The sequence below is a fragment of the Rhipicephalus sanguineus genome, chromosome 2, assembly GCF_013339695.2.
Source record: "Rhipicephalus sanguineus isolate Rsan-2018 chromosome 2, BIME_Rsan_1.4, whole genome shotgun sequence".
Lineage (NCBI taxonomy): Eukaryota > Metazoa > Arthropoda > Arachnida > Ixodida > Ixodidae > Rhipicephalus > Rhipicephalus sanguineus.
Window position 1 is genome coordinate 140,503,442 of NC_051177.1, and position 144,179 is coordinate 140,647,620.

A 144,179-nucleotide genomic window follows, 5' to 3' on the forward strand; every position below is an offset into this window, starting at 1 on the left:
GATAACTAACTAGTTTACGCAGCTTCGTTGCTGCAGGCTTGTTCGTCATTTCAGTCTATACTTCACGTTTTTTTTTTTTGTTCCTAGCAGCTCAAGATTATATGAAAGCTTATGTAAAACGTGAAGCATACCAAATGTAAAGTTCTGCACAGGATAGAAAGAAGTCCAGGGTTCGACGAAACCCGCCTGGTCGGGAAAGTTCATGGCGGAAAGATCAAGCGCCGACCAATCGTTAAAACACACACACAATGACAAAGTCGTTTCATCTTTCGCAATGCCCACGAACTATAGGTGGCGCGCCGTGCTTTTCAAGATGGCGCCAGGAGGAGGGTCAACCCGTTTGTTAGCATAGGAACAGATAGGACGTGCGGACGTACGGCCCGTGCCACTTTTACCGGATGAAGTCATGAGCTGCGCTGAAATGGATATGACACTAAAATACTTTCCCAAACCATGGAAAGTGCAAGGACTCGCCACCTAATTATTTGCTGCGGTGTGAAAGATTATATTTCAGCTCCGTTACGATGCATAACAATGCTTCGCGAAATCGTGTGCGTGCTACATAAAACTGCATGATCTAGAATTGACGTATGAGCTGAACGGCAGTCCGAGGTATAGTACGTACCGAACCTGCCTGACGGATTTGCGGCAGTAGTAGGCCGCCAGCGAGTAGCGCCATCGCTGCTGCACGGGACCACACGTTTAACGTGGTGATGGTTTGCAAACATAATACGCCGTCGTCATTACTTGCGCAGTCGGGAACGCGGAGTTACGTCTTCAACGGGACACAAGCATTTGACATACCATTCAGTAGCGCTTGTGCCACAGCCATGCTGAGACTCTAGCCGTGTGCAATTCACTTCACTCGCATGTTGCAGGTTCGATCAGCACGATCGAAACATGAATATCGAAAAGAATGCACACGTATGCTTTTCGCAACGTCGAAGAAGTTAGCCGAGAGGCGTGGATTGTGGCCGTGAACGCACCTTCCATCGCTCAAACCATTTCGCTTCGATGGTCGAGCTCGAGCGTGTTGGTGGCATGCGGCGCTCCATAATATCCACAATAATTGTGATACATGCAGTGCACAAGAGGAACTATGGTTTTATTTTGATCTCGCTCAAGGATATTATACATTAAATACAATCAAAGTGACTTACGAGCGTGAAAGAACATTAACGCACGAGGGGACGTGAAGTGCAACTCGCTCCTCGTGAGTTAGCAGTTGTGGTTCATGGTCGCTGTCACTCTCAGTGCTTTCACAGTCTTCTACGTCCAGTGAAAAATCCTCGTCGTCAAGATGGTTTCCTTCAACATCACTGCTGAAAACAATCTGAAGAAGTTCCTCCGCCGAACGACTTCGACCACTCCGCGTCCCCACGTTTACAATTAGAGAGACATCTGGGCGCGAACATTTTGCTCTCAAACCGGTCAACAAGCAAATCGCTTGCAGTGTGCTGCCACTTATCAACAAACGTACAAAAACAAGCGGCGCAGCGGTGGCTATGAAACCTAACACTACCAACACACTGGCGAAGGACGGCGTGGAAAGAGTTCGTTCCACGAAAGGCGTCGAGCAGACGCGTCCTCGAATGATTGAAACGTCGCTCGCACGATTCGTAACAGCGCTTTGCTGACAAAGGATAGAGGTTCTATTTTAATGTGTCGCCAACTTGAGATCGCTCAGTTATACAAGAGCACATCGCGAGCCCGCGCGACCGCCCGCGTACAGTGTTATGGGACTCATGCACTACAAGAAACACTGACCAATGCTATATGCAAGTAAAACAGGGTGAGCTTCAACTGAATATGTCAGACGATAACATTTAACTAACCTACGTGGCTACAGAAAGCCTCGCGAAGCTGATAGTATGTGTACGCTCTGGGCTAGTGAAGAACTCGTGAAGAACATGTCAATTAATCGTTCAGTCCACTTCGCCAAGCATTATAGTTCTACGCTCCATACAACCAAGCCTTGCAATGCCTAACCAAATCTGTAGTCGGATACAACTTAAGAAGGTAGGAGAGGCCCCGACCAGACGACCGAAGCGCGGCAGCCGATCGCCTCCGCGACTAAAGAAATAGTCCCGGCCATGCACGCGCCGATGTTCTCCGAAGGCGGAGCCCGCGGCCGTCCCGCTCATGACGTCAGTCCCAAGTGCGCGCCCATTGGTGCAGGCTTGTGTTTATCCACCTTTGAGGAGGAAATGCCGCTGCCTTCTTAAGTTGTACCCGACTATGGGAGACCAGCGCTGGATAGGTGGCGCGCCGAAAAAATGCGCCTGGCGGGAAGTCGCGGCATAAGTCCGCCGCTCGATCCGACGACGTTTGTTGCAGCTCGCATATGTTTCGGCTGTGCGCGTCGTTTCGCTTCGGTTCAAGCTTCTGAGAGAGAGAAAATAAAACATTAACAAGGTTCTGCGAATGGTCATTCAGCTAGCGCCATCAAGCGAAAGAATACTGAAGAAAATTTGCAAAGCTTTATATATTTTTCGCAGTGTGCCGCGGCGAGCGCGCCTACGTAAACCCGCTAGCGTGGTTCCCGGGTTCGCGGTCCCGTGCTTAAGTTGTCGACAGCTATGGCGCCAGTTGTGCTCCGCTATGGTTTTAGTAAAATAATATGGCCTGAGGACCACTTCCGCAGAAAGGCACTTGAAAACGGGGCGAAGCTGTGCAAGGCGAAATACGTGTACGATGTGGAAGAGACGGTGTCGTGCCGTGACAGCGATTCTCAAGTTGCAGCGAAATGCCACTCGCAAGTACACCAAGCCAGCTACGATGTAACACTTCAGGTAAGCGAGCATTTGATGCTAGATCGGTGATTACCGCGCGTTCCTGTCATGTTTCTTTACGGCGCGTGTAGTTGTGTAAAATAAGCGCGAAGCTGTACGCAGTAATCGCACAGTTGGTTTAATCGTACAGCGAGTTGACTTCCGTGCGTGATCGCAACGCTGGCACTACATGTTTTCATGTCGAACGAAAACTTGTGCACGTTTACTTAATGCAGTTTTTATGTGTTCGCCTCTAGCTGTCGTCTCAGCGCCTGATAAGTGGGGCCACCTGTTCCTGCAAGGCCGGCAGCGACGGCGCATACAAGCACGTCGCAGCGGTAGCACTCGAGCTCAATAACTTAGCCGATGCAACGTCGTCAACTGACATGCCTCAAGTGCTCCCATAGCTGGCCGTCTTCACTGTTGTATAAAACAATGAAACACGCGAAATTCGCTTTAGACTCCAGCTCGACGCCGCCAGAGAGGACCGAACTTACCCCGCTCGCCTGACAGCTTGTATCCAACGTTGCCTCCGTTCTTGCTCGTATGGTTTCGCAGGAAAGACGTAGAAAGATATATCACCTCTCATTCCTACGTAGTTATGACACTTATATACGCTGCAGTAACCGTCAGCCTCCTTTTTTTTTGTTCGGCGTTCAGTGCCCGCACCGCCTTTGCTAGTAGCCATCCTTGTGCGTGTCGTCCGCGGGAGCGGCTGAGAAGTGCGCGCTTTGACCGCCAGGGCGGCACGGAAACTCCAACGCTGGTTCCCTATAGGAACGTCTAGCTTGTAGAAGTCGACAGAAGCTAGGTCCGCCACAAGCTCTGCTTTTAGTCCAGCCTTACACCACTAGAGCAAGCTGCCCACATTTTTTAAAACCTCCTTGGTCTCTACACATGGTAGGGCATGGCTGGCTTATTGACCTCGAGATTGAACAGAGTCTGCACCTAGTGGCGAGCGGGTGAAACCCCGTAGTGTGGATGGCTCCTTGCGTCGTGTACTAGCCCCAACGTTCTCGCATGTGTGCGAATGTCATGTGGTCCTCAGAGGGCAGCTTATTCCTTGTTTTAGCACAGTCTCAAATGCTTGTACGTAGACCTACACGATATGCACGAGCATTTTGCCTTCTGATGCCTATATGCATTCTAATAGGTAAGTAGCCTACATGCACGTGTTGGTATGGCACTAGGTGTAATCGTTGCACGATCTTTTCAGTGTGGGTGCCACTTTCTCGTTCAAACACACCATATAGCGCATTTGGCGTCGTCCTAAGCAAAACAAGTATTAAATGTTGAGGTGTGAATAGAGAATTTTGGCGACACCATCTCGTGAAGTGCTGACGATTTCGTAATCCTTTTGATAGAACAAAGCGTGAACAAGCGTCTGCAAAGGCCGGTTAGCGGTAAATAGCCGTCACACCACCACCCGGAATATATCGGAAACATTTTACATGCAGTCACTGGGTTCGCAGTGTATTAGTGTTCCTTCTTGAATGTTGCTTAGAAATGAATTTTGTTTTTAACCCTTTCAGCCCTGAATTTTTTTAACGGGTAGATAATTTTTTTTCCTGTTGAGATTGCTTTTTTATCAACTCAAGATCACGAAAATAATTTTTCCTGAGCATCCCATCAGTGTGTGAGAAAAATAGCGCCATATCCTATATAAGGACACCAGGGCTTAGTGGTTGTGAAGGGAAATATGGTGAATTTCGATATTGCTATTTATTTTACTCTGTTTAGACCTGAAATTGTTGTGAAGCTAGCATGCCAGCAACCATATATTAGTTACTGCGTTTCAAAGGTCCAAAAGCAAGATTTTGCACTCGTGACACAGTACTCTTCAATGCACTTGAATGGCCATTATCTAATTATTGGACGCCTTGTAAGATCTAACATGATAATAGGTTGCCGAATCCTCCTTTGGTGCGCCGCAATTATTGTCGCCCGTGCCTGCATGGTTAAGCTGATGGAACTGCACTTTATCCTCGTTATCTTCAAGCCCTCTCGTGCACCATTCTTACACTGCAGCAAACGTATTCAGATAAATTATATACAATCTCGCTGTTGGGACCCCTTGCAAATTAGCAAGAAATGCAGGCTGATTTCCCGAGGAGAATAACAAGAAATTGGAAGCAGACACAAGCGCTACGGCTCCGGGTCATCATGCAATGCCTTCAAAGCTCCCGCAACCACTAAGCCCTGCTGTACGGAAGATGTAGTGTTGGAATGTTTGTGCGTGCAATGTTAGTGCGTGTTCTTTTTGTGCGTGGTCGTTTGTGCGTGTTCTTAGCAAGGAAGACGCGTGGGGACAAGACCACATCTTCCGTGCAGTGTGAACCGAACAGGAAGGCACACTCTAAATTGCGACAACAGTTCAATTCACGCTGTCTGAAAATTAGTGAATCAGAACATGAACAACGCCACCGCATTTCAGATTTATTTATTGTGCAACTTTTACAAACGCCGTGAACATGCGTTTGCTCTGCTTTTAAATGCGAAGCATTTCTTAGCGAACTTCTGCGACTTTGACCGTATCTATCTATCTATCTATCTATCTATCTATCTATCTATCTATCTATCTATCTATCTATCTATCTATCTATCTATCTATCTATCTATCTATCTATCTAGCCGCCTACGACTTCGTGCTCTCCTGGTCGCTTGGTTAATCGAATGTGCACCAAAATTGGTATGACGTAAAATGACTGTAATACGAACATAAATGACAAGTCATAACATGAAAATCATGACACGAATGTCATGTACAGCATGATTTACATGCTACGCTCATGGTGCGCTGGCGGCCGTTTCGCTAGCTTGATATACACCAAAATTGGTATCTTGCGACGTGACTGTGTGACGAACATAAATAACACGAGTTATCGTGAAAATCATGACACGCATGTCATGTACAGCATGACTTACGTGCCACGCTCATGGGGCGCTGGCGGCCGTTTCGCTAGATTGATATGCACCGAAATTGGTATCTTGCGACGTGACCGTGTGACGAACATAAATAACACGAGTTATCATGAAAATCATGATACGCATGTCATGTACAGCATGACTTACGTGCCACGCTCATAGTGCGCTGGCAGCCGTTTCGCTAGCTTGATATACAACAATATTGGTCTCTTCCGACGTGACCGTGTGACGAACATAAATAACACGAGTTATCATGAAAATCATGACACGCATGTCATGTACAGCATGACTTACGTGCCACGCTCATGGGGCGCTGGCGGCCGTTTCGCTAGATTGATATGCACCAGAATTGGTATCTTGCGACGTGACCGTGTGACGAACATAAATAACACGAGTTATCATGAAAATCTTGACACGCATGTCATGTACAGCATGACTTACGTGCCAGTGCGCTGGCGGCCGTTTCGCTAGCTTGATATACACCAAAATTGGTATCTTGCGACGCGACTGTGTGACGAACATAAATAACACGAGTTAACATGAAAGTCATGACACGCATGTCATGTACAGCATGACTTACGTGCCACGCTCATGGTGCCCTGGCGGCCGTTTCTCTAGGTTGATCGACCCCCAAGTTGGTATTGCGCGACGTTACTGTGTGACGAACATAAATAATAGGAGTTAACATGAAAACCATGACACGCATTTTCCTCAATGACATACAAGACGATGTATGCAGCTCTTTGCTGGCTGCTTCGCATTACACCGATTCCCACAATGCGTGGGATCTGCCGGCTTTTTTATACATGTGATTTCTTTTGAGCAGCAGCTGCGAATTCAAACTCGAAAGGTGCGTAAGCTGTCGCACGCAATGGTTCATTGTCGAGATAAGTATACGACTACGAACGCCATGGGCGCGCGCGATAACGTAGCCACGAGCGAAACGTAGCGAAAACGGGATGCCAAGTGAGTGCATTCGACCCGCCAGTCACGCAGACTGGAACACGGTGTAAGAATATACTCAGGTGATGACACTCTTCCCCTAATGCATGGGAAACCGCAATCCACGCGCGTCCAGATCATGTTCGGGTTCTTATCAGATGACTTGCAGAGGGCGCTACGAAAAGCGGGGCAGTCGTCTCCATAGCAACGCGCATGCTGCTGATAACGTGCATTTTTCTGTGCCATTTTGCTGAATAATGTGCATCCGCCAAGCGGCGTCGAGGGGCGAAATCGAGAGAGCAACAGGAGAGGGCACGGCGAGCACGGCGGCGATGACGTAGCACCACCGTGATTCGGCTACTCGCGGGCGCTCTCCGTCTCAAGCCATTAGATGGCGCACCGCTCAACGGACCGACGACCGAACATTTTCTGGCCGCCGCTTAGGCGAGCGCAGTGTCAACACCTGAATATTCTTACACCGTGGACTGGAAACAGAAATTTACTAGTGAAACCGACGCGCGCTCCATCTATCGTTAACTGCAGCAAGCATATCATTTTCAACGCTTGGCGGCGCTGACCTCAGTCCAAGCGAGCCGAGGCCGCGCGTCGGAGCGTTCAAGTTAAAGGTGCTGACGGCTATACAGGTGAATTAATGCTCCGCAGTTCATACAGCTTTCAATTGGGGTGGGACTGGTTTGCTTTCTGTTTCGATAACAGCATCTGTCCTCTTCTTTTTAAGAAAAAGCAATGTAAATCCACATGCTGAAGAAAACGTTGACAAAGTAATGATCCCAGTTTGTTGCACCCTTATAAGGTAATGCCGCGACCATTTACTGACTACGGCAAGTATGCGGGACCGCAGTACCACTGTACCATATGGTGCGGGAGCAATAGATGGCACATGGGGGAAGCCTATCACAACGTTTATTAGATGTGCCCGTTCGGCAACTCTGAAGAAATGAAGCTCATGCCTTGGAGCACATGCCACTCAGAATAAATTATCTCGTCTTTGGATCTGTGAGTATCATGCGCTCGTCGCCGCAGTATGTGAACTGCGCCGTTAGCGCTTAAAAAAAAAGAGCTACTTAATGCACGTTGGTGAGAAGCGTGATAATAAATTCCATTTTGGCGGCGTGAGTGAGTCTGGGAAGGAGGCTCTTCTCGGATTCAAAAAGAAACGCCAGGCCTGCGCTGAAACCGCAGCACAGTCACAGCGAAAGCTGGAACAGCGGCGTTTCTAGAGCCCGTTGTAAGCTCTCTTGGGGCTACAATACAAGTACACTAGAAAGGTACCCACTACGCCATACACAGAATTTTTGTGAAGTTGGGAAGCACCTACTAAGCCATTATTTGTCATTCTGCGGAGAAGCGATGCACCAGCTACACGTCTGTAAGGCATTATGTGCACTTTGTTGACGCGACGACTGATGACGATGAAGAATTATGGCTCAGTCCTTTGTAATTGGTTCGAAGCTTTAAACGACCCAGCAGTTGTGTAATTTGCATTGGGTGACGCCCGGTCGCTATTTCCCTCTCCCGTCATGCTGTATAACATACGTTGACGTGGGAGAGAGACGGGGGGGGGGGGCGAAGAACTTTACTGAGACCCCGAGGAAATGGATCATGCGCTTATGGGCTTCCTTGGCAACCAATACAAGTGCACTTGCGAGGAACCCGCTACGCTCTAAATCATTGTAATTTTACTGAGACCCCGAGGAAATGGATCATGCGCTTATGGGCTTCCTTGGTAGCCAATACAAGTGCACTTGCGAGGAACCCACTACGCTCTAAATCATTGTAATTTTACTGAGACCCCGAGGACATGGATCATGCGCTTATGGCCTTCCTTGGCAACCAATACAAGTGCACTTGCGAGGAACCCACTACGCTATAAATCATTGTAATTTTTGAGAAGTAGGGCAGCAGGCACTGTGCCATTTTTCGTCATTCTACGGACAGCCGTAGTACCTGCTAAACGCATGTAAGGCATAATGCGCACTTTGTTGATGCTGTGCCTGATGACGACGAAGAATTATGGCAGAGCCCTGTAATGGGTTGGAAGCAAGGATGTTTAAACCTCCTTGTTTGGAAGCATTCAACAACCTACTCGTTGCGCAATTCGCATTGTGTGACGCCTGGTTAGAGAATCCGCGTTGTGCGACGCTTGGTGCTTATTTTACTCTTCTACCACGCTATATTGCATATGCTAATGTGGTTCCTTCCCGACATGAAGCCTGTATAGGACCTTTTTGCAAAGCAGTTTCAAGCACCGGCATGGCTCAGAGGTTGAATGCTGGGCTCCCACGCAGAGGGCCCAGGTTCGAACCACGTTCCATTCCGGATTTTTTTTTATTTAGTTTTTTTTTCTTATTTCGAGCGATACTGGTTACGGACACCGGCGGCGGCGGCGGCGGCGGCGGCGGCAGCGGCGGCAGCGGCGGCAGCGGCGGCGGCGGCGGCGGCGGCGGCAGCGGCGGCAGCGGCGGCGGCGGCGGCGGCGGACAACTACGGCGCCAAAAACGGCCGGTGAAATGATCTCATAACAGCTTTCGCTGTAACACACCTGCAAACATCCACCGCTAACTTGGAACAATGCCTCCGGTAAACGTGCAAAAATCTTCGAGACGTGAGGGAAAGGGGAAGTAAAAGCCGAGGTGAGAGGATAAGAAGTGACGACGCTTGCACGGCCAGTGCAGTCGATAGGGAGGAACCGAACAGCTCTTGCAACGTCGGGTTCTCTAAAAAAACTGTGGTTGGGACCATGTCATCTTGTAATATGTCATCTACTGTAGGCGACCTTCGAATTATGGCCCCGCTTGAGGCTTGAGGCGTTGCTAAAGCTTTCATCGGCAGGCCCCGCTCCTAACTTTCAGCAGATTTCTTTCTTTTATTCTGAAATAAACTGAAAAGTTTCACAATTTGTTACTGTATAAGGATGTATGCAGCATCACGTACTATTTATTCACTGTATTGTTTTCTTTTACAGCGAAAGCTGTTATGAGATCATTTCACCGGCCGTTTTTGGCGCCGTAGTTGTCCGCCGCCGTCGTCGCCGCCGGTGTCCGTAACCAGTATCACTCGAAATAAGAAAAAAAACGAAATAAGAAAAAAATTCCAGGTTCGAACCTGGGCCCTCTGCGTGGGAGCCCTTATTGAACCTCTGAGCCATGCCGGTGCTTGAAACTGCTTTGCAAAAAGGTCCTATACAGGCTTCATGTCGGGAAGGAACCACATTAGCAAATGCAATATAGCGTGGTAGAAGAGTAAAGTAAGCACCAATCGTCGCACAACGCGAATTCTGTAACCAGGCGTCACGCAATGCGAATTGCGCAACGAGTAGGTTGTTGAATGCTTCCAACCCATTACAAAGGGATCTGCCATAATTCTTCATCGTCATCAGGCACAGCATCAATAAAGTGCGCATAATGCCTTACATGCGTTTAGCAGGTACCAACGCTCTCCGTAGAATGACGAAAAATGGCACAGTGCCTGCTGCGCTACTTCTCAAAAATTACAATGATTTATAGCGTAGTGCGTTCCTCGCAAGTGCACTTGTATTGGTTGCCAAGAAAGCCCATAAGCACATGATCCATTTCCTCGGGGTCTCAGTAAAATTACAATGATTTGTAGCGTAGTGGGTTCCTCGCAAGTGCACTTGTATTGGTTGCCAAGGAAGCCCATAAGCGCATGATCCATTTCCTCGGGGTCTCAGTAAAGTTCTTCACCCCCCCCCCCGTCTCTCTCCCACGTCAACGTATGTTATACAGCATGACGGGAGAGGGAAATAGCGACTGGGCGTCACGTCAGTAAAGTTCGCGGGGTCTCAGTAAAGTTATACAGCATGGCGGGAGAGGGACATAGCGACCGGGCGTCACCTAATGCAAATTACATAACTAGTGGGCCGTTTAAAGATTCCAACCCATTACAAAGAGCTGAGCCATAATTCTTCACCGTCATTAGTCGTCGCGTCAACAAAGTTCACATAATGCCTTACAGACGTGTAGCTGGTGCCTCGCTTCTCCGCAGAATGACAAATAATGGCTTAGAAGGTGCTTCCCAACTACACAAAAATTGTGATTTATGGCGTAGTGGGTACCTTTCTAGTGTACTTGTATTGTAGCCCCAAGAGAGCTTACAACGGGCTCTAGAAACGCCGCTCTTCCAGCTTTCGCTGTGTCTGTGCTGCGGTTTCAGCGCAGGCCTGGCGTTTTTTTGTACTACTTTTCTCGATGATAATAGTGTGCAAACTTCTTGTTTTAGTGACTTGTATATGGAGCCTCGTGATCCGAAATTCTACGTCACGACAATTGCAGCACCATCTTTTAAATAGCGGAGCTGTTTAAACTGAGCGTTAGTTAGCACCCGTTGTGTTTACTATGTGTCTGTCCATGTGATTTTAGCGCCGCGTTCCCAAAAGTTCGACCTGGTACATCATCGCATCTGCCTTTCGCTCCCGCGCACAAGATTACAAATAATGCTTGCAACGCAAGTATTTAATAACGTAGCGAGGCCTGGATGAAGTGGTGTGTGGTAGCAGGAGCATATTGTTCTCTGGAGGCATGCCTCGAGTGTCCCTACGGATCAGCCACTGAATCTCCCACCCTGATACTAACGAACTTTCTCGATGACAAAGAAGTTGCATCCGTTCCCTCGCTGCAGAAGCTAATAACACGGGCTGATTTCTCTTTACAAAACGAAAATTTTTATCTATACTCGGTGCAGTCCAATGGGCTAGACATAGTGCCGTTCGCCGATTTCTGTAATAGGGTGAGCGAAAACAATATTGTCATTTTAAAGGTACAATACGCCCTACCTCATCTGTTCAGCCTAAGTGTAAATACCCGTAAGGGTATGTCCCCCTGGTGATATTGCATATTACTGCGATAGCAATTATATGGACAGTCTCGGCTGGATTTTGCCGTCGCCGTCGCCGTCATGCACCGTATATGTATAAGTATGTATGTATAAGTATGTATATATAAAAGCCCCACAGAAAAATAATTCAGAAAAATGCTTCCGAAGCGCGGAATCGAACCAGGGACCTCTTGCTCCGGAGCGAGTGGCGCTATCCACTACGCCACGAAACGCAGATCCTCCACATAGCTAACGGCGAGCGTTATATACACACCCTTTACCGCTGGACGGACTCGGAGACGGCAGGCGATAATAAGCGTTTCTCCATTACCAGCGAGATGGCGCTAGGAGCCCGACGGGCGCATTTAAAAGTCGTCGGTGAGCTCGCTCGCTTCTTATATTTGCGCATGGGAGAACCTTGCCCTTCCGCTGTCTGCTCGCGCGGTTTTCTCGTGGTGAGGGGAAGAGGAATGTTTCAAGCTTTCACCGTGATGTCCGCGCTCATGTTACGGCACGTACGAATGTCACTCGAGCTCAGGGACGTCGCTAAACGAACAAACAGAAGATGAGCGCGAACTATCAAGTGTCACAGCTCGACACTTGAAGCACGCTAGTTTCCTTCGCTGCTTCGGCCGCCTTTGCAACAGGAGCGCTGTTCAAACTGAGAGTATCCATTGGCGAGCCTCACTTCGTATAGCATTAGTTTCTTGCTATCGCATTCATTGCTTCGCCCTTGCGGCGAAACTGTGACTTTTTTTTATTGCACGAACACTCTTATTCAAAATCAAAGCGCCTAATAACAAAGAATGATGTTTTTTTTTTTTTACTTACTGCATCTCGCATACCTAAACGTTTCACATGATCAATCCAGTCATGTGTCTTCGGAGCAACGTGCAACTAAAGCAGCAGACTCCGTGGTACCGAATTTTCATCATCACTTTATTATTCACTGTTCCGCAGCGCAGTAATACGAGCCGGGCTTCTGGCACACTCTTGGAGCTTCTGGCTCGAGAAGCTCGCAGGCGAAGTCAAACAGATGCGTTTGCGCCCTCTGCTGAATAGTCTTGTTATGCGCTCCGTTCACCTCTATCCACGGCACGAACTCGATCGGTGGCTGGTGGTCGCGCGTCCTCTTGCCCATCTCGTACATAAGCTGCGTACCTTCCGGCCCAGTGCTGCACCTGTCCAAGATTCACCAGTCGGTACCCACCTTCTCGGCACACGGCTTGCCAGCTTCAGTAGGCTTGTCCTGGCTAAGCATGCAGGCGACAAAGTCTAAAAGCTTGCGGGTCGGGTGGACATACTTGACAGCGCATGTCTGTACTTCGTTGATGTAGCACTCGTCGGGTCCGTGCTGACAGACAAATGTGACGGTACCGTTGACGACGTGCATTCGGGCATTACCGAAGGGCAAGATGTCGACGATAAGGTAGTCTTGCAGCTTGACGTACGTCGGCTGTAGCTGGTCCAGGATGAAATAGTGGCTGGGGAGACAAAGTCCCTCGTAGTAGAGCGTGACGTTTACGATGTTCTCGTCAGATGCGGAACATAGCGCTGGTGAGACAGCAAGGATGATCGCCAGTAGTCCGCTTAGATATAAGCGGGAGGACGGCATCTTGGGCGACAACTTTACGCACTGTGTGAGTGATTTACTTTAGAGCAGCAGCGGAGCGTAGTAGAGCTAGAATCAGATGCGACGAACTTATAGATGTGCGAAAGTACTGACACGCCTCGGCCAGTGGCGTGTCACGGGCGACACCGTAAGAGCGATAAGAAGGCGTGGTGCCCTTGACGACAATCAGTTATTTGTGCTAGATACTTCAGAAGCAGCGTTATCTGCGAAATGAATTTGGCCTGTGCTCGTGTAAAGAGCTTGTTTTCGCACTTTCTTGCATGACGCCACAACGGTTCTCAGTGTGCAGAAGAGAAATGGCAACTTCAGCGAGGTGTGCGTAGAAGTCCACTTCGGTATAAATAGGAGGATGGAATAATGAACAAGAACTTTGCGTGTACGACTGGCTATAAGATGGCTACGGGGTATGGTGGAGCTCGTACCTAATGCGACTGATGTGAATCTGCACGGTGGAACTGCCTCTCATCTTCGATGTCGTAACATGGTTCTTATCGAAAGGATTGATAACCGTGCTTAGTGTGTTCTTCACGGTTATCAGTACTTGGCACTCGACACTTGAGAAGGAACGACATATTATTGAGAGTAGGAAATACGTACGATCGGTACTCGTGTAAAGAGTCGTTTATTTTTGCTCGGCTAAAACACCTGGTGAGGCTAGTTCGTTAGAATTGGCAATTAAACGTGCAAGCGCGAATGAACCAGGAGAGAGAAAGAAGTGTACACACAGACGCGGCTCTGCCACCCACTACAGTTTCGTATGTTTCGCTCGAAACAAAATATGTGTGTACAACATAATTAAAGCAACATACAATGACACCAAGGAAAGCATGGGGGACATTATTTATGATTTCCTTGGCTTCACAGTATGCTGATTTATTTATGTTGTGTCCAACAAAAGAACGAAGCCTTCATGGATTCTCTCTTCCGTTTCAGCTAAAAGGGCGCTGGTTTATTTATTCAAAAATTGAATGAACCAGCTGTAGTACTGAGGTCATGAATACGAAAATGTCGTTTTAACTCCATCAACCTGCATCTTAATGACGAATTTGTTATTGATCGCACCTGGTCCCTTTACCATTTTCTACAAGTCCTACGTGACATTACCATTCACACTGTTCAACTGCGTATCCTGGATGTCAGGAGCGATTTCTATACACTTTCCTTATTTCTGCGTTAATTTTATCAGAATAACCTATATAAGGGAAGGAGTAGAAATCACCTGATCATATCTGTTTTTATTGTACTATTGTGATGTTGATGTGGGCTCAGGCATCTCACACACAAGGATGGCGCAACGAAAACACTGAGGCTTCATGTGGACAGGGGACGAAACTGACGGACACGTTACTAATCGACACGCACAATTCAGCACACTTCAGTTTATCGTACATATAGTTCGTGGCAGGGTGTCGGAACGGAACGAAAACCGAAAACGAAAAACGAAAAAAAACGATATTTTCGACCGGAACGAAAACGTAACCGAAACTTTATCTATTATTTCGTTCCGGAGTGAAACCGAAATTTTTTCAATCGTTTTTCGGTTCACGAGAAAACTTCGCAACCCGAAGCAACTGAGCTCATGCAATGTGAGCATATCTCAGGGTACAGTACTAGCGCGTGCCTCAGGCAGGAATTCCAAATCAAAGATATGCTGAAATTGTGCGAAAAACGAAAACAGTGGCAACCAGAGATGATTATATTAACGCAAGTGGACTTCTGCGCGCCTGTCACGCAGACCAGCATAGAGAGGGCACTGTCGGCGCTGAAGTTTGTTACAGCGAATGCTGTTATGAGATCACAACAGCTGATTTTGGCGCCATAGTAGTCCGCCGCCGCCGCCGCCGGTGTCCGTGACCGCTATCGCGTGATGTAAGAAAAAATAAACGAGAAACAAATTTCTAGGATAGGATGGGATTTCCACCGGCGCCCTATGCGTGGCAGTCGGGTCTTCCACCACAGTGCCACGCTGGTGCTTGTAGGTCCATCGCAAAAATACTCGATACACGCGTCATGTCGGGCAAGGAATCGTGTTTACATATGTAATATAGCGTGGCAGAAGAGTAAAATAACAACCAGTCATCACACAATGCTAATAGCGCAAAGAGTGTGTTGTTTAATAAGTTCCACCAGTGTTGCGGAGTTGCCCCACCAGAATTCGAATGACTCCGGAATCATTCCACATTTTCGCGACCCCGGAATGGAATGAAGACAACGCTTGGGGGAATGGGATGGGAATGGAATTAAGCGCCTTTTGCCCGGAGTGGAATGGGAATGGAATTACGTCTTTTTCCGAAAATAGAGCACAGTTTTCATCCTACGTGCTCTTTTTCAAACTTCAAACATTAGTAAGTCAGAGCCTCGAAATTAACAATAAAGCAGTATTTTTAAAATGGCTTGGCTGATTACAAGCGCGGTACATTTATAAGCAGCGTGCCTGCTAGAAACCAAGGCGTAAGTTAGTGTACGAACTAATGCATTATCCCAGCAGATACCGAAGGGAGAAACAAATTACCCCTGCGCGTTGGTTCCCATTGATACCCCCAACCCCCACATGAAAGTGGCGAATACACTATGCACAGCCTTATCTCTATTTCACGAGCTGCTTGGTACCTGACGCACGTAAGTAACCTTTGCGACAACGAAGACATTGCACACCTGCGCACAGGCGAACACAGAAAGTTCTCCTCACCCATCCATACTTGCGAGGCGCGCTTGACAAGCGTGAATGCTGCTGAGCAGTGCGACCCAGTGTTCCGTATTCGATACAAAGGCACAAGGTGCCCGAGCGGTGCACCGTTCCAACTAAACCAGCAGATCTAGAGGGTCTGATTCCCCAATAACCAAATCTTAGTTTTCTCCATATTCACGACCGCTCCAGACGCGTGGCAGAACTGCTTAGTCTTCTTGAATACATCTTTTGTCAGCATAAAGCTACGCTATGTCGTCATTTTAGCATTAACACATTTAAGCATAAACAATATTAAAACACCACCATTCGTTCAAACATGCTGACCATGCACTACAGGTATACCAGGAGAACTGTCCCTATGGGAATTAGTAGGGTGGTTCTACTGCACGAGATATGTCACCAAGGTACCATCCCTCGACCTTGGTAACGTGTTTTGCGTACTTTGCAGTTCTTAATGCATCTGATGACATCAGGTTTATGAGGCGTTCATTCTTAACTCGATAAAACTATCAAGATGCCTTTCCTACGTTGAGGAATTACAGGAATGGAATTGAACTGCCCGACCACTCCCAGAGTGCGAATGAGCTAAGTTTTTTCGTTCCGAGTAATTGTAAAGAATGGATTTGGGGCAAGTTCTAATTCCCCGCAATGGAATTGAAATGGAATGGAGGCGCCCATTCTGCAACACGTCTTCCGACCCGCTGTGAAGTGCTCAGCCATAATTCTTTATCATCATCAGTCATAGCACAAAGTGCACATAATGCCTTACAGATGTGCAGCGTGTACGACGAGACTCCGAAGAATGACGAAAAATGGCATAGTGGGAACTTCTCTACTTCAGAAAAATTGGGATGATTTATGGCGCAGTAGGTACCTTGCATATTTACTTGTATTATTGCCCCAAGAGACTCTCCAACGGGCTCTACAAAGTCCGCTCTTCCAGCTTTCGTTGTGAACATACTGCGTGTTCCGCGCAGGCCTGGCGATCTTTTTATCAGAACAGCGGTCTCGCACATCAGATAGTACACTCAATGACGTGCTGCTTCTGAGATCTTGCTCAATCCCTTGACACAAAGCCTTGAGCCCGCTAAAAAATTCGTATTTGTCTTTTGAGAAAATACTATGACTTATTAATACTGGTTTGTGCTAGTTGGTAGGAATTCGTGGTACAGTTACTTCCGCTACATCACAAGTAACTACATCACAAATGCAATGTTCATTATATGATTACCTTAACTTCGAATTTTTGCATACAAAAAAAAAACCGTTACAAACCGTTGCGGAACATTTTTTTTTTTTTTCGTTCCGGAACAGAAACGAAACGGAACTGCTTTGCGGTGGAACGAAACTAAAACCAAAACGAAAAACATTTCGTTCCGACACCCTGGTTCGTGGCGTCTATCGGCGCAGTGATGACACACTCACGGCACGTCGGCCGCACGACGACGCTGTCGTGGCAGGTCCAGGTGTTAGTGGGAACGTAGCCCGGCACTGGAAGAGTCTGGGGCGTCGCCCAGCACAGGATAGACCGAGGGCATGGCTTGGCCGCACCGGAACGACCTGTCGCTGGGTGAACACCTGGCCCAGGAACACGCCGGAACAAGAACACGAGCCTTGGGTAGCCGCCCAGCTGGCTCGACGGGGACCTGTGTCGCGCCCAGAAAGCTCAGGCTTGATTGTTTGCTTGCTTGACCCTTGAATCTTGGCTGGCTACATGGCCGACCGTCCAGAGTGCGAGAACTGCTCATTGGCGTCTTCTTCCCTCGATCACCACGAGCACACACGCACAATCGAGTCAGTGAAGTTCATATCCCAACTACCATAGGCGTGCACAGTGTTGTCCACTAGGGGGGCGAAGAGTCCCCGCATCGTCCCCAACCCCGTTTGGTCAACTCCGAAAGAAAACAGTGGATTCAAAAATGAAAACCAAGCGACGACGTGCTTCCCACAACAGCCTGCATTTGATCCCTGACATTCTGGGGGCAAGAATTGAAAGTAAACAGGTCTTGGAATGCTACATCAGTGGTCCTCGGCTGCCATTATCGTCAAAACCCTCCTGGCCATAACATTACACTTTAAGAATGATGGGATAGGTCCGTCTGAGTAAACGTGCGGAGCGGACTTGGCAGCCCCCTCACATGACCAAAGGTGCACCCCCTGCCCCCCTCCCTCGTGCCTACGCCTTTGACAACTACAATGTTTTCTCTACAACACATACATACTCGGATCATCAGTTACGTTGTGCATCCTGCTAGAAGGCCTGTGTGGTCTGCCGTATTTATCAAATAATAAGTAAGTAATTGCACAGGCAACTGATGTTGCAATATTATTTGATGATTAAATAAAAGCTGTTTCAAGCTACTGAATCTCTAGAATATAATATGTGAAAAGCACGTATCACTACACACAATCCATTGCATACAGATGTACATTTAAGAGCACATTTCGTTCCGATGATACTAGTGTATATTTGGCGGTGCTGTGTAGAGGAAACAGGCCTGTATAATTGTCTACGTCTTGCTGCCAGCGTCACCGCGATATAAATACGTTGTGTGTTGAAGAAAATGCAATGCATTACGAGAAAGCTTATAAACGTGCTGCGAGGCAGACCATGACGGGAAAGAGGAGACCTGTGATCATGAACACGTGTATGTTAATCTCCTGTTAATCTGTTAGTCACTTCTGTTAATTTCCTGAGCCTGTATCGTTCCACATTTGATGAAAGTGTTGATTTTCGGAAACCAGGGCAATAAAACGAGACAAAAGATACTTTGTGTTGTGAGTGCAATTCATTCTTTTGTTTTCTGGCGCGTGCTGCACGACTGCAGTGTTAGCAGAATGCACGATTGCCAATTGCGTACATTCAAACACGCGAAGAACGCGCGGCGCAGTACGCACGTGTGGATGCATAAAAAGAAAAAAAAAAGCGCGCCGCGCACGCAAGAAAAGGAAAAACGGCGCGCACGAAAGAGCTAGGGGAGGAAGTGCGGCTGGTGTTACTGCTGTCATGACGACGCATACCGCGTGCGCCGCCATTTCTAGTTCGAATCTCTGATGAATTCCAACCGCTAGTGTCGTAACTGAAGGGGACGTTTGACGATGCCAGCGCTGACGTCATGAATTAAGACATCCTATGAGAGGTATACGGAGTAACACCCCCCTGGACTGACCCAAGAGCGAGGAAGGACGGTCAGTTTCCTTGACAACGGTGTGCCCACATTACGTATCTCTGCACACGGCCTGTATCTCCCGCGCGGTTGATCCCTTTGCAGACCAATTGGTTTGGACACGGCACGCATCCCTCTGCGGTTCCTCCTCAACGGTCTATCTGTTCATCGCGCGCGCCTATTGGGCTCCGTTACTCCTCATTCGGGTAATTCTGCCTTAGAGTGTAGCGGTTCATTAAGTTTAGTACGTGTTCCCTCTCATAAGAAATCATACCTTGTTCCCAGTGTCCCTGTACAGCTTTCATTCACATCAGCCCGTATTTCTCGCATGCAAGAGACGCGTCCCCAACAGTCGTCTTCGGGCACGAAACATCGCCTTGGAGACATTACCAGCGATATCCCCGAGCAGTTTCTTGAGATACTGAGTGCATGCTTGATAATCAAAGCAAAATATCAGCTAGCAGACAACCAAGACACCAGGATGAATCAACCACGAGGTGAAATAGAGAAAGACAAAGTGAAAGAAACAAATAAAAAAGGAGAGATACAGAGAAAGAAAGAAAGAAGAAGAAAATAGACGTACGGATGTTAACTGAAACAAATATATTTGGTTTGATACCCTGCACGGGTAGCAAAGAAAATGTAATTGTACGGTCGCTTCTCCTACACCGAAAAGGACAATAAAGACGAGGGGCAAAGAAAAAGAGAGAGAGACAAAAACAGAGCATGCACTCAGAATCCCTACTGCAAAGCATAGCGCATGACATTGCCTAGTAGCACAGTAGTTCACGTAGGTTTGTTGATCGTAAGAAGTGCAATAACGCATTCGTCGCCCTCTACGACGGCGGCTTTTTAGTAAGTCGTTCCTCAATAAATTATCATATTCACATGTCAATAGCACTATTGCCAGTGTTTTTCTTTTCAAGTATTGTTCAATTGCTTTTCTTTTTTCAGCATCACAAATACTGCTCCAGAGACGTCGCTGCTAGTATCACCAATGTAATTACGTATAATTTGCGGATAGATTCTCTCCGCTTCGTAAATATTCAGCTGTCCGTGCTTTAAGTTTGAAATATTTTAAATGTGATAAATTTTAAATACGCACAGGCATATTCTTACTTGTGTGCATTTACCGTTGTTTGCTTTATAAAACACTTCGTCGACTTCCGTATCGTAATACTTCAGAGGGAGAATTGCGTGGTATACCGACGCGCAGTCAACGGTGCACAACGTGTCAAATAGCGAAGGCTGGCTCGCGCGCCTTGAGCCACGTGACGTTCTTGCTGTTTTGATGAAGTCGGCTGGGTTACACTGGCGCCTTCGCTAGCAAAACAGGTAATAAAAATTTTAAAATAGGAAAAGAATAAAAAAGAAATAAATAAAGATGAAAAAGAAAGGTTGGAAGTGGTGTTCGTTCCGCGAAGAAGAAAATAAGGTAAAGGAGAAATCATTACAGAAAATGAAAACGAAAATTGAGCCAAATATTTTTGAAATCCACCAATAGAATATATAATAATATGTAGTTTTTTGCCTCAATATATTGCCAAATGAACACACGCGTAGAGCTACGCTCACATTTAGTGTTATGGAGCATCGCAATCACACCTAAACGAATTTTAAATGCCACTCTCTCTAGAATTGGCCGTTCTAGACTTAATGGTTACCTGTTTTCTTCTTTTGTGTACCTTCTAGTTCGGTGCATCGGTGCAACAGGCTGCTCTAAAATGGGACAATGCTTATTTAATCTCTCGTTCGTTGCTTGTGTCTCGCTGTTATATTGAAGACGAGCGTGAACAGGTGATGTCGCATGAGCACGTCACTCCATCTTTGATGAATCGCTTGCGCCAGATGTCCAAATATTCCTGTGCTTTCTCTTCACTGCCTGCAATAGGAAATCGCATACGTCACAACGTCAGCATTGCAAAAGCGACCCCATGTTTTTTGCACTTTTATCAAAGATATCATGCTAAGCAGGAGAAAGTACTTTCTGGCAGATGCATATTATAAAGTGACACTAAAGTTTATCTGTTTGTTCACCATAGCGATCTGTGGTGTGCACATCTGAGGTGTGCTTTCCAGCTGCGAGGTTCAGTTAAAATGGGGATTATTTCGACAAAAACAATTTCAAGAAATAGTGAAGATGGTGTAAGGGTAATGTTTAAGATGAATATATATAGAAGAGAAACGAAATTTTCGACGACCTGGCAAAAGAAGATGAATTCATCACTGGCAGTCAGCCTCTACAATCGATCGACGCTGTGTCTATATTGGGTGAATTACTCACAGGGTCTCTTGGTAAGAGGACGCACTTCACGGAAGAAACAAAGTGAGTTCTGAACGTTAAGCGTTACCAAATAAGGACCTACAGCTTGCAGTTAACCTCAAAAGGAAATTGTATGGTCATTTGACTATGGTGGTGCTAACTTTAGGACTAGGCATATGAGAGTTAAACAAAGGGTCTACACGTAGAAACACATGAACGTTACAAAGGAAATAAGTTGATGCTCTTACAAAGAGAAAAATTTCCGGCATATGACACGCATAGTGGGAATCGATTTCATGCTAAGTAGTCAGCGAGAAGCAGCCTATGCCGGACTGCTCGCTTTGAGTCGACTGTTACAATGTGAATTGACCTTCCTTGGGTAAATTTAGTAGTTGTACACATATCGTGGGCTTGCAAGACATGATATCGTTCCAACTCTGTCCGCTCATTTCAAAGGTAAAAGTGTGGTAAACCTCCGGCGAAAACGGCGAAAGCGTTGTTTGTAGACAGCTTTGTGTACCCTTATATGAATTAAGAGGGTTAAAAGGTTTATTGAAGGTAACACGACAGAATTCTTACAGGAACCGATCATTAGTGAGTCTTGCACCTTGTAAGTGTTAACTAATATGATTCCAGACGCCACCGACCCTTTCTTATAGTCACCTATATCTACACGCGTCAATCCGATGCGTTAATAATAATCAGGTAGACAGTGTAAAATGTTATATAGCAATTTTTTCATTGCACACGCTCACCGGGAACAGTGCAAAATGCCTCAATAAATATTTTTTTTATTGCACGAATAGCCGCGTATCCGCCTCTCTTCGCTATTCCAAAACAGTCTTTAGGAGCTGAATTGGGGGTACAGCAACAGTGAATAATTCGTCAAGCTATTCAGAACAGTTGGAGCTGTGGCGGAACAAATGGTCGGAACACGCGGCCAACCCGTCGTCTAGCCCCTTCAGAAGCGAAACATTAGAGAAGCTTAAAGCACCTGAAGCCATAAACTTATTGTCAAACACTGCCCCCTCGCGGTTTGCAAGGCAGTCCGCTGACCTACATTCTGCTAGAATGTCGCTGGGGGACGTTCCAGTACCTCCTGCATCTAGATAAATTGAAGAGATACACACGAGTTACAGGACGGAGATACCGAATGACGCGTAACGCGCGCATTCTAATGGTGGGTCTAAAACCAAGAAAAATACAGAGAATGTTGCCACTCATTCGTTGGGAAGACACTGAGCTTAGGATGCATAACTCAGTGAAGACCTTAGCCGAAAATCGCCAAAAATTCGCCATGTAGCCATTCATAACTTTAGGTCGCCACGGGCCTCTCAAATTCGCCAATTTGGCGAAATGTAGCCACCACAGACAACCCCGGGTAGCACTCACGTTAAAACCATGCTAGTGTTATCGCAATGAGGGCACGCTACGGTGTCATGACTTGCATATCATAAACAGCGATCTTTGGTGTATTTGAGCAACGCTTGACTGAGTCAAGCGTTGCTCAAATCCACTTGAGTCAATGTTTAGTACATTATTATAAAATCAGAATGCCAACAGTGCAAACGTAACTGGTGCTGACTCGCATAACGCTTGTATGGGGTCTTTTTCCCGAGCAGCTTGGAGCACTGGCGTGGTTATGTGGTAGATAACTTCTCTGCCATGTAGAATGCTAGCGTTCGATTCCGGCTGGAGCCGTGATTTTACTCCTCGCATCCATCGCCATTTTTAGCTCATCAAGAAGGCTGTCTATGCCAGCACCAAATTTTCTGCAGCACGGGCTCCTCAACGCTATCGCGTTAATATTTGCAAAGTATGGGTTGATATAGACTGCGAATCACCTGTGACGCATACACGTATACAACGTGCAGTGTTATGCAGATATGTGCCATACGAGACTGATGGAAAGGGTTTCATGACGCATGCGACAGCCAAGTCACGTTATTCATCTCACCTCTTGTGAATCGTGTTCGACATACCCTCATGCCCTCCTATGACAGGTTTCGTTGGTATGTTCCCAGTTAAGAGACGACCGCGAGAACGTAGGCGGCTTGAAGAAAGAAGGCAAGCAGTCTGTAAGCATATGCTGCTTAACTACCCCGCGAAACGAATAATCCAAGACGCGATTTTGCTTAATCACCGGGGCAACTGCGCGTGTCATATTACGAAGCCCATATTTACTTATATGACTCAGCAAGCTACAGTCTAGAGTTGCTTTACAAAAAGACGTCTATGCACCTCGAAGACTTGGCTCAAAGCCATAAAATGCGCCTGAAGCAGCTACTCGCTGACTGCTTCGCATGAAATTGATTCCCACAGTGCGTGAAATCTGCCGGTATTTTAACGCGACAACGTTAAAAGGCCCGTGCCGCGGAAATTCCGATGTCGGCGGCGCCGCCGAAGGTTGCGAGCGAAAGATGGGCGTTGTACGGGAGCAAAAAATCGCCATGTGCGCAAATAACACAAATCATGGTTCAGTGCCACAATGGAACCCAGGCCTTTTACGTTGCAGGCAGGTGTTCACCACAGAGACACGCCAGTGTTTAAATGTTTTTTCGGGAAAAAAAACCCTACACAGGCGTCGTGTAGTGCCACGAATCATGTTAAACATAGGTCGGCAAAAATTGTGGAGCTCACCTAGGCTCACTATAGAAATATAGTTCGCGCTTAGGGCTCACTCGGACTCAGATTCCCCAAAGTTCTTCTCAACCGGACTCACTCGGACTCAAACTCACCAAAATATTACTCAGCCGGAATCACTCAGACTCAGACTCACGGCTACGTAGGTGCGCATATTGTCTTACGGACGCGCAGTGGGCACCTCCGTAGAAATATATCCAAGTGGGCACTTCGCCACTGTACTCGCAGCAGGCATGCCTTGTACACCGCAAACGCAAACTAGCCTAATTTGGCGTTTTAAGGGCTACAATCCTCCTTAATACTACCTTCATCTGGACAGTACTCCCTTAGGGTGTAATGAGGTGGGTGTAATATGGTCGCGCTGGTATTCACAAATTTGGGGTGAGCGAAGCATTGTCGACATATGGAGAAGCACTCGAGAGGGCGCAAGTTTATCATTTTTCTAGCGGCACGACACGACGTACCAACGAATTCGGAGCCGAAGGTGTTTACGTCGGCCTGCATGACGCCCCACAAATTACGTATCGACCTTAGTCAAGCGCGAACACACGCCAATGGTACAAGAACAGAAGTTCGGAGTTCCGCGAACGGATTACCAGCCGCTGTGTACATACATTGGTACATATATAAGCCCAAGAAAAAAGCCCGCGAGCAACTAGTGGCGGTGTAGTGTAACGGTTATGGTATTTGCTTGCAGTGCGTGTGGTCGCGAGTTCGATTCCTATGTTGTGCGTACTTGTATGTAAATGTCATAACTGTGCATAAATAAATTGATGTCCATTTTCTAATACGTCCTAGTGATAAATAATAGCAGAAATTCTTCGTGAAAGTCTAATATAGTGCTTGAAAAAAATTTTTCTCGGGGCCGCCTATAAAAGGAGGTTTTAAAAGCTCTTAAAAGAAGCAGAAAAACTCCCAATGCCTCCTTTCAAGCCCCAAAATGAGCAATAGAAACACCAAAGGTACCTTGTAAAGACTCTGTTAGTTCCATGCAGTCACTCCCTCAACAAAGGATGTAAATAAAATCTCCTTTTCAAGTGGATTTTGAGTAGTACCTTTAGGATGCACGTTATGCGTCGAGCCCAAAACTCCCTGAAAGGCTTGTAGCGAGTGAGAGAGACGTCCGGCGGCCGACGTGGCCGTGTCGTTCTCGCTACTTTATTAGAAGGCCCTAGTACAAGCAGAGCGGCAGCGGCTACCGGCGTCCAGCCGCCAGGAACGTGAGCTCGTTCTTAACTGCTCGTGCCTCGAGCGCTAGGCATGAGCTGCGCGAGAGGCGCGGCGCATAAATGGTAAAACGATGATGATGATCGTGAGCGATGATGATGATGCCGCTACAGATTACTCCCCCCCGCAGGCAATCGCCTTACAAATAAAGTGGCGAGACCACGACACGGCCACGTCGGCCGCCGTCACGTCTACCTCTCTCGCTACAATTGGTGACCCGGAGAACACGCCCTTTGCCGAGCGGCCCGCTGCCATGTTGCCGTCACTCTGCCCGCCAGTGGAGCCGTTCCACCCGGCCTACCCCCGAGCGTGGTTTATGCAGCTCGATGCCATTCTCGCTCTGAATGGCATCACGGCACAGCCGATGATGCACGCCGTCCTGCTCCAAGCGCTGCCGGTTGAGCTACAACATCTGTCCGCCGCGTCGTCATCCAGCCCGCAGCCATACGACGACCTCTGCGCTGCGGTGCTGGCTCGCTATGGCGAGACGTACCGCCCGCTACCGGGGACCCGTGAGTTCCGGGTTTCCCCTCCGTCAACGCGAGCGGTACCACACGGCCCGCAGCCCTCCCATGACCACGACCTACCTTCCCCGGCTACGACTCCTCCGTCCTCACGTCAGGCCACCAGCGCATCGATTCCCGCGCCCGACCACCCGCCCGACGAGGTACAGGAGGTTCCTGCTGCCATCGGCCACTCTAATGAGAGGTCTGTTTTTTCGACAGCTTCGGCCCACGGTCCTTCAGACTTGCCGGCTTCCTGCACGTCTTCCCCGACCTCCACGGCCCACGACACTTCTGACACGTCAGGCTCCACGACGGCTACCTCGCCGCACGCCCTGGAGCCTGCCGTAGACACGGACATCGTGACTCCCGCTGTACGACCCCCAATTGCGGAGGCATCGTCAGCGATGTCCAACGAACCCGCCTTTTCGACCTCGACACTGTGCGCATCTTGCCAACAGGAACTACCATCATCCTCGAAATCTCCCGCAGCAGACGTTCAAGCCCATAACCAGCTACGGCCGAACGTGCGTGACGCTGCGACGATGACAGAAAATCCCGAGGACCACCCGCCGTGCTTGCCACAGTTAGACCAGACCGCGTATGCCCTACCGGCCACGCAGGCATACAACCCACCTGCCACCCCGCACACGCGCTCTCCTTCACCTACTAAACTTCATTCTGCGACTACAGTTGCACCGTCTACCAGTCTCTCCAACATGGCTCATCCAACCGAGATTAGTCGCGCCACGTCTATCTGCAGCGCACGCCTCGCGGCTCGCCTGCACTCTACACGGCAGACTATGGAGCAGCCGCAGCCAGTGATGTGCCACCACCAACGCCGTTACCGGCACCGTCGCCACGCCAATTGCGTCGCCCGCCCAACCAGGCGAAGTTCGCACCGACGAACGTCTAAATCAACTGGCCAAGATGTACTACGCCTACGCTCCACTCTGTCTTTAAGTCACCTTTACCCGAGTGTGCGGACGAACCGCCAGCATCACAAGAGCTTGTGTGTGTGGCAATTTCGCTGGGCTGCACAGCGGAATTTCTCGGCCCACTACCGATTTCCAAGTCATCGGTGTCGCTCGCTCCTTCCAACAGCGTCTCTCCGTCGCGACCCTCGCCCGCTGCGCTGCTCCCAGAGTCGCCCCCCCAGAGACCTTGTCATTTCTGACGGCTACCTTCACGTTAACGACCTGGACTGCCCACGGACCCTATCGCTTCGCAACATGAACATTCCTGTATATACGCCCCCATAGTTTTTCATTCCGGGCTCATTTCTGCGGGGGGGGGAGTAATCTGTAGCGTCATCATCATCGCTATTCATCATCATCATCATTTTTACCACCTACGTGCCGCGCCTCTCGCGCAGCTCAGGCTGAGAGCTCGAGGCGCGAGCAGTTAGGAATGTGCCTACGCTCCTGGCGGTTTGGACGCTGCAGCCGCCGCCGCTCCGCTTCGGCAATCGCCTTACAAATAAAGTGGCGAGACCACGACACGGCCACGTCGGCCGCCGTCACGTCTACCTCTCTCGCTACAGGCTCAAACCCGTTTGCAGTGTATGACAGTTTCAAACGGCCAATCTTACGCACCTACAGGCTCCTTTCATCGTGGCACGCTTGAGGCATGTCCACCGAGAAGGGAAGCCTGGCTAAACCCTCTTGGTGGCACCATGACGCCGTTTTCAGTGATATGCAGGGTATGTACAGTGAGTTTTAAAGACGATAGTCTTTTTTGGGATACTTAAACGGAGAAATTTTGGTCTGTCTTTCGGTTTGTCGGCACGTCACTCGATTCAGCCACTCGGCCAAAGTTGAACCGCTTGCCCAAGGGCCAGCCATCTTGAACGGCTGACTAGGTTCATACTTGTGTACATTGTCCATCAAAAAACAAACATTACGCATATCTGAGGCGCAACATCACTAGGAAAGTATTAGGTGGTGTGTTCCTTTAATAGAAAATGCATACATACGTAATTCTAAAGACCCTAGTTTCTTAAGCTGCGCTGAAAATGCGACTGCGCTGAAACTTGCCTTCCTCCGTGCCCTCTGCACGAGCTCACTGTTGGGTTTCGGTTTCGCTTCTGTATTGCACTCTACGAATGCCCTGGGGCGCCGCTCTGGCATTGCTGTTTTACCGAGGCGACGTGTAAATAAAAGAGTGTGTGGAGAGTACTCGTTGAGTGTGGACGTTTCTTCAGCTTCAGCGCTTCGCGTCAAACCGCGTGTTCGAGCTGGCTGGCGTCCCCGCCGGTCGTGTTGGTCACCGCCGGTCTTCGCCTGCTGCTGCGCCGAGACTACCAGCCCGCAACACAGCACTCATGTTTCCCGACGTATTGCCAGATGGCGTCCATATCTCACGCAGCGCCTCTTCTATCGTCTTTAGACGATATTTGCAGCGAAGCACGCAGATATTTCATCAAATCTTGTTTTTGATTTCGTTAGGAGGGGGATGGATCCCCCGCTACCAAAAATTTCGTGCCCCACTGACCCTGATTTGGGTCAGTGGCGAGAGTCAGCGCAGGGCCTCTTCTCGGGGTGCGCCCTGCATGATCAGCGTCAACCCGACACAAGGTACGTATGCCAGCCTAACGAACATAGCCAACACCACCTCCAGTGCAGCCTACCTATTGGTCCATGTGGATAGCGGCATCTTGCGTCGAGACAGCAGGCACACGTAGGACTCCTGAGCAATTTGAAGCCTTCAGCAATTCACAGGGCAATGCGCGCGCTGAAGTGTTTGTTCATGGACGCGATTTACTTTCTGTATTTTACGCTCAAGCGTAAAAAAAATATCTTAAGGTCATTGCTCAAGCAGCAAGTGCATGGTAACTGTTCTTCAATAGTGCGTTCAGAGGTGCGCGTGCATAAAGAAAGATGAAGTGGTTCATATTCTGCCCCATTTTCGGCCAATCCACCAGTGTGGTTACGAGCCACTTCACAGGAACATGAGCATCATCAGCATCATCCTCTTGCACTTGGAAGCCAACGGGCGGCCTGGACCAGGCAACGCTAGACGCCGCAGCCAGTGCGTCTCTACCAAGGGACTTTAACCGAGATTATCCGCAGCGAGAACCGTGGTGCAATAAAGTTTATTTCTCCTTCTCCTCATCTTGCCAAAGATACCTTTTCACAGCGCAGCTGTTATGCTTTTCGTTATGTCGTTACGGTTTCGCATAAGCCATCATCATTGTGAATGGCCTCTACGTTTCTAGCGCGTGCAACACAATAAATCTCTTCGTCCTCTTCTTCATCTTCTGCTTCGCGTCCCGAACACGAGCGCGTTCTCCATTGCGCCGATTTGTCCAACGTGGGATGCAATAAATCGGATGGGCGAGAGAACGAGTACATAAAGAAAGAAAGAAAGAAAGAATGAAAGAGAGAGAGAAAAAGAAAGAAAGAAAGAAAGAAAGAAAGAAAGAAAAAAAATAGTGAAAGATCCGAAGGCGAGCATCGTAACCACTCGGCTATCCAGGCACGCTAGCAGAGCGAGACATAGCCTTGTATCTATACAAGGCTATGTCTCGCTCTGCTAGCGTGCCTGGATAGCCGAGTATAGTATAGTATAGTATAGTATAGCGAGAGAGTCGGAAATGGAAGTGAGGGTGAGAAAAAGAGATGTGAGGAGGAGGAGGAGGAGGGAAAGGATGAAGGAGACAGTAGAGCATAGCACAGAAAGAAAGAGGATGAGAGAAATAGAGAGAAAGAAAGGGAAAGAAACTGAAAGAGAAAGACAGAAAGAGACAGAATGAAAAAGGAAGCGAGAAAGAGAGAGAGATAAAGGAAAGAAAGAGAAAGAACGATAGAAAGGGAGAGAAAGAGAAATAAATATATAGAGACAGAAAGAAAGAAGTAGAAAGAGAGACAAAAAAGACAGAAAATAAAGAGAGGGCGGGTAAATAATGAAAACGGAAACTCAATGTAAATCTTTTTTCGAATGTTTATTTTACACATGACAATGTAAACTAGCATTTTGCATTACGGCTTATCTGGCATTTCGTTAAATAGTTCACTGCCTGATCTTTTTGGTCAATCGCCAGAAATGGGGGGCAGATGTAGGCTGCCTGCTAGTTTGGGCTTGTGTTTAGTTCGGCGCACAATTAGTTCAACAAGGCATCGCTCATTTTTGTGTCGCACTTTCGCGCGTATATTCCGTAGGTTATTAGATGCGAAGTATCTTATGGCGGAGTTCAATCCGGTGGTGGTGTGTGGCATGACCACCCTTACTGCGCATGCGCATACTCTCTCCACTCACCCTCTCCCCTCCCTCTCTCCACTTCCCTTCTGCCCTTTCCCCCTCTCCACTCTTCCTGTGAAACGCGGGCTACACATGCCGAAATTCTCTCCTGCGCAACGCCGTGATGAGCACCAGCACATGCGCGTCCCCTCCCCCTCTCTCTCCTCTCCTACGCTGCCCCCTTCTCGCACGCCTGTCGACCACGTTTCCCGCTCGCCCTGTAAGAATTAACGGCCAGGCTAGAGGGAAGACAAGACGCGCGTAGCGTTCCTCTTCGCGTTCCACGACGCGAGGTCGGTACCATGCCCAACGAACGCCATCGGAATGCTATCGTGCAAGTGCCCCGGCTTTGCGTCGCCTCTTGGTCCCCTTCAGTGGGAAATGGTGTAATTTTTACTTGTTCATGTGTTGTTTATATCATAGAAGCTCAACTAGCTCCCAGAAGCTGTAGATAAATGTTCGTGTGACCTCTGTGGTTTCCGCACGGCCGGCGTGACCTCGCCTTTTGTGAATCAGAATGCGGCACGCTAAACGGAGAAACGTTGCGCTGTGCAAGGCTGCCAAAGGGATCCTCTTACGGCTGCTGCCTCGCTCCAGTGGTTTTCCTTGGTTCGGCAACGTGAGTTTTTGAACTTTTGTGCTATCGTGCTGGTGAGCCGTGGTATCAACATATTTTAGATGCGAAGTGTCTTATGGCGAAGTTCAATGCGGCGGTGGTGGTGGTGGTGTGCGGCGTGACCACCCTTACTGCGCATGGGCATACCCTCTCCACTCACCCTCTCCACTTCCCCTCTCCCCTTTCTCCCTCTCCACCTCCCCTCTCCCCTTTCCCTCTCTCCACTTCCCCTCTCCCCTTTCCCTTTCCACTCTTCCTGTGAAACGTGGGCTACACATGCCGAAATTCTCTCCTGCGCAACGCCGTGATGAGCACCAGCGCATGCGCGTCCCCTCCCCCTCTCTCTCCTCTCCTACGTTGCCCGCTTCTCGCACGCCTGTAGACCGCGTTCCCCGCTCGCCCTGTAAGAATTAACGACCAGGCTAGAGAGAAGACAAGACGCGCGTAGCGTTCCTCTTCGCGTTCCACGACGCGAGGTCGGTAGCATGCCCAACGAACGCCAACGGAATGCCATCGTGCAAGTGCCCCGGCTTCGCATCGCCTCATGGTCCCCTTTAGCGGGAAATGGTGTAATCTTTAGGGGCGAAGCTCCTTAAGGCGGCACCCGTTCGTCCCTCGTAGTCGTAGTCGTAGTAGTCGTAGTGTGTAACCAGTCTTACGCTTTGACCTCCAAGGTGGTGCCGGTGGGAGATTTTTCCTGTGCGTTGTTGAACAATAAAAAATTCGCAGCGTGCGCGTTAACTAAAAGCCGAATTCTTCTGTCTCTCATTCCCCATTAGCAGCCGTTGTCATGTTCCAGTAGGAAACGTTAGTAGAAGTAGAAGTGTAAGTGTTAGCTAAAAGCCGACCTCTTCTGTCTCTCATTCCCATTAGCAGCCATTGTTTACCTCCAAGGTAGTGCCTGGTGAGATTTCTCCTGTGCGTGATTAAACAATAAAAATTTTGTTCAAAACGCCGTTGATTGATGAAATAAACCAACGAAAGACGCCAGATATTTTGTAAAAGCAAAACGAAAGAACGCCAGATGTTTCTAAAGCAAAACGAAAAGACGCCAGCTGCTTAACGAAAGACGTCAGATGTTTTCTAAAGCAATGGTTTTCTAAACAATGAAAATTCACAGCGTACACGTAAAATTAAAGTGAGCTGCAAGTCGTCATAACTCATCGAACCTTTAGTATAAACGCGCCCGATCTCACGTCGGTGATGATGTACTGGGCAGAATTCACGGAATATTCACGGTTTACCGATGAACCTCCGCAGCTTCGCCCACTCATCATCATTCACTCCGTGGATATGCTGTGATTTTTTATCTCCTAATTATTTCGCTTCATACTGTAAGTACACTATTTGGCTAATAAAGCAAGCTTGCTTGTCAGATGCTTTCTGTTAATCGTCCTTTTTTCTCGCATACGACTATCACCGAGCCGTAACGGAGCGAAAAAATTCCGTAGTTATCAAAAGCAAGTAAAAGAGCAGCATTTTAAAAGAGGATGTGACAATTTCGCCCTATGTAGCGTAAATAGGTGACGTCGCTACCGCTTCCGGTTGTCACCTCATATTTTATTTTTATTTTTTGCTTGCCGTTAGTAGTCCCCACGATACGTAGATGGCGACGGTGGCAACAATCCACCAACCTCCTGACGCATGAGCTTCCATGGAGGTTTCGCTACCAGTATACACATACCTTCCCATTAGTGCGAAACTGCCTTAACGGGGGCGCTGCAACACTTTTCCAAGTAATCATCGAATCACTTCATTAAAAGAGGTCATTGCCTCTTAGATCGACTGCCGCAAAAATGTTTGGAATCCGTCAAGTACGAGAGGAGTTACAGGGATTTCTCGCACGCTTCAGATTCTTTCTCCTTTCGTACCAGAGAGCGCAGTGAAAACTACGCAGGGGGGGGGGGGGGGAATGGCAAAGGGGTAAAAAGGTGTGTCCTTTCATCAGCGCACGTCATGAGCTTGAGCACTTTGTTTTTTTTTCTTGGACCGCGCGGGTTACTTTCAGTGTGACCCTGAGCGAGCGCGCGGGCACGTGGCGGCATCCCGCGGTCGCCGCAGTAACTATGTAGCACACGACGCTCAAATCAGCCAATGACCGTGGACGTTGGGTTTATGGCGCGGTCATTCGGGTTTAAAGCGTCATTTGTCGAGAGGAGAGGCAACGATTTCTAGCTGATTTTGAGAATTAATTGTAAATCCCAGGCCACGTGCTGCGCTATAATATTTGGCTCGCGTGTTCTCAGGAGCCTCGACTACCGATCGGCAGCGTTTACTGAGAATGCTGAAAAAGTGTTGCAGGGCCCCTTTAATTTTTTTACAGTGAAGCAGTTTTTAGTGAATGTTAGATCGGGCGTTGTGTCTTTGCTGGAGCTAGTGCTCACACGTGTGGGTGTGCTAGTTAGCATCTAGTTGGTCGATATCGTACTCACGGACAACTACTTTAGCGTTTGAAGCGCACGGTGCACAACTTCGCTGGTATCACCTATACAACATACAACACAGCATTCGCTTAGATAAAGAATAAAATAAAACAAGCATACAAACCAAATCATTGATAAAGCTTGAGAAGCACCCCCCATATGCTTCCCAGCAAAGATTGCTGTTGCGCAAGCTGCCGCGCCGATAGCAGGTTGTGACGTGGGATGAGGTTTCATGACGTACGCGACAGACATGTCACGTTATTCATGTGACCTCTCAGTCGTATTCCTCATGCACTGATGTTTTCCTGTGCCGGGTCAATACATTGATTGAGAAGAAAAAGAAGATGGCTTTCGTCTTCGAGTCGTCTTAGGCGAATGCATACGGGACCCTTGTGAGCGTTTAGCACTGTTATTAGAGGGTACAGGCAACACATCACTCAGCCGCCAGTAGGTAACTCTGACAGCTATTGAACTTTATCCAGAGCTAGCCAACAGCTAGTCAGCACTGGCAAGCACTAGACAAAAGTAGCCAACAGGTAGCCGCCATTTCGCAGTGCTAGTTAATTCTGGCTACCACTAACCACCATTAGCAAGCACTGATCTCCACTAGGAGGAGCTGGATGGCGCATCGAGCACGCGGGCCTGAAGCCACCGGAAACCGCCGTTTTTGTCCCGGAAGAGAGCTTTTCTCTTCTTTTTTAAAGAAATGCCTGCTTGTAGCGTAGTAAACTGTACGAATCGACCGGAAAAGTCGTCAGGGAAGACGTTTCATGCGTAAGTACCTCAAGGTTACATTACTTTTCACGCATTTTGTACGTTGCAGCACTCCGCCGTATTCGGATGGTGTCTGTCATCTTTCGTGTAGCGTTCGTCGGCTTCTAAAGTGAGGCGTAATGGCAGAGTTTGAAAAAATAAAAAAGCAAAACGATCATAACAACAGCTGCCACCCGAGAATATTTGAAGTGCGCGACTGAGACGGACAGAAGACGCCAGCTTCCGGGACAAACAGGGGACCTTCCGGTGGCTTCACAAGCGCCCGCCTCGCAGAGCGGGGGTGCGCCGTCCAGCCTTTTTAATGGAGGTCAGTATTAGCAAGCACTTGCAAACATCAGCCAACATTAACCAGTGATAGCACTACAGACAGCGTTGACGAGCACTAACAGCCAATAACCATCCAATTTTAGCCAACAACAGCAAGCAGTTCGCCGCGACAAAACAATACAGGCACACACACTAGACAACATAATACTAGCCTATTAGTATACAACAATGGCAAGTACTGGCAAACGTTAGCCAGCACTGGCAAGTACTCATACAACATAAGCAAGGCTAGTGAACAGTTCGTTAAAACTAGGCTCCATCCCAAAACAGTAGCCAATAGCTGGCCGACCGAGGTTGGTATTATGCGAAAGAGTACATGTCTGGGCACGTATATGCCACATTGCTTATGTAGCATCATGCATGTTAGCTTATCCCGGCTAAATAACGCACTGCAATTACATACTGTCGTTTGTGCCATTTACGTCATATCTTAGCATGCGTCATGACGCTTACGTTATGGCATGCCGTTGATAAGCGCACGTTTGCAAGGCATGCGTGCACATTTTGGTAATTACCACGGATTTCTTGCAATTGCGGTCATGATACTGATGCGATACATGTGATGCCACGGATGTCATGACCTTTCGCAAATCCGCTATTTGATATAGAAAAGCCTACACGTACCTGACATCCCATTTGTAAGTATTGCTATCAAGTTCATTTGCGCATTTCATATTTCTTTATGATTTTTCTTTTTAATACAATATTTCCCTCTCTTCTGGAATCTTTTAACCCCAATACCCTCCCCTATACATGTTAGTATGCCAGCGGTCATATGCGCGCTGGCAAAATTCGGTTTTTCCAGTAAAGAGCCTCACTCTCTCATACATGTTTGTCATACACGCATGTCATGTTATGCACATATCGTCATATACCTAATGTCAACGAAATGACCACGAGAGCAGCAAGACAATGGCGGCAACATTGATTGATTGATTGATTGATTGATTGATTGATTGATTGATTGATTGATTGATTGATTGATTGATTGATTGATTGATTGATTGATTGATTGATTGCCGTCATGATGTTGCAATGCTTGCAGCGCCAGGCTACTGACCCGAAGGTCGCGTACCCTGGCCTCATGCGTGGCAAGCAAGTGCTCTACCACAAAGCCACGCTAGTGATTACGCGCCACAGTGGTCTAGCGGTTAAGGTGCTCGACTGCTGACCCCCAGGTCACGGGATCGAATACCGGCCGCGGCGGTCGCATTTTCGATCGAGGCGAAAATACTAGAGGCCCGTGTACTTAGATTGAGGTGCACGTTAAAGAACCCCAGGTCTTCAAAATTTCCGGAGCCCTCCATTACGGCGTCTCTCATAATCATATGGTGGTTTTGGGACGTTAAACCAAAATTATTAATATATTGTTATTATTGATATTGTTAAGTAAAATGACACGAGATGTGACTATTTACAAGTGTATTTACAACTGATGTGCACAACATCGATCAAGATGGAGGACAGCACCCACAGCAGACAGGCAGGTCAGTCCTCTTTGTCGTCTTCTGTACGCAGAATGTCTGGCGCTTGATCTGTTAGCTACGTAGCACTACCCCCGGCGGTAAAAGCGCCGTCTCGGGGCACTTTAAACATGTCCTTCAGAAGGAGGGCGGTATGGTTTTAGCCGACTGACGTGCACTACGTCACTGGGCGTGTTTGCAGGCGGGTTAGTCTGGGAGACGGGAACGATCTCGTAGGTGACGTCCGTTACCTGGCAGACGATACGGTATGGAGCCATGTACCGAGATAACAACTTCTCTGACAGGCCAACACGACGAACTGGGCACCGCAGGAGAACTAGGGAACGAGGTGATAAACGAACGTCGACATGCCTGCTGTCTTCTGGGTTGCTTGTGAAGCCGACAGCCTAGAGCGGGCGATCTGAAGCGCGTGGTCGGTACGAGCGATAGCATCACGTGCGTATTCGCTCGGCGGAGATGCAGTAGCCGGAAGTAGGGTGTCCAGTGGTAACGTCGGATCACGGCCATAGAGCGTATAAAAAGGTAAATAACCGGCGCGGTATCATGACGCGATGAATAGTAAGCGAAGGACACGTGAGGTAGCGCCAGGGCCCAGTCATGGGGTCAGATGAGACATACATGGAGAGCATGACCGTGAGAGTGCGATTTAGGCGCTCGGTGAGGCCATTTGTTTGAGGATGGTAGGAAGTGGTCAACTTGTGCTGCGTTGAGGAAGAGCGTAAGAGGTCGTCAATTACTCGTGACAAAAATGCGCGGCAACGATCGGTGAGCAGTTGGTGAGGAGCGCCATGGTGTAGAATGACGTCGTGGAGCAAAACGTCGGCAACGTCAGAAGCAGTGCTGGTGGGGAGCGCTCGAGTGATGGCGTATCTGGTCGCATGATCTATAGCAACGGCGACCCACTTGTTGCCAGAGTTGGACTCAGGAAAAGGGCCGAGAAGGTCTACACCAACACGGAAGAAAGGTTCGGTAGGGATGGAGATCGGGTGAAGGAGTCCAGCAGGGGGCGCGGCAGGTCGCTTCCGACGTTGGCATTTGTCGCAGGAGGCCACGTAACGTCGAACGAACCGAACGAGATCGCGCCAAAAGAAGCGGCGCCGGACACGGTCGTACGTGCGAGATACGCCCAGGTGGACGGCGGTGGGTTCGTCGTGAAGCTCATGCAGCACCATTGAACGCAGATGTTTAAGCATGACAAGAAGCAGCCCAGGGCCATCTGGCAGCTACGTAGCTGTATTATTATTATTATACGCTAGTGATCGAGACCTTCGGGGAAAATTCCTATACAGGTCTAATACAGCGAGAGGAGCCGCGTTAACACATGCGCTATCGTTAGGCAGAAGCGTAGACTCGCACAGGCGTCACACCATGTGAATTTCGCAACGAGCGAGTGGTTTACAGGAGCACCCATTACAAAGCGCTCAGCTATAATTAATTATTATCATCAGCAACAGCATCAACAAAACGTACAACTGCGTACATTTGCCTTGCGTACGCGTAGTGGGTACTTCGCTAAATTACAGAATGGTGGATTATGGCGTAGGGGGCAGTTCGCATCATCATTTGCAATAGGCATTCTAGTATAGTTTACAATGAATACAACCAGCCCCTATACATATCCTTCATAGATTGCGAGAAGGCATTTGATTCGGTGGAGATATCAGCAGTCATGCAGGCACTGCGGAATCAGGGCATCGACGAAGCCTATATAAACATAATGGAAGAAATCTACAGCGGATCCACAGCCACTCTAGTCCTCCATAAAGAAAGCGACAGAATCCCAATAAAGAAGGGCGTACGGCAGGGAGACACGATCTCTCCAATGCTATTCACCGCGTGTTTACAGGAGGTTTTCAGGGCCCTGGATTGGGAAGAATTAGGGATAAGAGTTAAGGGGAGGATCTCAGTAACCTGCGATTCGCTGATGACATTGCATTGATGAGTAACGTGGGAGACGAATTACAGCTCATGATTACTGAACTGGATACGGAAAGTAGAAGAGTAGGTCTGAAAATTAATATGCATAAAACTAAAGTAATGTGGAACAATCTTGGCAGATAACAGCGCTTTGCGATAGGTGGCGAGACACTGGAAGTTGTAAAGGAGTACGTCTACTTAGGACAGGTAGTAACCGCGGACCGAACCATGACAGTGAAATAACTAGAAGAAAAGGATGGGATGGGGCTCATTCGGCAAGCATTATCAAATCATGAATGGTAGTCTACCACTATCCCTCAAGAGGAAGGTATATAACAGCTGCATCTTACCGGTACTTACCTAGGGAGCAGAAACCTGGAGACTTACAAAGAGGGTTCAACTTAAATTGAGGAAGACGCAGCGAGCGATGGAAAGGAAAATGATAGGTGTAACCTATCATTTTCCTAAATAAACCAATGAACTTTTTACGAAGTTCATTGGTTTTTATTTGGAATTACCCATCACATGATGTACCCCACCCCTTATGTAACACCCCTAACGGGGCCTTTAAGGAAAATAAACTGAACTGAACTGAACTGAACTGAACCTTAAGAGACAGGAAGAGAGCAGAGTGGGTCAGGGAACAAACGGGGGTTAAGGATATCATAGTTGAAATTACGAAAAAGAAATGGATATGGGCCGGGCACGTAGCACGTCGGCAGGATAACCGGTGGTCATTAAGGGTAACTGAGTGGGTTCCAAGAGATGGCAAACGCGTGAGGGGGAGACAGAAAATTAGGTGGGTAGATGAGATTACGAAGTTTGTAGGTATGACGTGGCAGCAGAAGGCACAGGACCGGGTTGATTGGCGGAACATGGGAGAGGCCTTTGCCCTTCAGTGGGCGTAGACGGGCTGATGATGATGATAGTTTACAATGCCCTTCCTTTCCACGAGGCACGGTTCAGGTGGCCACCGAGAAGCGAAGAGTGGCTAGCGAATGAAAGGGTGATGCGAATAGGGCCCAATTAAGTTATCGCGTTCCACTCTTAAAGGCGAAGCTCAAGCGTCCTCCTAGCCTTCACTCCGCCATTACCTCCCTTCCCCTAAGACACTAAGCTGCTCTCCTTTAGAAAGTTGCAAAAGCAGCGTCCTTTCGCCCCATGTTTCATTTCCCCGTTCGCCTTTTTCCAAGTGATGCTCAGGTAACCTTTTATTCTGATGCGTCACAAAGACGTGACCCCAAGGAGTGTCACCAAACAGTGCACCTCTAACAGGATTCGCCGTTCCTTTAATGTCCGCTAGCTTGTGCTGCACATATTGAGAGAGAAAAAAATGTGTGTTCGCCATGAATGTCCATATTTATTGAAATATTTTATCTAAGTTACCCGATTCTTGGCAGACTGGGTGTGAGCCGATATTTTAGGATCTACATCCACACGTGAAGTGGTGGTTGCGCGAGATAGAAGCAGACGACGATGTCGTCGGTCTCGTTCCCTCGAGAACCACCTGCGCCGAGCGCGTGATCAGAGCACGAAAAACACTGCGAATGCTTAAGCGCCCGTTGGCGACATTCTTCACAGCCGGTCTTCGCCGACGAGCGAGCGGTGACATCGCCGAAATACGCGCCATGGAGTCTCCTCCCCGGAGTGAGTTTATCTGATATGACGCATGTCGCGCCTTGTTCCTGTTCCCTTTTCCCAGTTGCGCGCGTTTTGGAATCGGCAGTTAGTACGAAGTACGTAAACGCGTCCAGGTGTTCATTGCAAAGGTGGCGTGTACCTTAGCACTCAGAATCGAAGTGGGTACAGATTTCGCAATGAAAATTGTGCAAAAATACCGTCCATCTAGAGTGTACTAGAACAGGGGAGTGCTCGCAACGAGCTTCGAAAAGTGAAGCCCAAACAGGGTCAATCCGCTGGTGGCGCTGCGATCGGTAGTCTGCAATGTGTCATCGTTTAAGTGTTGCGCGCGGCTCCGCCGAAGTGCTGCAGGAGTACGATGCCCGCTTCCGACTCAAAAGGCCCGGTTTAGAATCGCAGCTGTAGATGGTGGGTCTTTAGTCTTAGTGTCACATTTTCTAGCTTTATGCGTTTTCTTTTGTTGCTTAAAACTCGCTTCAATTGCTCCGTGTTGCTTAAAAAAGTAACGCTAATTGTGAGGTAATATAGAAGAAATTTGACACTGAGCGTAGTTAGTTGCAGCGCCACCGCCTGCAATGCAACAAAAAACGTAAGGCAGGGCCTCCGAGATTTTCGCGAATACAAGACTCGAAACGGGATTTCACATTTTACGTTAGTTTTTGTAGCAATACGTAGCAACAGAAGCTAGTTTCAAGAAACAACGGAAAACCAATACAGCTATAAAAGGTGGCGCTAAGAATAAAAACCCACCATCTACAGCTGCGATTAGAACCCGCGCCTTTTGAGTGGGAAGCGGGCATTCTACCCCTGCACCACTTTGGCGGAGCCGCGCGCAACTACTAAACGACACATTGCAGACTACCGATCGCAGCGCCACAAGCGGATTGACCCTGTTTGGCTTCACTTTCTGTACATTGGCGCTGCGGCCGTTCCGAGCACTCCCCCGTTCTACTACTCTAGTCCAGCTTACACGCTTGTCAGTGTTTATAGACTTCTGTTTCGTGCCAGGCAGAACTGCATGCTAAAACGAGTTGCACTCGTTTATCTGTAGTTTATGACTGATGGGAATGCAGTCGTAGATATTTCTGCTGCACGTGCCTTATTGTTTTAATGCAAGTTTAAAACAAACTGCCAAATGAAAGCGGGTGTATCATTTTACATGACGGCGCAGTGTCAGAAATAAATGAGGCGGCTCGTGATCGTATGAAGAACACGTACCTGTTGTCGGCCAAGCATCTGTACATCATCCTCTGGAAGAACGTGTACGTGAAGAGGCTATGCCGTCACTACATGGCCACGCTGGTCGAAATCGCCCTGATCGTGGCGCTGCTCCTGGGCATTCAAGAGGACTCCGTGACTCGAGAGCCGCTGATCAGACGAGGAGACACCTTCTACCAGCCCATGCACACGAACGCCTACTGGAACACGCAGCGAGACCTCGCCTACATCCGGGAGGTAAAGAGCAAGCGTCAATATTTTTCCTGGCTGGCACAATATGAAATTTGCAGCGTTAACGCAGAGTATGTGACGATACCTGCAGGGGGAGGGGGGGAGATTATCAGGTGGGAAGAACACATACGACAGCATCCGTCCTGCACTTATCACGTGTGAGCCGTCAGCGTTCCCTTGCCATCTTCTGTTAAGTAATCAGAACCGCAGCGCCCGTGCTGTCCGCGCCAACACGTCAGTTATCCTACGTTATAACTGGTGTGAAGATTATCTTTCCTTGCTCCAAGCGTGGGTGCTAGATGAAAAGAACCTGGCCCTATAGAAATAAACATAAACTAAAGTCATAAATTAATTTATCAGCTGTTGTGGTTCAGTAGCTACGCCGCAGGCTCTTAAAGAGTTCTCAGGGGGCGGTCACTTATAGCCCAAAAAACGTTACACATCATGTATGAATGTATGTGCCCAAGTAATTATTCCGACTGGAAGCAAAAATTTTCATACGTAAGCGACATGCATATATACTGCTTAGAACGAGCACCCGCACTTTACATGATCAATCAGCTTGCGCAGACAAATTAGCGTAATCCATACTTGAAAAGGCATGGAAACACAGCCACAAAATAAAGGCGAAAAAAACAGGACTACACGCTACTAACAACTCAAGTTTTTATTCAGAACACACATTTATATAACCCTTGCCCCAGTGATTCTTTGCAATGGCGACCACTAAAATACTTACCTAAAGCAGCACGTAATCATTTTGCACGTCTAGTTATAGGAACCCTATGTCGGTTTCACGTAAACTAATAAGAGGGGGGGGGGGTCATATGCACCTAGAACCTTCCCGTCTGATATAAAGGGCTTCAGTGATTTCCCTCCGAGTTCTCCCATGGTGCCTGTAAACCCCTGTAGTCCTTTCGAACAGGGGCCTGCATCCACTCTACTTGCAGTCCTTGCAGTGCATGGCCAAGCTATTAGCAGCATGTCGTCCTGTTCTTTGTTTTTTTTTTTAGCCTTTCTTTTGTGGCTTTATTTCAGCGCCTTTTGAAGTATGAATCCGAAACAACTCGCCCAACTTTCTGTAGTGCTAGAAATAGCGCAATACGTGAAGCACGTGACTTGCACTTCTAGGCGAGGCCGGTGAAGGGCTGCAATAAAACGGAGAGCCGGGAAGAAACAGCGAACCGCCATTGCGCGGCAGGGCCCAGTGGAACTTGTGCGAACGATGCTATTTAGGCGGGCTAGGTTGATAAGATAACGTTCTGTTGTGTAATTGAAATCGCATGCTTATGTTTTTCTTTAGTGTTGCGTTATATACGTATGTAAACACTGTGACATAAGCGCGGCAGAGGTGCCTTTACGGCTGTGCCAATATCAGCGCCGCCTCTCAATGATGCCCTTCAAAATAAGCCAGCGTACTCAGATCCACTGTGTCTTGGGCCAGGTTCTTCGAGAGGTATTATCTGAGCTCACGAATTTTTGTTTCCCTCACACGAAACGGTGGCTTTTACACAATTTTTTATTGCAATACGAGTATCATTGCTTCTTCGACGTCCAGAGTTTCTGCTGGAGCGTGATGTCACTACAGTGACCGAAGAACTGAACAAGTTGTCCGGTACCGGCAGAACAGCCACTGGTCTGAGGGCCTCCACTGCAGTGTTGTTGACAGATGCAGTGCTGTTGCCATTACGAGTAATGCTAGCGTCAGCCACGTACGTGCCTCGCGTAGCAATCTTTACCTTCAACGATCTCTTTTCTTCATACGGGCAATATGATTTTGACATTTAGCATGAATGTTTCAGAAACAATGCGAAGTCGTCGAACAAGAAAAATTGCTGGAGCCAATGCTTCGAAAAGTGTGTGATGATCATCGCTTCTCGACACTTCAAACCTCCATATTCCCTGAAGTTCTGTCTAGATTATAAATGGTTACGTTCATAGGAATATACACATCAGTTGCCAGTTTCCTGCTTCGGCACAAATCCATTTCTCTCTTTGAACATAGTGCATCCAGCTTACGGAGAATTGGAAAACTTCTATGGTGTTGCCATGTACAAAGAACGTACGAGAGGCGAGCAAGAACTGAAGAAACCATTTAAATTTAGGGATAAGAATGTACTTACCTAATAATCCATCGACATGTTTTGCGCGCTATCCAACTGCTGGACATAATGGGAACCTTGTCTTTCAGGTCTATTACTATGCGGCCAAGAACCAGTACGTCAACCGGCTGACGCGGGACGCCTTCCACAGGCTGGGCATTGCCGCCGTGACCGAGGTGCCCACCGAACGCCAGCTATTCAGTATGCACCAGAAGGCCATCAGCGAGAACGACACGAAGCCTGTGAGGTCGGTGTTGCTTCTGTACAGCGTCGCTCTCAACGACACGCAGCCCGCCAGCCTTCACGTCTCTCTCATTGCTGGCAGGCTTCCATTTGACGTGCAGGTAAGCTGGGAAGGGCAATACAGACGTCTCCGCCATAGTCGCGATAGCAATGAATCAATCAGACAAATTTGTTAGTGTTAAATGATGACCGCGGGTGCGCAAAGAGTACAAATTTAAACGACCAGCGTTTGCAACGAAGTTTAGGCGTTTGGGGTATATGCTACGCCTCTCGCATGGGTAGGGTGTTTGGCTGCCCAGTGTTATTACATATGCCTACAGGTGCTTTTCTGTTAAAACTATAGCCGACTACAACCTAAAAAAAACTAAGGAGCCGCCCCCTAGAATAGAAGCGTACTCTAGAACCGCAGTACGCTTGCCCTTCACTTTTGTAGGGGTCGTACCAGCTCGTTTCTGTTAGAAGTGTAAGGGCTTTCTCTTGGCTAATCTAAGTACGAGGCTTAATAAAGAATAAGGACTCCACATGGGATCCGCTTGTGGGTAAGGTTGAGGTGAGAAAAAGACGCTATCTATGCCGCCCTCGTTGGAAGCACGGCTCGGCGTCAGTAGGGAGGATGAAGAACCGCGTTAGACAAACCACTACCGTGATGAGCTCCTACTCGCTGGTTATCTTTCTCCGAACCGCCGATATACAGGGTGTTTTTTTTTGTTTTTGTATTTTTAGACACTACTGATTTTTTAATGAAAGTGCTAAGACAGTTGGGCCCCTGTCGTCTTCGTAAACGAACTCTAAGCCGAGGCGGAAAAACTTTGCCGCACCTAAAGTTACATTCAAATGAGTGATTAACGAAACTCGGTAATTCTTTTTTTTAATTATTAACTTTAGGGCGGCTGTTTATATGGAAGAGTTGTACTATATGACAATTTATCACATGCCCATTTTTCAAAAATCGTAGAAAACGCATGTTATTTTAGATAATAATCATCAAAATTCAAGACCTCAATTTAGGCGAAACCGAAACTGAGCGCACCTGGTGCGCAGGAAAACCGTCATCCCTGTTGTGAAAGGCCAGCAGCTCACGTGACTATTTTTGAAAAAAAAAATGCCGCTTCGCAGCACAATATGGCCAGGAAAAACGGCAAGCCGTCTCAAATACCCGAATGGACCGCTTATTCTTTGCGTTTGGTGGATAGTGCTTATTTGTTTCTTTCTTAAACTCGAAAGAAGCGCAAAGAACTCGTTCACTTGTCTGCGAGAAGTAGCGCTGCAGTGTCTGCCGCCTATTGTTAAGCTCTTCACTGAAAGACCATGTGGAAATTGAGGTTTTTTCGAATACAGCGCGAAAGAAACTATGCACCAAAAGCAAAGAATAAGCGGTCCGTTTGGGTTTTTGAGACGGCTTGCCGTTTTTCCTGACCATATTGTGCTGCGAAGCCCCCCCCCCCCCTTTTTTTTAAATTGTCACGCGAGCTTCCGCTCTTTCGCAAGAGGGATGACGGATTTCCTGCGCTACCGGCGCGATGAGTTTCGGTTTTGCATAGATCGGGACTTTGCATTTCGGTGGTTATCTCAAATTACGTGTTTTTCGTGATTTAAAAAAAAAACGGGCATGTCGTAAATTGTCACATCCTACAATTCTTCCATAAAAAGAACGGCCCTAAAGTTAATAATTACAAAGGGTATTAACAAGCTTTTCTTAATTACTCATTCGAATATAACTTTAGGTGCGGCAACTTTTTCCGTCTTAACGTAGTGTTCGTTTGCGAAGACGACGAGGGCCCGACTGTCACAGCTTTTTTTATTTAAAAAATGTGCATTGTCTAAAAGAATTCCTGTATATTGGCTTACTTTGCCAGCCCGAGGACGTAGCCAATAAGCGCCTTTGTGTGCACAAAACGCGAACATCGTTTTTTTAGTTATTTCGTAAACTCGGCGTCCTGCGCCGCAAACTGCGGATGCGCAATACCTGAAACTCCTTAATGTCTTCTCACCCGCGTTTCTGTGTTATACCGTGCAAAGGTGAACTACCGGCAACGCCTCCTGTCCCAGCCTGATGGTCCCTCTGCCGAGGAGCGGTTTCCCGAAATGCACACCCTGCTGCCCATCATGGGCGCGCTACAGCAGCGCCACCTGGAAATGCAGGCCGAGATCGTCGGCTACAAGTATCCGCTGAAGGAGGTTCGCCTGCAGAGGTTCCCGTTCCCTGCGTACATAGAACAACGCGACCAAAAGAACTACGCCCTGGTGTTGACGCGCTTCTGCATGGGCATGCTCGTCCCTTTCTGCTTGTTCGTCGCCAGGGTGGCCGACGAGAAGGCCACCGGTGAGTGTCTTCGCTCGTTTTGAACTTCTCTGCAGAGACGTACCGTTACCATTTTCCCATGGGGTAGCTTCAGAATTGCACCAAACAAGGCGGGAGTCAAGGAAAAGATGCAAGCCTGAAGGGATGAGAAATGATCGTACAGAGGATGCCGTTGGAACCATCGCTACTGCAAGGGGACTTGTCTTCGTCTGCGTGGCAACAAGCTTAACTAGCAACCTCTTTTGTACGCCTTCCTCACTATCTTCCGCCCCTAGTCCCTTAGTAGTAAGTGAGGAGAGAATAATCTTCTGCAGAAAAAAATATCGAAAGGAAGAAAGGAGGCGGGCAGTACAGGCACGACGACTTGTTAAAAAAAATCGATCGAGCGGCCGTGGTACAGGATACAGAGAGGTGGGAGCAACAAATGGGGATTTCAATCGTATTGTAAGGAGACAGCATAAGGGGAAGCGCTTGAGTTAGATTCTAATATGACCCGGTTAGTAGGTACTCACAATCTATAATGGACTTATAATCCTATCTAAGCTGTTGTTTTTATCAAAATTCGCAAGTGTACTTACGCGTGGCTCCGTCCACCAGCGGTAAAGCATAAAATTCAATAACTTGGGGGGCAGGGGGGGGGAGGCGGTCAGGCTGGCTTTGCTTGTCTGTGGCAATTTCGAGGAGGGGTGAGAGAGGGCAAGAGCTTTTTCTCGTAAATGTACTGACGTCAATGCATTGCGAACGTCGTTTCGCCTCAGTATACTCATTCGGCCAGCATTCGGCATACAGGGCGTCTCAACTCTGAAATTCATGACGCTTCAGTACTAAATCTGATGGCAATACTCTCAAGAGAATCTCCCACAGCATGAAGCAGTATGTACAGGGGCTTGTTCCAAGACCTTTAAGGCTCCACACATGTACTTGCACTTCGTCATAGAGGTCTCGAAGTTGCGATGTGCTCGAAGACAAGACAGGCCTCTGATTTAAGCAGCTTCGAAGGTGCTTCTGGACGATAACGCTTTCGTCTCCGAAGCGTTTCTTGAGGATGTGTACTGCGTCGTCATAACACCTTCCGTTGCCTGGAGTCCCGATATAGCTGCAGCGGCAGTTCCAGTGACTAGCAAGCTCAGGTAGTTGAGTTTCTCTGCAGCACTGAGCTCGTCGTTATTGTGCACTGACATCGAGAACTTCATCCAAAATCGATGCCATTGCTGTCAATTACCGTCAATTTCTTTAGCTCTAAGTGCTGCATTCTCGACCCGGCTCCGAGGGAGGTTAGGCTGGTAGTCGGGCGCGAGGCTTAGGACGCACGGTTGTTCTGCAGCTTAAACCGAAACTTTGACCTTAATGTGACAATCTTGTCTCCATACTTGCTCGAGTCAGTCGTCTCTGTTTTGATGAGATCGTCAGGCGTCTCGTTTAGTATGCTGTCATCGATTTTCGTTATCTGGGCGTAGATCGCGTTAACGCGGTCAAGTAAAACGCCGACCCATGACACTGAGAGCTCTTGTTCTCGTAGAAGGGCTTCCGCCTCTTGTTCGATGCCATCCAGTTGCGAGCGTAGGCAGTGACGTCATCGAAGTAGCCCTTCCAATGGTCAGTCGGCAGCCGGGAACTCTTCGCCGAGGATTCAGGGGTCACAGCGTGGCACCTTGAATCGATGAAGTTCGCGTCGTTCAGAAGATCCCTGGTTTCGGCACCATGTGGCGGACCTCAAGGTCCGCCGGCTACCAGGCTATGTTGTGGGACAAGAGACGGCGCGTCCGAAACGAACACTTTAATGGAACATTAGATGAATGAAAAATCCGGCAGATCCCACGCACTGTGGGAATCGATGTAAAGCGAAACAGCCAGCAAAGAGCTGCATACATCGCCTTGTTTGTCTTTGAGCCAAATGAAATCATTCATGCCATGGCATCTAGTTCACCATATATCGCATGTTTGCCATGCACGCATGCATGCACAATCCGGTATACACCATGCCAATGAAACGTATAGTCAGGTATATACAATGCATGACCTGTCATTTGTGTTCATCACGCACTCATGTCATGCCATACCAATTTGGTATATATCCAGTTAACATATATCCAGTTATCCATTGTGCACCACCTGTCCTGTGTCCCTGTATCGACCTACCATCCTCGTCTCGTCATCTGCAGCACAACAAGGAAACCATGAACGACCACCAACTAGCCCAATTCATCGCGCTTCTAAACAAGACGGCCGTAAGCGCACCATGTCAGTGTCATGCAAATCATACCGTACATGACAAGCATAACATGATTCACATGTTAAGACCTGTCATTTATGTTCGTCATGCAGTCACATCGCGCAATACCAATTTTGGTGTATATCAAACGAGCAAAATGGCCGCGAGTGCACCATGAGTATGGCATGTCAATCATGCCATACATGACATGCATATCATGGTTTTCATGTTACCACCTGTCACTTACGTTCGTCGTACACTCACATCGCGCAATACCAATTTTGGTGTATGTCAAGCCAGCGAAACGGCGGCGAATGCATCATGAGCGTGGCATGTAAATCATGTCGAACATGACTTGCATGTCACGATTTTCATGTTACAACCTCTCATTTACGTTGTTCATACAGTCGCGTCGCGCAATACCAATTTTGGTGTATATCAAACGAGCGAAATGGCCGTGAATGCACCATGAGCGTGGCATGTAAATCGTGTCGTACATGACTTGCATGTTATGATTTTCATGTTACCACCTCTCATTTACGTTCCTCATACAGTCGCGTCGCGCAATACCAATTTTGGTGTATGTCAGGCCAGCGAAACGGCGGCGAATGCATCATGAGCGTGGCATGTAAATCATGTCGAACATGACTTGCATGTCATGATTTTCATGTTACAACCTCTCATTTACGTTCTTCATACAGTCGCGTCGCGCAATACCAATTTTGGTGTATATCAAACGAGCGAAATGGCCGTGAATGCACCATGAGCGTGGCATGTAAATCGTGTCGTACATGACTTGCATGTTATGATTTTCATGTTACCACCTCTCATTTACGTTCGTCATACAGTCGCGTCGCGCAACACCATTTTTGGTGTACATCAAGTTAGCAAAACGGCCGCGAACGCATCATGAGCGTGGCATGTAATTTATGTCGTACATGACTTGCATGTCATGATTTTCATTTTACGACCTCTCATTCACGTTCGTCATACAGTCGCGTCGCGAAATACCAATTTTGGTGTACACCAAGTTAGCGAAACGGCCGCGAACGCATCATGAGCGTGGCATGTAAATTACGTCGTACATGACTTGCATGTCATGATATTCATGTTACGACCTCTCATTTACGTTCGTCATACAGTCGCGTCGCGCAATACCAATTTTGGTGTACACCAAGTTAGCGAAACGGCCGCGAACGCATCATGAGCGTGGCATGTAAATTACGTCGTACATGACTTGCATGTCATGATTTTCATGTTACGACCTCTCATTTACGTTCGTCATACAGTCGCGTCGCGCAATACCAATTTTGTTGTACACCAAGTTAGCGAAACGGCCGCGAATGCATCATGAGCGTTGCATGTAAATTATGTCGTACATGACTTGCATGTCATGATTTTCATGTTACGACCTCTCATTTACGTTCGTCATAAAGTCGTGTCGCGCAATACCAATTTTGGTGTATATCAAGCAAGCGAAACGGCCGCGAAACCACAATAAGCGTGGCATGTAATTTATGACATACATGACATGCATGTCATCGTTTTCATGTTACCACCTGTTATTCATGTTCTTCATACAGTCACATCGCACAATAGCAAATTTGGTGCATATCAATTTAGCGAAACGGCCGCGAGTGCGCCATGAGCGTGGCATGTAAACCATGTCGTACATGACATGCATGTCAGGATTTTCATGTTACCACGTGTCAGTTATGTTCGTCATACAGAAATGTCTCGTCATACCAGTTTTCGTATATATCCATTCATTAAACGGCCGCGAGCGCCCCGAGACCATGTCATGTAATTTATGCTGCACATGACATGCGTGCCATGATTTGCACGTTAGGACGTCATTATGTTCGTCATGAACTCTTGTCACGCCATACTAATTTTGGTATATATGAAATTAACGGAACGGCCGCAAGAGCCCCAAGGCCGTGGAATGTAAATCATGCTGTTCATGACATGCATGTCATGATTTTCATGTTATGACCTGTCATATACGTTCGTAATAAGGTCATGTTATGCCACACCAATTTTGGTATACATCCGATTAACGAAACGGTCAGGAGAGCACAAAGTCGTAGGCGGCTAGATAGATAGATAGATAGATAGATAGATAGATAGATAGATAGATAGATAGATAGATAGATAGATAGATAGATAGATAGATAGATAGATAGATAGATAGATAGATAGATAGATAGATAGATCTCTCTGTTATAGGAATCGGTATAACGGGAAAGTGAAGCGTGTCTTCACAGGCGTAGTTGAGCGTTTTTAGGGGCGAAGCTTCTTAAGGCGGCACCCGTTCGTCCCTCGTAGTAGTGCGTAACCAGTCGTAACGCTAGTACCAGATCTTGACCTCCAAGGTGGTGCCGGTGGGAGATTTTTCCTGTGCGTTGTTGAACAATAAAAAATTCGCAGCGTGCGCGTTAACTAAAAGCCGAATTCCCTATTAGCAGCCATTGGCATGTTCCAGTAGGAAACGTTAGTAGAAGTAGAAGTGTAAGTGTTAGCTAAAAGCCGACTTCTGTGTCTCATTCCCATTAGCAGCCATTGTTTACCTCCAAGGTAGTGCCTGGTGAGATTTCTCCTGTGCGTGATTAAACAATAAAAATTTTGTTCAAAACGCCGTTAATTGATGAAATAAACCAACAAAAGACGCCAGATGTTTTGTAAAAGCAAAACGAAAGAATGCCAGATGTTTCTAAAGCAAAACGAAAAGACGCCAGCTGCTTAACGAAAGACGCCAGATGTTTTCTAAGCAATGAAAATTCACAGCGTACATGTAAAATTAAAGTGAGCTGCAAGTCGTCATAACTCATCTAACCTTTAGTATAAACGCGCCCTATCTCACGTCGGTGATGATGTACTGGGCAGAATTCACGGAAGATTCTCGGTTTACCGATGAACCTCCGCAGCTTCGCCCACTCATCATCATTCACTCCGTGGATATGCTGTGATTTTTTTTTCTTTATATTTCACTACAGCTGCTTCGACTAAGGCGCAGCGACCATATTTCAGACGCCAGTGATACACCAGCTCACGGCGTCTCACCGTTCTTAAACGGCGGCGCCAAGCAGTGCTGTCAGCACTACACCTGGCGACAGCTTTCTGTGGCAGCACAGCTAAAGCTACGTGGGCGGAGCTTCTGCACATGTGTTACTACGCCAAGTAGTCCGTTCGCGGGCGATTTCGGTTTTGGTTTCGCGAGCGCATAAAACATGTGCGTTTCCACACGAGTATTCATGGCTCATGATGTTATTTGGGAATTTATGCAGATAGTTTTATTCACAGATGTAGTCGAAATCTACCACATGACTTGATATACATAAGCATGCAGCACAAATACCTGGAATCGTTGCTGAGCTCTTCTGCAAATCAAATTATATAACGCTAATGTGCTAGCGGTTCAAGTCCACGTGCAAAGCCAGCACCATTTAGTATTGTTTACCTTTCTTTTTTGGGAAAGCGGTAGAATATTTTGCATTGCGAAGGAACGCAGGAATCAGCTTTATTAAAGCGGTCGGTTTTACTTTTCATAGAAAAAAGAAAGCCACGGACCAGCAGTAACTGCGCAATCAGAAATCTTACGCAACGGTAACAAGCCATTTTCTGAATTTCGGTGCACACAGGGTCGACATCGTCGTTTTCCTACATTTGGAGACGCTGTAACTTTCTGGAGACGCTCACGTCATTTTGTCAGGGGACGCGAAGGCATCGAAAGGCAGGAGATATCTTGGCCACGACCAGTCAGGAGCGGGCGACTCACGTGTGTGATTATACAAACGGGTGAAACGCGTTCCTTACTTCCGTGGTCAAGAATGCTTTTTTGCAAATTGAAAACCACGCTGTCAGTCGCATAATACACATGAACGCGTCTGTTGCCGAGGCAAAGCTGTGCATGGGTGATTTTGTCACCGTAAATTGCTGTCATTCAAAACGCCAAAACACCTCCCGCGGTAGACGCCGACTGGCACGGTGTTAGACGCAATCTTCGGTGCGACTGTATCAGTAATAGTAGACAACCGAAATACCGACCATGTATGCAACGCATTTTATGAAGTGGGCCACTTATTTTACGTACTGTTTCCAATCGCAGTTTTTCTTTCAAGCGGCTCTTCTTGCTGAAGACTTGAAGGTCACAGTCAGTCGTCACTGTCAAGGAAGCTATCGCGATGAGAGACCCATTTGCGATGGTGGTATCACTTGCACACTTCTTTCTCGGTGATAGTGGCAAATCAACAAAATAATTCACAATGCACCGCTGTCTTCGTTTCATTCTGGTCGATGAACACAGATCACCTAACGAACACGCGCTTATGCTCACTTGCAAGCTTCGATGTGCACCTGTTGCAACCGAGCGACGCCATCGTTGTTGAGTGGGGACGGAAAACGTGAAACAGACACCAGAAAATCTGAAAACTCGAAAGAGCGAAAATCGCTAATCCTTTACGGGATTATCATTCTTACTTTCAACGCAAGCGATCTTGAACGTAATACCCATTTCTTTTCTTTTTATGTTTTCTTTTATGCTACGTATTCTACAAAAGCTAGCGTTCGCGGACTACATACAGAAGCAGAGTAAAAAAGTGCGTGGTTCAGTTACGTAGCCTTCGCTGTGCTGCCACAGAATGTTGTCGCCAGGTATAGACGCTTGTCAAAAAAAATAATAATAATAACTGCGGGGTGACAAAAAAAGAGCAACGCATAGTGAGTCCACTATAGGCGAACGCATCGGAACGCTAGAAAAAAGTGCAGCCGCGATCCTTGCGTTGAGGCGACGCGTTCGGTTTCAGCCGCTGCATTGCCAGGCTCCTCCGTTCGCACCACTAAGATACATGTTCTAGTTCACTATTCGCCTTTTCGGTCGGTTTCAAGATTGCGATAGCAGCAGCAGGTGTTGCTCCCAAGAAACTTCCGGTCACTTCAATTATCACTCTCTAACGCCGAAGCAGAAAGCGTGCTTCTGAAGTTCTGCCAGAGTAAGGAGAGACTCTTTTTCCGCTTTCAGGTAAAAAGAAGGCGCTTAAAGTGAAGGACTAACTCTTATAATGCTGTGTGTGCAGCGTAGAAAAATATTTATATAAAATATTTGGCCAGACACGGGGAGAAAAGTGTTGAAAATGTGCCGGTTACTCGCTAAGGCTTTTGTTCCTCGCCAACGCTACTCGGCAACTCCGGCGCACGAAACCGGAAGTCGTCCAGCAGCTTTGTTTGTAAACAGCGAAATAGTCCATAGATACGAAGCAGCTTTTGCGCTGGGCTTTGTCCGTAGTTCCATTGGCGACCGTCCGCTTTCTAAAACCTACCATAGCCATCTGTTACATATTGAGCGCGCGCTCGCGCCAAGGAGAAATCTTCTTCGTCTTGTTTAAGCTGGTTCTAGTTCACTATAGTCTTGTTCTTCGACCGCCGTGATGATGACGCGTGCAACGCACTTTAGGGGCCCGGGATGTCGTATGCTGTCCTAGCTTGGCGTAACGCAGACAAAGCCACGTGTGCTGGCACGCGCTAGCGCGTTCGGGCCTGTGTAAGGGGCTGTGTAAGACGCTGTGGCCTCTCTCCCTTACACCGTCTCAGCAATCACGTGATGGCGTCGGGGAACGAGATTCTGCAGACGCGCGATGAGCCCGCGTGGCGTGCTCCAACAAGAGTTCAGGACGATTAAAAGCAACAGCACAAAAACCCGCTGAAGTTAGCGGGTTTTTGAAGAATAATGGCGCGTTGCTCTCACGCGGCGATGCTAGAGTGTACTAGAATATTCTAGTACACTCTAGCGATGCGGAGATTGGTTCAAGCGGTGCTCTGCAAAGGATGAAGACTATAATCACCGCCGCAATATGCACAGTCGCCCGTGATTTCTCCTTATCTCTTGTGTGCGTGTAACCAAGAGATTAGTGCATGGTGCATCGAGAGTTGCTTTGTTTGCATCTGCAGGCATCAAGGAGATGCTGCGATTGGTTGGCGTGAACGACTGGGTCTACTGGGCGAGTCACTACCTGAGCTCCTTTTTCATGCACCTGATCATCGTGACGCTGATGCTGCTGTTCTTGTGCGTCAAGCGTAACGAGGAAGGACGCGCCTTCATTCAGTTCAGCGACCCCTTGCTGCTGTTCGTCATACTGATGTTCTTCTGCAGCCAGTGCCACGTGCACGGCATGTTCCTGTCCTTGTTCTTCGCGAATCGTAAGTGAAGAGCGCCCCGTTTACCTGCTGTATTCGCAATGCCGACGAACTATAGGTGGCGCGCCGTGCTTTTCAAGACGGCGCCAGGAGGAGGGTCAACCCGTTTGTTAGCATAGGAACAGATAGGACGTGGGGACGTACGGCCCGTGCCACTTTCACCGGATGAAGTCATGAGCTGCGCTGAAATGGATATGAGACTAAAATACTTTCCCAAACCATGGAAAGTGCTAATTACTCGCCACCTAATTATTTGCTGCGGTGTGAAAGGTTATATTTCAGCTCCGTTACCGTACATAACGATGCTTTGCGAAATCCTGTACGTGCTACATAAAATTGCATGAACTAAAATTGACGTATGAGCTGAACGGCACTCCGAGATAGTACGTACCGAGCCTGCCTGACGGATTTGCGGCAGTACTAGTAGGCCGCCAGCGAGTAGCGCCATCGCCGCTGCACGGGACCACACGTTTAACGTGGTGATGGTTTGCAAACATAATACGCCGTCGTCATTACTTGCGCAGTCGGGAACGCGGAGTTACATCTTCAACGGAACACAAGCATTTAACATCAGGGGCGTAGCCAGAATTTTTTTTCAGGGGGGGTTCAGCCATACTTTATGTATGTTCGTGCGTGCGTTTGTATGTGCGCGTGTATATATATACGCAAGCAAAACTGAAAAATTTCGGGGGGGGGGGGGGGTTCAACCCCCAACCCCACCTCCCCCCCCCCCTGGCTACGCCCCTGTTTAACATCCCATTTAGTAGCGCATGTGTCGCAGCCATGTTGAGACTCCAGCCGTGTGCAATTCACTTCATTCGCATGTTGCAGGTTCGATCAGCACGATCGACACATGAATATTGAAAAGAATGCACACGTATACTTTTCGCAACGTCGAAGAAGTTAGCCGAGAGGCGTGGATTGTGGCCGTGACTGCACGTTCCATCTAACCATTTTGCTTCGCTGGTAGAGCTCGAGCGTGTTGGCGGCATGCGGCGCTCCATAATATCCACAATCGTGATACATGCAATGCACAAGAGGAACTATGCTTTTATTTTGATTTCGCTCAAGGATATTATACATTAAATACAAAGTGACTTACTAGCGTGAAGGAACATTAACGCACGAGCGGACGTGAAGTGCAACTCGCTCCTCGTGAGCCAGTAGCTGATTGTTAATCGTCGCTGTCACTCTCGATGCTTTCACAGTCTTATACGTCCAGTGAAAAATCCGGCAGGGTTCTGTTTGGTGTCGCAGAAGTCCGTGGTATGCCCGTGTCACTGGGGCGGACGTAACCCACGAGCCGCTTCGCCCTTCTCAGTATTTTGCCAGCGTCCGTGGTGTGCCCGTGTCATTGGGGCGCACGTAACCCACGAGCCGCTTCGCCCTCCTCAGTATTTTGCCAGCGTCCGTGGTGTGCCCGTGTCACTGGGGTGCGACCCACGAGCCGCTTCGCGCTTCTCAGTCTGGCAACAGACTTCTGCGACACTATCGTCGTCAAGGTGGTTTCTTTCAACATCACTGCTGAAAGCAATCTGAAGAATTTCCTCCGCCGAACGACTTCGACGACTCCGCGTCACATACGCGTCACCACGTTTACAATTAGAAAGACGTCTGGGCGCGGAAAACATAACATTTTGTTCTCAGACCGGTCAACAAGCAAATCGCTTGCAGTGTGCTGCCACCTATCAACAAACGTACAAAAACAAGCGGCGCAGCGGTGGCTATGAAACCCAACACACTGGCGAAGGACGGCGTGAAAAGCGTTCGCTCCACGAAAGGCGATGAGCAGACGCGTCCTCGAATGATTGAAACGTCGCTCGCGCGATTCGTAACAGCGCTTTGCTGACAAAAGATAGATGCCCTATTTTAATGTATCGCCAACTTGAGATCGCTCAGTTATACAAGAGCACATCGCGCGCCCGCGCGACCTACCGCGTACAGTATTACGGGACTCATGCACTACAAGAAACACTGACCAATGCTATATGCAAGTAAAACAGGGTGAGCTTCAACTGAATATGTCAGACGATAACATTTAACTAACGTACGTGGCTACTGAAAGCCTCGCGAAGCTGATAGTATGTGTACGCTGTGGGCTAGCATTGAAAGCGCGAGTTGCCACGTATTTTCACCAAAACTTCGTGTCTCGCAAGAACGAATCATATTTCTAGTGTCGCGGAGGGCCCGGTTTGTTCACTGATGCAGGGAACATGCAAAGTTGTAGTGTTCCTTTCTTGCCAACTGCGTTAACACTGAGGCTAGTACAGCCGAACAAGGAAGCGACTGCGTAGTGGTGCCATTTGGTCGTCTACTAACCCTCCTCGAGAGGACGCTCCTGAATTCCGCTTGGCGGCGCGACAGTCTATGGGCATTGCGAATAGTTTGCCTGTTGATCAAAGATGCACTGTGAAAGCTATCAGAAACTTAAAAGACTAATCGGCTTGCCTTTTTGTTGTGTAGCCTAGCGGCTACGGCGTCGCGATGCTAAGATGGAGAGCGTGGGTTTGGTTCCCGTCCAAGCGGCCGTCTGTCGGTAGCGTCAAAACGCAAATAACCGTGTGCTTAGATATGGGCGCACGTTAAAGAGGTCCAGCTAGGCGGTTAAAATTCATCCAGAGTACGCCCTCCCCACCAAGGAGTGTTTCATTATCATATCGCGGTTTTTGGACATAATTTTCAGAATTAAAATGTATTGTTTGGCAGCATTGTCGGGTTTCTCCGCATTACCGTAGGTTGTATGACTCATATAATACACTGATCTGAATTTACTTCAGGTCACGAATTTTTCGTTATGTTATTCTTGGTAGAGCAAGGAATTGTTAGTCTTACTTGGCAAGTCCTGCCTTTGCCGTCCCCCTACAAGCACTGTGCCAGGAGGGTTGTAAATGTAATTTAACGTTGAGTAGTCATGAGGTCATCATCAGCGTCGTTATTATATTTTTATTATTATTATTATTATTATTATTATTATTATTATTATTATTATTATTATTATTAGCGTCCATATCACGGCATGTATCAGCACAAGGTTCCGCATTTTCAATAAATCTGAAAGTAATATATATGCCTAATGCCTAAGCTGGCGGCTCGGAGGTGATTTGTCGGCCGCCTTGAGTTTCTGTCCGCATGTGAACTGATTGGAACACGGGCTGTTATGTCCCGTTGCGTGTTGCACACTCCATGATCAAGTAACAAGACTTTTCGTGTTGCCTGAAGCAAGACTATCTTGTTTATATGTCTTGGAAGAGGGCTCTGACAACCGGCCTCTGCAATGCAGCGCATTCTGCCGTCGCGGGTGCCCTGCTGTACTGGACGTGCAGCTGCGTGGTGCCGTTCCTGTTCCTGGAACACGCCGGGGGACAGGGTTACTACTACATCGCCCGCAGCGACAAGTTGTACACCTCCATCTTTCCCGGCATGAGCCTCCACTGGAGCTTTCGAGTGCTGGAGCGGTTCGAGAAGTTTGGTACGTCTAGTTTGGAAAGAACGAACACATCGATCCACGCGTCAGAACGCTACCTATCGGCAGGGCTTTTGAACAGAAAATATTACACGGTACCTTACACATTGGCCTTAAAGCTGTTTCGCATGCTACGATTGCAGCGGGAAAAAAATCACAGCATATCCATGGAGTGAATGATGATGAGTGGGCGAAGCTGCGGAGGTTCATCAGTAAACCGTGAATCTTCCGTGAATTCTGCCCAGTACATCATCACCGACGTGAGATCGGGCGCGTTTATACTAAAGGTTAGATGAGTTATGACGACTTGCAGCTCACTTCAATTTTACATGTACGCTGTGAATTTTCATTGTTTAGAACACCATTGCTTTAGAAAACATCTGGCGTCTTTCGTTAAGCAGCTGACGTCTTTTCGTTTTGCTTTAGAAACATCTGGCGCTCTTTCGTTTTGCTTTTACAAAACATCTGGCGTCTTTCGTTGGTTTATTTCGTCAATCAACGGCGTTTTGAACAAAATTTTTATTGTTTAATCACGCACAGGAGAAATCTCACCAGGCACTACCTTGGAGGTAAATAGTGGCTGCTAATGGGAATGAGAGACAGTAGAAGTCGGCTTTTAGCTAACACTTACACTTCTGCTTCTACTAACGTTTCCTACTGGAACATGCCAATGGCTGCTAATGGGGAATGAGAGACAGAAGAATTCGGCTTTTAGTTAACGCGCACGCTGCGAATTTTTTATTGTTCAACAACGCACAGGAAAAATCTCCAACCGGCACCACCTTGGAGGTCAAAGCGTAAGACTTGTTACGGACTACGACTACTACTACTACTACTGCTACTACTACGACGACGACGACTACGAGGGACGAACGGGTGCCGCCTTAAGGAGCTTCGCCCCTAAAAATCGCTCTGTTCGCTCTATTCGATCAACCGCTTATAATGACGGTTTCGCTTCACGCGGCCTGCGTATGGGCTGCGATTTTTGTTCTGGCCCCGCCACGGTTGTTCAGTGGTTATGGCGTTCGAATGCTGATTCGAAGGTCGCGGGATCGAATGCCAGCCGCGACGGCCGCGTTTTCGATGGAGGGGAAAATGCTCTAGACCCATGCACATACTTGGATTTAGGTGCTCGTTAACGAACCTCCGGTGGTCAAAATTTCCTGAGCCCTCGACTACGGCGTCCCTCATAATCATATCGTGGTTTTAGGACGTTAAACCCCAGATGGTACTATTATTATTCTTGTTCCGTGACTGTCGCGGCGCGTAAGGTTGTTCGCTGCCGTTCTTTGCGGCAAACAAGGCATAATTTTGAAATGTAATGTAAACGACTGTGCGTTATGATATTGCTGAGTTTTCATGGACGGCAGCGAAGAACACGCGTGTTTTGTCATTTAAGTTCACTTCCAATCTCAATTCTTTTCGAATTGCGCAACAGCGGCCATAGCCAAAACAAAACTCGTGGGCGCACCTCTGACGGCTCGGCCAGCTCGGCGTCAGCTCGACGGGTCCCGACCAAAAAAATCGCTTCGTTCTGCGAACAGAGCGACAGAATTTCGAACATCTTGGCCGCTCGCCGCTCACCGTCGCGGCGAGAGAGATCGGCCCTTTTTTTCTCTGCTAACGAATTCGCAGCCTGAAAGTCGATGTCTTTTGCGTCGTGCCAAACGGCCAATACGCGACGCAACGGCGAAAGCCGTCTTCTCTTTGTTCTCAGCCTATTGTATAAATCCTCCCCCTCCCCTGTCCCACCCCCCGAAAGCTTTCTGCACCTCACGTGGTTCTGCACTGCCTACGGAATCCACCAACCATTAACGAAGCGACGATGTCGTGTGATAACGTAGCAATTTTTGGCGACCACTCGGAGAAGGTCACGTGGAATTTCGGACTGAGTTTTGCGAGATCTTGCGAGAACTTACGAGAGTTTACAAGAGACCTTTGCGAGCGCTTACGCTCTCGCAGTTTCTCAGACGGCAATGAAAACATAGGCAATTAAAGCTCTCGACTTAAAATTTGGCGCGTGTGTAAAGCCTTGTCACATAGTCGCGGTGAAGAAGACCAGGACTAGCAGGCAAGAGGCGACGAGGAAGAAGTCTGGTTGCTGCTGGCGCTTCCGTCGCCATGTTTTAAGCGTCAGCTCACGCCTTCTGAATTCGCCTTTGAATAAGCCGCATTCATGTCTGTTTCCTTCTCGCGACGATGCTGTCCTGCAGTAATAGTGACGTTACAAGACGGCAATAACCAAAGCGTAAGCTGGAATTCACTATTAGGCGATGTATAGTTCTTGGCAGAACAAGCACTACAAGTTCAACGATAGCGGCGAGCTTGAGTCGTCGGTCATTGAGAATACGGCCAGCGGGTCCAGCTATGCATGCATTGTCGATTGTAGCACAATCATTGGTGTTCGCTTACATTCTGGAATAGAGAGCACTATTCGCGTCACGCATATAGTCTGATTAAAGGAAAGATTACTTCGCTATATAATCCGTGCTAATAACGTTCGCCTAATTTCCAATATATGCAATGCGTGTCTTGGCTGCGAGTGATAGCATTGTTTTTATCCGGCGCAAAGTGGCCACTACGAGAAGGTGAACTAGAGAATTCAAGAATTGACTGTTGTGCACAAGAGCAGAAAACGGATAAATATTTCAAGGCTGCCAACTGTATGCGCGAACATTATAATATTCGCCTGTGTTTTGTTCCGCTTTCACGTTTATTCGCGTCACCGTTCAATAAGAGTAAGCCCGGATCGTAATGAAGTTCCATGACTTTCATGAATGTCTGAGAATATGTTCGATGATTCGTTATACCGGGAGATCCCAAGTGTAGCATTCAAGGAACTGTGGCCTTAAGTTCTGTAATTAATTTACTAGAGTTAAGCTATACCATCTCTTCATTTCTCTTCGTGCGATGTCTCACAGCGTAATTCCGCACATCTATAAGCTCGGGCTGCATGTCTCTGCATGATAAATCTTTGAAGGAGTTTAAGAATTTACATTCTTCGCCATGTCATCCGCGAATACCTTCATCTCCCTTAGAAGCTCTCTAAAGCCCTATAAGTTCGTGTGGCGTTCAATAAAATAAATAAATAAATAAATAAATAAATAAATAAATAAATAAATAAATAAATAAATAAATAAATAAATAAATAAATAAATAAATAAATCCTCTCGTGTACGCTTCGCTATATATGTGCCCGCTCACCTATATAGAAGAGTAGCCCAAGCGCACGATTTTTGTTATTCATTGCCATCTGACGCCAAAGAATATTAATCGTTACAAGGAAAACACACTGTTTCTTGTGTGTGTGATTTAGGTGAGATGTAGAATTGATAACCTAAAGAAGAAATCAAAGTGGGAACCGAAGCATGCCAATGGTGGGAGCCGAACCAACAACCTGGGCAGCACACGTGCGCTGCACTACCGGTTGTGCTATTTACGGCAGTGACTGATAAGCTGTCAGGGCCGTGGAGATGAACAGAAGTTCAGTTATTTTTCTGTAGATCTCCCTGAAGACGCGAAAGAAAACCACCTTGGTCCCCCACGTCCACCAAAATAAGCTCTAGAGACGAATGTCATCCTCGAATCCAGAAACATCCAGAAACACTGAGGGGCTTGGGTACTGCGCTGGCACTTGGAAAATGTTCTCAGGGTGAACTCACAAGACCTCATATGCTCACTGCACACAAAGTCGCTCGTGGTAACAAAGTTACGCAGACAAAGGGAAAAAGAAACTCGGACGGGTGGCTCCCTAATGAGAAAAGTTTTCCACGATTACTACTCACAACTGGACACAGGAGAAGCAGACAGAGTACGGAGGCCTAACGTCGAACATCTGCGAGTCCTACAAGTTGACGCTACATAACGCTGCACTCGGTGATTAACCCGCGGTCCTTGAAACAGAAAACAGGAGCTGTAGATGGCCTCAGTCCTGGAATGCCCACAGGGCCAGAGGTAGGGACAAGGCCGAATACCGGAGGGACAAAACACACGAAGCCCAGCGATGGTCCGGCCGAGATCTGTCAATGCTTGCTCGCGCAGCAATTCGTAATGTTTCCTTGTATCGGGATTACGGCATGTTCTGCGACCGCTGTATTGTACACTCATGGGAGGAAGTCAGAGACTTCGCTGTTTTTCTTCTTTTGCATGACAATCACATTGGGAACGGGCTAGTCGAGACTTGTAATTGCTCGGGCGCTTAGGTGTCTGAACGCTAGCGCTCAAGCACACCTTTCTGTTCACTGAGTTTTTCTGTTCACGAGTTTTTCCCCGAACGGTCGTTTACAAGGACGTACATTGTGATTATTGAACTTGACAATCTTCGCTCATTTGTTCCAGTGTATGCTGAAGATGCCACCTGTACAGGTGGCGAAACGTCTATACCATTTTGTTAATATTTTTCTTTTCTTTTCTTTTCTTTAGTAGTTGACTTTTTCAGTTATGAATTCACGCGGCTTTTGGAGCAGTTTTGCGTTATTATGGAGACAGCTCTCATCCGTTTCGGAGCGCCTATTTCCGGATGCAGTTGTCGGCAGCTTAATCACATTCGTTGCAGCTTCTTAAGGAGAGTTGCAATACTTTTATATTACTGTTAAAGCGAACCAGGCACGCAAACTGTGAAAAGAAGAAAACAGCGGAAAAGTGCGCCGGCTCTCAACTGCAGTCGTTGTCTCTGTCCCTGGTACTGTTCAATGATAATGTTACAACGCCAGTTACCTGATTGCCCGTGATTTTGCATTACAACGTACCATAAGTGCGCTTTTTACGCGATTTGTCTTTTCGTACAATTTTATCGCAGTCAACATAAGCTCAAGTTCCCTTCCTTGCGTCAAACGCATTTGTCTAAGAGTAGGTCAGAAGAAGCACGTGTTTTCTGATAACTGCTCGCTTGAATGACATCATAAAGATAAAGAACCTGAGGGACCAAAACATTTTTATTTCAACTGCGTGAATTTCGGCTATCACGGCACCTCAGGATGAGGTTAGGAAAAACCACCGGGACAATGCATACGCCGATGCCTTCAACAAATTCATTTTACGTCTGTACTTACGCAAAAAACTCAAACATTCCCACTATCACTGACCTCAACTAGATACCCAGTCGACTTACCCTGGAAGGCGTAATGACTATTGTAAAAAAATCGACTGATCCTACGCAACATTGGAGTGGATTTTATGCCAAGTAGACGGTGGAGTAGCTTCCTGTGCCGCATTTTCTGCTTCTAGTCAAGCGTTACAAGGTGGATCGACGTCTTGTGTAAATTCAGTAATTATGGCCATATCGCGTGCTTACCAGGCACGTCGACTACACTCTGTGCTTCAAACTCCTTTGGGAAAGGCGCTATACAGGCATCATGTGAGGGCAACTTGTGGCAGCAATGTTAGCTATCCGCTTTTATAACAATGTAATAAACGTTACATATATATACTCCTATGACTGAGCAAGCTATAGCCAAGCGCTGCTCCACCCCGGAGGAATACGCCAATGACTGCCACTTATGCTGTGCACATCATAGCGCTCAGATCGTACTTGAGTGTATTGCATGCGTCGCTTTTATCGAAACGAAGTGTAAGCAGCTCTCGTTGGTGTATTCCTGCGGGAACGAGCAGCGATGTACAATAGCTTCCTCAGTCACAGGAGCACGATGGTATAAATACAAAAATCGTCGTATTAAGTATACTTTCTAGTTTAATCCGGTAAGATATCTTCAACCAATCATTATGCATTTTTACACTTCCGCTCGACTTTAGGTTCCTCCTATCTTCAAGTAAGAAGAAAAGTAGCTTGAATAATTATACCAAACCATATCCTTCAAAAGCGTCCACTGTAAAATAGTTGAACACATGATTGCATCCATAATCCCGCAGATTTATAAAAAAAAGTCTATTTTTTCTAACCAACACGCTTCAAGAACAGGCCTGTTGCGCGAGACCCAACTGTTAGAATTCACCCATGATCTGTTCGGAAACATTCACGATAACACTCAAACTAGCGACACGAATGGGGACTTCTGGGAGGCATTACACCATGTCGTACATTCCCTCTGCTAAACTACCATCACTCAACGTATATTCATTTGCAGTATTTTGACTTGGATGCTTCATTTTCTTACTGAAGTGATGCTAACAATGTGGCATCCATACCCGCCACGGTAGTATACTGGTTATGAGGCTCGACTGCCGACGCGAAGGTCGCGGGATCGAATCCCGGCAGCGGAGGCCGCATTTTGATGGAGGCGAAATGCTGGAGTTAAAGAACACCAGTTACTCAAAGTTTCCAGAGCCCTCCACTACGGCGTCCCTCATAATCTCATTGTGATTTTCGGACGTAAAACCCAACAATTATTACTACGTTCTCACTGATCCTATCTGACGTCATTTCTAGTGTTGCGCAAATTAGTGTCCTCGGTACATTACTATTACTTTTCTATATTAATAATCTACGGCCTGCTGTATCTACTAGTCCTTTGTTTGCCCACGAATGCAGAACTGCCACCTAATTATGACTCACACATACAATCTCGATCTCCGACATGATCCAGGCGTAATCATACAACGCTGGTGCTCGCGGTAGCACATGGCTGTGAAAAGTGACAGATGAAAACTAATGACGTTCTGCCCAAAAAAATCTGATTCAACTTGCAACTACTCTCTCAGCAGTCATAACGTCATATCGCTAACGCCTACCTACGAGTACAGCCGTCATTTTTAGGAAACTGAACAGGCTAGCGCGGTGCAAATAGCCTCGTACCGCACATATGGCGCTGCGCAGTGGCGAAATGTGGATTTAAATGGAGAGAGAGGTGCCATTCGTTTTATTGCCTGCACCCATTCTTGCAGTTCTTTTTTGCCACTGTATGCTGTTGTGACAGCAACAATCTGAAGCTGTGATAGGAAAAATGCTTCGAAATGTCCCAACAAAAGACGGATATCAAAAAGAACGCGTAAAATAAAGACAAACACATTCGTGACGGGAGTGTATGCAGTAGAATGAATGATACCACCATCTCCTTTTATTTTCACATTTCGCCATGGCACCGCGCCACATATGCGGTACGAGGCTATTTGCTACGCGCTCGCGTGTTCCCTTTAATAATAATGACGGCTGTGCATCCGCATTACCTTAATATCTTTTTTGGGTTGACACTCAGTGATACCACAAATCCATTACCTACCCTCGGGCACCTGAAACAAAACCTTCACTCTAAAAAGACGGGGTGTGCAAACACGGACACAAGAAAAAAGTCAGGACACCACAATACGTCCTGACTTCTTTCTTGTGTCCGTGTTTGCGCGCCCTGTCTTTTTAGAATGAAGGCTTAACAACTAGCTCAGCTCTCTGTTATTCTAAGACCTCCACGCGACGCCATCCGGAGAAACCATAACGGAGAAATCAACTTATTAGGCGTTCGTTCGTCCGCGAGTGTGAATGTATACATCGTTCATGTGGTCATCCCGCCAAGCCTATATCTCATAGCTTATTAGAATCGGTGCGAGACCGCACGGCACATCTCGTAATACTAATAATTTTCGGGCTTTTATGTGCCAAAACCACGATATCATTGCGAGGGACGTCGTAGGGGAGGGGAGATAGATAGATAGATAGATAGATAGATAGATAGATAGATAGATAGATAGATAGATAGATAGATAGATAGATAGATAGATAGATAGATAGATAGATAGATAGATAGATAGATAGATAGATAGATAGATAGATAGATAGATAGATAGATAGATAGATAGATAGATAGATAGATAGATAGATAGATAGATAGATAGATAGATAGATAGATAGATAGATAGATAGATAGATAGATAGATAGATAGATAGATAGATAGATAGATAGATAGATAGATAGATAGATAGATATAAACGGCCAAAGTGCCTGTAGTTCGCCAAGAAATGCTTCGCACTTTAAAAAAATGTCCGTGCGTGCAAATACTTTGCCCTAGAATCATGCCATTTAAGCATTTATTTACTGCTAAAAATTTTGCGCCTTTATTTTGTAAGTAAAAGCACGCCGTCATTATTACTGCAAAGTTGTTCAGTGACGTTTTCTTCGCGGAGAACGTTGACGATGAAATCGATCAATTTTATTTGACTGTCCCACTGCGAAAAAAAGTAGCTTCCCAATGTGCCACAGAGTCAGAAGCCATTACGCGTAACTATACAGGCAACTTTAGGAAGTACTGCGAAGGTACAGCGCATTTGTGCAAATTATTCTCGTTAAAATTAAATCAGTACTTGAAGTAAAATTGTTGTTTCGGCTAGAACTTTTATGTGAAATATAAATATGAGCTTTACAAAGTTGCTATTGTACGTTCCAGCTGCGAATGTGCGCTAATTAAAATTTCTGATTATGGAGTAACGCCAGAAGTAACGTTCGTTACCTTTTTTCGGTAACGGTAACGGTAATGCGTTAACTTTTTTTGTGGGTAACGTAGGGCGGTAACGCGTTCCTTTTTCTTTAGCATAACGAGTAACGTATTTAGTTACTTTTTTATCGGTAACGCATACAACACTGGTTGCATTAGCTCACCGAACATATATAGTGGACACAGAGAGAGCATCGTCGAGATCGTTCCTGCTCACATCCGCGCAGAGTGCTTGCCTATTTGTTGATAACGGTATACGATGCTACGCTGTCGCAGTGCCCCATGGTGCCAACTGGCTGAACTTCTACGACCGCTTCGCCACGCCCGACAACGTGACTCTCGCGGAAATCGTCTTCGTGGGCTTCATGTTCGATTGCTTTCTCGGCGTCCTCATATGGTACTTGGACAACGTCATCTCCTTCGGTCCAGGCATCCCAAAGTCCTACCTGTTTCCGTTTAAGGTGAGGGCTGTGCTCGCGTCGGGTGAATGCGTTATTAAAGTGCCGTGCGCTGTCCTCATAGAATGTTAGAAATGCAGGAGCAGTGCGCCTCAGACGCGCGCTTGCAATACCTTTGCCTTAGACTGCTGTATCGAGGCGAAGTGGCGCGACGTATATTGTAGCTGTTCCACTCTGATTCTATTTGACGCATTTCAGTCATCTTGAATCAAAGTACTGGGTGGAGACACAAACGCCAGAGATGCGATCAGTCCGTGAGTAAGGGTGATCGTATATGTCAGTCAACACTTTGATTAAAGTGCTATCTAGCATTTACACGACAATATAATAAGCATCTCGTTACAATGCAAGGGCGTTCGCTTGCATAACTGCACCTTTCCCGATGAAACGAGTTCATATTATATATTTGTCACTTTTGGGACAGATGAGCTACTGGATACCGACCATAACGACGGCACCACCGCCATCTAGGACGCCGGGAGAGATGAACAACTTTCAAAATGAGCCAATGGACCAACCGGTGACCATCAACCTCGTCCGCAGCAGCAAGGTATGGGCAGTCAACGCTAAAGCTTCGCGCCCAGCATAAACGGCGACACAACACGCAGCTTGCAGCAACCAGTTGAGATAGTTTTCAGGAGCGTGTCCGCAAATATGCGCTCATTTTGAGGCCAGCTGCTGACCTGACGGTAATGGCAAAGTGCGTGGCCGTGAACATAGCTTCGCGCGATGAATGAATGATATGCCCAGCGATGAATTATATGCTCAGCGTCAGGATTGGTTGATATTTCGTCTAACGAACAGCTGTTACGTAATAGTCTTGTATTTGTATCGGGCCTGCAGGTTTACCGTGCAAATGTTCGTCGCCGACGACAGAGAGGGACAAGCTCTAGTGTCCTTAGCCCGTAAGCGCACACGCACACAAAACAGTCTAGCGCAAAATATGTTAGTAAGAATACGTTTTAGCCAATCCTGATATGGGACATCCGACCAATGGCCAGCCGACCATATAAGCCAGCCAAGCAATGACAAAAAAGTCACAGTTTCGCCGCAAGGGCGAAGCAATGAATGCGATAGCAAGAAAAGTGGCCCGGGGTGGACGCGCTGCTACGCTGCAGAAACATCTGCCCCCCGGCAGCAACTACCGCGCGAGCAGACAGCGGAAGGGCAAGGTTCTCCCTGTGCAAATATTAGCAGAAGCGAGCGAGCTGGCCGACGACTTTTAAATGCGCCCGTTAAATTGCGCTCCTCGGTCCATCTCGCTGGTAATGAAGAAACGCTTATAAGCGCCTGCCGTCTCCGAGTATTGCGGTAATGGGTGTGTATATAATGCTCGCCGTTAGCTACCTGAAGGATCTGCGTTTTGTGGCGTAGTGCTTAGCGCCACGCGCTGCGGAGCGACAGGTCGCTGGTTCGATTCAGCGCTTCGGAATCATTTTTCTGAATTATTTTTCTTTGGGACTTTTATATATATACACATACTTATACATATACGGTGCATGACGGCGGCGACGGCGACGGCAAAAACCAGCCGAGACTGTTCATATAATTGCTATCGCAATAAAAAGCCCTTACCAAAGAAACCTCTTGCGAATTCCGCGCCTCGTCTATTGTCGTCGTCCACGTTCGACTTCCTCTTCATTAACCCTACGGTTATCGTTCAATGTGCGTCTTGATATTTTTCCGGCCTATCTCTTGTGCGCGGTAGCGAATTTGTTTGCCCATTGAAATGCCGTATGGGGTAGCCTGTTTACCCAACGGCTGCCAGTCGAGGCACGATTTCGAGCTATCAGGGAAAGAAGAAAGCTGCAAGGCGATTAGCGATGCGCTATATACGAAATACTGGAAGTTTTTCCGCACTATCGAGTCGCCCCAGACCAGACAGTCGACCTTTCACTTAAAGGGACCGACAACTGATTTTTCTCTACACAGTTTTTTACGGTGCGACAGGAAGCTCACCCTTCGTAGCGTTTGTAGCTGCAGTGGTTTATCCGAAAAGCACGTAGTTATTTTATAAGCAGTAGTTTTCGATCTAAAAGGCTCCAAACACGCATGGAGGCTTGCTCCAGCAACGCTGAGAATTGATAGCGATGCCGCTAGCCCTTGTGAAAGCTGTCGTTGTTCTGCTTTCGCAGGAGTTACTGTAACTATGCTTAACCACCTTTATTTTGAGCTTTCCAACTATCTTTGAAAATAGTAAACTGTTACAATGACATGTGTTGCTTTATACACCTTCCCGGTATTTGTACAGCGTTGTGTGCGCCTGCGCCCAAGGTTGCCTGCGCTTGTGTCATGGATGGCTTGTCCCGGAGTCGTTACTCTCTCGATACACGAGCCAAGCCAAGTAATTGAAAACGTAACTGTGCATATGCACGGCCGCACCGAGTAGCAGCGCGCGTCGTTTCTGAGACGAAGTGTAGGTTGCAAAACTATGTCGCTCCAAAATCTTAGCGACCCGGAAACTGCGTGCGCGGTTGCATGAGCACGCTGAAAAGTTGCTCAAGACGCGCTGACGAGCATGGGAATTACGTCACGCGAAGGCAGCGCCACTTTATTGCATACTACTAACACAGGCCTATATGTACATTATTATGGAGTAGTACCTTTTAATATAAAGAAACGAACAATATTTCAATACTAACAAAAAAATCGTCGACCGCGCACAGTAATCAACGGTCACGTGGCAGTCTTCATCGGTTCATTCATGTTTTTGCCGCCAGAGGCGCCACAGGTCATTTTTCGCGACTTTCAATTAAGAAATAAAAATATAAATCCATCTCTCACGAAAAAAACAGGGTGGTTTGAGTCAGTGCGACGGACAATCTTTACATCAGTGGAGTCAACTCATTTCATATTCTGGGCAGTTGTCGGTCCCTTTAACGGCACCGTTGATGTTATAAGGAACTTTAAGGCAAACGACTGCTGATTGCGTGCCCTTGCTTCCCCACCAGCAGTGATGTCCGTCATTTTGTGCGGGTGAAATGAAACTGCGTCGAGAAGAGTACATGAAATATACTTTGTGCTTTTTGCTGCTTTATCAACCTTTTTTTTCGTTCCTATTATAATATTTCTTAGAAAGAGCATACGAAATCCAGATTTAGAAAATACCGCTGTTTCAGGCATTCTACGTTCTTAGGATAAAATGAAATCTAGCCATACAGTATTCGGTTACTACGTCGCTTGTTGTGCACTGCGTGGAACAGTTACGTATGCCACTCGGCAAAATATAGCTTTTCACCTCGTAACAATTAAGTGAAACAAGGTTGTAGAACCAAGACGTTCTATTAGCGACATGGGGGATAGTGGTCAAATTAATGCATTGTCCGCACGTAATGTGAGTATGTACTAGCTTTTGCATAACACATGCAGCCGTGGAGCATCACTCCATTTGGCACATTATGACCGTGAGGAATTAAGCCTCTCTTACTGATGTATACGCGTCATAAAGCGTTAGTTTTCGGGGTAGCGCCCATTTGCCCTATGGCCGTCACTAAACTGTTACAGAATAGGGCTGTCTACACAAGGCGTGTTTTCCTATTCGATCAAGAAATTGTATTCAGCCTAATACGCCGTTTGAATGGTACAGGTGATGGCTCCCTTAGGTTGCCACATGCACTGCATATTTCAAGCCCCTATGGGCGGTAGCGGGTGATGACCATTTTGGTGGACCCAGAGTTTGGTGCTCACAAACGCAGGACTACGACGGCGTCGTGGCTGTCGACGATGTCTGCCTGCGCATTTTCGACAACCAGATAACGGTGCTTCTGGGACATAACGGTGCGGGCAAGTCGACGCTTCTCAACATGGTCACCGGTCAGTATACGTCATAAAGCCGTATGACGACGCACTGTCAGCGGCTAGACGTTGCGTGCGCACCTTCGTTGAGACAGACTAGTGATATTGTAGTTGCCCGTGCGATACAGGTGCACTCTATGAAAAAAAAGATTGTCTGTTACCCTTTTTGGTGAGCCCTGTCTGACCGAATGTATAACACTCTTTAAGATGTACGTTAACCTTCTTTTGAAGACAGGGGCGTAGCCCCTGTCTTGAAAAGAAATTTTTCAATTTTGCTTGTATATATATACACGCCATAGGTCAGCAAACTCGCTCATGAGTCGACTCACTCAAACTCACTCAGACTCAGATCGAGCCGTGAGTCTGAGTCTGATTGAGTCCGGGTGAGTAACGGGACTCAGTCCGAGTGAGTCCGGTTATGAAAAATTTTAGTGAGTCTGAGTCCGAGTGAGTCCGGTTGAGGAAAATTTCAGTGAGTCTGAGTCCTAATGAGCCCTAAGCGCAAAATACATTTATTGAGTGAGTCTGAGTGAGCTCAGCACTATGGTTCTATCTAAACAACTTCAGCATTAATATTAGTCTTATGTCGGCTCACGTTTATACTCCCTGCGATCACACACACTTCAAAACACTAGTGTTATATGCCAGCTCAATATTTATTGATCAGAGGCGTGAGTTACTGAGCGAAGGGTGGGGCAGGTTACTACCTCCCCCTCTCCCCCCCGCAATCTCTTTCACAGGTAGTTCTTCATAAAAATATCTCGTATGAATCATCTCTTTCCATAATGTCTTTACTAGATTGTAAACACTGATAACTCATATTTGAAGGTACGAGATCAAAAGGCGCCGAGTAGACCACCATTTATGCGACATATTGGCGGTGACACCATGGTTGAAAAAGCTAATTATGCATTCACGGACTCACGAGTGAACTCACTCAGACTCAGATATAGCCGTGGGTATGAGTTTGAGTGAGTCCGAGTGAGTAATATTTTGGCGAGTTTGAGTCCGATTGAGTCCAGCTAAGAAAAATTTTTAGTGAGTGTGAGTCCGAGTGAGTCCGGTTGAGGAAAATTTTGCTGAGTCTGATTCCGAGTGAGCTCTAAAGGCAAAATATATTTCATGAGTGAGTCTGAGTGAGCTCCACATTTTTTGGCGACCTATGATACACGCGCACATACAAACGCGCGCAGGAACATACATGAAGTATGGTTGAAACTCTCCCCCCCCCCCAAAAAAATTTCTCGCTACGCCCCTATTTGAAGACCATTATACTCTCGTCGGAGAGCCCGGAGAGGCACGACTCTCCGAAAGGGAGTTAGTGTGTATACGATAGCTATATACGTGGCATCTCAGCCCTCACGAAAAGAGGTAACAGCTCATCTTTTTTCGTTGTGTGTATGAAGGAGCGTACTGTAGAGGATGATGCAATTTGTGCTTCGGAGTGACTGTTGAACGAAAATAGGTGAAATAGTTTAGACAAAATTGCAGCTCGAGTAATGCTGTCAATTCTCTCTATAGGTCAGTCATGGTGAACAGCGCTCTTTAAAGTCTGTTAAGCGAAGGGTACTCTTTCAGAGTATTCGCAACCAAGACACACAATGAATTTAGCTCCAAGGAACGTCGTAGGATTGAATGTTACCGCTCCAGGGCCTTGGAATACGTGTAATTCTTGTTTCTTTAGCGAACTCCTTGCGATGATTTTGCTGCCGCCATTTTGCGCAGGCTTCCTGCCCTCGAGCTCTGGAGAGGTGCTGGTGAATGGCTACGACATCATGACCTGCACCCGCGACGCCCGTCGAAGCATGGGGTACTGTGCCCAGTACAACGTGTTCTTCGAGGACCTGACCGTCGAAGAGCACGTCATGTTTTTCGCTATAGTAAGCATCGACAATTCCTCTTCGCGGACTTGTTGCTCTGAGGTTGAAGAAAGCGACCGCTAAAACATTCCTATTGAGTTTTCTTTATTAACTCCTTTGTTATGGTGCGTTTGAAGTATTGAATCAACTCGATAAACGTAGGACAGCCTAACAAGGACGCATGTGAGCGATGAGAAGCATATGAAACAAGCCCTATAGCAAAAATACTGCTTCAGCACTAATCCACGAAGCTTTTGGTACCACCCTCTCAAAGAACGTAAAACTGCGCTTAGAACCAGGTGTCAGACAGTTGCGTTTTTGTGTATATCATCAAAGGAAGCATCTGAGCAAAGGTAAACAGCACTGTGGGAAATGTCTTGGGAGTCCTGCTCAAGAAGTTGTTGCTTAAATTGCTTGGACAGGTAGAAAACCAATTTCAGGAAACACTAACGCGACTACAGCCGCCCGGTTTTCCATGTATGTGTTTCTTTCATGCAATTCTTCTTAGCGGCGTTCATGCCTTATAGCAAGTGCCGACTAGGCCATCAGGTGGCCAGACGTTACGCCTTTGACCAAGTCTATATGAACATGTCAACGTGTACTTCAGAGGTGGTGCATAATCGGTGTAGATTATCGTCCAGCGTTCGACCCTTCACCAGCGAAACTCCCGCGGTGCTCTATAGCGTCTATAGCCATGACGTCACACTGATTAGAGCAACATCGCGCCCGGCTCCCCGTATAGTGTGTAGCTGCGAATACCCGCAGCAGCGTTCAGTGGGAACGGAATGCAACAGCGCTCGTGTTCTACGCATAAGCATAATACAATGTACGGAACCCTCCGTGAAGAAGCGCATTCACGTTCGGCGTTTCGACGCGTTGAGTAAAGAGCGCATTGTTTACTACTGCAGTCTTAAACAAAATATGATTTCGAATAAAACATCGTCCAAAATTAAGTGAAGTGGTCGTTCTCCTATGAAGCGGCCGAGACAACAGCAATCCACCGCCACGAGCAGGCATGAAGCTTTATCACAAAGGCAAAAACCATAAAAAAGGAGACTATACTGTCTGTTCCACGTTTTCCTTAAAAACCTAGTAATCGCATCGAAAGCTTCCCGTGGCGTAAAATATTGGTTAACCGTCGGCGCCGTCGGATGATGTCAAGCACTTATGAGTGCTGCGAAGTACAACGCGTGTATAGCCATTATTTTCAGCGTGCTAGCATTGGAGATGTATACAGTATTGTAATGAAAAAATGTTCAGCGTCCCGGCTCATGTATCGGAGATATGGGCTTCGGAATTCGGCGCGGCATTATGAAAAGAGAACTTTGTTAGTTTTAGCCGCTAACGTTCAGCCCTTTAGCGCTAAATGGGCGCAAAATTTCTTTTCGGAAAATGCTCCACTCGCTTCACGGTGACTTAGAGCTCCTTGAGTGCTCCTTTAAAGTGGTCCTGCAACACAGTTTGAACATAGTCAGAAAAACCTGCCGATTGGTAATCGAGGCTCCCTCGAATGTGAGCCAAACATCGCAGCGCAGCACGCGGCATGGAACTTACAGTTAAATTCCATAGTCAGCTAGAAATCGCTCGCACTTCTCTCGACAAATTCCATATACGCAAAATCAAATGCGCCAAACACCCAAAAGCACGTGGGCATCAGTATTGGCTGATATGGGCATCGTCAGTTACCGCGGTCATCGCGGTGTGCGTCAAGCGCCCGCGCCGCGCTCTACAGTGCTAGAACTACACAACAGAAGCACGCCAGCGCACCGCGCTTTCGAAGAAAACGGGAAAAGGGCTCTACGTCATGACGCGCGCTCACGTACGGACGTAGCTTCTCGCCCTCCTGCCGTCCCACCTTTGTGTGGCTTTCAGTGCGCTCGCTGGGATAACAGGAAAGAGAAAGCGCTCAGAGCGTGCGACATATCCCTGTAACTTCACATGTACTTAACGGATTCCCAAGAACTGTTGCGGCAGTTCAATTCCTGAGGCAGTAAATTCCGATAGTGAGGTCTTTCGATTATTACTTGGGTAAGTGTTGCAGGGCCCCTTTAATGCACTATACATGGAGTCACCGTTGCTTTATTTCATGCTGCATCGAGATTTGACGGTGTAAATGGCACGCATACGGAAGTGTGTCAGCATCGTGAAATAGAGATTATTAATGAGCTCAGAAGATACGTGTATACGCTCTCACTGTCGCTGCTCGCCTTAGTTCGGCATTATTCGAGCGCCGCTTTCCAGGCTCGTCACCTTGAGCGTATACCTTCTCGCAGGTAAAGGGTGTTCCCCTGAATAAAGCACGGCAGGAGGTGTTCAACTTATTGCAGGACACAAGCCTGTACGAGCATCGCACCGTACTCGCCGTCAACCTCTCGCCTGGCCTACAGCGCCGCCTCTGCACAGCGTTAGCCATCGTGGGAAGGCCCAAGGTTTGTTCGCAATGCACAACTCGCTGCAGGAGTCGAACTAACGAATCTTCGTGATCGTGAGTGATCTAAATATGTCGGCCGCATTCGCTCTGAAATAACCCGCCGCGGTGGTGTCGCGGTTATAGTACTTACTGCCGACCCGAAGGTCGCTGGATCGAATCCCGGCATCGGCGGCCGATTTTCGATGGAGGCCCAATGAGAAAACGCTCTTGCGCTTATTAGATTTAGGCGTACGTTAAAGAACACCAAGTAGTCGAAATTTTCGAAGCCCTCCATTACGGTGTCTCTCATAATAATATCGTGGTTTTGGGACGGAAAAGCCCAATAACTATTATTCGCTCTGGAATGACAAGCATCAGGACAGGCTGGAATTTTCTCTTACGTACAATTCTTGCGTAAAAATGTTCTTTGCGAATCGAAACCAGTTTGCCGACGCTTGGTTTTGAAACTGATGTAGGTTGCTATGTGCTGCAAAAAGCTAGCATACAGATAGCCGGAACACGATCGATACGCTATTAAGAGATTTACCGCAGAATAAGATTAACATTTCCAGCCACTTTCGATAGTACCGGGAAAACGTCCAATCCGAATTCACTAAAAAGTCGCGTATAGTTTCGCTAGATAACGATATCGCGAGCGTTGGCAACGGGAAATCGTACGAAACGGGAACGTATCAACGAGGCTCTACTGTATGAGTTTATGCTACAAGGTTTCAGTGATAAAGCATTGACATAACGTACGCAGCCAACCCATACATTTAAATGAACTTCTTAAAAAGGGTGTTTTAGCGAGACGATGTCGTGAATACCAGCCCAGGTTATGCCTTCTTCGATAATGTTAATTCGAAGCAAGTGCGAATGGTCTGAACACTCTAGCCGCAACGTATTCCACACAAAAATCACGGAATCTCCACAGCTTACGCATCATTTATGTTACCTTGATTGATGTATAAAGCTGACCTCAGTCGAAGCAGAAGTTGCAGGAGCGAAGAGACTGCAACGGCGGCGTCGTTGGGACCACGCGGCTCCCTGAATATCATTCGCGTATATTTTAAGAACTATAATAGTGTGTGGGGTTTTACGTGCCAAAACCACAATATGATCGTGAGGTGCGCCGTAGCACAGGTCTCCAGATTACTTTTTACGGGGGCAAGACATGTAAAGCCTTTTTTTTTCTCCTTGGTGTGGCTTTCACACAGTGGTAGTCCTTTTGTTTAAATGCGTAGGCGTACTACATTTACTTAACTGCATAACAGATTTTAGGGACGAAAGTGTAATAAAACGGTAAAGGACAAACTGTGTTTAAGTTAGCATGAATTACGAAAAAGAAAGCCAAGTCTCTGTAATCGGTCGTTCTGTGAGCGCTATCTCATGAATGAGTGCATTTTGATAGACGCCATACCAATGACTTCCAACATCTCAATGGCTACGCGAAGAACTATCGTTGAAAAAACTCATAGGGTCCCTTATGTATTCTTCGTCTTTTTCTTATACATGGATCCTCCCCCGTCCCCCTCCGAAAGCTTTCTGCACCTCACCTGGTTATGCACTGCCTCCGCGATCGGCCCACCTTTGGCCAAGCGACGATGTCCTGTGATAACATCATATGGCGTCACGTTATGGGACGTCATTGCGAGGTCACAAATTTTGGCGATCTCTTACGTGACGATGGCGTCACGTGGTGATGTCATCGAGGGAGTTTTTGCATCACTCGTGTTGACGCCGACGCCGCGGGACGCTGACGGCGCCGCCGCCGACGGTCAATTTTCGCCCAAATTTCACTTTCGCCTTAATAAATTTCGTGTGGCGCAATATATTTTTACCGACATCGAGCTAGCAGGGATCGATATCTAGTGTAAAACAGTGCGTGTGAGCGTGTCGCGAAGAAGGAATTAATGTCGTAAAATTATTATTTCTAGTGGGCACGAGCTCCAGCTCGTCATTGGTATGAAAAGCTGGCATTGTTTCGAAGGATATATCTAGATGCGCGAAACGCAGGTGGTCATCTTGGACGAGCCAACCACCAACATGGACTCGGACGGACGGCGCGAAATTTGGGAGCTGTTGCTTCATTTGCGGCGCACCACCTGTGTCCTGCTCACAACACAGCACTTGGACGAGGCGGACGTGCTGGGCGACCGGGTTGCAATCATGGCCAACGGACGGATAAGGTACTACTGCAGCGATATGTGCGAAGGGAACGAGGACGCGGCGAGCATAACCGCAACCGAGGAGGCTTTAAAAAGTGCTGGAGGGAAAGCGCTCGCAACTTCTCAGCAGAAAATGTCAAGTCAGCATTTCCGCATACTTTATCTAAAGACCATAACCATTCCGTGTGATTCTCTGGCAAAGATAGCGTTTCTCTTCTGCTAACGTAAATGGTAGGTTAACTATGAAATGAGAAATCTCTGTTCCCGATTTTAGTAATGCATTCGGTCGAGTATTGGTAGCGTGATCTCCTAATGAAATTTGCCAAGTTTTCGAGGTTTCCAGAAGGTAACCAGGAAGACAGACATGCTGAGCAGCATCCATCCGGAAAAATGTGAGGGAGGGAGTTGCTATTTTTTTCTTTACTGCAAACTATCGTTTCATCGTGCCCATGGCAAGATGGCGGAGGTCTGGCTTCACTTTCGGGACATAATTTCCACTTCAGAATTTTTTATAAGCCTCCTGTACCGCAGCTTATTCGACTACGGAGACACTCGCAGACAACCTTCTGCGGCACTCAAGAGAAACCTACACAAGAGCGTAACTTCCGCACATGAGTTATTGCGCCAAGTTCAGACAGAGTTATACAGCGCCTCTGGTGCTGCATTCACTGAAAGTTACTACACTGGTACCTTCTCATTCGAGCCAATGCACTCGAAGCCAAGCGAAGGCGACGGACCAGGTTACTCTGTAAACACTCTGCGAATACAGTCCCTCGGGCCATATTCACAATGCTTTGCATTAGCGAATTCGTCTTGCCGTTTGGTCAGTCGGCTTCACTAATATGTCTACTGATAGTGATTGGCTTCTGTTTTGTTTCTCTTTTTTTTTTTGTAAAAACAATTAGATAGTGAGAGAGGCCTTAGTGAATATGGGCGGGGGTTCCGTGCTCTAAAACATTTTACTCTAAAATGTTCAACACTGTCTGGTGAGAGCATAGGCTTTCGCCTACGCTCCCCTCAGTGTTGCCTTACGCTGGGGTTAGACTTTCAAAATGAGTTTCGAAATTTGGCTTTACAGCAGTGGAATAAAACTATGGCTATAAAATTTGCAAGGAATGTTGCAAATCATTTTTGCAAGGAAGGTAGACGCAGCTTGCACCAAAGCTCACAATTATTTTTTTTATTTTATTCAGTGTTTTATTTTATTTAGTTTTTAGTTTTTCTGCGTTTACACATTTTCCTTAAAATCTACCATTGGTGGAGTATTTCAATTTTGTAAAAAAGGTAGAATTAAACGTTTTACAGAAGCGAAACTATATTGATGCGTGTGCAAGAAAAACTACATTTGTTATGTTTTTTTACGTTTGTCGATGCGTGAAAATTGCCACTTATGAAGGATTTCTTATCATAAAAAATATTGCACCTAGGCTATTCATTCTTGTTCAACTTATGTAAGTGCCACGACTTAACACTCACAAGAATATTTCTTTGCTTATGCCTCATAGTTCTCGAGGAAAAGGGATACAAACCTCCGAAACGGTTCTTTTGGGTAAAAGACCAAGAAAGTCTTTGAAAACATATCAAAAAGTTCGCCACGTATCTGTGTGCTTCGCTGCAAATGTCGTCGAAAGACGATAGAGGAGGCGCTGCGTGAGTCTGAGATATGGACGCCATCTGGCAATACGTGGGGAAACATGAGCTTGTGCAGAGGGCACGGAGGAAGGAAAGTTCTTTCCTTTCTCCGTTGCAGAGGGCTTTCGTCGGCGTGCATAGCGCCGCGTTTTCAGCGCAGCCGCATTTTCAGCGCAGCTTAAGAAACTATGGTGTTTAGAATTACGTATCTATGTATTTCCTAGTAAAGGAACACACCACCTAATACTTATGTAGTGATGTTGTACCTCAGATATGCGTAATGTTTGCTTTTTGATCGACAATGTACACAAGTATGAACCTAGCCACCACCAATCGGGTGAGGGACAGAAAGACGGACAGACCAAAATTTCTGCGTTTAAGTTCCCCAAGAAAGACGATCGTCTTTAAAATTCCCGGAGCTGTAGTCTTTTGAAGTGCCATTATCGCTATACTACACAAAAGAAAAATTTCCATGCTCATACCAAAACCGGAGTTTCTCATCAAAAACTTGACAGCATTCACTTCCTGCAAGTATCCGAAACGAAGAGAACACGTCGAGGTACACCTTCTTTTGCTGTCAACGTGTCGAAGAAAAAAGGCAAGAAATTATTCTTCAAACCGCGAATACCCAAGAGTGATATAATTTCTGAAAGACAAAGAAATTGTCTGTAATATGATTGCAAAATTTCAAAATCGATTTTCTTGACAAAACGAAGTCTCACCCCACCTTAAAGGACCGAAACTATATACAGGTTGTCCCACATAACTTGAGCCAAGATTTTGCAAATGAAAGGCACTTCAGAGGCAAATTGGACCAAGCGTATACTACTCGCACTAGCCTATAAATACTCAGGCTATTTTAGGGGCCATGCTCCTTAAGCCGGGGGTCGTGCGTCGCCGATGTATGTAGTAGCCACCTCTCGTTTAGTTCGTGGAGTGTCCGCTAGATGGCGGTACTTATATATGGTTAGTTCGTGGAGTGTCCGCTAGATGGCGGTACTTGTGTATGATGAAAACACGGCTCAAGGCCGGCTAGATAACTGAGGACGACGAAGTGGGAAGCTCGAGCAGCAACCACGATTTCTCTGAGGAAAACGACGCTCGGGTCTTCGGTTCTTCGGACGTGTTCAAGGCCGGCTAGAAAACTGAGGACGACGACGTGGGAAGCTCGAGCAGCAACCACGATTTCTCCGAGGAATACGACGCTCGGGTCTTCGGTTCTTCGGACTTCAACGCCTGATGCTCACCACCCCTTCACGAAGCGGTTCTGCCAGTCCGATCCCGCAACCCATTCCCGTAGTGGATACTCCTGTCCACCGCTACAGTCGCCGACTGCGAGGCCTTAGTCCCGAGGCCATCCCTCGGGAACTTCTCCAGCCAAGCCCTACATCAGGAGAAATGGCCACCGCCGGCGCTTCACAGGTGACTGTTGAGCCGCCGATGCGAGAAAGTTTGATGTTTTACATTTCTCACGTGTTTACTTTAGTGGGGCGAATTACTCGTATTCACGGTTTACCGATGATGCCCTCCGGAGCTTCGCCCCACTCATCATTCACCCCGTGGATATGCTGTATTTTTTATTTTCCCCTAAACTAATTTAATTACTTAACTTTTTAATTATTGGCTGAAAACCTAAAATATGAACACTGAGCTGTAGAGCACTTTTGGAAACCACGGACTGAATTGTTTCCAGTACGATACGTCTCGTGGTGTTATTTTTTCCGCGTTGTAAAGAAAGCCCGCGAAATTTGAAAAGAGGCCACGTGATCGACCGCGAGCGCACTGCTATAGTGCTGCTCTCAAGCGTGCAACCGGTGAACGAGGTCGCCTGCGGCTGCCAAGGGGAAGCGACAGGGTGCTTTGAAAGTGGCCGATGTTTGGGCGTCCGTCTTTCGTTGAATGACGGTGCAAATGCACGCTGCTGGCCGAGCGCTACCGTGGTGATAAAGCAGTTACGACTGCGAGGAAAAACAACAACACTTTGATTCTGATTCATGCAGAAAGGGCGCAACGCGACAGAACGATGAAAGGCCTCGACGGCTGCTGAAATTTCGCAATTTGAACAAAAAGAGACCCCACAAAGCGTCTGCGTCGTGCGAACCATTCCTGACGAGTTGTCATTCTTCAGGTGCTCCTCAGACACCCGTAACCCTTCGTGTTCTGGACAGCAACGTTAGATTGTTTTAATCTGTGTAAGCAGCTGACGTGCCGTACTCGAATTAGCAACGAGCTGATATGGTTCTGGCCCTAGGTGCATCAAGCGGACACAGAAGGCAGGCAGTTAAGCTGTTTCAACGCTTGCATCCAGGTACGCGGCCAAGCTCAATGTTCGTTGTGCGTACTTGACACGCTGAAAGAGAATGGGACATTTACCACGAAACGGCACAAATCTTCAGTTTTGGGCGAGGAAGTGGAGAGGGATATCCTGTCCAAGTTTTCTGCAGACCCCCAGGCAAGTGTCCATAGTGTGGGTGCTGAAGCTGGTGTCTCGAAATGTTCGGTGTGGAGAATACTAAAGAAGAGACAACTTCATCCCTTCCACCTGCAGCTGCACCAAGCATTGGAGCCTCGCGACTTCCAGAATCGCACAGGCTTTGCAAACTGGATCCTAATCAAGACAGAAGAAGACCCAGGCTTCGTTAACAAGGTACTTTGGGCCGACGAAGCTAACTTCTCGCGCAATGCTCAAGTGAACATCCACAACGCTCACTATTGGAGTGACGAGAACCCTCACTGGGTTTGGCAGGCGCGTCACCAATATCAGTGGTCTTTCAATGTGTGGTGTGGCGTTTACGGTGGTACTATAATCGGACCTGTCTTCTTCGACAGCACACTTACAGGCGAACGAGATGTCAACGATATCTTGGATGGACCACTTCAAAATTTTCTGTGCGAAGTTCCACTGGCTAGGATTAAAGATATCTGGTATCAGCATGATGTAGCTCCTGCGCACGGAAGCAGCAAAGCGTGCATTTGGCTGAATGAAGTTTTCCCGCAGCAGTGGATAGGACGGCACGGGCCCATTGCTTGGCCAGCAAGGTCTCCAGATTTAAACCTCCTTGATTTTTTTGGGGGGGGAGGGGGGGTACGTCAAGAGTCAGGTATACCAGGCACCAACCACAACGTCAGGTAATCTAAAAAAAATAATACAAGTTTGCATCTCCATTCCCGAAACCATGGTCAAGAACGTCACGCAAAATCTGATAAAGAGATGCCACAGTTGTATTGCAGCAGGTGGCGACCCCTTTGAACATGTTTTGTAATCTCGACTTAATTTTACGAGCACCGATCACTGAAAATAAAAAATACAGCATATCCACGGGGTGAATGATGATGAGTGGGGCGAAGCTCCGGAGGGCATCATCGGGAAACCGTGAATACGAGCAATTCGCCCCACTAAGGTAAACACGTCAGAAATGTTAAACATCAAACTTTCTCGCAATGGCTACTCAACAGTCACCTGTGAAGCGCCGGCGGTGGCCATTTCTCCTGATGTAGGGCTTGGCTGGGGAAGCTCCAGAGGGATGGCCTCGGGACTAAGGCCTTGCAGTCGGCGACTGTAGCGGTGGACAGGAGTATCCACTGCAGCAAGGGGTTGCGGGATCGGATTGGCAGAACCGCTTCGTGAAGGGGTGGTGAGCATCAGGCGTTGAAGTCCGAAGAACCGAAGACCCGAGCGTCGTATTCCTCAGAGAAATCGTGGTTGCTGCTCGAGCTTCCCACTTCGTCGTCCTCAGTTATCTAGCCGGCCTTGAACACGACCGTAGGAGAGGAGAAACATCCGGCGTCTTTCGTTAAGCAGCTGGCGTCTTTTCGTTTTGCTTTAGAAACATCTGGCGTCTTTTCGTTTTGCTTTTAGAAAACATCTGGCGTCTTTCGTTGGTTTATTTCATCAATCAACGGCGTTTTGAACAAAATTTTTATTGTTTATTCACGCACAGGAGAAATCTCACCAGGCACTACCTTGGAGGTAAACAATGGCTGCTAATGGGAATGAGAGACAGAAGAAGTCGGCTTTTAGCTAACACTTACACTTCTACTTCTACTAACGTTTCCTACTGGAACATGCCAATGGCTGCTAATGAGGAATGAGAGACAGAAGAATTCGGCTTTTAGTTAACGCGCACGCTGCGAATTTTTTATTGTTCAACAACGCACAGGAAAAATCTCCCACCGGCACCACCTTGGAGGTCAAGATCTGGTACTAGCGTTACGACTGGTTGCGCACTACGACTACGAGGGACGAACGGGTGCCGCTTTAAGGAGCTTCGCCCCTAAAAACGTACAAACCTCCCCCCTCACGAGAGAAGCGCGCGAGCATGGGCGACCACGCTCTCTAGTACAAAGCACGGAGGGTTCTTGCTTCGTGGGGCAAAGATCTGACGCGCGCAGCGTTTCTAGAAACGCTGGACGCGCGCATCTCAACTCCTGCGAAACACGAGCGGGACGATGACCTCTGATGATGATGATATGTGTAGCCAATTTCCCTTTGTACCGGGTGGACTCGCTAATGTGCCCTAGCCTAATAACAATAATAAATATACACGTAGTCAGTAGGCACGTAACACCAGCACAGTGCGTTTCTCTCGTGTCTTTACACCACGTCTCCTTTCCACAACACCCGATGTATCTAGCATAGTAGCAACCGCCGCGTCTAAAGCGCGCCCTTCGCGCCATCTTGTGGTCTGAATGAACACGCTGAAGCACCTCCGAGCTATGTGCATCGCCAGTGCACGGTGTAAGATATAAACAATGTTTGTATCTTACACCGTGCGCCAGTGGTTAATGGTGCATATAAATAGCTCGCCGTTAGTATGCTAGAGGATGTCTGGCGCGTGGCAGCACTGTCTAACGCGGCCCGCTGCGGAGCTAGGGGTCACACGGTCAAATCCCCGGTCGCGGCCTTCGAAAATTTTAAATGCGGAGCATTTCTTAGTCGCACCTGCGGCGTCGGCCCCCGTCCACACCCCCACTGCGCATGCTCGGCTCGTCTCGTGCCGGAAGCAAGCCTCTCCTCTCCCTCCCTCGCATGCTCGGCTCGTCTCGTGCCGGCAGCAGGCCTCTCCTCTCCCTCCCTCGCATGCTCGGCTCGTCTCGTGCCGGCAGCAGGCCTCTCCTCTCCCTCCTCGACGCTATTTCCTCGACCACACGTTCGGCCACAGCTGCAAGGTCTGCGACCGCTTGTGGTTCGACCGCTTGTGGGCAGCAACCTGACGACAATCGCTACTATAACAATGTGTGACGTCTTTATACTACAGTAGAGGAATTGTACGGAGCATATATATCCGCAACATGACAGCGACGGCGAAAATCCGCCGAGAGTGTCCATATAATTGCTATCGCAATAAAACGATGATTTTTTGTGGCAGCCGACGACTAAGTTTAAGTTGTACTGTGTGCGCCAGCAGCTTCCCTGTGAGATCAGCCATCAGTCGCTCTTACGCCGGCTTTTCCGCGAATCTTCTATGATATGCTTTAATTATCGATTTATTTTTAAATGACCGGTGGTCGTCACATAAGAAAGTCGCAAAAAATGGTCATTACGGAAACGAACTGATGCAGTTACTGAGAATACCGATAGTGTCTAACAGCCTGAAATCATAGGCGTGCGCAGGGTTCCCCATTAGGAGGGCGAAGTCTTACCACAGCGCCCACCTCCATCCCCGTTGGTCGATTTCGACCAAAAGAACAAGCTTCGCAGTGGATGCACAAATGAGAATGAAGCGATGAGATGCTTCCGAAAACGATGTACCTTTGGTCCCCAACATTCCGGGGGCAAAAATGGGTAGTAAACAGCTCTTGGAGTGCAACATCAGTGGTCCCCGTCCGCCATTATTGTCGGAAACCGGCGTGGCCGAAACCTTGCACTTCAATGAACGAAGAGGCAGGTACGACTGAGTAAAGGTATGGAGCAGACCTGGCGCCCCCTTTCAGGTTTTGAAGGGGGGGGGGGGGACTGCTACCTCTGCTTCCCTCGTCCGCACGCCTATGCCGCACGCCATCTACGTCTCTCTGTCATGTGACAGAGGCAGGTAATTGCATTTATTGGAATGGGTGCCTGTGGAAATATATTTTGACAGGAGCTTATTTCTGTTTGATACGAGTCGCTAATGTCTAAACACAACTGAGTTTAAAATTTTAAACAGGTGGCCTTTTTACCTACGATGTTCTTTTTTCCTGGTTGTTTCGTAGCCAGTTGGTTGTCTCGTAGCAATGTTACCTTTCTCTCTCTTCGTCCGGGAAGGAAATGTTTGTTAGCTTATCGTAAATTCTCTGACAGCACACCGAAAACAGGGGACACGAATACGTTGTACAGAACAGCAAAATGGCCTGTTCAAGCACCAGAACAGGCTAGGGGACAGTACCCACTGTCCGACTAGATTGAATGGAATGCGGATAGCGCAACAAAGCACGTACACAAGAAGAATCGAGGATGAAGGCAAGCGCTATCTCGCCTTCGTCGTAGCGCTTGTCTTTTAGTTTCTTGCGTGCATGGTTTTCTGCGCTGCCCGGATACCATTCCAACGATGACTGACCAACAAGCCCATTTCTCCACCCACTAGATGGAGTCCGTTAAGCCTCCCATCGTCATGCCATCTGCATAGAGTGCACGCGTCGATAAAATGTATAACTATGCGACGTCGTTCTCACTACGCGCAGGTGCGCCGGCTCGCCGATGTTCCTGAAGCAGCGCTTCGGCACTGGCTACCGCATGCAGATCAACAAGCTGCCAAACAAGTGCGACGTGCCGGCTATCCTGGAGTTGCTGCGCAAGTACTCGCCCAAAGCGCACGTGCAGAGCGACTCCGCCAACGAGGCGGTGTTCCTTCTGGGCCAGATCATCGCCACGAAGATCATCATCGAAATGTTTAAGGTGCACGGGTAAACTGCTCAAAGGCAGCGACTGCGACTCCCTTTCTAGGGGAGTAACTATACGCTCCATGCAACTCCTTGTGTGGAGACGCGACTATGCTCTCTTGAAGTAAACATTACCTGCGTCTCACTCTAACAAAAATGGCATATTTGGGGCATCTTTCTCTGCAGTGCTCAACAATAATCATCATCTTTATTTAATCATCATCAATAATTATCAAAAGCTTTATTTTAAAAAACAAGCTATTTCGGTGAGCGGCCTTGTAGTTTGACGGGCACGAGCCCTGGGCCCGGGCGGCGTCTCCTGCAGTCTTGATAACCCTGGCATCCCACTGCTCAGTTTTATTGACCTCCTGATCCTTATGGTCTACTGCAGAGCATGACCACGTCAGTTATTTGCTATGCCAGCAGCGTTTGAGGTTCGTTGATTTAAAGAACACAAGCAGGCATTTGAAATAAATTATGTGAACAACTATACTAAGATACCGCACATGCCTGCACATACCGCACATGCCCAGACGAAACGTTTCGTTCCGCATGCGCGACAACTTCATTTAGTTTGGTTCATGGCATACAGCAGGTCTTGGCAATAGCGCTTGCCTTCTCAACACTAGACGAGTACAGCATGTGCTTTGCGGTTGCTACGCTGGACTTTTCTTCCTGTAGTGGTGAAGTAGCATGGCATTCAGCAGTGGTACGCTCTCTTAGTGTGAAGCACAAGCGCTGATCGCGAGCTGTTAGCGCCGAGACCGTTCGAGTGTTATCGCTGTACTGGCTTTCTGCCTGCTACCCGTCGTCGATAAACTCCCTGTTGGTGGGGGCAATGGGTACTTAAACTAGAATTCCGAAACGGCATGCTGTCCACTGGCGCGACAATGCCTGAAGAGACTACCCAGCACCTCCACCACTTTGTAAGTGCTTTTATTGACAACGGGTAGCAGGCAGAAAGCCGGTACAGCGACAGCAGTCTAACAGCCTCGGCACCAACAGCTCGTGATCGGCGCTCGTGCTGCACACTGAGAGCGTCCCACTGGTGAAAGCCATGCTAATTCCCGACGAGAAAGGCCGGAAAGCAGAAAGTCATGCCGCATGGCATGCTGTAGGCCCTTTTGAAACGTGCGAGCACTGGTAAAACGGTATCGTCGTCTAGCGCAGGATATCGAGCAAAAAACGAAGAAACTCGGCATCGCTTCGGTGGGCCTGACCGTGACCTCTCTCGAGGACGTGTTAATCCGCGTGGGGGAAGAATATCACGTGCACCGCAAGAAGCGGCTTCAGGTGGGAGCCCGAGAAGATACGTCGCTCATGGATGCCCAAGGTAAACAGACTTCCGCCACGTGCAAAATTGCGTTGCTAACTCGCTCACTTCGCGGTACATTGACCAGCGCATTGACCAGCACTTTGCGCACATTGACCATCCACCGCGCCAAAGTCCGGCAGTAGGGGGCTCAGCTGGTGCGATATTTTACTGATCAGATTTGGGGAATCTGAGAACATTCCCAGTAATTTACACCATTCTTGCTCAATTTAAAGGGCCTTTAAACCACTCGGAGTTCAAATACGAGACAGCGGTTTCTTTCTTTCTCGCCTTTCCAACCCTTCCTAAAGTCGCTATCTTTTCCTTGCCTCCTATTTCTTCATAAAACACGTGCAAATGTCAGGACTCAATATGCTCAGCGCAAAAAAAAGGAACAGGAAAACACAAGGAAGTGCACGACACAGGCGCTGTCGTGCACTTCCTAAAGCAAGAGACAGATGCGTGAGCCAGCCTTCAATCGCTCTCACAGAAGCTGAGATTACATATCTAAAGCATACGCTCCCACGCAGCATCCAATAGGAAGGTGCCGGCTGGCGGAGGGTGTTTCCCGCCATGGACGCCGCTGAGGAGGTTCGCCGAGAGCGACAGTGCGCGATCGCAGTGCGACGGCAGTGCCGACGAATAGCGGATCCCGCCGTCATGTCTAAGCGAGCAGAGAAAGAACGACTACGTCGATTGCTCAACCCTAATATATAAAAACAGTACACGGCTGCCAAGCGGCAACAACGTAAGGAAATTCCCTCGGTGACAGCCAGAGAAACACAAGCGAAACACCGGTATCGAGCCGATCCCGAGGTGCGGACGCGAAAAAATGCTGCAAAAGGAGAAACACGGGGACAGGGCGTGTGTTCCGATTCCCCAGCATTCACTTTAGTCGAGCTGCTTACAATTACTTCTTCATGACGTCACGTGAACAGACTGCGTACATCAGAATTGTGCCGAAAAGACGGGGAACCGCCAGGAGAGAATAACGCCCTCGTACTTTCTACTTTAATAGTTTGTTTAGGGGACCTTTAAGAGACGAACAAAACTATGTGGCAGCGATTACGTTTGCCCTTATGGGCCGAATTCAGAGATTTGCGTTGGTTACTGCACTTAGCCATTTTCATTGTCCGGCGGCCTAAGCGAATACGATCAGCGTCATGATTGGCTGCAAATTTGCGTCATGAACGATTCTAGCCTAAGTGGTTTTAATGGATCGGGGCCCCGGTATACAGTGACGCCACTGCCTGCTCGAAGTAACGTTTCGTGCTCTATTGCACGCAATGCGGTAATCGCGATGGTTTCAGTGGTTTTAGCAATGGCCGAATGGCGTTTGTTGGTAGTGAGCTGAAAACATACTTAATCCATAAGTGCTACGGCCTGTCAATACGGGCTCAGCTACTGTGAAGATGACGCTTTTGTAAGTCAACAATCGACGCCCGCTAAACCCGTGGATGGATGGATGGATGGATGGATGGATGGATGGATGGATGGATGGATGGATGGATGGATGGATGGATGGATGGATGGATGGATATGGATGGATGGATAGATGGATGGATAGATGGATGGATGGATGGATAGATGGGATGGATGGATGGATGGATGGATGGTGGATGGATGGATGGATGGATGGATGGATGGATGGATGGATGGATGGATGGATGGATGGATGGATGGATGGATGGATGGATGGATGGATGGATGGATGGATGGATGGGATGGATGGATGGATGCTATTAGGTCCCCTTTATAACGGGCCGGTGACATGCCGGTGACATGCGTGGCACGTCCTTATGTGCCCGGAATAAGTGAGACTTTGTCACGCGTTCTGCGTAGATACGACGTCGAAGTAGCCCACGTACGTGTACGCAAGTTACGGCACACACTTGTTGGTGGGAAGGACAAACTTCCGAAGGAAGCCTTTCCTGGTGTTGTGTATAAAATCCCTTGTGCGGACTGCGATAGTGTTTATATCGGGGAGACCGGCAATTTCAGACAGCGCCTGCGCCAGCATCAGAACGATGTGAAAAACAAGAAAGTGGCATCTAATGCACTGGCGGAGCATGCGGACACGACTAATCACACTATAGACTGGTTGAATGCGAGCATTATCGGGAAGGAAAGAAACTGGACGTCACGCCTGCATCTTGAGTCCCTCGAGATACAATCTACTGAACATACGCTGAATCATAATGTTGGAAACCTTCCCTCGTGCTATGCGCGGTGCTTACGTCGCTTACTGAAACCTGTATAGTTAGATGCTTTTGGTGTTCATGGCTTCATTGTGAACAAGGCTTCCGTATGGAAGCCGAAACGTCGTTTCTTTCTTTTTAAAACATTTATTTGGTCGGTGGTTGCCTTTTATTCTTAATGTCTATTCGTGTTTGGCAGCTACAGCACCGTTTTGACGTGGATGCACTCATGTTGACGGCATGTGTCTATCGCGACGACTAACGTCCATGACTAACGCCCATGACCGTTGTGGTAGCTGACGTTGTGAACATATATTTCTACACAGCAAATCTCGAATCCCGCGTAAGGATGATATTAACAAGCTCATAATCAACATTGGTACCCGGTATGCACTTCTTCAAAGCGTCGTCAACTAAGGAGAGAAACGGCACGGAGTGCGCTTTCTAGCAATGGGTGACCGACGCCTGCGCTCATGCATACACTACCACACACTACGCTTCAGCAACACGGGAGGTAGAGGTTCGTAGCCTGAGCCACAAACGCGTGCGTCCCGCTGTGCTCTGTCTCGCAGGCGCTAGTCTCGCTCCACCAAGGCACGACATTCGCCCGTCGAAATCGCGTCCTTTCTGCAACGCGTATTGCAGCAGTTTTGTTAGTCGGTGCTCTCGCAATCGAAGCAGTCGGCGGCGGAGAAATCCCGTTGGTGCATGTGGAAGCTGCACTACTCCGATGAGCCGACGCACGCTAACACGAAGCGAAAGGCAAAGAAAGAACGTAACCAACGTAACTGCGTCAAGGGTGCCTCGGCGACGCCAGCGCGGCCAGTGTACCTCGCTGGTATCGAGACGCTGTAACCATGACCTCCGATATCGCGCGCAATCTCGGATTAAGCGCTAGTAAGTGTCAATCGTGAAGCATTACTTCTTTTCACCTCTCACAGACGGCGGCACCGCGCCGCTCCACGCCGCATACCTACACCGCCAACAGAGATCACCGTGCGCCGCGTCCACCGTCTACCGAGTTAGCTTACTCGGTAGGGCGTCGGGTGCTTGCCGTTGCGGCCGCAAGATCGTGGGTTCAATTCCCAGCGGGGGATCTTTTTCTTGTTTTTTTTCTTTCTCGCCCGTTGGCGTCCATTTTATCAACGTCATATCCGTGACGGATGTACTTGGTGGACCCCGGCATAAAACACTTTCGTGTTAAAATCGAAAAGTAGCGTGGGGCCCCAAGGCGTCTAGGGGCTGTGTTCCAATTCTGGACAGCATCGTAGACAGTCTACGCTGACAGCTTAGAAGACAGCATCGAGGTCATATTGTCCGACAAATGGAACGCGTCTAGAAGACGTCTACGCCGCGACGTGATGCCACCTAGCGTCGAGAAGAGAAAGCTAAGAAAAACAAACGTAAATGTTCTTTCTTTAGCCTCTTTCGTGTTCAACCCTATGAAAAAATTAACGTAGCTTACATTGAGCACCTGGAAGAGCGCCTACTGGTGTACAGACGACCACACCGGCGAGATCCGAGCTACGCGAGCATTGCGCTGAGCCGCCATCTTGTTTGGACAGCAAAGTAGCCTGCATCGTTTTTGTCTTTCTCGAAGCTGTCTATTTTGCCGGCTACGTGAGAATTGGAATGGGACTTAAGATGGCCGCTGTCCACTTAGCTGTCTATTTAGCCGTCTACGGTGAGTATTGGCCTCGAGGAGTTACGGAGTCGCCCTCTATCGGGCGCGCCTCGATTGCGTGCTAGGCAGGATACCGCCGGCGCGCTCCCCATAGGTTTTGCCGTCGGCGCTCTACAAAAACACCTTGCGGAAGCCCCCCCAGGGCATTTCTGTAAGTACTTTCGAAATGAACTGTGTTCTTTAATGTCAACATAATCATTTTCGACGAACTGAAAGCACAAGCTAGTCTACAGTCGCTGTCTCTTTGCAGAAAACCGAGCACCCGCTTCACGCTGTCACCGCGTTGGAGACCCCTGAACCGACTTCTTGCGTGAAAGGTAGTCACTCGCTGAGTGCAAACTATGTGAAATATCTCGTTAGAGTAGACTGCCTGTATAACCAAACGGAGCATAACAGAAAGAAGCCTCAAGCCAGCGATCGCACGGGTTCGCGACGACTGCCGGTGCCTCTGCATGTGAAAAAACGCGTCGAGCGTCTATACGAGCGCTGCGTGGCTCACGTCGCGCTCCACATTTTTCATGTGTTTTCGCTGGAAAAGTGCCTCTAACCATCGGAAAAGTGACACCAAACGATCCGTGAAGTTCAGGGGAGCATTTGGACACCAAACAAGTGGACCTCGGACAAACGCACGGACCGCAGACTTCGGAAAAGAGTGACCTTCGAAAAGGACGAGCTGCACGAAACGCCATCTCGGCGCGGCAGCTCCGACGCCGCCGGCGTCTAGGGAGCCACATCGACCACTACGCAGCTGCCTGAACGAGAAATGGAGCCACAAGCCATTGCTTCCACACGACCACCAGCAGCAGGCACCTCGACTACCACCTTGGTTGAGGACATGGACCTCGCCGGACCTTCGACAAGCAAGGCCCAGGGCAACATGCCAACGGCAAGTCAACCCGAAGCCTTTGAGAGAACGACATCAGAGGACGACTGGCACACCGTTCTCACCTTACGACAGAAAAAACAGCAAGCAAGAGCAAAGAAACAGGGGCAGAAGAGACCCGAAGAAGAGAAGACAAAAGAAGCTCAACCAAGACCACGACGAAGAAAGGGGGTCAAGCTCCCGCCGCTTCCAAAGGACGACTTTAAGATTGTAATTAGGCCTCACCAGGGCCTACCACTACGCTCAATCACTACCCCGGAGATGGCAGCGGCAGTCACCGCAGCTTGCCAACACACCGTAACAGGTGAGCACTTTCTGTTACGCATAAAACCGGGATCGAACATAGCCATCATTTCCACCTCGAAGCAAGAAGTGGCGGAGCGGCTTCGTCGCATAACCGCGCTCACAATAAACGGTCGCACACATGCCGTAAACGTGTACGCGGCGACTGGTGAAGAAGCCCTCATGGGAGTGATACACGGCATACCATCCCGCACCCCAGCTGAAACGCTAATGGCCAACTTGCGAGTGCGAACGCAAGGTGTGGAAATAATACAAGCACGCATGATGGGAGAAACGAAGAGTGCAAAGATCACCTTCTGTGGCCCGACTCTCCCGCGCTTTGTGTATTACTGCGGAGGTGAACTGGCCTGCCACCCGTATAGAGCCACAGTGCAAGTGTGCAAGACCTGCTGCAGCAAGGGCCATCGTACAGATGTGTGTCCTCAACCGGACGCTCGCGTCTGCCGCATATGCGGAACGAGAGACCCGACCGACGGACATGCGTGTGTGCCAAAGTGTGCCTCGTGCGGAGGAGAACACGTCACAGGTGACCGCAGCTGTACACAGCGACTGAAGCAGCCGAGAGCGCCCGCCAGGCAACCGCGAAAGCGCCCGCCTAGCCCTAAGCGTAAGGAATTACGCTGGTTTTCATCAGATGAAGAGGAATCGGAGCTTAGCGACGACGGAAAGCCGCGATCGGCGAGCCGACACAGTACTCCTACACGCCACGATCGAAACGCAGCCCGAGCCTGCTCCAAGTCTCCACCACCACGCAAACCAAGATCGAGGTCAAAATCCAAGAAGAGAACAACAAACAGTCCGAGACGAAAAGCAGAGGAATCGCAGACTCCCATTACAGCCACCACGGAACCTGTGGGACAGCAGAAGCAAGCTCCACCTGCAATTGTGCCGGTAAGATGGGTTGACGTCGCATCTCACACGACCACCCCAATAACACAACACGAGGAATATCAAAGAATAATCGCAGAAAACAAGCAACTTAAATCCAGTCTTGCCGCACTACAGGCAGAGGTAGCAGCACTCAAACAACTTTTGGCTAGTAGGACGATCAGCCAGAACACACAAAGCCAACAAACACAAATACAAACAGGTGCAACAGAACCAGCTCCCCCCAAAGCGCAAAATGTGGAGGGACAGCTACACAGCATAGGAACCCAACTCCAACTTTTGTTTGCGGAGCTGGGAAATCTTAAGAGATACGTCGACGACTCCATCAAAGGGGTCAAAAAATCAAGAAAACGGGGAAGCTCAAGCCCTGGAGGCCGCAGTCCTAAGGTATTGGCAACGACTGACACGGATACATTTGAGAGCCCCTATGATGGCTAGACACATCACACGTCGCCAAGAGAATCTCGAGTTATGGCAGTGGAACTGCCGTTCCCTGCGCAACAAAGAATCTGCGCTAGCACAATTTGTGCAAGCCGCCGCAATTGCGCCAGATCTCATATGTTTGCAAGAAGCAGGCACACCAAAACGCTCAGTATTGGGATACACACTTCACACAAACACCAACACGGGGACGGCTATTTTGGTTCGGAAGGATCTCGATGTAAGCGTAGAAACTGTACCAGGAATTGACATAGCACACCAAATAGCAACAGTATGGCCTGTTAAGCGAGGTCGCCCGAAGAACATCGTCGCGAATGTCTACAGTTCTCCTCGAGAACGCAAGGCGGACTTTACACCCATTATCTCACACGCTATGAACAGCGCGACACGAGGTGACAGAGTAATACTGCTAGGGGATTTCAACGCCTGGCATACAGAGTGGGGCTACAAAAGGGATTCGGCAAAAGGAACCAGCTTACTGAAGGCAACACAGGCTCATGATCTCATTCTCGTCACGCAACCAGACTCTCCCACAAGACTGGGAAACAGCGTGGCTAGAGACACGGCTCCTGACCTATGTTTCGTAAGTGATGAACGAGGCGTCACTTGGACTAACCTAGACGAGACACTCGGGAGCGACCATTACATCCTCAGCATCTCTATACAAACGGCAAAAATAAGGCAGCCGACCGGTACAGCACGCCTCACGGATTGGAGGAAATTCAGGGAATGCCAGACTGATGTTCAGGACCTCAACACAATAAAAGACTGGACGACGTATTTACGGGAGGCGGCGGACCAAGCCACTAAACGAATTCAAACAACGCCGAAAAACCCAGCCATCGACAACCATCTTCTTCACTTATGGGAGGCAAGACGCAGCCTCACCAAAAGATGGAAGAAGCAGCGCCACAACCGAAAGCTCAGAGAGCGCATAGCGCAACTCACGGAGGCAGCCAATGCGTATTCGCAAGAGCTGTGCACTGCTAACTGGAGGAGCTTGTGCGACTCTCTTCGGGGAAATCTAAGCACGAAGAAAACTTGGGCACTCCTTCGTAATATGCTTACTCCTGCTAACACACGAAGAGAAACCACGCTCGCCCTCCGCCGTATACTTAATCACTACACAGGCTCAGACGCGGACCTTCTTCGCGAGCTCCAAGAGACGTACCTGGGAGAAAGGCCAACACGGACAACCATGACAACCTATATGGGTCCGGCAAACCCTGCCCTTGATGAGCCGATATCACTCGCAGAAGTGTACACTGCAGCGCAATCGTTTAAGAAGAACACTGCGCCCGGACCGGATCGTATCACGAACGCCATGATTAGAAACTTAGCTAGCGAAACCCTAGAGCAGCTAACAAAGTTCTTCAATGACACGATTTGGAAGACAGGAGGATCTATACCACCTGAATGGAAGGAGGCAGAAATAATCCTAATACCCAAGCCAGGAAAACCAAAATCGCTCCAGAATCTCCGACCAATATCGTTAACCTCTTGCCTGGGTAAACTTTTCGAGAAGGTCATCCATGCACGACTTGGGAGGTACCTAGAGGACAACAATCTCCTACCAAATTCCATGTTTGGCTTCCGACAGGGGATTTCTACGCAGGACGTCTTCCTACTCCTCCGGGACGAAGTTTTAAACCCACCACCTGGAAGCATGAATAGAATCCTGCTTGCATTGGACCTGCGGAAAGCCTTCGACAATATATCTCATGACACTATATTGACCGGCCTACAAGAGATAGGCTGTGGGGAGAGAACCTACAGCTACGTGCAAAGCTTTCTAAACAACAGAACGGCGTCCATAGGCCTGGGCCATCTAAGAGGCGACAGGGCTCGCATAGCGAATAAGGGCACTCCACAGGGCTCCATACTGTCCCCCCTACTATTCAACATAGGGATGCGGAAATTGGCTCTAATGTTGGAGGAAGACACAGAACTTGGATTAGCCATCTACGCCGACGACATCACCCTTTGGGCGACGAAAGGATCCTATGGAGACCGACAAGAAACTCTACAAAGAGCAGTCGACACAATTGACGAATACGCCAAGAGGGCAGGCATGACATGCGCTCCGGAAAAATCTGAATTCATACAAATCAGGCCCAAAAACACCCGCCGCACGCGCTCCCCAACTTTCGACCTGGAGCTGAACGGAAACCAGATAAAACAAGTGTCGGAGCTCAGGGTGCTGGGAATGCTGATAGAGGAGACGGGCAGCGTGTCGTCAACGATAAAAAAACTTAAACGCACAACCAGGAGCGTAGCGAGACTCATAAGGAGAGTAACCTGCAGTAATGAGAGCATGACGGAAGGAGACACCAGGAGGCTGGTACATGCCTTCATCATTAGCCGCATTACATATGCTCTCCCGTACCAACTCACACGCAGATGGGAAGCAGAGCAGGTCAACATACTCATACGCATTGCCTACAAAGCCGCATTGGGCCTCCCCGACTGCACTGACACAGAGCGCTTGGAAAGCTTGGGAAATTATAATACATACGACGAACACGCTGCAGCCGTATTGATCGCGCAGAGAGAAAGACTCAACTCGACGATGCAAGGCAGAGCATTGCTAAAGAGGCTTCACTACCCCTTGGCACCACAGTTCTGCGGTGAGGAGACACGTCAAATACCCAGAGAAGTTAGGGAACACATACACGTCGCCCCGATCCCGAAAAACATGCACCCGACGGTTAATGCCGGCCGCAGACGAGCAAGAGCGGTGGCGCTGGAACGGTTACGAAATAACCCAGACACCTATTATACAGATTCCAGCCCATACCCAACGAGGCAAAAAGCATTTGCAGCGATAGTCACCAATGGAAACCAAGCGATCACGTCGGCGACAATACGCACGAAGAGCATCGCCGTAGCAGAAGCGGCGGCCATAGCACTAGCCATCCGGGCAACAGAGGGCAACATTCTGCGCACGTTATCACAGATTCACAAGAGGCTTGTCGACTGTTTCTCAGAGGCGTCCTTCCCCAGAGCGTCCTACGCATACTAGGATCCAACCTCCAAGAAGACCACGGCATCACATGGTGCCCCGCTCACGAAGGTGTAGGTGGAAACGAACGGGCGGACCGCTTGGCTCGAGCATTAACTTTCCGAGCCGCAGACATGCCGACCCGGGCGGATTACTTCGTACCTACGCTGCCGCGAGATATCCTCGAGAGCCAAAGAAGGGCGCGGCAGACAATGGCGCCACCCCACCCTAAACTCACAAGCTGGCAATCCAGGGACTGGAGACGCCTACAGACAAACACATATCCGAACATACACACACTCAGTAAAATGCGGCCGTCCCAATACGCTGACCGCTGCCCTTGGTGTGGCGACACACCAACACTCATTCACATCACTTGGAATTGCCGACAAAGACCAGCAGAGGGCAACTCGCCACTCATCACACGCAACGAATTCGATAGGTCGTGGGAGGTGCGACTCACCCGGCAGGACTTGGGAAGCCAGCAGGCAACCTTGGACCAGGCCAAGCGAGCCGCTCGGGCCAGTGGGGCCCTGGAATAGGGGCTCCAACCACGGGAACCTTAGTTTGCCATTTGAATAAAATGTTTTTCCTCCTCCTCTGCATGTATGAGCGTCTGCATGTATGTTCGTACTGATGGTTTCGCTTTTGCTACGAGCGCGTTTTGGCCCCGCGCTGGAAACTTCAGGCCGCAAAATATGAGAATTTGTGTGTAAACAAACAACTACTGTTGCGCGGACGCTATCAGAGCAGTTCAAAAACAATTTCCTTACAACTGCGGCTTCGGTGCGCATGGCAACTTTGTGATCTGCCGTCCCGACGATTCAGTGTTTTTTTTTTTTTTTCGGTCTAAATTCGGGTACGTTTCAATGTCATTTGATAAGTTGTCTCGCACTGCGTATTGATCGGTCTTCTCAGCAGGCAAATGCCGCTGCTTCTGTTTCTTTATTCGGCGCATTCGTTTCGTTTGGTGCTCACACAAAACGTGAGCAAATGCGACGCCTTTTTTTAATGCTCCCTAATTATCGTTCCGTTTGCATTCCAGTGAACTTGCCGCTCTCTGTTATCAACAAATTCGTAGACCAAAGCTTCACCACTTCGAGATTGCTGGTGGAAGAAGAACCAGTCTACGAGACCGAGCATGTAGTAGCATGCGACGCCTAGGAAAAGAAAGAAAATACAGTAACGTTTGCCGGACTTGTTCTGCAAACGTCGGCTGTGAACTAGGACCCACATGAACTTGAAATAGCGGAGAATAAAATAGAAGTTATTGCAGCAACCAGCAGGAGAAAAACAGGATAGTAATTATTTGGCGAGTACGTCCCAGCAATTTTGGCAGCAGTGTCGTGTCTAACGCCAACAGGGTGGCATCTTTCCCACGTAAATAAATGAGGCTCCAAGAAAATACATGGGGTTGGCCGGTGGGCCGATCACGGAGGCAATGCAAAATTTATGTAGCTTATGAAGCAATGCATGCCTCATCAAATGGGAAAGTTGCCCGTCAGCGTCCCGCGTCGGCGGCGTCAACACGAGTGATGCAAAAAATAATCGTCACTTGATGGTGTCACCATATGACGTCATCTTGACGTCACAGATCGCCAAAATATGTAGCGTCATTATGACGTCACACGATGACGTATTCACACGTCATGGTCGCTTTGCATTGCCTCCGTGATCGGTCACGGAGGCCGTGCAAAACCGCGTTAGGCGCAGAACGCTTTTGGAGGGGGGCGCGGGAGAATCAGTACATCGACTGAATAGAAGAAGATGGCTTTCGCCTTCTAGTCATCTTTAACGAATGCATAAGGGACCCTGTGCGTTTTTTAATTCAACGTATCTAAACAATGACTTGTGCATCTGCAGCCGATTTTGTGGACGCTGAGCACGGGGCCGACGATCAAGAGGTCGCATTGGAGGGTTCTGAGATGACATCGCACGTGGTAAAAGGTAGCACGTTTACCATCCTGTGGCAGATAAGCATCATTTGCCGGCGGGAAGCGCGCGCGAGCCATCGTCTCAGTGTGCGCTGTCTGCTACTCACCGAACATCGCAGGCCCGACGCAGTAACAAAAGTCTTCGTCGCGGAAGTGCTTGTTGCACACAAGACTCGTAGCGGATGGCTACTTGCCGGTTCTTAGCTTTACAACCCATGCTTCACGCTGTTTCTTGTCCCGCAGTTACCAGTGCAGGCTGACACTGGGCTCCTTTGCGTAAGCGCGGCACTGCGGCACCGAACGGTAGAGCCCCATGTTCGTCGCCTTCGGAGGCAGCCACTCTATTACAATGGTTTCAATTGAGTAGGAAATGAGAGAAAACTTCCGAATTTGAACAGACCGCAGCGCATGTGTGACTTGAAACTCGTTTTCAAAGCACGCGGCAGTGCGCCACAAGCAGCCGACGCGGCCGCTGAGACCACGTGATCCTGCCAAGCACGTCACGCCGACGGTGGCGCCGGCGTTTCCAGTGGTGGGCCTCGAGGCCAATTGGAACACACCCAGGGTCACCAGCGAGAAGACACAGACGCAGCGCGGGCCACGGCGCAGTGTGGCCCGCGTCTCGCATGACTTTAATAATTTCGTCATGCGTGGCGCTCCGTGCGCTTGACCCAACGCAGCCTGCGTTGGCCCAATTCTCAAACTCTGCTGATCATTTGAACGCAAGAGCAGGCTGCCCAACGCAGCTTGGGGGCCCAGCGTATTGGGTCCCCAATTCTCAAACTCTCTAATTTCTGCGTCTCGGGTCAACGCGAGCGCAAGAGCCCAAAAGTGGCTTGGGTTCTGCGCATGGGTCCTGGCGGCTCGCAAGCTTCTTGGGTTCCCAAGCTCCTTGGGGCCCCAATTCTCAAACTCTCTATTAACTCTCCGACGCTCGCCTGGCTGTCGCACCGCGTTCCCCACTCTCCCTGTTAACGACCAGGCTAGAGGGAAGAGACGACGCGCGTAGCGTTTCTCGTCGCGTTTGACGACGCTTTGAAAGAGTGCAAATCGAGTATCAGTCTTTAATATGTACTTGTTGATGCCATGTTTGTGCGGGATTCACCATATGCGGTGCCCACATATAGGTTAAGAACTGCAGCTACCGCAAGGGTTAAATCATGATCATAGGCGTTAGTCGTCGGTACAGAGATGTGCAACTAGGCGTCAACGTGAAGGCGTCCACATCGAGCGGTGCTATACCTGCCAAACAACAATAGACATTGTACAGTCACCATAAACAATTAACTGCTTCTGTGACGCCACGTTTCATTTTCGTGTTATACCGATTCCTATGACGGAGGGATCAGCCATCTTTTTAAATGTCGCATTTAACCATTTGCTTCAAGTTGGCAAACGAAGTTGTTAGCCCGCAGCAGGGAAGGAGCTGTCGGTAGCGTGGCCGAGTGGTCTAAGGCGCTGGTTTAAGGCACCAGTCTCTTCGGGGGCATGGGTTCGAATCCCACCGCTGCCACATTTTTTTATTCATTTCCTTTTTTTCGGGGGGGGGGCAGCAACTTCCATTGGTCAATCTCCAATGTGTGTTGCCGCTCGCCTTTCTTTTGTCGACGCGCAGCTCCCGTGGTACAGAACATGGCGGACACGACCGGCTCGGAGGCGACCCTGCTGGCCCGTCTGCGCGCTGTGTTCACCAAGCGCTCCATCCACGTGTGGCGCGAGAAGCGGATGCCGCTGTTCAGCTGGGTGCTGCCGCCTCTGCTCCTGTGGCTGCTGTTCGTGCTCGAGTATTGGGGCTTGCGCGGCAGCCTGCGCGACGTGCAGAACGTGGGCGAGACGCTCAGATACACCTTCCCGGACGTCGTCGTGTTCGCCGTAGTGAGTTGCCCTCGATTGGAGTTGCCCTCGATTGGCAACACTTCTTCGATCGCGGGCTCGCGTCTGTAAAGCTCATGGAGAGCCGTGTATACGTGAATCACTACAGAAAGAGGAACCGTTCGATCGCCCACGCGACTGAATTGGTCTGTGTCGTGCTTTTTGCTAGCGCACGTCTGAGGCATCACAAATCTTGCGCCACACTTGCTTTCATTTACGACGCAGACTCTGCGTGGCCTGCTTAAGGGGTTCTGAACCACTTTTTCACACTTCATCATATTCTCTGGGACTGCAGGGAATACCCCCCTCTCCCGATCTCCTGGCCACTCCCTCGCCCGAAGGGTGGCAGGAGGTTTTGACCTCCACCAGCCTGGGAGTTCAGCTACAGGCCATACAGAGAGCAGAGGAGGTGGCCACCAGGTTCAGCCTGGCGGATCACCTACCTCCATAAAGTCTGACAACAATAAAGTTGTGTTCTCTCTCTCAAGTAGGAACTGAGTCACGGGGATTTGTCGCACGCTTTAAGAACTTTCCATCTTCCCTCGTCTCGAGGAGCGCGCTTGAATCTACATAGCATTAGGAAGGAATGACACGGCGTGAAGAAGTAACGTCAGCGCGCGCCATGAAACGCGATCGCTCTCTCTCTCATTGTGATTCCTGCGCGCGCTCGTGTTGCTACTGCCGAATTTTAGCTCCCTATAGAAAGTGGCGCCGGCACGTGGTAAGACGCACCTGATCCAAACTATCAGCCCATAGCAGCAATCCGTTTTTTGATGACGTATTGCTGGCGCCCCACCCACCGGAGTGACTGAGGATGGAGCCTGTGTGTGAAGGAGTGGGTACTTGCGAAAGTGGACACATTGCGCTCCGCTTGTAAGCTCAACGTGCCGCGAACGACTACAAAATTTGTCTGAATTGATCACTGCAGGGCTTGCTGTTCCTACAGTGTGTTTTTTTTTTTAGATGCAAAGCATTTCTTTGCGGCCCAGAGGCACTTTGATCGTTTCTATCTTTCTGTCTATCTATCTAGCCGCTCACGTCTGGACACTCTCATGGTCGTCTCCTTAACTTGACACTTACCAAAACTGGCATAAGATATTAGTGTATGCCGAATACGATTCATGACATGAGTAACGTAACATGCCAATCGCGTATGCATTGAAACCCTTCCCTCAGTCACATGTGATACGGACATCATCGTACCGTAGCGTGTACTACGTTTCAATGAAATTGACTTCTATGCTCTAATGTGAGAGCCGACGTTACATCGAACTATAATGTACCTTTCGGGCGTCAGTGTAGTCGACATTTTGGGTAAGCCCATGATACGCGCAAAGCTAATCAAAGAGTAGAGAAACGTCGATCCGCCTCGCAACGCTGGGCTGAAAGCAAAAATGAATTTTTAAAAAAAGCGGCATATCGGCTCTGCTACTCGCTTCCTGCTTCGCATGACATCGACTCCTACAATGCGCAAGACCTGCCGTAATTTTTTTTTCTCCAAGCCCGAGGGGCTGCTGCTCACCCGTTTAAAACGGAAGATTGTGAAGCGCCAGGCATCGTTTTCCTGCAAAAGAGCACTCGTGGCTACAGGAAAAACGATCAACCTCGGCGCACTTGCATAACCATCGAAAATTGCTGCAGGAATCATTGCACCTGAAATGGAAGCTGCTTATTTGTCCCATAAAATGTTTCAGGCGCCGTATTTTCCATTCGCCTGAGCAATGGCTGCTTTGTGTCTTTCAGGGTTTCGCTCAAGCCGACAAAGAGCAGCAATTCCGGGAGCGCTACTTCGAACCGATGTTCGGTAATCGGCGCCAATACTACCTGAAAGGCGTAGAGACGGACGTGGACGTTGCCCACGGACTCCTGGAATACGCTAGCACCAAGCTCTACAAATACGTGTTCAACGTCCACTTCGGCTATCAGATTACTAAGGCGGTGGGGTATGTTGCAATTTAGCCGCATAATACGCTTTGCACACTAAACCTTCAATAATTTCGCTACAATTACACTACATTATCGTCTTTGTGACTTTTTTTTTTCAATTGTCACTTGAAGTGTCTGTTAATAAAACTCACTGTTAGTTAACAGTACAGCGAATCCATTTCTTTAATTGTTTTTTAATAAATGTTTGGTTTATGGGCTTTGACGCCCCTAAGCGACTCGGGCTATGAAAGACGCCGTAGTGGGGAATCCCGGACAATTTCGCCCTCCCGGGGTTCTTTAATGTGCACTGACATCGCACAGCACACGGACCTTTAGCATTTCGAACCTGTCGAAATTCGATCGTCGCTGCCGAGGTCTACTCGGTGTCTATCTGGTCAGCAGCCGAGCACACTAACCACTAAAGCCACCGCGGTGTCTTGTTTCCGAATAAACATTTCGTTCTCAATAGCGCGCATCACGTCAGCATGATGTTTTGTGCATGACCAATCGCACCGGGAAGAACAAAAGTGTAGCTTTCGTATTTCTCATTAGCTCTCCATGATTGTCCTTAATCTTCTGGGCCGTTCCCACAGCGCTTGCGTGTCAAGTGATACAACAAGTCATGAGAATACCCCACCGCATAATGACTACTTACGCGTAATTAGCTGGAACGTAAGAGGATAAAGTGATGCTGAGTCTACCTCGCCATTACTTCCTCGCCATTGGTCAGAAATTTATCTACGCTAAGATCACCTGCCTGTCACGCAACTTCACAAAACCGTGAAAACTCGCGAAGTCATAGTGACGTGGGCGCACCCAATCGCTCATTTATATGCCGAACGATTGCCTACACTGTCACGGAATGGCCTTGCAACGGCCCCTGCCAAGTGGAATAGACGATGGCTGCCTGCCATTCTCAGTATCGGCACATCGTAGGAAACACTGGCAAAACACGTGTGTGCCGCGTACGTTGAGAACAATGAACGACAAAGCCTGTTTTTAAGGCGAAAGCCTTATATGCTTCATGAGTCGAAAAATCATGCGTCTTGTGGCGTCGCGAGTACCAATGGCACCAAAAGCCACGTGACCAAGTGATGACGTAATCAGCTGACATCGTCTCTTGGTCAAAGGTGGTTCGATTCCAGAGGCAGTTCAATACCAGGTGAGGTTCAGAAGCTTCAGAGAGAGTGGAGAGGGGGGATGCAATTGACTGAGAACGTAAAAGCATGCTGTCGCCTGTGCTCTACGTACCGTTAGTGAGAGGGACTGTCAGTTTTTGTCATCTAGCCACAATATCCCACCAGGTAGTAGTACCTTCTCGAGCGGGCGTTGCGTCGTCGTTGTCGCAGTACCGTGATGTGGTACAACGGGCAGATTCAGCACACGGCACCTCTCATCACGACCGCGTACAACAACGCTCGACTGCGCAACGTGACCGGAGACGACGAGGCCACGTTCAGCTTCGACGTCACCGCTCCGCGACCTCCCAAGAACGAAACGGTAGTCAAGGTGGGCGTGTCGAAGGCCGAGATCGAGCGGATCCGCAGCCAGAACACCTACCGCGTGCTCCTGCCCAAGGTGCTGCGCTCCATCTTCTTCCCGCTCGTCTCGAGCCTCATGTGCAGCAATTTCGTTCTCTTCCCGATCGCCGAGAGGGCGCTGCAGGTGAGTTATCTCGCTCACAGTGTTGCTCACATTAATACCTAGAGGAGCACCTAACGCTCCCAGCCGGTCTGTGCGCGTCTCCTAATAGTAACAATAATAATTTCTGGAATTTTACGTGCCAAAACCGCGTTATGATCATGAGGCACGCTATAGTGGAAGGCTCCGGAAATATCGACCATCTGGGATTTTTTAACGTGCACTTACATTTTAACGTGCACTTACAAAGCAAAGGTCTTCTAGCATTTTGGCCCCGTTGAAATACTACCGCCACGGCTGCGATCGTACCCTCTTTTTTCGGGTAAGCAGCCGAGCAAGGTAACCACTGTACCACCACGGCGGCGCGCGAGTTTCCTAGGGGGCGCTGTGCCGTCATGGAAATTAGAGTCACTGGAAAATCAGAGTACCGCAAAGGTAGGCTGCACGCGGGCAACATTGGGTGGCGGCGGCCATATCCCTTCCAGACCGTCCGGCGCGCACGAGACTAAAAAGCCACCAAAACATCGCCCAATGTTAGCGGTGTAAGCACATTTCATGGTGGCTACCCTGTGCCACCGAGCAAAACTAGCGTCTTCGTGTACCCAGAAATTCCCTAGGGAAGTCGCCAAGTGAGGTGAAACTTGAGGCACTCGAGAGCGTGCGTTGCGTTAAAATTTCTGTGTTTGTCCTTTATGTTACATCGCGAGTGTTCGCTTGAATTGATACAGATTGTTAAGACTATCAGCAGCGCTAAGAAATCCATCATCTGCGCATTTATTATTTGACCTGAAATGTAGCAGCTGGCGTTTGAAGTAGACATCCGTAGCGGCTCGTAATTTGTGCAGCAAGTTCACTATATATGCGATCATGCTTCAGGCCACCTGATTCATTGGTATCTTGTAATAATCTCTGTTGGCATAATTAAGCTTCTCCATGACACTATTCCAAGAAGTGGCTTGGTCTGTTCTCTAATGAAGAGGGTGTCAGCTAATTCGTTTGCGTACAGGCAGAAGAATTGAAGAAACCTTTGCTGTGCACTTACGCGTTTATTAGACGTTTGGGTGCTCGTACGGTGACTGGAGACGGCGTGGGCGCTATTTTGTAATTAAAGAAGACAAAGCATCAGGTAACGTATGTGGCAGTTACGAGTTCCCCTGCTGGTGGGCTTCGCTGCACAGCGAATCGTCGATACCGTAATGCACAGTACATGCTTTGTGGCATAACACAGCTGCAATGCCATAAAGCTGACTATAGTGAAACTGTCATCTTGTAGCATGTATATATAACGTAAATATATAGTGCATTGAATACAAGGGGCAGAGCAAGCATGGCGTAAACAAGCAGGGTACGAGTCAAAATATGGGCGGCGTGCGCAGCACAAATTTCTTTGCGCTCCACAATGAAGGAATTGCTTTGTAAGTTTTACCGCTACGCAGGGGTGTAATGCGACGAAAACTAAGTGCCACGCTGTGAAGCTTGCTACCTGTGGCTGCAAGTAGTTGCCGGAAAGAGTATCACCAGGTTGCTTCAGTGGCGCAAAGTGTTCTCTGGTCCTATATATGTACACGTTTCACACGACCAGGTTGATGAAAAATAAGTAACAGGAAAACTTTAACGGCTTCACAGCAGCTTTAGAACGAACAATTGTCTCGAGGGACAGTCCGAGACGCCCATCAGCGGATCCTTCTAGAATGAATATTTAAGCTTCAGACAGGCATTTTATGCGTTTTTAATTACGGGTATATCGAACTATTTAGGGATGCTTTTTGATTCCGATGTATGCGAGTTTTACTGTATATACACTACGTTGGCCGACAGTGTGCATATTCGTAACATATATGTTACGAATATGCACACTGCCGGCCAACGAAGCATCGAAGGTCGGTTCAGCGAAGCATTATGTGGTGAGGAGCATTGATTTTCCGGGCGTAAACAAATACTTTTTTATTTGATATTTAGGAGATGGCAAAAGCACATCAAGGAAAAAGAAATATTTCATAAAGATACAACAGAAAGTTATTCACAATTGTGTTTCATATATCTGCTTGATACCGCGCACGCATGCGTGCGATGGTAGCCATATAGATGCATATGCGACATATACCGGTTGAGGATGGCCTAGAACGGGAACTACACTGATCTGATGAGGAAATAAGCAATCTGCATCGCTGCGCCTCCTAGTACACACATGACGTGCTCCAAGTAGGGAGGCCAGCTTCGGCGTGACGCTCGTTTGCGTGGTGGCTCGATCGCCACGAGCATTCGTTTAAAACAAGCAATAATATTGATCATTCGGTGACTATCACGGAATATTGGAGCTAAACGTTTTTGCAAGGTACCTTTTGGGAAAAGCTGGCTTTTCTGAAACTACAGAACAAGGCCCAAACAGCAGCTCATATGAATATATAGCATGCTAGCTGTTCCGATCATGTCTCAAACTTCGTCGTCCAAAAAGAATCAGCTTCGTAAACTAATGCGCTTGATACGCCAGCAACGTTAACACAAGAATGAAACCTATGCAATGTGCGGCTACGCCTGCACTCGCGGAGTGCATAATTGCAGGGGCGTAGCCAAGGGGGGTTCAACCCCCCCCCCCCGAAAATTTTCAATTTTGCTTGCGTATATAGGCACGCACACATACAAACACACGCACGAACATACATAAAGTATGGTTGAACCCCCCCCCCCCGCAAAAAATTTCTGGCTACGCCCCTGCATAATTGATCATCTCATTGAGCTGAAACAAAACTGATTCCCCTCCTTGCGAACTGCTTGCCCCTTAGTCAAAAAGTGGCCCTTCCCAAAGAAAGCAGCAAGTATGCGCCTTTATTCGTGCGTCCATTAAATCAAGTCACCTGCATTTCCATGGTTAAATCGCATGATCATGCAACGTCTCGCACGCACGTAAGTCACGGGCCTAGGCTAGGTACATCTCGCTTGGAATTTCCTAGGGACAGCACCAAAAAGTGGTCTGGCAACGCGGGCATGTTTTGGTGGCTTTTTAGTCGCTCCCGTCCGGCGCGTTCCTAGCGTGTGTTGAGAAGTGACCGATCTTTTAGCCTCAGTGCCGTGTTACGCTCGCCATAACGGCATTATGCGTGTGTGTTTCTTCAAGAGGATATTAGAAGTGATTTCGAGTCATCGACAGGTATGGATCGACTGCGCTGTTAGCGGTGTAACTAATGAAACGTACGGCGAATGTTGCCATGTGCTCGCGAACTCTCTTCATGGCTTCATCGGTCTCTTTTTGTGTAACGCCCGGGCGTGTTCGCTAGGTCCGGATCTATAAACATAGTTTCATTAGAACAGTGACATCGTGCGAGATGCCATTTACTTCGACTTTTGGTGAATCTTGACTGTTTGCGCTAGATTTGCAGTCGGTGTTCAGGTTCACTGCAGTCGAGAACGTTATCGAACATCGAGAACATTCAACATTGCGTCCTTCGACTGATTGCTGACGCATAGCTTGCTTGCGCACCGTGCTTGCTGTTCAACTGGTTGACATGTGTAATAGAAGTTGTGTGTGTACGGTAATTGGAAGTTGTGCGCGACGTCTTGATTCGGAACGCCAGCAGCCGAACGCACGGGCGAATCGGCGTGCGGTAGGTAAGGTGCATCCTATCTTGCGATACGTAGAAAATAGGCCATCAAAAATTATTAACATCACTACTTAATTGTTTCATTTCCTATTTCTTGTCTCCTTAATATTCCCAACGTTGCAATGAATTTGCAAATATTTGGCTGTGTTTTGACAAACGGTTCTTTTTTTGGCGTTGCCAGCGCGTAAACAGCTATTGTTCGGTGTCTGCACTGCTGCACTTTTTTTTCATAACGCACTCTTATTAAAACTTCCGCGGCACGGTGCTTTATGTAATTTTGATCAGAAATAGCACATCCCGGAATTTTTAAAGCGCATGCTACTGTAACACAGTATGTATATAGACCTAGGGCTCGCAGAAAATCGACTCCCTCAATGCGTGGGATCTGCTTTTTTTTGCTGTGACCATTTCTCACCAAATATACAGTATTTTAAGGGTACGCTCGGTGCAATGCAGCATTAGCAGCATTTTTTGCAACAAATGTAAAAATACGCTTGATAACATTGCCTTATAACAAGTTTATCAACAGAGTTCCACGCTTCTGTTTTGTGCAATGCCAAAGATCATGCCACAACTGTCTTCAAGGTATACCAGTAAACAGTTATTATTTTAATAAATCTTCGATTTCGCTCTCGTGCGTGACACGCTTATAACTCGGATAGCATGCGTAATCTGTTAAACAGATCGAGATATAAACAGCCGAGCAAATATAAAGATGTGTAGTTTACAATATCGCTGACCATAGCGAACCGAAAAGGTGAAGTATCCTGTCGCATAAGATCTTTTCCAGCAAAGTTAGTGTAGTTCACTGCAGGAAGGAGTGTTATTCGAGGGGGGCGAATTCGTTCAGGGCAACTATGCAGCCACGTAGAACGGCGCTCTTTGACATTAATTTTGCCCACACGGCAAACGAGATTCCCAGAGTAGCTCACCAGTAATGTTCGATTGATGGTGAGCTACTCTCTTCTGGCATCTGCATGCAGTGGCGTAGTCAGGGGGTGGCACACCGGGTCCGTGCCTCCCCCCCCCCCTCCCCGAAAAAAATGTCTGCTTAAGCCCTTGTCTGCATGACGCGTTTAAAAAAGCGACGAAGTACTTCTGGGGACTGTGGTACTGCTAAATGTCCGGCCACGCTCTGCATTGAACGCGCCTGCACCCAAAACGCTTGGAAGGGATATGGCGGCGAGAGGTCACGTGATGCGAGTAAGCCAATCGCGTCGGCGGCGGCGCGGAAAACAGATGCGATACTCTGAATCCCCCACTACTTGAAAAATTTTCCATTGTTGATCGCTCTACGCAAGAGCCCATCTGGCTGGTTTCGAGCAAGCGTGACACTTATAGTTACCAGTCCCGGCTAAATTCCGCGACGCGCCCCTGCAGCGTCGCTCGGGAGTCACTCTAAAGTGCGCCGCGCGATCGAACACCAAAAAAAAAAAAGTGTTAGTGACGACACGCGCTGACGAACGGGACGTAGCTGCGAGCACCGTGCAGCACCGCTAACCGCGCAGTCGATCCATAACTGTCGATGACTCGAAATCACTTCTAATATCCTCTTGAATAAACACATAACGCCGTTCCGCCGAGCGTAACACGGCACCGAGGCGAAAAGATCGGTCACTTCTCAACACACGCTAGCAACGCGCCGGACGGTCTGGAAGGGAAATGGCCGCAGCCGCCCAATCTTGCCCTCGTGCAGCCTACCTTTGAGGTACTCTGATTTTCCAGTGACTCTAATGGGAATTAAAGTGCGAGAGTTGAGTTGGCTGGCGTCGAGCAGGGTATGTATGGCCTAAAACGGGGATACGCCTGCACAAATGACGCTTCCGCCCCTCACCACTCCGAGTTCAAAGACGAGGGAGTGGTTTCCTTCTCGCCTTCACTACCCTTCCCACAGGCGATGTCCCCTCGTCACCACTTATTTCTTAAAAGCACGTGTAGTACATACAATGTCAGCGCTAAGAGTGGAGCCTATCAGGATTTTGCGCTTGTCGGCTACTAGCTGTTATCTCCGAATGTGCAGTGGAAAATACACAAAATGAAGTCAAATTACTTGATCGCGCACAACAGTCATGCGAGACAAACGGGTGGGCGGCTTCATGGCTAAGTGGTGTAAGAGACAATTCACAACTGATGTTTCGCGTGTATGGACCAGTCGAGAGAATGTACCATAATGAGGTCACGTGAATCCCAGTTTCTGCGTCACGAAGTACGCAAGACCACTGGCTGATTTGAGCATCGTGAGCTGCATAGTTACCGCTTCCGCCGCGAAATTCCGCGACGCGCCCTCGCGCTCGCTCGTGATCACATTTAAAGTGAGCCGCGCGATCGAAGAAAAAAAAGAAAAAGTGCTTAATGGCATGACTCGCGCTGACGAACGGACGTAGCTGCTTGCCCCCGTGTCATCACTCCCTGTGTAGCTTTCAGCGCGCTCGCTGGTACGAAAGGAGAGAGAAAACGCTTAAGGCGTGTGACAAATCCCTGTAACTCAGTTTGTATTTGACGGATTCTAAAGATGATTTGCCACAGTCGATTCGTGAGGCAATAAGCTCCCTTAATGAAGCCATTCGATGATTACTTGAAAAAGCGTAGCCGGGCCCCTACAAGATGAAAATTCAAGAGAAGTTTGACCTTGAGTATTATTGGAGTTAGGAAGCTTTTCTTTGACAAAATCTAAGTTTATTTTTGCCATGCATTTAAAGATTTGCCATGAAAAGTCTAAATATCGTAATAACGTTTGCTGTCGGGCTAGTTGGTGCATAGCTGAACTTCAACTGATGGCGCAAATGTTAGACAGGAACGTAGAAGACACCTAAGACACGGACAAGCGCACACTCGCAACTAAGTTTTATTCTTCCGAAAGCTTAGCTTAAGAACCCTCAGGCATGCGCACAACACCAGAAAGGCAAAATCAATCTCTGAAACCACTGCTTGATCAAAACCTATCCACCAAAAAACTATACTCATTTTGATAAAGAGTTATAGAAGGAACGCTGACACACATTATAAGGCTGACACACAGTCTAAATATCGTGTCTGTAGGTACCCACAGTGTGTCCTCTTGTCATTGTATGCTCGTATGGTAACAAAATATTGTGCTCCCTTGTTAAACCACGCTTGCGGAAATGCACCTGAATTGCTAGGTTTACTTTCATTAACGCTTTATCGCCGCTCTGACACAGATTTCTGATGCACCGCAGGTGAAGCACCTTCAGCTGCTGACCGGGCTCAGCCCAGCACTCTACTGGGTATTCAACTTTATCTTCGACTTCATGTTCTATATGGGAACCGCAATCTTCGTGCTGATACCGCTGGCATTCTTCGAAGAAGGGGCGCTGTCCAGCACAGACATACGTGAGTATAGGCACACGAATGTAGTAACTGTTAACAAAGAGGGGTTATGGCGAGGAAATTTAGGTGTGGCGGTTCGAAAGAATCAGTGCAACTCAATAACTTGATCTAAATTGAATGAATACCACGTTGCATTTTGGAACTGAATGGCAAAACAGACATGATTAGGCAGTTGCTGATTTGCGTCCCGAATATATAACGACCCCATAGCAGGAAACTGCGCTGCGCTTAGTCGTGATTTTAGAGCGAAAGCTCTGCTACTTTATCTCGCAAGGTCATTCATCGCGTCGTAATGACCTTGAGCGGCTGGAGCGCAAACGCAACGGAAGGCACGTCCGGCGGGCCTTGGCAAAAGAAGCCACATGCCTTTAGGCGCGAGCCTGAGCAATGGGAGAACGCTCTTGGCTGTCGGCCAGATCGGACGTTACAGCCGCAGCCACTGCTCTTTCGTCCCTGCGTCTCTCACTCCCAGTCAAGCCAGGTGATCTGCTTCGGGGAGGCGTTGCAAATGCGTTCACTCAAAGCCTCACCACTGCAGTACCACGTGACTAGGCGAAGGTTGAACATTTGAAACACCGGAGCATAGGGAGGAGACCATATTAGCACGTTACAGAGAGGCGCACCAAGCGCGGAAGGGTGCCAAGAACGAGCCTACTGCAGCCGCCGGTTGTGTGCGTAGTCCAATATAGCAAAGACCACAAGGTGTACGATTCTTTTTGTACGCTGTTTTTCTTGAAAAATGAACAAGCACCAACTAGCCCAACTGCCCATTTTGTTCCATCCAGTTACGTTGGCATGTTTTTGCGTGACGTCCAGACACTTACTTTTCGCGAGTAACAGCCTCATTTCGCCCTACAGATATACGTTTGCGACGTTAGCTTCGGATAGAAAACTTGAACCTCCCGACAAATTATATCACAGATTGTAGCATCATTACTCGGCAAAAACGTAAAATATTATAGACCGAAAAGACACTCTTATTTCATAATATGTCTAGCATTTGCATTAGCGGAGAGAAAGTATTCGCACATCGAAAGAAGTCAAGCCGTTACCACTCTTACGAAGGTGATAAACAGGTGCAGGATTTTTTCGTGGATGAAGCCAATGTTTATTTTTAGGTTTTACCCGACTGCACAAAGATGTCTGAAAAAACAAATGTCTCTTTCAACGGTGTTACTTCGGTGACGCGCTTTTGCTGGCGACAATCTGGTGGTCTCATCGTAGAAATCAGCGCAAGAAACTGACAAACAAAGGACCACTCGTACACACCGCAAACTATCAACTGAGATTTATTCAAAAAATTACACCATCTCCCGCTAAAGGGAACCATGTGTGGATGCGAAGCAGCGGGCAGATGGTTAGCTTGAGCGGGAGATGGCGTAATTTTATTGAGAGGACGAACGAGAATGTGTAAGAGAGACAACGCCGCTCGACGGTGACGTTTCGATTCGGCTTCGCGTTGCCGCGCCGCCTCGAGATCCGCCGCTCGACGTTTTGATTCGGCTTCCCGAGCTCGGAGTTGAGGGTCCGCTTGCCGTCGTTCGTTTCCTTTCGGCTTCGCGAGCCCGAAGTTCAGGATTGCCACGTCGCCGCTCCCGTTTCGCGGCAGCGGCCCGAGCGCTCATCGCGGCGCTGCACAGGAGAGAGAATGAGGCGCGCGCGCTCCGTCGTTTTCATACCGCGGAACTACCGTGGCGCCCCCAGCGGAGTATGCAGCTGCCGCTTGGGCTTGTTGGTTTGTCATCCGAGTGTGCGATCCGTGTGTGTCCTTTTGTGTTCCCTGTCCACGTCTTTCACGCGCAACAGTTTAGGATAGAGTAGAGGATTCCTAGAGGAGAGGGGGGAGCGTAGGAGAGGAGAGAGAGAGGGGGACGCGCGCGCCGCTCCGTATTCCGAGAGGAGAGAGAGGGAAGGAGAGTAGGAGAGGAGAGAGAGGAGGAGGGAAGGCGCATGCGCAGTGAGGAGTGGACGCCGCGAGACGCGGGAGTGAGGGACAAAGACCCTGCCATAAGCTGCTTCGCATCTAAAAACACGCACACCTACTGGTGCAAAGAGTCACGTGGTCAAAACTTAAACAGCAAGATACAAGGTCTCATATAGTGCTTAGCGCTCACGAAATATAATTCAGTGGCATGCAACATGATGGACGGCCTCGCTACGCATGTCTCCCCAGATAACTCCACTGAATTAGATTTCCTGAGCGCTAACCGCCAAATTAAACCTTGTATGTTGCTGTTTAAGTTTTGACCACGTGACTCTTTGCACGAGTAAACACGTGTGTGCGTTTTTCAACAAAACTCACTTTATAGTTTGCGCTGTGCACGGTGGTCCTTTCTTTATCTCGACCGACTCGCCTAGCAACCCACTAATCTGAAATCTAGTGGCCGCTGATGAATGTGCCGAAAAGCTATTTCCGTGGCTCCTCGGGGCATGAAACGGTTGGTGGCGATGTCGACCGCAGTGGTAACTGAAATTAGGGCTGTCACAATTCCACGCTAGTCAACAGGATTGGCGTATTTGTCATAAAGCGTCCATTCAATAGGAGCCACAAGCGCGTCTTGCTGGCACTTTTTGTCTTCTCGGTTTATGATTGGGCGAGTGTACAGTGTACTGTTAAGCGATTGCGGCTCTAATCTTTGGGTAAGCCACGTTGTTGAGTAAGGTAAGGGCAGCTGTAGCAATTAATGCAGCGTATCGACAGACTTAGCGAATTCTGAATCCGTAAAGTAGTGTTCAAGAGGTGTTATGTAGGCAATGGTATCGTTTAAGAGCTGCGAAAATGTCCATGCCGAATCTTCTGGCCATGTTTTCGTTCATTTTGAACGTCAAATGTGAACTACAAAACCGTAACTCACTATTAAACTGCTCAGCGCAAAAATTTAGACACAGTGCGCTGGTCCTCGTCTTTTCTATGTGTATTGTGTCTAAGTTATTGCGCTGAGCAGTTTAATAATGAAATACCAACTAACCCAATCCCACATTTCCGTAACTCACGTCAGGCGTTCCCTTTGAAATTTTATCAAAAGCTAACTGGATCAAAGTGTCCAATGCAAAATGCAAAAAAAAAGTGTTATTTTTAAGTGAGAATGTATTTTTTTTTCTTGACAGGGCTGATATTTATTCTGAACCTATTACACGGATACGCGGCGTTGCCGCTGATATACATCGCCTCCTTTTTCTTCGACAGTCCAGGATTGGGCTTCACTGCGCTTTCTATCATCATGTTCGTCGTCTGTAAGTGAAACGTATAGCTCTGTACGCATTGCTACGTATAGCTCAGTATGCACGCCGCGTTTCTCACCAGTTCAAACGGTTATGCTAAAGATCGCCTAGGCACATACAGGCATACAGGCACACAAAAGTAACAAACGTATGTATGTATGTATGTATGTATGTATGTATGTATGTATGTATGTATGTATGTATGTATGTATGTATGTATGTATGTATGTATGTATGTATGTATGTATGTATGTATGTACGTATGTATGTATGTATGTATGTTGAGTCATAAATGCGTACATACATACAAACAGCTGACAATTTATTGAAAAAACTCTTATCAGATTGTCAGCATGTTGCAATGACTGTACACTTTTGAAATTTTAAACGGTCCTGAAACTTGATGATGCAATTGTTACGTCGTTAGTTAAGTAGCTCAAAATAACTTTTTTTTTTCAGTACTCTCAGTTGGACTCTCCTATCCCGAACAAGTGTTCCTCCCCCAAAAAATATTCTTAAAAAAATCTTTCCTTCAGTTGAAGAGCGTTTTTTTAACGGTGCGCGCGTTTCTCAACGCACGATGACAGCGTTTCCGTCACTAAATATTTTAAACTTGCAGAATTTAATATTGTAGATCCTATAGCGGCAGGGGGTCAAAACTACACTCTCTTTAGTTTACGCACACATCAAATAGGTAACTAGTAACTCTGTGAACGTACGACGTAATCAAGAGTACATTTGGGAGTTCCAGTCTAGCCATTGCAGCAAAAACAGATGAACCGACAAACGGAACAACGCCTTGTAGTATAGTTTCGGAATTGTTCGTGTTTAATCTTGCCTTAAAGTTGACACTGTTCGACGCACATTGTCACAGTTTTAAAATGTTTGATTCTGCCGCCGCCATGATTAGCACAATATCGGTTTGTGTATCATTTTACGTAGTAGCTGTAGTAAAATTAAGAACCTCTAGTTATGTATAGTAGAGCATATATATTATCGTATAAAACTATAATCAGCAAAAAGCATACAAAACGAAGTAATTAATTTTGAAGAAAGCGTAGAACATGGGTAAAAGTTACCGATTTACTTGCATGCGTTGGCCAATATTGGCCATGCAGCCGTATAAGAATGCAATAAAATACTTGTATATGCATCTGCCTCGATCACCCTATTAGATGTTTTGCACGCTATACGGCAGTTCCTTTCAGGTTAATTTCACCGCATATTACGAAAGATGACATCGATTCGCAGCGTCGATGGGTTGCCTAGGTGAAGTATTCATGGAGCACTACGCGGGCGAGGTGAACAGCGCCTTCCTCTCGGATGTCGTCGGCACGGCTCTCCAGGTGGTTCGACTGCTGCCGTCCTGCTCCTATTCGCGCGGAATGACCAAGATATTGCAGCTGGCCTCCGAGAACTACATCTGCCGCGTCGGAGGCGCCGAGCTCGACAGCCAGTGCAACAGCAAGGTCGCCGAGTCCAAGCTCTCGCTACAGGAGTGCTGCAAGTGTGAGTGTTACTTTCGACTGTTTCGGAGAACTTTCGGCTATGTGAAGGGAAACAATGCCTTATTAAGGCGCAAGCCTGACATGCCTCGTGAAATGTGAAAAGTGACCGGCGGCGCCGTCACAAGCGTGGGCGTCAACATGAAGTGGTCCAAAGTTCACGTGATCACAGATTACATCGTGATGACGTCATAAATCGCCAAATTTTGTCACGTCATCATGGGTTCACCATGACATCACGTGGTATCACGCTGTCATTGTCGCTTGGTCAAAGGTGACGGATCCTGGAGGCAAGGCAACACGTCAAGTGCAGGGAGGTTCCGGGGGAGGAGGGGGGATCAATGCAGTTGACAGAGACGAAAAATAAGATGCCTTTCACCTTCTAGTTGTCTCAGGCGAATGCATAGGTGACCGTGTGACTTTTTGATTTTGGGGACATGCAGCCGTAGGGCGGTCGGGAAGTACATGCGGTAGTGAACGTATATCTCTACATTCTATTCATCATGGATTACGGTGTAATAGTTATGGCCGAAAATTGCTAACGCCCAGGGAACTTAAAGTCAGCGCGGATTAGATGGTGCCGCAGCTTGTTACCAGCTAAGGTGACTGCATTACTTGCCCACAATTTACCTTGGAAGACCGACGCGCGACCGCTTACAGATCAAGTGCTTTCGCGTCGTTAATTGATAAAAATACTGGGCTCATTATAAAATTGGACATGACTGTTGCCGATAAAAGCGATATAGCTCTAGCTATGTATACATTACATGATCTGTAACAAAAGTCACCAAGATTTTTAGTACTCTCATGAAACACTGGCCGCCTCCAAAGTGCGTTGTATAGTGTCCGTCTTCCCTTGCGCTCAAACATGCAGCGCCTTTACTAAAGGTACACAATATTTAACTGCGACGCTGTTATAGCCGGCCGTGAAATCTCCATGGTCACCAGAAAACTATCATCATCATGAACGGGCATGTGCCACAGAAATTGAGCAAATCCCATTATTCACCATTGGCCCACTAAAAATGAAAACGACAGCTATAGCCCAAGAAATGGCTATCATCTCGGGTATGTGCCGCAGAAATTGGGCACATACACTACTCACCAGTGGACCGCTAAAAATGAAAAAGGCAACAGTTAGCCCAAGAAATGGCTGCAAAGCGACGGCGGCGAGCTGAAGACCCCTAGAACGTACAACAAAAGAAATAAAGAAAGAGAGAGAGAGTGGTTCGTGAAAGAAGAAATGAAAAGGGGCGCTATTTCAGCCTCCCGTCGAGGGAGCACGGCTCAGCGCCCTTAGGGATGGGGAAGTAAAGATGATCGAAGAAAGGAAGATAGAAAGGAGTGAGTAGCGTGGCGAGGGTGTCTTGTCAACGAAGGCGGGAGCACGAAGCCAAAGCGCTCGTCTATAAGGCGGCGAGGTCCGCAGAAGCCGCAAACTCGAGGATGGCTCGCAGGGCTTGTAGCTTTGACCGTGCGGGAGAAAAGTAAGTCCTCCACCGTTGTCGCAAGGAGACCGAGCAGGCGATAGCGGCGCGCCATCAAGCATCGTTCAGCGGCGAGGGCAGGGCAGGCGCAAAGTATATGCTCCAACGTTTCGTCGTCGCCGCATCTGCGGCACGCAGGCGAGGAGCAGCGACCCTTGGAAAACATGTGTGGCGCAGGCCAAGCGAGAAAGAGATGAATTCCAGGGGTTAAGAATTTCTTCGCGAGGTGAGATTAGAACCCGCGTAAACACCATCCGACGGCGAGCGGCTAGCAGAGCACAGCACGACCTTGCATAGTACAGTAGAGCAAGGGGGTGGGAAAGGGAAGTAAGGGAGAGTAGGAGAGATGTGATGCGTGGAGGAGGGAAAGGAGGAGAGGAGAGAGTACAGCGTACCATACAAAGAAAGGGACATAGATAACAGAGGACGAAAGGCAGAAAGAAAAAGATGGAGAGTACGAGAGAGAGAGAGAGAATCAAAGAAAGATATAGAGAGCGAGAGAAAGAGATACAAAGAGGAATCGAGAAATAGAGATAGAGAGAAAGAAATGGAAGATAGGGAAGAAAGACAGAAAGACCGAGAGAGCGAAAGAAATTGAGAGAGAGAGAGAGAAATGGGGAGGTGAGGGTGAGGGGAACGCCGCCAGCTCCGCTGCTTGCTCCACTGCTACTCAGTCTTCGCACCGTGCACTAAACCGGAGATGCCCAACTATTATTTTACCTTTCGTTCAGCTCACTCCACTACGTGAGATTTGGCGGACCTAACTTGCAGTATTATTTGTAATACGCTCATCGTGTCATTCGCTGCTTTTATCAATGTAAAGGGAAGTGAATCTTTATAATTTGGTGAATGCCACAACATCCGAAAATGTTTTTCATGAAGGTGGCTTTGTGGTCATGCGTATTAAGCAGCGAACGTCGGTTTCTTCGACGGGGATTTGCAGACGCCAACAGCCCAGACCGGATGGAGTACGTGATCCACCCGTTCGACGTGCATCCTTACTCAGCCTTCTACGAGGTCGTCACCCTGTCCGTCGAGGGCGCAGCGCTCATGGCGCTACTGTTATTGCTCGAGTACTACATAGCGACGATTGACCAGGCGCTGAGCGCGCTTGAACCGGAGGCCTACGCGCAAGACCTCGTACCTTCCCCCGATAAGCCAGTCCAGGCCCCGTTGCCCAACATCGCCGCAAGAGGGAGCGCAAAGGTGATTTCTAATAGAGTCACTGTATATGCTACCTTTAGGTAGCAGAGTTGCGCATCTGTTTTCCAACGCCGCTAGCAACCATGCATTGCGGAGAAGCTGACGCTCGGGCCAATTTTTGTATTTCTCGACGACGCCGCTGCAGCTCACTCAATTAACACTAGTTATCGACAGCCAATGTTTATCGCCGGCCTTCGACACGCCAGACATGTTTATCGGCGACGCGGTAGGCATGTCGCCTGCAAAAATGGAGTGCGACTTCACCGCATAGCTGTGGTTGCTAGCCGGACCTATGCGCTACTCTGCTACCTAAAGGTAGCATATACAGTGACTCTAATTTCTAAGTCTGAACACGGTTACGACTATGTTTATTCATTATCATCTTCATCATCATTATGATAGTCTTTACCACAATAAAAAATTATACCATTTCCCGCTAAAGGGGACCATGAGGCGATACGAAACCGGAGCACTTGCACGATCGCGTTCCGTCGGCGGTCGTTGGGCATGCTACCGACCTCGCGTCGTGGAACGCGAAGAGGAACGCTACGCGCGTCTTGTCTTTCCTCTAGCCTGGCCGTTAATTCTCACAGGGCGAGCGGGGAACGCGGTCGACAGGCGTGCGAGAAGGCGGCAGGGTAGGAGAGGAGAGAGGAGGGGAGGGAATGCGCATGCGCTGGTGCTCATCGCGGCGTTGCGCAGAAGAGAATTTCGGCATGTCTAGCCTGCGTTTCAGAGGAAGATTGGAGAGGGGGAGGGGAAACTGGAGAGGGGGAGGGGAGAGGGAAAGGGATATGGGCAGTGGAGAGGGGGAGGGGAAGTAGAGAGCAGCAGTGGAGAGGGGAAGGGGAGATGAGGTGTGTGGAGAGGGTATGCGCATGCGCAGTAAGGGTGGTCACGGCGCACACCACCACCACCACCACCGGTTTGAACTCCGCTATAAGATGTTTCGCATCTAATAATAATTGATGGGGTTTAACGTCCCAAAACCACGATATGATTATGAGGGACGCCAAAGTAGTGGGCTCCGGAAGTTCCGACCACCTGGGGTTCTTTAACCTGCACCTGAATTTAAGTACATGGTCCTCTAGCATTACCGCCTCCATCGAAAATGCGGCCGCCGCGGCCATCGTCTTTCCCATCTAGGACCGCTTTGCGCTCACAGTGAGACAAAGGCATGGAACCGTGTCATTGTGTCCGGGCCTCCGTCATCACCCTTCGCAGAACTTCCCTTATCTGGGCACCACCCAACACGCACTAATAGCGTACTATTAATTAACGCATTGCGTGACCACAGAGGACAGCCAGCTGTGCACGCTAACAGTATACAATTAATTAGACCATTGCGTGACCTGGACTCGTTGCCCTGACTCCGACAAGAGTTCCATGCCTCTGTTTTCGCTCGTCAGTCTTCCGTACTCAACTCCTCACAAATCCTCTAATTCTGCATCATTTTACTCCATGTCCTTCGTTGGAAACGCGTGAATGGCAAATACAGGCGGCGACTTCGCCCTGATATTCCCGCACTAACTCGCCCTGACGTCATAGATTTTGATGTTGTCTGCTAGGGTATACATTATTCATTGTCGCTGAAAATGATTTGCATCGTGTTCTAAGAGCCAGAATTGACACATAGCTAGTTCCAAGAAATTATATTTGCCTGGAGCAGTAGCATGGCGGCTAAGGTTTTCGCACGCTAAGGTCGAGGACGCGGGTTCGATTCCCCGCCACGGCGGCTGCATTTCGATGGGGCCGAAATGAGACACCTGTGTACTTATGGTTAGGAGCGCGTTAAAGAACCACAGGTGGTCGAAATTAATCCTGAGCCTTTAACCACAGCGTGTCTCACAATCGTATCGTGGTTTTGGAACGTAAAACTCCGGCAATTGTTATTATAAGAAAATATTATTTTTCGATGTTGCCGAAACAGGACACAAATTCTTTGAATTTCGTGACGTCACACTGATATTCGGAATCAGAATTTTCGGTGCAAAATTAAAAAATGACACTTTTACCTTCATTTTCCTTATATTAACGAACCGATGACGGCGAAGTTGACGGTAATACAGTTTTATTCCAGCGTTTCACTTTGGCATTTTAGGAAATCACCATGCCGGAAGGTAGTCTTCAGCTACTGTTGTAAAGAGAGCAGTAAACAGCTACTGTGTTTTAGGCGTGGTTTTTTTTTTTTTCACATATTTAAAGTGCTTGTTGGCGTGCGTCATTTCTGCTTGCAGTCCGGCAGGTATTTGGACGCCGACGTTGTGGAAGAAGACCGCTTGGTGGCCACACTAGTCAAGGGACAGGAGGTCGACCCTGACATAAGACCACTGGCGGCCGTGTTATTTGATGATGTACAGCCGCCAGCCGCCAAGGCAAAAGCATCGCCGGTCGGTGACTCCAAACGGGCGTCGGCCAGTCTACCCGACTCGCGGGCGCGAACCGCAAGCACTAAAGCAGCTGCGACGGGCTTGGTCGACGTGGCACCCGTCTCCTACACAAAACGACTGCTCGTCGTGCAACGCTTGCAGAAGACGTACGGGTACATTGACGTCAACCCAGTGCTACAGGTCAGTCATCACGTCTTCTTACAGGGCGCCGAATTCACAAAGCTTCTCTTTAGTAAGTGTCTTTTTTCATTGGTGAGCTGACTTCGCTGACCAACCACGAGAAGAGTCAATGCCCAAGCACTTTAACCAGTGAAGCTGAAATGTACAGCCCCGATGTTTAGCAGAGGGTTAATCCCGACGGAACCAAGGTGCCGCTTAAGAAACTCCCGCCGAAAGCGGGCGTTGGGCACCGTTCCCGCTTAATGTCACTGCCAGTGACTTTATTCCCGCCATTGCAACGTTGGCGCGGCTCTTCCCGCGCCGCCGCTTCCTCGGCTCGCCGTTGTCGCTTGCGTTCGATCTCTCGAGTATCCGCCCGCCATTGGCGCTTGCGTTCCGCTTCGCGATTTAGCGCAGATTGGCGGGCTGCCGGATCCTCTGAACGCAGTTGCTGCTTGCGCTTGGCCACCCGGGTCTGTACTTGTGCCCGGACTACAGCATCGGCCCAGCGAATACGAGTTCTCTCGTGGTTCTGCTGGCGGCGCTGTTTCTGGAAAGTTGTCTGCTATTGTGTAGTTCGTGCGATCCTTGTCCGAGGCCTACTGGTGTTGAAGGTGTTAAGTTGAAACTGCTGCGCGCGGGATGGCGGCATGGCTGCGACTGAATGAACGACGTCATTTACGGCGCAGCCAATGCCGCGCGCTCTTGGGTACGACGTAGAGAACGACGTCACTGACGGCACACCCAATGGCGCGTGCGCTTGGGTACGATGTAGAGAACGACGTCACTGACGACGCACCCAATGTAGAAGTTTCTAGCAACATGAGGACAGACGGATTTTCGTTTCGCCTCGCCATATACAGCTTTGCTGCAAAAAACTCACTGGGTGCCTTATGCATTCGCCTCAGTCGACTCGAAGGCGAGAGCCGCCTTCTTTTGTAGCGTTAGCTACACTGGCCTAGCCGAGCCAGTTTCGCGTGGCTCCTCAAGAGCCGTGCTGTGCATGCGCGAGGATCAGTGATGTCACCAGTTGGCGCATCGGAGCCGGTACCTCCCGCGCACTCCGCCGCTGCCGCGCGCACTCGCTGCCGCCGGTTTCGTTTTCCAGGGGAGTGACGTCGTAGCCGAGGTAGACTTACTGGCGCCGGCGCGCGCGCAGCTATTCGCCTTCGCTGTGCAGTCGCCGTCTGACACTGCGCTGGAGCCGCTTGATAGCACCTCTGACTGGCGTTTGCCAGTGTGGTATAGCCATGGAGAAGGCTAGCGCAAATGCTGCTCAACGGCGCAGAAGAGCGGAGAAGCTTAGCTCATCGGATCCCGAAGTAGTTGCCTAGCAAAATAAATATACATGTGCCACATAATATGTATACCATGTGTGTGTCATTGGAGCAGCAGTAAGCATGATAATCAAGCTAATCCTAGACAATCAGGAAAGCTAAGAACTATCAGCTGAACCTTTGCTAACGCTACGTTATCCTGGCATAGTCGAGCTAAGCCACTGCAACATTTTTTTTTCTACTAAATCGATGTATTCAACCTCTAACGTGTTCCTCCGAAAGCTTTATGCAACTAACGTGGTTTTCCGATGCCTCCAGGACCGGATGCATTGTAAGCTTTCTTCCCCTCACCTTGTTTCGCACTGCCTCCGGGAGGGGCCCACCTTTGACCGAGCAACGATGTCATGTGCAGACGTCACCATGTGACGCCAGGTTATATGACGTAACAGTGACGTCATGATGACGTCACAAATTCTGGCATTCTGGGACGTCATGTTGACGTCATATGATGACGTAATCACGTGATGATTTTTGCATCACTCGCGTTGACGCCGCCGACCGGGGACGCCGGTCAATTTTCGCGTTTGGTGGGGCATCTAAGGCTTTCGCCTTAAAATGTAGGCTTCGCCCACATAACCTCGGCTCGCGTACCCTTCACCTGTGAAATACAGTGGTGCTATCGGGTTTGCGCTTGAACCGCAAGTACGTTTTCTCGGCTAATGTAAATACTACGCATATTTAGAGTTAAAGGTTCGTCGTTACTACATAATATAGCTACGTAGCATTATCACGTTATATCATCACGTTTGGCTGAGCGGCGATGTCGGAAACCCTGGCGAAATTCACTTGGCCGTTCAAGCTTCCGACCTAAAGCCAGCGAAACATACATGTGTCTGTATAGGAAAGTCCACTATCCGAAACGCCTTACACGTACTTGACGTCACAAAAATGAGGAAGCGCTATTGGATGCAGCATTTATGCAAATTCTATGTCGGATGGACAGCGATGGCTATGGGCGGAGCTGACATCTTTTCGTGGGTTGTATCAGAGCATAATATGTACCGCGTCGTGATTGGCTGAAATATTTTCTAACGAAAATTTTTAGCGTAAGACGCTTTTGTGAATACGTCTACTGTTTCTTGCGAAAAAAGAACAGCTCTTCACGAGTAAACTATAGGTTGCGGTGCGCATGCTTCAATGTTGAAGTACACGAAATAATAATTAATTAGGTACGGCTCAATAATTATTTGCTTTGGGGCACATATTGCATCGAATCCCAGCCGGCAGTTTCTCAGGGCGACGCATTTACTTTGAACATATTTTAACGGTGACAACTGCTTCTAGATTTCTTCGAGCCATCTAGTTTACCTTCTCGCTTCAGTGCACAATATTGCGTTTGCTCACAAAATGTCACCCGAACAACCACGCATTAATCCGCACCGCAATCGTCACAATATCACCAGCTACAATTCGTCAGCTGCAACGTGGGGCAGTGGCGTAGCCAGGGAGTGGCGCCCCGGGCACGCCTATGCACCTGCGGCAGTAACTGCTCGTAGGTGACATCGCAATGATACAACCTAAATCTGGACAAGGAACCTTGCATTCTATCATACAATCCTACATCGTTTCTTTAGAAGGTTGTGGTGCTTTCACTTATACGACTGCAGATGAACATGGGCTTTCGCACTTCTAAGTATTGATCTGTAAGAGGTCTCTCGGAACTTTATGGCTCACGCTATCGGACTATGCTCTGCTGTCGGCGGTGGTGCGCAGGGGCTCACTTTCACGGTGGCCACTGGAGAATGTTTCGGTCTACTCGGTGTCAACGGCGTGGGCAAGACCACGACGTTTCGGATCCTCACAGGAGAGATCCTGCCGCACGCCGGCGACGCCTACATCGGATCCTGCTCGCTCGTGAACGACATGAGAGAGGCAAGAGCACGTTTGTGTACAAACGTTTCGCTGTGTATATTGTTGTACGTAGAGGTAGAAGCTGACACTACTGATTACCATAGGCGTGCGCACAGGGGGGGCAGGGGGGGCAGGGGGGCGCCCCCCCCCCCTACTCACCTAGAGGGGGGCGCAAAATCTGCCCCGTACATTGACCCTTCTAGTCACCAACGAGGGGGGGCGCAAAATCTACCCCATACATTGACTTAGTAGGGTGGGGGGGGCGCTGCGATGAACCCTTGCCCACCCTTATGGGGAACCCTGCGCACGCCTATGCTGATTACCAAGCTATAGTGCTTGCGTCGATAGAAAATCTGAATATTTCCTGGGAAATTATGAACGCCAAATATTTCGTGTACTCACCCTCTATAAACTCGCAAGACAGATTACCATCTTCCTTAATTTATTTGTTTACAAGATACTGCAGGCCCGTTGTGGAAACTGGCAGGCGCGACGGAAATACTCTAACAGAACTAGCAATAAAATGCATGCATAACAAAGAAATATTGACGTTACAATTTGCTAAAAATATCATTTCATAACGCGAACAACTTATGAATAAATTATTTTATGAGTTTTATTCACTTATGAATGATTTTTTTTTTGGCAAAATGCACGTATAGTTTCACGCCCCGCTCATTTTACATTCCCTTAACTCATTTTCAAGTCCACCGGCCCAGCAATCCACGCTTTCTTTTTGTGTTTATGTTTGTACTGCCCCAACCTCCACTAATGGGAATAAACCATCTTGCAAAAATTAGCGGTTTACTTTATTATTTGGCTTCTTGCGTTATTACCCCAAAGCGACAGCTAAAAACGATTTTCCTCCAAAGACTTTCACTGGAAGATCATTGCTAACATGACAATGTAGTTGTTCCAAAATCAACTTTGTTTCTCGCCGCCGTGCTAACGACTCACATAATGAAATCGATCTATTTTCTGCCGCCTTAGTTCGCCTCTGTTCTTCAGAAACGCATTGTCCATGTGGTGCGCCATCTTGATAACATGCGGAAAGTAGAAACGCGTTCAGCCCAGCAAAAGCTGCATCACATTAAGCGTTAACATTACATTCACCGATTATCGTACTATATTTAGCTCATACTTCACAAAAGTATTATAAAACATAACATAGGCATAGCATAAATTAAAAAAAAAAAGGTGCTAACAGTCCTTTATAACGCATCAGCAGTGAACAGAAGCTTCTAGCTAAGCAGAAAATCGATTTTCCAGCTGTTAATGACGCAGAAGTCTCCCAACTCGGAATAGTATCACAAGGATCTCTGATTGAGTTAATCTTGCACTTGCGTCTCTTGAACAGTTTCAACGGTACATCGGCTACTGCCCCCAGAAAGACGGCCTGCTGGACATGCTCACTGGCACAGAGACCCTGGTGCTGTTTGCACGTCTGAGGGGAATTATGATCACGCAGCAGTACATGGACACACTGCTGGACGTCTTTTGTCTGGGAGAGATCGCCGGTCAGCTGGTCAGCACAATGAGGTACCCAATGAACAAGCTTAGGCTTTATAAATTGACATACCACGCCTGCTTCTCACTTCAAGTCCGAGTAAGTGTGCCCTGTCGCGTTACAGGTGCAATATGATGAAACGTTCTGTGCCATTTTGTAGTGGGAGGAGCAGCGCTAAAACACATCTGCACACAATTTAAAGTCACAGTTCCTTAAGTTTGAAGGAGTAAATACACGTGTTAGCGAATAGTACCCATATGCTATAGTATCCGGCTATTAATGTCCACGAGTCTATCTTTTAGATATTTTATGAAAGCCTGGTTAAGAGACAGCGCCATTATGTGCGATGTGAGCTGCTTTGGCTATCCTTCCAGTACACTCACTATGACGTGTACATAAATTAGCCGTGGCGCATGGTCGCGAGAACTTTGAAACAATGCGTAGGCGCATGCACTTAATCATTTTTGTTGAGGTGAGTAGCGTTTTCTTTAACACTATTGAACCAATTCATTCTGCCTATGTGCACTTGGCACGCCTCGGCCACAGGAACGAAAGGAGGCTTACACTGGTCTTTCTTCGTTTTTTTTTTTCTGTGCCTTTTTTGTATATGACGTACTTTGCATATTTGTCTTTTCCAAATACCCCTGCAGTTATAGCAGACGCACCTAGCTAGTTCTCGTCGGGAGGAACGCTAGGTGGCCTAATGACTGCTTGCTTTGTCTAGACGCAAATGGTTTTGATTTAAATATTTGACCTGTACTATATTTCACATTGTGCATGAAAAAAGCTTAGTTGCGTGCAGGTGCTTACCCCGTGGCCTTCTCAGTCTCTATGCCTTGTATTTTTTCACTTTTACTAAAAAAAGCTGTTCATGTTCATCCTCGCTTCAAGTCTTTCATAAGACCCGACCCTCTAAACTGATTGGGTAATTTGAACACAAAGTGCTAGAACATAACTTGGCGATGTGAAGTCGCAATGTTAGACGTGAAATAATTCAGATGAACATTTACTGCATTTCGATAATCTTACCCAATCTTAGACGGAGCACCTAACAAGAGCAATATACCTTCAATCTACCGATACTACACAAGGTTGACAAGCGAAGCCTCGCATACTGATGCTAATATCGGGAACAAAAGTAGCCGTCCATCCACTTCCACTCCGCTGTTCTGGATGCGGATAGGCCGCTACAAGTATGTCCTTGGGTTAGTAGTGTATCAGATTGGTCATATAAAATGCTCAGTGATGTTGTATATATCTACACTCACAGCGGTAAAAGAGTGCTTGCTTTACTCCCTTCGCGGGAGTAAAGGTGCGTCCCATATTTCACTCCTTTTTCGCGACTGTAGAGAACTCTGCTGCACAGAGTAGGCATACTCTCTCGACAGAGTTCTGGGTTCTCTGACAGAACGAGTGTGCTTCTGAAATGGAGTATAGCGCGCCTTCCGACTATAGTTACGCTACTTCTTCACAGAATTTTACAATGCTGGTTCGGTTGCAGTGCATAAACTCCTTCCAAGAGTTGAAGCGCTCTTGCTTCTAGGACTAACGTCAACAAGAAAAGGCTGCCATGCTCTTCTACATGTAACAGGGAACATGCCAACCGAGCGTGACTTAAGCTTGCGTCACATATACAGAACGGACGTCCGCGCACACTATCAGAGAGTTCAGCCCAATAACAGAACTGCGATTCTTTCAACGAGCGCTCTCGTTCGTTCGCATCGCAGTGCCGGCAACCGTCGCAAGCTCTCGCTGTGCGTCTCCATGATCGGCATGCCGCCTCTGCTTCTCCTCGACGAGCCTTACGCCGGGGTGAGCTCCACGTCACGCAAGCGAATTGTCAGCGCCGTCGGCGAGATGCAACGTCTCGCCAATGTTTCCATCCTGCTCTCGTCGCACAAGTACGGCTGACTCAACAATCTTAGCGTAGTATCGCTTTGTAGCCGTATATGCACGAAGAACACGAAAGCTCCAAAGATTGGGGCATTTTTAATTTTTTCTAAGAAATGATGTCACCTCGAACGGTGTCGAAAATATCTGTGCCTATTCAAACCCTTTAGTTTTCGCTGAAGGAGCTGCATGAAATGAAGTATCACCTGTAATAATCATAATTTCGGGGTTTTTACGAGCCAAAATCACAATATGATTATGAAGCACGCCGTAGTGGAGGGCTCCGGGAATTTCGATCACCTGGGGTTCTTTAACGCGCACCTAAATCTAAATGCACGGGCCTCTAGCATTTCGCCTCCATTGAAATGCGACCGCCGCGGCCGGGATCGAAGCCGCGACTTTCGGGTCAGCAGCCGAGCACCGTAAGCATGCACTGTACCACCGCGATGGGCAAGCTTCCGCGGTGACACGTGCGGACGGTGCGGATGGCCCAGAAGCGTAGAAGTTTTGGCTTCTTGGTGTATCAATTTGCAGTATCTTTACGTAGCGCAAATAACACGAGGATGCAAAAGAACAGTCATACAAACGGGGTGCCAACTTCCAACATCAATTTTTATTTCTCAGAAGGACGCCCATATTTCGTCACAGGACCCTTCTGTTAGTTCTGTCTATTGACAAAGCTAACAAAAAAAGGGAACATGATATAATGCAAAACTTTGGGATTATGCTAAGTACAAACAACTTTCACACATGCGCAGAAACCTAGGAATTGCACTAAGCAGAAAAACTTGTTTATTTGACACATGTGCAGGAATTGCAGTTCTCTCCTTTACAGTGAGAGGGAGGATTGACTGACACATCAGTCGTCAAACTCTTCAATGTGGGCACTTTCCATGATAAGCCTAGTTAATTCGCATTTGTTTCTCACAATATTAACAGTTCCTTTAAAAGCTGGTCTGCAACCGCACTTCTGACAATGTATTGCGTGAAAATTGTCCGGCGATGACTGACTTGCTGACCTTATTAGAGTGCTCCCTAAGCCTCTCATTGCACATATACCCGTTTGCCTTATGTAACTTTTTACACATCACAACGGCATTCGGTAAATCACGCAGTCAATGTGGTATACTTGTTTCTGTATTTCTTTTCGCACACTTCACTTATTGCACCAAATGAATTTGTACTTCCGCGCAAGCTAATGAGCTTAACTCAGCCGCACTCACTCATGCTTTGACTCGTGAATCGGCCCGAGTCTGAGTGAGTCGACTCGGGTGAGTTTGTCGACCTATGTAGGACTGTACATTGCGCTATAAAAGAAACATTCGTTGCTGCCAAATCATCGATGCTTGGCATGTCCTGTTTAGAATTCTCTATGAAAAAATCATGGCTGATACCTCTGTCATGGGAATCGGTATAAAACGAAAGCGAAACCTGTCTTCACAGACGTAGTTGAACGTTTGTTGTGCGTTCTTTCGTCCCAAGCGCGAAGGACTGAATGCCACAGCAACAAATTGTAATGTCACGCGAAGAACGGCAAGCAGCTCGATACCTGCAACGCGCTGCTCAAGTAGAAAGGGCGCACGGAACGAACATACACAGGATGAGCGCGAACTGTCACAGTTGTAACTTATTTCTTTTTGAGCAGAGCACTCCTTTCGCAAAAGCGGCCGCTGCAGTGACCGAAGTGACCTTCGTGCTCTCAACGCAAACTTGCCGTGAGAGCACAAGACGTACAAACCACCGCCATCCCGAGATAAGCCCACGCACGAGCGACCACGCCCAGTAGAGGCGCGCACTCATCCGCGTGGGGCGACGACCTTTAAAGCGCGCTCTTCGAGCCCTTCGCGCGATCTCGCTAGTGATAACGAAAACACGCTGATGTACCACCGATCTCTGAGTACCGCCACCGGCAAGTGGTGTATATAAATAGCTCGCCGTTAGCATGGCAAGGAACGTGCCGTCTGTGGCCGAACAGTTTCGCGCCCCGCGCTGCGGAGCGAGGGGTCGTAAGTTCGACTCCCGGTGACGGAACGTTTTCTTCTGTTTTTTTTTCTTTGCCAACTGGGAGTCTTTATATTTTACAACGTCATATCCGTGACGGAAATACGTCAGCCGTGGTGAACCCCAGCATAAAACACTTTGTTAAAATCTGCGTGCTTGCGGAGAAACAGGATGCAGGCGTTGAAAGGCAGCAGGGCATAAGTGACGGGAATATTATGTGAAACGTAAACCGTCTTGCACCGCCCGCTGCGCAGCTTGTCCGACGTGGAGTTCCTGTGCAATCGAATAGCCATCCTGGGCGAGGGCAAGCTGCAGTGCTTGGGATCGCTGTCGCACCTCAAGGAGAAGTTTGGCAAGGGATACACCATCATGGTGAAGACGCTGTCGGATAGGAAGCAGGACATCTACTACCAGCGCGAGGTCAGCAAGGCTGTCACTAAGACCTTTCATCAAGCCGAGCTGGTCTACACCTACGAGGTGCGTGCAGTATAATGGAAGTAGGGGTGGAAGCACTTTTGGGAAACAATAAATAGCCCCTTCAGGCGCAACGTCCACATATGTGGACGCAACTTGTTTTTGCCAGTTTTTTGGACTAGCCGGAAAGAAAGGGCAAGATACATTGCGCATAGCATCAATTGAACCTTCTGCATGGTCAACGTGCCGACTTAACCTCAATGTGCTAAGTATGACCATAACCGATCACTTTTGTGAAGGCACTACGATGTTAGACGGGTTGTTCGACGTGCCGCATTCCAGGACCAACGTCATAAGTATTATTTTTCTCCGCACGAAATGAACGCAACCACAAACAAATTGCGCATGCATTTTAAGTCAACAATTTCCTCATTCTTGTATAAAAATGGAACATGACTGACTGCTGAGTAATTAAATATTCAATTATCCTCTAATTAAGATTAATTAGCAAAACTCGCAAACAACAGCATATTACTTTATTTTCTTTCTTGGAATGTAGTATTGAGTGCCTTAGAATTACGTTGTGCGAATTTGAGACATTTGCAGGCAGTGCATCATAATTCGCGCCTGAAGGGGATAGAGAGGGCACCGGCGGTTCCACTTTGGGAAACAATAAACTCTATAGAGGGCACCAGCGGTTCCACTTTAATGCTTCGAAATGCTTCAACATACACCACAGCTCTACAGGGGGCGCGGGCGCTTTTTGTACGCGGACGGACGCAGCAAAATCAAGGTGTGCCATCAACAGCACCGCTGAAAAAAATGCTTTTTTTATTCCCTCTGGAAATTGAGTCGACACAGTGGAAACTGAGTCCGTGTCCGTGTCCGCTGGAAGTTACAGCGTATCACTTTCAAACTAGTTGCCCTGCCGACTTCATTCGAGTTCCCGAAGAATGTTCCACTCCACGCTGCGACAGTTACGCCGAAGTAGACAACGATGGCCCCTATGGACACCTAATAATAAAAATTCCTGGGGTTTTACGTGCCAAAACCACCATGTGATTATGAAGCACACCGTAGTGGAGGACTACAGATTAATTTGGACCATCGGAGGTTCTTCAACATGCTCCTATTGAGACCTTTCAGTTTTCTATGTCCAAGTGCAGCGTATTTGATAATGACGAATGATCTACCTTTACCATCGCGGTGCGATTCCCAGTAAACTAAAAACGCCAGTTTTACCACAAGAGTGAAGCGATGAATGCGATATGAACAAAAGCCTAGCTGCTAACTCTTTTAGGATGCGATCTGGCGTAACTATACAAAACGCTGGCGTAAGGGAGTACGGCCGCTCCAGATAGCGAAGCGGTTCTCGTGCTGTCTGCCGCCAACGCGAACTAAGCGGTGACAGCACACACGTACAAAGGTACGAACCGTCTACTGGGCTCATCTAGCGATATGCGGCGCTCACGGCTGCGATCGACCACGCCCTGTAAGTCGGAGTGCGGATTTCCTCCCGGAGGCACGCAGCCAACCCCCCCCCCCCCCCATTCCGGCTCCTATCTCCTCTCTGCTTGAGGGGCTATCGACGGCAACCCTCGCATTCGAGGCGATGGTATTGCATGAGCCTTTATCGCGATGGAGACGGCCGGCCCCTTTCACCTCTGCTTCAGCCGCGTTCGTAGGCAGGGCTCGCGCGCTTTCACTCGCAAGTGGAACATACGACGCATGGGGTAATGTTATCGATTTGTACTGGAGGCACAATATCACGGCGACGGCAATAACTTACCGAGGGTGTCCACAGAATTGATATAACAGTAAAATCTCTGTTATGTACGAAATTGGTTCTAAAGCCAAAGTCTACGGCCGTCATCGGTTAGATTTGTTACTTAGCAGCTATTTATTATTTAGGCGAATTCTTTATCAGCCAATGGTATTCAATGCACGCCATTCCAAAGTATCGTGTCTGTGTCATGTGTCAACGTTCACTCAATGTTCCCACGTGGAACCCGTGAGGTACTTCTATAAATAAATAGATAAATAAATAAATAAATAAATTTAACGCAATCGGTGCCCATAAAACGCGACTTCCGTGTCACGTGGCTTACGAATTCGAGTCCTTTATGCGCATGTCGTAGAGCTGCTATGAAGTCATAATGGCGCCTTCATCGTTGTAGTAGTGACAGTGCACCAGCTGTTAGTCACGCTAATGGTGGCCCATCACTTCATTTACAACAGTGCAAGAAGTGATTCTTACGATGATATAATTATTGTGAAATTTGTCCTTTCAGACTCTGTCTATAAAGAACGGCCGGTGAATACCTCAAACTTAGACATGATTTTAAGGCAGTCGATTTTCTATTGCATCAAATGCAATGCGTAGTAGTGTCATAATACGTTCATTTCTGTGTTCCATAATAATTAATCCTAATCAACCTGCAATTATCTATTTAGCCTAAAGTAATTCATGTTTTGTTCTTGCATACTGAGAATCAAAAGGCTGGAAACATAGTGGCAATTGCGTTTTCGGTTGCATTCATTTCGCGTGAGGAATGATTATACTAGTGACGTGGTTCGCGTAAAACGGCACGTCGAACGACTCGTCGCAAATGGCAGTGCCTTCGGTAAAGTGATCATATGATGTAGTACATTGTAAAATGAAGTGAAATGAAGACATTTATTACGCAGGAGGTTCAATTCATCCAAACCTCACTGTATCTTGCTATTTCGTAAGCTACTAGCCGACACAACTAGCCAAAACAGGTTGCGTACACAAATGTGTACAAACCGCCTCAAGGAGTTAAGGCAACAACGGCACCGGGATCCACCGCGATTAATAATTATCGCGTTTACTCCGCGAGGCTGCCACGGCCACTCGCTAACCGTTGCCTAACCTTCTTTTTCAGGGTGTGATGGAGTTCCGCATGTCCCGTGTGGAAATGCTTTGGAGCGAGATGTTCGCCCGCATGGCACGCATAAAGAAGCGCTTCAAGCTCCAGGACTTCTACATAGCTGACACGTCGTTGGAGCAGCTCTTCCTGAGCGTGACTCGCAAGCAGGCTAGCGAGTCGGCCGCCGCGGCGGCCGCGCAACAGCAGCAAGTTCCAGTGATGGGACACACAATGGCCACCACGCTGGGCATATAGCGCGCTCGTCCGAAGCGCTTAATTCGTGCCGCCAATAAATCAGTGTGGTGTGCTCGCTCATTCATTCATTCATTCATTCATTCATTCATTCATTCATTCATTCATTCATTCATTCATGTGTAATACATGCCCCCCCCCCCCCCGTTCATTTCTATACAAGTAATGCACTACGCTATAGCCGGGGTCGTAACATGAACGGCTACAGGCCCACAGCCAGGGGGGAGGTTGGACTGGGGGCCCTCCCCCTCTTCCGAAATTCCGATGGAGGGGGTGTTTTACCGAAAATAAATAATGAAAATTGGTGTTCTCAAATAGTTAAGACGCTAGTTAAAGCATAAGCACGAATGGCGCGGATGCTGCTTTAGAATGTCGTTTCAGTTTATAAAGTCTCGGCAAAAATACGCGTCAAATACAAGGCATTTATTGCTCAGTCTCTCGGAAGCACAATATTTTGCGAGCTTTTACGGGTCAAAACCACGATATGACTGTGGCACGCCGTACTGGAGGGCTCCGTAAATTTCCCTCGCTTGGGGATTTTTATTAAAGTTCACCTAAATCTAAGTACACAGGCCTCTAGTGTTTTGCCTAATTTTGTTTCGGCGCGACGGGATTTGGCATGGTTTTGACAGGAACATGTGACGTGACTAGTTGTCACGTAATTTTCTCTCGTTTTTGCCTTTCGTTCTATGCTATGCTCTACTCTCTCTCCTCCTCCTTTCCCTCTTCCTCACCCTATACCATCTCCTCCTCACATTAAATTTTCTTTCCCACCCAAATGCTATACTACTATACTATACTATACTATACTATACTATACTATACTATACTATACTATACTATACTATACTATACTATACTATACTATACCCTGCTGGCGTGCTGGAAAGCCGAGTAGTTACGACGCCCGCCTTCCGATCTCTGGTTAAAATCCCGCCTTGCAAAGAAATCTTTTTTCGCCAAGAATTTGTCGCTTGCTTTCTATCTCTTTCTTTCCCTCTTTTTTTCTCTCTCTCTTTCTCCCTATCTGTACTCGTTCTCTCGCCCATCAGAGTTATTGCATCCCACGCCGGACAAATCGGCTCACGTACTCTCCAAGCCATGTTCGGAGCGAAGCGGAAGAGGAAGAAGAGGACGAAGATGAAGAAGGGGAAGAAAAAAGACTTCGATGCCGTGCCCCCCCCCCCCCCCCATTAAATATTTATTTACACAGAGCTGGTCTGGCGATATCGCCCCTCTCTCCATGCTGCGAAGAAACAGAAACTATTGAACATTATTTTTTTATAAAACTGCTGCTTGGGCGAGTTGGTTCATGATTAAGATAGACTTACCAGCGCAAAAGGACGAAACACTTAAGAAACAGCGCTGTGTGTATGTGTTCCTTCTTGTTTCGTCTTCTTGCGATGGTAAATCAATGTTATTTTTTATCATGTCGCAGGTATTCATTACTTAGAACAAAGACTTCTAGTTATTCCGTTTTCGAATTTAGGCTTAAGTTTAACGAAGGCAATTGTTCTAAACTTCGGTGCCTCCGTTTTGGGCCATTGCCACAGGGACGTATGTGTTGCGGTTTGCAATTTTATTCAAACAACTAAACGTATCCCACTTTAAATCTCTGCAATAATAAGTACTTGTGAAGTATTTTTAAAAATGTGTTAAAATGTAACCCATATACTCCAAGTTGTTCGGGTCAGATAAACACAGCTGTCTGGTCTGCTCAAAATTACAGAATTGCATTATTTAATAGCTGTTGTTTACTTTTTCTTTTTCTTATTCTTTTTCTCTCTCTCTCTCTCTCTCTCTGTAATTTGTTAACATTTGTTATTTATTTATTTATTTTTATTTATATAATAATCAGCGCCATTGCAGTTCTCATCGAAAGGTTACAATAAGTTTTCTTGGCCAATCCCCCCGAGTCAGTGGCGTAGCCAGGGGGGCGGAGGGCACACCGGGCCCGTGCCCCCCCCCCCCCTTGAAATTTTTTCTGCCATGTGTTACAGAGCACGAAATTACACTCGACCACACTTACCTGCCCGGACCCCACGTCAGATCAAAGGCGTGCCCCCCCCCCCTCCCCCCCGGAAAAAATTTCTGCCTACGCCACTGCCCAGAGTGGGTATGTGACACACGCTTGGGCAACCACAAACAAACAAACAAAAGAAAGTGCGTGCCGGTTCATAATGATGATGGTGTTCTATGTAGGACTAACAACATAATAAACGCTTAGCAGATGGATGGATGGAAGAACTTTATTGTTTGTCCGGCAGATAACGGCCCGGGCTCAGGTGTCCCATGTCGGGACGTCAAGGGCTTGCCTCTCCGCCGCTTCACGGGCCTGCTGGACTGCCCAGAGTTGGTCGGCGAGCTTGGAGCTGCGCAGAGCGGCTTCCCACCTCGCCGAGAGAGCATCGGGATTAATACGTTTGGCTTTAGCCTCGCATTCCCATAGCATATGCTTAAGCGTAGCCGTGTCTGTCTGGCAGACCTTACAGATGCTGGTGTTATAGATCTCGGGGTATATTCGGTGATATAGCAGTGGATTAGGGTAAGTGTTAGTTTGCAGCTGTCTCCAGGTAACCGCTTGAGCTCTGCATAGATTGCCACGAGGCGGAGGGTATAGCATCGCCAGGTAAAGTAGAAGGTCTTGGTCAGTTCGTTGTATCCCGTAAGTCGATCCCGGTCCGCGAACTCTTCGACAAGGCCAGCTCCTCCCGCACGGGTTGTTGCGTCGCGTGCGGCGAAGTGCACTGCCTCGTTAAGGTTGGGGAAGTGCGGGCAAACTTCGCCCATATGGGCGGGAAACCAGATCAAGGTAGCCTGAGAAACATGTCCGGCATTCGCGAGTATACGAAGGGCTTCAATCGATATCCTACCCTTAGCGAAATTCTGTACAGCTGTGCGCGAGTCACTGAGTACAGTCTGAGTGTCAGCGTCAGTTATGGCAAGAGCAATGGCCATTTCTTCAGCTACCTACGGGTGTCGGGTCTTGACACTTTCTGCGTGCGTTGTCGTTTTCTCTGTGTTTATCACGACGATAGCGAACCCTCCTCCGTCCGGAAAGCGCGCGGCGTCAGTGAAACGCGCGTTCTTATCGGTGCAGTATGTTTTCAGTAGAAGTGTAGCTCTGACTTTTCTGCGACCTGGATTGTAAATCGGGTTCATGTTTCTTGGCACCGGGGTGACTTGTATCTTCTCTCTTATCCCCTTAGGTATGTCCGCCTTGTCACCGTGCTGTCGGTGATACGTGATGCCCAACTCTTGTAATATATGCCATCCCGTGCTGGTGAGCCTTTCGAGGTGTGAAATTCTTTGTGCTTCCGCTATCTCGTCCAAAGTGTTATGGATCCCCAGTTGGAGTAACCTCTCAGTGCTGGTGGATTCCGGTAGGCCGAGGGCGACTTTGTATGCCCTGCGGATGATAGTGTTAATCTTATTCTTTTCACCTTTATACCAATTGTGCATAGACGCTACATATGCGATGTGGCAAATGACAAAGGAGTGGATCAGCCTGATGAGGCTGTCCTCCTTCAGTCCACCTCTTCTATTTGTGATCCTGTTGAGAAGTCTGACGGCGTTGGTGGTCTTGTGAGTGAGTCTCTTTATAGTTTCACCATTCACCCCGTTGGATTCGATAATCATTCCAAGGACTCGGATGCGACTGACAATAGGGATGGTGCCCCCGTCTTTGGTCTGTAATTGGATCTCTTCGTTTTGTCTTGTTTTAACGAAACTCTTGGGAGGCCTGCCCTTGAGAGTAGGCCGGTACAACAAGAGTTCTGACTTTTTGGGAGAACATCGAAGACCGGTGCCAGCCAGGTACTCCTCGACTACCTCAATGGCATCCTGCAGGGCCGTCTGGATCTGTCCGTCGCTACCCTTAAAGGACCAAATCGTGATGTCATCCGCATATATTGTGTGATTGACGTTGCTCCCTGTTTGGAGCCTTTTGGCAAGGACAATCATGATCAAATTGAAGAGCATCGGAGAGATTACCGAGCCCTGCGGGGTCCCTCTGCTGCCGAGCTCCTGTTCTTTGCTTGCGATATCGCCCGCTAGAAGGATGGCTTTCCTTCCAGTGAGGAAATCTCTAACATAGTTATAAATCCTCTCACCGAGGTCGAGCTCGGATATCTGTCTCAGAATGGCGGAATGGCTGACACTGTCAAAGGCACTCTCCAGGTCTAGGCCCAGGATCGCCTTAGTGTTGCGAGACCTGTTATCGAGAACCTGGTGCTTGAGCTGGAGCATCGCATCCTGCGTCGACAGGTGTGCCCGGAAGCCTATGATGGTGTGCGGGTATGCTTCCGTAGACTCGAGGTAGTTGTTGACGCGGTTGAGGACGGCGTGCTCCATTACCTTCCCTACACACGAGGTTAGGGAGATAGGTCTAAGAGTGTCGAGACCGGGGGTTTTGCCAGGCTTGAGTATTAGGACTGTCTTGGCCGTCTTCCACTGCACTGGTATGTTCCCAGCCCTCCAACGTTCATTTATGTAATCCGTGAGCCTGACTAGCGAGTTCTCATCAAGGTTCCGAAGCGCTTTATTAGTAACACCATCTGGCCCAGGCGCCGAGCGTCCGTTGAGGTCGTGCAGTGCTGCTCGGATTTCTTCCTTGGAAAAGTCTTCGTCCAGTGGTGTGTTTGCTTCACCGCTGTATCCGCGTGTGTGACAGCTGGACCCAGTGGAAGATACTTCTGAATTAGCACATCGATGACTGCTTGCTCTCCTAGTTCTCGCATGCTTGTGTGGAGAAGCCTGGCGAGGCATTGTCTCTGATGGGTTTTGGTCTTTGTGCTGTCAAGGAGGTGTCGGAGAATCTGCCATGTCTTTCTGTTGTGTAGCTGACCATCAACGGAATTACAAAGCTCATCCCATTGTTGTCTACACAGGATACGACAGTGTTCCTCAATGGCCTTGTTTAGCTCGGCAACCTTCTTTCTGAGTTTACGATTGAGGCGCTGGCCTTTCCAGCGATTCAGGATGGACATCTTAGCCTAGATTAGATGCGCCAGACGGCTGTCCATTCTGTCGGTTTGGATATCGGTCGTTATCGTCTTAGTCGCGCGTTTTACGTCCGCGTTGAGTGACTGCATCCACTCTTCGATGTCTGTGATGGGATTATCACTCGACTGCTGCGCCTCTATTTTGAACGAAACTCGTCCCATTTCCGTCCACCGGAACTCGCGCATGTTCCGCCCTGCCTGGCCAGGTGTTGGTACATTTATCTCAACGATCATGTGGTCACTGCCAAGATCTGCCATGGTGTTTCTCCACTTGACGTCCCCCGCATGTATGACAAACGCGAGGTCGGGCGTGGTATCTCGGCATGCCGACGTGCCCAGTCTCGTAGGGTTGGTTGGATCTGTGATTAAAGTGTAGCCTAGTTCGGTCGTGTCTTGCCAGAGCTGCCTGCCTTTGATGGTATCATATGCGTAGCCCCACGCCTTGCTGGGAGCGTTGAAGTCACCTGCTACAATTAGTGGGCTGGCCCTCGCCACAGCGGCAACCTTTTTAAGGAGTGCGAGAAAACGCTGCTTCAGGTTAGACGGACTACTATACACATTTAGTATGAATATACTGCCTTTCATATGCCGTTCTGGGAGGAGCTCAAGTCAGTACCCACTGTAAACATTCAGGAAGGAGTCATTCCACTCTGTGAAGGTGAACAATGCAGCTGTTTAGCATACGACACAAACAATACAGACAATACACAAAAAATACAGCCTCGCTGTAAAACAAACGGGTTTAGAGCGAATTAATTGAAACACACCTGACCGTTGTCGTTCGAGCAGTACGCTGGTCCTCATCGTGACTGAACTGTTTGAACTAGAACGAATCGCGTTCTCACTGCAACTTGTGGAGATAGGTTTAGCGCAAAGATTACCCTACGAGGCGACCGTGAAGGGACGCGACGTTCTCCACTGCCGCAGCGAACAAAGACGCTACGGCCGGGTTCGTCGACTCCGGCACGGCGCAGAAAAGGCACTCGAGGCGGGATGTCAACAAACAACACGGGTTTATTAACCCAAGATGCAGCACAGTACGACAGTCACGGGCTTGCAGGCAGTAAAGGGAACTCCGCAAGACCGATCGAGTACGCTTGCCAGCGGCGCTACGACTATCACACAAAGGGCAGCAGTCGAGCACGCGAACGAGAAGCCGCCTGCTAGAGCAGCGCGTCAACCTCTCGTGCTAGCCTGGGAGCATCTGACGCGGGCAAGCCCGCGCCAGACAGAAGGGAGCTCAAGGGGGAAGGGGGTTGTCACTGGCGGCCAATGAGGACAGGCGTTGCGCAGTGACGTAAGCTAGCTTGGTGGCGTGAGCATGTGAGCATGTGAAGGCATGCCCGGACGCGTGCCCGCGCGCCGGGAAGCCGACGCATGGCTCACACCAGACAAAGAGGCCTGGCGCTGCCGATTAACGGCGGTCCCCGGCGCTCGAGCAGCGCGGGGCCAACACACGCGCTAGCTGGGGAACGAGGCGCCAAAGGGGAGGGCGCGCTCGATTCCCACAAACTATAGATGAGATTTACGTGATAGTTAGAGATTACTACGTGCGCGTGAGGTCACTTCTTTCCCCCGTGCCATCCCTCCCTGCCTAGCTTCCATCGCGCCAGTCGGGACGAGAGAGGAGGGAAAACAATTACAGCGTGCTACAAATCTCTGTAACTCCGCTCGTATACTTGACGGATTCTAAAATATTTTGCGGCGGTCGATTCGTGAGGCAATAAACTTCTTTAATAAAGCCATTCGATGGTTTCTTGGAAAAGTGTTGCAGGGCCCCTTTAATTCAAAAACAAACGGGCAAGACAATCAACACGCATTTCTAACTTCCTTAATACGCAGGAGTGTCAATTTTTGATTCGGCGGCCGGAAAGAACCCGTGTTCCCACCGGGCGTTCAACACATTTTCAAGGATGTTGGCAAAACCTGCTTCGTCTATGGAGGGTGGGCTCCTTGGGCGAGAACATTAACCATGCCAAGACGGACTGAGCGTTTTCGGTCCTAAAGACGTGCGCTCGCAAGGGCATGTTCAGAATCTCGGACACACCGCGCACGTTGCGACGATCGCGTTGTGCTCAACCACATCGACACGCGGGTGATGGCAAGGCCAGAAACACGAAGGAGCCGGCCATTGACATCACCGATTCACAAAGTACGCGAACGATATTTATGAACCTTGCAATGGTTCTTTCGTTTGAAGCACGGTTGCATAGGCCTGACTGGCTGCCCAGGCGGCGCTGCGAAAATGGTGCTAAAAAGCGCCCCCTACGACAAGTTCTTCGGTTTCGAGTAGTCAGACAGGCGGCCGCATGCAGCACTAAGCTCAGATGCGCAATGGAGCCGCCGCTGTCGGTTGTGCTGCGCTTTGGATCTCGGCCAGTTTCTGGCGTGGCTGAGTTCTTCAGGCCAAGCAATCTGCGTAAACGCAAGAAGCTCGTCAACGTCAAGTATGTTTACGACGTGCAGGAGATTGAAGGAACCATTTCGGCGCGCTGCAACTCGCAAGTGCAGCGAATCTCATACGACGTTGAACTCGAGTTAAGTTTTACGAGGCATGCTCGCGCGATTAACGACAGTGCATAAACGAAAAGATTGCTGTTAAGAAAACCGACATGATTTGCATTACACGACGAAACGGAATCAAGAAAGGTCCAGACGAAGGCTAGCCGTCGGTGGCCCGAATGAGCGCATTCGCGTCGTGTGCCGTTTTCTGCCGCATTCAGTCGCAAACACACTTTTTCCCCATGCACGGTCGTAATTTTCAACATTTGCTTCTAGGGAATTCGTCAAATTCTGTCAGCGTGCGGTGGCGGTCGAGAAGCGACGGCGCGCAATGTTTACAGCCGGCCGCTGGAAGCAGCCGGCTGTAAGCTGCCGGAAGAATCGTAGGCACATACGCAGGGTGACTCATGGCATCGTTTTTCTCGTTTCGCACGAAATGCTGGCTGCATATCCTCGTGATCGCCGTCGACAGCCACGGTGTGCCGTCTGGACTGCACACAGGAAATATATGCATATATAAACGCGTGCACGCGCGTAAAAAGTAATCGGCACGTTACGTTGCAAACCACGTTTTGCTCGCGTACTCACTTCACGCGTCGGACGGCACGTATCCAGCGGTTCCGTCGCTCCACTTCGTACGGCTTTCAGGGGAACCAGTAAAACCGCACATTAGGATCCTTACCCGCCATGTTCGAGGCAATTAACCACGCAGCAATAACGGCGGCGACCGCGCTTCGGGACCGCGCGCTGCGCAGAACCGTCGCCCAGACCACCTGCTTTCGGCACGGTTTGTTGAAGCAGGGATCACTCGTCAAACATTTCAGACTCTGCAGGCATAGCGGACAAGTTCCTGCGTACGTTTTAAGCACTTTTTGAGCCTGAAAACGAGGCGCAAAATTAAGTAAAACGCTTAAAGCAACTGAGAACTGCGTAACTCGCCGGTCGGCGTCCATTTCTGACTACCCAAGCAACTTCGGCGCACGCCACCAGGCTCCGCCACAGTACTCAAAACTCCAGCGCGTCAGCCCTATACGATAGCACATGAGCGTGGGTTGACCGCGGGCTTTAGTTTAAAAACGCCGGAAAAAATTATCGTGGTCGTTTCTGAATCCGCTTTGCAGCGTCATGGAACGCCGGCCCTAGAGTTCAATATAAAATCGTACTTGAACTAACCAGGCGGACTATCGGACACTCTTAGGGAGCTCCACATGACCGCAAACCATATGTTCTTTGTTTCACTAGGGGTGCTGCTTTTGAGAATGTCGGCGGATCAACAGCCGGGCGTTCATGCCTGTTTAACAATTGTTAAACAGGCATGAAATTTCTTGGCGGTCACACTCGTGGGCACAACTTGAAGCAGCGCCCTGACCAGCGCGTCGCAAGCGCATTGTTCCCTCCCCGTATTCGTGGCCGTGCATCGCCTCGTCGTGACAGAGCCCTCTTATACCCATGTTACACAGGCAAAGCAAGCGCGGTTACGACCAACCACGGTTGACCGCGTTGAACCGCGGTTAGCGCCAACCACGGTTCGCCGATGTTACACAGCGCGAAAGCATCCTCGGTTAAGGTGGCTAACGCCATCTGGCGTAGAACAAACGAACTGACTCACTAATCAACAGAGCGACGTTCTGTTTACAAATATGCCACTTATTTCTTGCATAATGTTCTTCAAACGTATAATTATGCGAATATATTTCTTGTTCAGATTGTCTATCTTCATCCGGACTTGCTTTGGCGTGAATTGGTCTGCGTCAGGCGGAAGTTCGGCGTTTAACTCGGCTGTAATTGCCGCGTACACCTTTGCATTGCGTGACGTGCTCCGCAGATCACGCAAATGATTTTCTCACAACCTTATCAGGCTTTCCGTGGTCCGTGTCGTCCAGTTCGTTCGTTTTTCACGTGCGCTCGCCGGCATGCACTCATCGGTGGTAGGCGCCGCCATTTTCTCGGCTATCTGCCTAACCGAGGTTGCCAAGCTCGGTTTCTTAAAACCGCGGTTAGCGGCATAACCGCGGTTTCGTGTGCCGTGTAACATCAGTGAACCGCGGTTAACGTAACGTTTAGGCTGCCTGTGTAACAAGGGTAGTAACAAGGGTATTACACAAGCTAAGACTTACCTCTCTATTAGTGCGTCAGCGATTACATCGTCGAGGACGTGTGGACAATCCGTTATGTACAGTACGTCGTGTGGCTCCTGCGAGACACTAGAACACAATTTTTTAGTGTCCCGCATTCGTTATGCAGCGAGCACGGCTCATCGAGGAATATGGAATTGGACGTAAGTGAACGAACCTTGATGATTGCCTGTTCCCCGGAGTATGTGCTTCTCGGCGTGGCCAAGCCCATCGGGCCCTACTAACTTTCTCGCGTTTGGCCTCGCGTTTATAGACATTTTCCATGTGATTATGCTGATTTGTCTTTACGTCCTTGTTACTTGTTTTGTTTTTTTTTTCGCTTTCTTTCCTCCTTCTTTCCACCGACTTCATTTCCTCTGTTTCCGCTTCCCGAATGAGCAGGCCACATGTTGCGCGCCTTTAGGTGGCAGTTGTCAGCCTGTTCCCTGCCTATTTCCTCTGTGTCTTCGTGTTTTCTGTGTATCCAAGCTAAATAATAATAATAATAATAATAATAATAATAATAATAATAATAATAATAATAATAATAATAATAATAATAAACACCCAGCTGCGGTTGACCATTTCAACAAAAACATTAGTTCAAGCCGCTGGGAGGCGGCCCTCACAAGCTCGGAGCTGAAAGCACAGCTCCGGGTCGTCCGGCAGGCCGAAGATGCCGCCCGAGTCCAGGGACTCCGTGCAGCCACCTAAGGCCACCAAGACCATACTGCCGGCCCATTCTGTAGAATAAAGTCTCTCTCTTCTTCAAGCACAGCCGTGCGCGCGAGGGGGCAGAGGGGGCTATTGCCTCCCTTAATCACTTACAGGAGGGCGCCAACACTGCTCCATGCCTTTAATCAGTCATACCTGCCTGTCATTCTTTAATGTGCAAGGCTATGACCATGCTGTTTTTTTAGGGGCGAAGCTCCTTAAGGCGGCACCCGTTCGTCCCTCGTAGTCGTAGTAGTAGTAGTAGTGAGTAACAAGTCTTACGCTTTGACCTCCAAGGTGGTGCCGGTGGGAGATTTCTCCTGTGCGTTGTTGAACAATAAAAAATTCGCAGCGTGCGCGTTAACTAAAAGCCGAATTCTTCTGTCTCTCATTCCCCATTAGCAGCCATTGGCATGTTCCAGTAGGAAACGTTAGTAGAAGTAGAAGTGTAAGTGTAAGCTAAAAGCCGACTTCTTCTGTCTCTCATTCCCATTAGCAGCCATTGTTTACCTCCAAGGTAGTGCCTGGTGAGATTTCTCCTGTGCGTCATTAAACAATAAAAATTTTGTTCAAAACGCCGTTGATTGATGAAATAAACCAACGAAAGACGCCAGATGTTTTGTAAAAGCAAAACGAAAGAACGCCAGATGTTTCTAAAGCAAAATGAAAAGACGCCAGCTGCTTAACGAAAGACGCCAGATGTTTTCTAAAGCAATGGTTTTCTAAACAATGAAAATTCACAGCGTACATGTAAAATTAAAGTGAGCTGCAAGTCGTCATAACTCGTCGAACCTTTAGTATAAACGCGCCCGATCTCACGTCGGTGATGATGTACTGGGCAGAATTCACGGAAGATTCACGGTTTACCGATGAACCTCCGCAGCTTCGCCCACTCATCATCATTCACTCCGTGGATATGCTGTGATTTTTTTACAATAATGGCCGCCGAAGAAACAGATATTGCATTCCTAGAGCGGTTTCCTGCCCATTCTTACCCCAGGGAAGTTAGGAACCAAAGGCAGGCTGTTATGGGAAGCGCGTCATCGCGGCAGCGTTAAAGAGCTCGTTTCGCAGAAATTCCGGTGTCCGCCTCGGTGTCGGCGTCGTTGGTTGTGGGCGAAAAATCATCACCTTGTCTGTGACCGAAAAACCGAACAAGATACAAATGAAATAAATATTATAAACCTTCTCTTCAAGTGAGAATCGAACCCAGGTCGTCCGCGTGGCAAGCAAGTGTTCTACCACAGAGCCACACATTTGCTTGAAATTGCTTCGATAAAAAAAGCACTATATGAATATCATGTATGGAGTTAACGCATGTAATATTGTGTGGCAGAAGCGTAGAATCGCGCCAGGCATCAAAACATGTCAATTGCGCAACGAGTGGGTGCACGTTTTAGAGGCCCACCCATTTCAAAGCACTCACACATGTTTAATCTGCATCAGCAGAAAAAGCATCAACAAAGTCAGCAGCTGCGTAGGTTCGCGTGCTGCCTAACGGACGCATAGTGGGCCCTTCGCTGATTCGCGAATGGAAGAATTATGGCTTAGTGGGCACTTAACAATAATACTTGCAGTCAGAGGCGCAGCCAAAGGGGGGGGGGGTGTTCAACCCCCCCCCCCCCGAAATTTTTCAGTTTTGCTTGTGTATATATACACGCACACATACAAACGCACGCACGAACATCCATAATGTATGGTTGAACCCCCCCCCCCCGAAAAAAATTTCTGGCTACGCCCCTGCTTGCAGTAGACGTTCTAGGATAGTTTGAAATTGTCGATGTTACGTGCACACTCGTTCGTTTCCTTACGGCACGGTTGAGGCATGCACCGAGAACCGAAGCTAGGCTAACAATTGAGAAGGCGATGCGCACGGGGCCCGATTACGCTATCGCGTTCTACTCAGGCGAAGCTCAAGCGTCCAAGTTCTTAATTTTTGCATCCACTGCGAACCTTGTTTTCTTTTTTCGAAATCGACCAAAAGGAAGAGGGGAGGGGGGCTGCGGTGAGACTTTGTCTCCCCTGATGGGGAACCCTGCGCACGCCTATCGGTCACGTGATACACCCTGTAGACGGCAGAAAATGTCACGCACAACCGGCTGCGCCCGCGGAATTCTTCAGCCACACCCCTTTTATGGTTCATATGT

General features: G+C 48.3%; 2 protein-coding genes, 1 non-coding gene and 2 pseudogenes across 3 annotated transcripts; 3 read left to right on the forward strand and 2 right to left on the reverse strand.

The window, feature by feature from the left end:
• Positions 1-12,416: 12,416 nt before the first annotated feature.
• LOC119383726 (gamma-interferon-inducible lysosomal thiol reductase-like) lies at positions 12,417-13,189 on the reverse strand (annotated as a pseudogene).
• A 4,161-nt stretch (positions 13,190-17,350) lies between these two features.
• On the forward strand, positions 17,351-99,184 carry LOC119381913 (phospholipid-transporting ATPase ABCA3-like). Its single transcript, XM_037649663.2, has 17 exons — positions 17,351-17,432; positions 25,840-26,511; positions 28,065-28,193; positions 40,210-40,493; positions 42,679-42,933; positions 44,852-45,155; positions 53,293-53,541; positions 56,819-57,007; positions 65,657-65,841; positions 66,263-66,388; positions 69,534-69,651; positions 71,359-71,513; positions 73,766-73,921; positions 75,919-76,091; positions 84,363-84,576; positions 85,731-85,893; positions 98,820-99,184. Exons 1-17 carry the CDS (start codon positions 17,351-17,353, stop codon positions 99,146-99,148), a joined length of 3,783 nt encoding a protein of 1,260 aa, XP_037505591.2. The 3' UTR covers positions 99,149-99,184.
• LOC119384190 (U1 spliceosomal RNA) lies at positions 28,066-28,201 on the reverse strand (annotated as a pseudogene).
• On the forward strand, positions 98,636-98,717 carry Trnal-aag (transfer RNA leucine (anticodon AAG)). Its single transcript has one exon. It is a non-coding gene; the product is annotated as a tRNA-Leu (tRNA).
• Positions 99,185-126,587: 27,403 nt separating the features above from the next.
• LOC119381915 (uncharacterized) lies at positions 126,588-131,707 on the forward strand. Its single transcript, XM_049412933.1, has 3 exons — positions 126,588-126,604; positions 128,397-128,619; positions 131,463-131,707. The coding sequence occupies exons 1-3, from the start codon at positions 126,588-126,590 to the stop codon at positions 131,700-131,702; spliced, it is 480 nt and encodes a 159-aa protein (XP_049268890.1). The 3' UTR covers positions 131,703-131,707.
• Positions 131,708-144,179: the final 12,472 nt, after the last annotated feature.

Bases quoted from the DNA above. Each gene is read 5' to 3' on its own strand.
- LOC119381913 (XM_037649663.2), top strand. From the start codon at position 17,351: ATGGCTTGGCCGCACCGGAACGACCTGTCGCTGGGTGAACACCTGGCC. The intron at 65,842-66,262 runs GTGAGGGCTGTG...CTTTTGGGACAG, and splicing joins CCTACCTGTTTCCGTTTAAG to ATGAGCTACTGGATACCGAC. The intron at 71,514-73,765 runs GTAAGCATCGAC...ACCTTCTCGCAG, and splicing joins ACGTCATGTTTTTCGCTATA to GTAAAGGGTGTTCCCCTGAA.
- LOC119381915 (XM_049412933.1), top strand. The intron at 128,620-131,462 runs GTGCGTGCAGTA...CTTCTTTTTCAG, and splicing joins AGCTGGTCTACACCTACGAG to GGTGTGATGGAGTTCCGCAT.